Source organism: Ambystoma mexicanum, chromosome 3q (assembly GCF_040938575.1).
Source record: "Ambystoma mexicanum isolate Mex_15411 chromosome 3q, UKY_AmexF1_1, whole genome shotgun sequence".
NCBI classification, from domain to species: domain Eukaryota; kingdom Metazoa; phylum Chordata; class Amphibia; order Caudata; family Ambystomatidae; genus Ambystoma; species Ambystoma mexicanum.
In genome coordinates, this window is record NC_090926.1 from 669,919,599 (window position 1) to 670,063,777 (window position 144,179).

The window sequence follows — 144,179 nt, forward strand, 5'->3', positions numbered from 1 at the left end:
GAGGCTGGCATTAAACAAGATATAAAGGACCAAAGAAAATAATAAAATGTGACTTTTCTAGGAGTGATGTCATGGAGCTGTTCCTGCTGTTTACATTTTAAAATTAAAACAAACTACAAGTGCTGTGACCTACAACACATCCTTCCCCTCTATCGCCTATCCAACAAAAATAAACTGTGGGTTACATACCAAACAGGCAAAATAGAAAGGTTATGGCTGTAACCTTTTAAATCATTCATAACCACTGGCACAGCTGTGGGCAACTCTCCAGACCATAATTTTACTGAAGAGGAAAGACCATATGCATGTCATGCTTGGTCCTACCCCAAAAGGGGCAGTCAGCCCGGACTGCTACGTCACATCCCTTCTGCACGAGACCACAAGCATCACCAGATATGTTCCAGCCTCACTAGGGGACTTGAGTGAGGAGTAGCGTAGGTCTCTAGGCACAGTAGGCTTTTCTAGGGGTGATGTAATAGAGCTGCTGCTTAGATTTTAAAATAAAAAAGCCTGCAATTACTGTGACCTGCAACACATCCTCCAACACATCCCCACTGTCTCCCATCTAACAAATAAATGTGGTTTACTTACCAAATAAGCAAAACTGAAAGGTGATTGCTGGAAGGTTTCAAATCAGTCATAACCACTGCCACAGATCTGGGCAACCCTCCAGCCAATGTTTTTCTAGTTGGACTTGTGTTGGTCAGTTGCTGTTTCCAGTCTGTGGCCAGACACTTGGCAGGTGCTGCATGTCTGCACTTTGGGTTTCAGGCCTCTTCGAGATGTTCTGTCTGTTTACAGTTTAGCCCGAGTGATGTACAGTAGCCCAGGTTGTTGTGTTGGACATCTCCTTACATTCACAGTCAAATGGTAATATGGTCCAATACACACTGATATTAACACAATGGGCCTCATCACGACTTGGGCGGTAACGCTGGCACTATTAGCGCCGGCGCTATCTGCCCTACCGCCGAACCCCCCGGCGCTAATAGCGCCGGATTACAAGTTCGGCGGTAATGGTATTCCCCGTTCCCCATTGAGCCCATTCGGGAATGCCCCATTGGCCATTGGGCTCAATGGGGAAATTTCACGCTCATACCGCCGGCGGATTTCCCGCCGGCGGTATGAGTGCGAATTCTTGGCGGATTTCCCCCCAGCTCAGACCAGGGGCGAAATCTGCCAAAGCCCTGATTTGGTGGACCCTTAAATCCGGCGATAATAGCGCTAGGGTTACTGCCAAAGTCGTGGTGAGGCCCAATATATGGTGATCCATTCTTGTATGAAATGTATGTCATATTACAGTGATATCGTAATCAGATTTTTCTTAGTGAACTGAGGAACAATGCTATGTTATGCCACTTGCTGTTTTGTAAAGGGGTGAAAGGTTGTGTGCCATCACTTCCCGTGATGTCATCTTGGGGAAGGGTCAAATGACATCACATTATGTGATGTCATCAGAGGTCAAGGATCATGTGATGTCAGTTCCGCTACCCCTGGCATTTTGGTGAAATGACGTCCCTGAAGAGGATCTGTGCATTTCTAAAATCAACCTCAACGAAAAAAGTGCATTCTCTGTGCTATATTCATATGCATTTATTTGTATGTCATATTGTGTTATTTCCTAAGCAATCAGTAGTTTTGAATTCTAGAATAGTCATCCAGTAGCCTAGTATTCAATATTGAGTATCGAGCTGAGTCGAACCATCAAATACTTGCATCTATACAACCAGCTCAAATTCTGCAAACCATTTCGATCCTCCGCTCCAAAAGGCTTGATTCTTTCAAGCCGAGTCAAACCCCATTGTTCCGATAGGCGTGATTCTTTTCTGAACCAGTTTGCCCAGCTCTAGTTATTAGCTCAAAAGCAGGGGCTACATTATCCCACATTTCATAGTATGAACATCAACATACACGTTGAAAGTTTTGCATTGAATTTGGTTCTCTCCATCGGGAGAAATGGGACAATAGCAGAAGCAATAGAGATTATATTCTGAATTGCGGCAGCCTTGGACTGAGTATGGCCATTCTAGAACTGAGCGTGAGGAGTTCAACAATTAGATACAATGGGCCTCATTACGAGTTTAGAGGTAGCCATGCCGATTTTGGCAGGGCCGGTAATTCCCATTCTCGGGACCCAGACCTAGTTCAACCCCATCCCCATTCCCATTTGAGCCCCTATAGGGCTGAATGGGAATGGGGAGGATGCTAACAGTGGGCCCGTTAATGACGGGCCCGTTGTTAGCATCCTGATCTGCTAGCGGGTCCCGCTTTAGGGCGTCTGGTCTGGCCAGGCGTCAGAGCGGGACTCACTGCAGACCTCGTAATGTGGCAGCACGGAATGAAGGGTGCCAGTCCCTTACCGGCACCGTTCATTCCGCGGCCGCCTTCCTCGTAATGAGCAAAAATAATTTTAGGTTGAGGAACCTTTTCACAAAGGACACCTATCCGTGAACATATGTCTACTATTGGAAGTCAGAATGCCAATTTACCACTGGCAGCCCACTGGCAAAGAAAACATCAACTAAGCAGTACAAAAGACATCAAATATTTGGGACTAAAGAAGGTAACTCTTGGACCTAGAGGAGGAGATCAAGAGTTGAAATTAAGACAAGAGGAAGCGAAATTAATTTCCCGTTTTCGAACGGTAGAAAGAGGTCTCAACTCGGACAATGAAATGTCCTCTTTTCTATGACAAAACAAATTCTGGAATGGTCATGAGCTATATGCTATGTATTAACCACATGCCTAATATATGATGTTTTATCTCATACTTCAAACAATGGCACCAAGCACAATTAATATAAACTTAATATATGATGTCTTATCGCATACTTCAAATAATAGCACCAAGCCCAATTAATATAACCTGAGTATATGACACTTTGGTTCTTAATTTGTGTAAAGTAATAAGTAGAATCCACTACATGCACTGAATAAAATCTCTTCACTTAATAATCGATTCCATTGGTTATAGTGGCAACAGTCCACGTGAGCATCTAATAACAGACAAAAACTTCACACTCCTATAATCTACTTTTAACGTAGCAAATCATCATACTTCATAATTCTGAATGAAACGCTTGTAACATGTAGATAAATAGTAGACAATTTATTTTGTTCATTTAGCAGTGAATAACTATGTACGATCGAACCATGGATCCCAAATGGGCTGTCATGACAACAGCCCACGTTACTATCAGAGTTTAAATTCAATCCCTGTATTCAACATTATGTTTGTTGAACTAACACATCTGGGATTTCTGAACTTATTTAAAACAATTTAACTTGTATATCAATAGATATAATTTTACCAGCACAAACTACACACATTTCGCATTCACTTTAAAGTATGGGCTCATATGATGGAAAGTATCCTTCTTTGTGTATTTTTGACCCAAAAGATGGCGTCCACAGTAGAAATGGAAAAAGGACCATTATGGTCACTGTGGATACCGCAGTAACAATAGTTAAGTCCACCATTTTCTTGCCGCACACGAACGCGGACAGATTCGTACGGAGCTGCTGTTCAAAGTATAGAGGTAAGATTCAAGCACCAGGATGCCTGCACTCGCGGCTCACATGTATTGTTAAGCAATTAAAAAAATGACACTTGCTAATTACCGACTGAATTACGATTGAAGACAACGAGTTTATATTAAGGGTCAAACTGCATATCTCTCACGCAGACTCGTGATCCTCCGAATGGCACACAAATTTAAGATGCAGCAAAAACTCCCTTTCGGTTATTCCTAAATCGGCCATTTTTAATTCTGTTCTGAATTAGAGTACAATACCATTTGGTAAAATAAAACCTTTTTCTTAAGATTCAACTTTTGCTCATTAAAATGTAGCAGACAAAAGAACTCACAGGAATCTTTTCTGTTCTTTTTTCCCTCCCATTTGTTTATGTTTTCAAATTTCGTTCATGTTCTTTCATTTTTCATGTGTCAATGCCTCATTTTTGACTGTGTATCCTAACCAATCCTCCCCAAACCCCCTCCCTTTATGTCTGTGTTTGAAATTATAATTATTTCTTTGTAATGATTATATATTGTTCAATGAATGACTATGCTTATTATTTTTTAATTTAATTTTTAACACAATTTAGCCCTGATTTTAAAAAGACGGCCAAGTCCGCCGAAACACGTGTCATCGCAAAGGGCACTCGTTTATATAAATATACAGTTTTAAGAACTATATTCCAATTGAGTGGAGTCATCTTTTGGTTACCTGGCGCATGAATGTGAAAAATGTAACTACATAGTTACGATTCCTCGTAATGAGGCCCAATGTGATTTTCGCCCTCTCCCCAGGAAACCCATCACATTTACATTAGAGGAAATGGTCACAATTACGATTTATACTGAAAATAAAATAATCATCAGCGAGATAAAAATATATAAAAACATAATTATTCTTATGAAAATGTTTCGATTTCTCCAATTCTAAAGTATTTTCCACATTTATAATGGTCACCGGTCGTCCATTACTGAGTTCTTTTGCTATACTAACCAACGATTATCATAAGCTATTTAGGCAACATTAGCCTTTCTTTAGTTGTTTGACAGCTGGGCACAAGGCCAAGAATGCTCTTCTCCACTCAGGAGTTATTTTGGACTCATGCATTTCTGATAGGTAAAATACATTATTTGGCCAGTCCAAAGCCCTATTTAACAAATGTAAGGGTCTGCTTCAATTGTGAGCCCTTTACAATTTTCTTCAGCGAGCGTGCCTTCTCCTTCCCCAATTTGGTTTCCTTTGACACTGTATCTTCTTTATTTTTAACCCTTTGGACAGCTTCCTGTGAGTTTGGCATCATGGAAGGAGACACAGACAACAGAATCAATGTAACAGAAATACTTTTATTAACTTAATGACAGGATGCTGTAAGTTCTAACTTGTCCTATGTTAAGGTCGGATGTCTCTACCTAAAGAAACTAAGGATAGTCTGTATCAGTAAGTTCAACTTAAAAATCTATCTGTTTCCAACACCTATGCTTGCCCTCATAGTACTACAAAACAGTATGTAGGGATGGCAACCATAAAACAAATAGTGCTCCAAAAGTAAAGTTCTGAGCTATTTCCAGCCCATGATTATTCTTCAGCTCCTCCTCCCCAAGTACATACAAGTTCACTAGAATTTTCAAGTTACCGTCTCTTAGATTCAAGGTAATATAGTAGTTCCACACCTTCATGGCAGGTTCATGGCAGCAAGACTCAGCAAGACTCAGGGTTCCCTTTTCCCAAGTTCAGTGTCAAAGTTGTCACAAAAAGAAGCATCTTAAGGCTCAGTCTTAAGGTAAGTTCAAGCAATCCTTCCCAGATCAGGGTTCCCTTCCCCAAGCTTTAAATGCACCAGTAATGATTTTCCTTATGACTCAATAGTAGGCTTCCTTGACAACATGTAGGGCTTCTCTGGTCTTGGAGCAGTTGTTAGACCACACGGTCCAACCATCACAGTACACACACCCAGGAACCCTTTGTTCTCCTGCTCGGACATAGGCTTCTCAGTGGCAGGCCTTTGTGTTTCAAATTTCAACTAACAAATAATTTTCTAGGTGTATCTCAATTTTAACAGGTTCACTATTAGCATTCAGTTTGTTTTTCAAAAGTTGGCAGATTTACTGCTTTCATTCAGTTTGTTACTCAATATTAGCTCACCAGTCGTTGGCGTCTTCCTCTGGCAGTCCTCGCTGCCTCTCTCCTTCCTTCCGTTTCCTGCTTTGGGTTCCGTGGACCAAGAAGAGGCTTTTCCAGGTTTCGGGACTGGGCAAGTCCTTCAGATGAAAGGCTGATCCAGGTTTGTGAATGTCAGCTCAATATTTAAGGATGAACTTGCTCAGGTGGTGAGCGAGAAAGTTTGCCTCAAGCATCTGTCTTATCTGTTCCTTCATTCTGTATTATTGCTGTAGCACTGCTGTGATTTGTAGATGAAATATATCCCACTTAACCTAGCCCTTCCACCTTAAGTGGTTTGCAAAAGTCACCCTTCTTCTTAACAATAAATCTTCCAGTGGCAATTGTCACAACTTTTCCCTGCTGCAAACTGTGAAATATAAATTGGGAGTAGATTGCTGGCCAGGTCCACCTCAAGAACTGCTAACAAAGCTTCTTGCAAAAGTGTTATTTTTGTGTTCTGCTGGTAAAAATAAAACACAGGCCTACTCTCCAACCCATCGATACGGAGCTAATTTCCGAGTTCCCTAGCATAAAACAGGCATAAAGGTGTTACACCAGACTTAATGCCTTCATTCGAACTCTGTGGCATTATTGATACCTAAGTCGGAGGGCGGGGACGGAACAATGCTGCCTCAAAACAAATTATTTCCTATGGAACATGCCTGCTTTTTACACCAGAAAAAAGCAGTTGGATTCCATAGGAAATCATTTTAAACGCTTGCACTATGGAGTCCAAAACAGAAGTGTGCATAGGATGTTGCCATCTCTTTGCACTTATCTTTTGCACTTCACAGTGCAAATGAAGAAAATTGACCTGCATGCACTTAATTGCATACCTAAGCAGTCCCTTTTGGGCTATTGATAATTTATTTAAAATTTACTCCACAGTGTTTAACTGGAGAGCATTTCTCACCTTTCCAAGTCTAAAGACAGTAATTTAAAGGTAAAAGGTGGGCCGGTCCATCTGAAAAGACCTGAAGATCCAAAGGCACCCCCTCCTGTGCATTTTTCACACTTCATTGATGCAGCCTGGGTGTTGGTGGATTCAAAGGCACCCTATTATGCCACTGTCAAAATTAATGCAAAACAAAAACCCATATAAAGAAACACACTTGCCAAGAATCACTAAGGATTGCTTCACTCTTATTCATGGCCCAATAGCATATAACATTGTGTGGGTATATGTGGAAAAAGGTACACATGTGAGTGTCCATGTATAAGGAGAGGGAAATTCTGTTTTTATGCACACAATTGTCCTAGCAATTATATCATGACTGTGATTGTTAAATTCATGACTTATCAGCACATTTCATATCTTCACTGCCTGGCAATACTCCGAACACTTTGCCACAACCTAAGATTTTCCCATTCAGCGATTTCAAATATTAGGTTTCTATTTATCAGAATGAGACAATGTTGTTAATAATCAACCAGGCCAACGATAGGTCATTAGAAAACTACAATGTCTATCTATAGTATCCCATTAGTAAATTATAATAAAATATTTCTCCTAGTTGGAGAAGTAAAAGATTGCATTGTCTGCTAAACTACACAGGCAAATAACAACCATGCCATCTTGTTCCCAGATGGTGACATTTTGCTCAGTTCGATTTAATTACACAGGCTTTAATTTGTTAAATAAAGTACACAATTATAGCAGTTTTCTTTGCACATTAATCATTTTTATACCAAATCATACAACGTCTATATTACATTGTGACTTTGTGGGGCTAATGTTTGATTTTTTTCACTATCTTTAAGATGTCTTTTGAGTGCTTTGATGTGTTCTCCAGTCTCTGGCAGGAAGGGGGAGGAAGTGTGATAGCATCCAGCTATGTCTCCACTCACGCCCTACACTGCCAGGATAATGATCTTCATGAGCACTGAAGGAAAGCAGCGTGTGTTTGTATTTTGAGCACTTGGGTGATTAAACAGTACGTTTCTACAAAGACGGCCCTGCTGTACAATTGGAAAAATAAAAAGTCATTGTTTCCCCTTGTGCCAAATGTTGGAGTCGGAACATCTTAATGCAATCCCACTTCTTCAAATTTTGAGGGGGATTTATCACCCCTTTGCCCCCCGTCCCCATATCCTAGGCCCATGCATTACGCCGATAAGATACAGGATTGGCAGCTTCCTAGTTTCCTTCAGACCCAGCCGCAGAGTAGAATGGCAGATCTGTATGATCCATCAGACATCTGTTTAAAATTTCTATAATGGCTGGTCCATAGGTGCTCTCTGCAATCAGTACAAATGGACTTCAAGGTTGTAAAAGGGTGTTTTGTTAACGCATTTGAGGAGAATGACAGGTGCATTAGTTTAGAGGCCCACTATGTGCATCCATGCTCCATTCAGTCTTAATGTAACCGCTCCCTCTGAAACATTAATTCTCTGTGTTCTTGCCTTGCATATGTGTGTGTGTGTGTGAGTGATAGTTCCTGGTTTGCTGAGTGGTTGTGATTTGCTTTTCGGCTGTGTGTGTCATTTTGTCAGGCTATCTACTTTTTCTTCATGGTCCATAAAGGGGAACATGTGTTGTAAAGTGCCTTCCGTACATGCAGCTGTGGAGTACCTGTGTGATGTCATGCATGTGTGCTACTGAGGGGAATGCTGAGTGAGAGGTGTGGATGAGTGTTCCCAGGATTTTAATTGGAAGCTGGCACCCGTGTCCACTCCTATAATACATGCCCACTCTACCTATTGGTACCAGGCGGTGCTTGTCCAATCTTGTTTTTTTGTTTTTTTTACATTGTGGAACTGGTAGTGCTTGACGTGTAATAAGGAAAGCAGCATTACAAATCCCAGAACGCAAATAAACATTCATACTAGAAGGACCACTAAAATATCCATACCCAAGATGCATTAGGCCATACTCATACAATTTGAATGGGAGCTCTCTATGAGCCCTCTTAGGTTACATTATGTTGTGTTAGGTTGGATTGTTATAGCACCCCTATAATATGTACACAACCTCATGGAGATGTGTCTGGTGTTATGGTTAAATCCCTGAGCTGTGTTGGCCAGTCATGGTGTATATCTCATGGTGGGTGAGGTGTGAGTTCTGGCATGTGGTCAGAAACCTCACAGGGCTCCCCGTTACCTTCAGTCAGGAATTTCTTAAGGAGTGGACACAGATAGGGGATGGGATAGAAATCTAGCAACCCTTCCCTTCTGTGGCAAAGTGCCCAGTCTTTCTCTGAGGACCTCCAGTGTGGTGATGAAAGGCATCAGGTGCCCTCCCCACCCTCCCCCACAAACTAATGAATGATGGGCCTGGATGTGGTGAGAAATATCCCCTGGTCACTGTTGGGGGTCTCTGGGTGCCCCCGCTGCGTGCCCGCGAGCCCATGCGCGCACAGACCAGACACCAACACGTCTGTACGCTTCGGGCTCCCCGGTTGCTCTGACGCGGCCGGGAACGCCCCGTTTATTTAAGGCGCACGCGGCGACGTGCAACGTCACGCCGCCGCGTGCGTACCCCTTCACGGGGCGGCACCACACTCCTCCTTTTTCCCAGGAGGAACAACAACAAACAAACACATCAAACATGTCACTGCACACACTGTCAGTTGTGAACTCACAAAACCCCAGGCCCCCTTTTATTAACAGCCTCCCGGATCCCCTTCACTCCGGAACACAGTCAATCGGCCCCAGCACGTAGTCTCCGAGGTAGGCAGGTCTCCCTCGCCCAGCCCTCTGGGGGTACCTCCCACCTACCTCCGTCGCCGGACTCCCGGCCGCTCCAGTGTCTCGTGCTGGTGACCCCACGCATTCCCCCCGGGGGGTGTCATCGTCCGGGAGGACCGTCTCATCTGGGTCAGGCGGGAGTTCAGTCCGAGAGTCCCCCAGTTTCTTGAAGAAACTCACATTTCGGGTGACGGCCGACTTCCCATCCGATGCCGTCACCATCGACCCCTTCACTGCCACTACGTCCAGCGGCTCGGGTTCATATGGAAGCGAGAGTTTCCCATGGGGATGCCGATTCCTAATCAACACTTCGTCGCCCGGTTCCAGCCGCTGCGGACGAAGACCCCTCCGTAGGTTTTCCTGATGGGTCCTTGCCAGTCGCTCCGCTTCCACCCTTTGGTCGTCTATTACACCGGGTACCTTCTCCTGCACCTCCGGGAGGAGACCTCGGGGGCACCTGCGGAATAGAGCCTCAGCCGGGGCCACCCCAGTTGAAGCATGGGGGGTAGTGCGGTATACTCTCAGGAACTGGTATAGCGCCCGCTGGAGAGGCTGGCCTTGTCCCTGAGCTATCCGGAAAGTCTTGTTTAATGTCCTCATCAGCCTTTCTGCGTCCCCGTTCGCGCGGGGCCACAATGGGGACACCTTTCGGTGGGCCACTCCACAGCTCTCGAGAAATTCCGAGAACCTCGCGCTCTGGAATGGGGATCCATTGTCCGAGCACAGGGTCACGGGGAACCCATGGGTGGCAAAGATTTTCTCCACAGCGCCCACCACGTGCTCAAATGCCACCGACTCAACGAATTCCACCTCCGGGTATCGCGAGTACTCATCGACGATGGCTAGGAAGTGAGTACCCACGGCTGTGGATCCGAAGTCCGCATGCACGACTTCCCACGGGCGGGTCCCCCGTGGCATTACCTCGATCTCGGGCTCCCGTTGTACAGGGGAAGCCGCCTGGCACCATACGCAGGCCGCTATGAAGTCGTCCACCTTCCTCTCCAGCTCGGGGAACCACACCTTCAGCCTCAACCTCGCCTTCGTTTTGGCGGCCCCTTGGTGTCCCTGGTGTGCCAGGTTGATGACCTCGTGGACCTTGGAGCCCGGCACCACCAGGCGATCACCCCGCAGCAGCAGACCCGACTCCGTGAAGGACAGTTCATCCCTCACCTTCCAGAGTTGCTCGAGGGTCACCTTGGCCTCTTGAGTGCGCCCGGCCACCAACTCCAGCACGGCCTTCCAGGACCCCGATTGCATCGAGCTTCTCAGGATGCGGAAGCATTCGTCATTGGCTGCTGCGCTCTCCAGTTCGGGCAGCGGCATTGCATTGGGGGTGGCACTCTCGACCACCATGCTCACGTGATCATCGGCCTCCTCGGCACACGACTCTTGTGCGGGCCCATCCCTGCCCACCGGATGCCTGGACAGGTAGTCCGCCGCATTGTTGGCCCCTGGCCTGTAGATGAGGTTGACGCCATATTCCAGGAGGGCCAGCATCCACCGCTCGATCCTGGCTGGTGGTTTGGAGGAGGATCCGGCCATGATTGGAATCAGTGGTTTGTGGTCTGTTACCACTGTCACGGGTCTCCCCAGCACATATAGCCGAAAATGCCGGCACCCCCACAGAACCGCCAGGGCCTCTCGCTCAATCTGTGAGTACCTCTGCTCGGTCTCGGAGAGGGCCTTGCTCGCATAGGCCACGGGCCTCATTCCCCCATCTCTGCTCACCTGGGTGAGGACTGCCCCGAGGCCAAACGGGCTGGCGTCCACAACAATCTCCGACTCCAAGGCGGGGTCAAAGAAAGCCACGGTGTCCTCTGCTGTTAGGGCACCTTTAATGTCCTCGAATGCCGCTTGTTCTAACGGGCCCCACTGCCAGACGGTGTCCTTTTTCGTCAGGGCCCTCAGAGGTTCCGACCTCGAGGCGAGATTCTTGATGAAACGCCCGCAGTACGTCACCATTCCGAGGAAGCTCCGCACCTCTGATGCGGACTCAGGGGGTCGTGCCGCCTTGATGTCTTGGACCTTCTTGGGGTCAGGAGACACCCCGCCCTCCTTGAAGATGAAACCAAAAAACTCAATGGTCGGGCGGAGGAACTCACACTTGTCCTTGTGGAGGGTGAGCCCCAGCGATTGTAGCCTCTCGAGAGTCCTGGCTAGGCGTTTCAGGTGGTCTGGTTCAGTCCTCGCAAATACCAGAATGTCGTCGCTAATGTTCAGGACGCCCTCCAGGTCTGCGAGAGCGCCTCGGATCAAGTTCTGAAATACCTCAGCTGCAGACGACACTCCAAAGCTCAGACGCTTGTACCTGTAGAGTCCCCTGTGGGTGGTGAAAGTCGTTATATAACGGGACTCTGGGTGGAGAACAACTTGGTGATACCCAGCCCGTAAGTCCAACTTCGAGAAGAAACGGGCCCCTTGCACCTCCGCAATGATGTCATCAATCGTCGGGGTCAGGTGTCGTTCTCTCCTGATGGCCTTGTTGGGCAACCGCATGTCCACACAGATTCGGACGGAGTCCGGTTGTTTCGGTTTCCTCGCCACGACAATGGGGGATACCCAGGGTGTGGGGCCCTCCACCTTTTCAATTACGTCCAGGTTCACCAGGTTATCGAGTTCCCTGTCCACCTGGTCCCTTAGATGAAATGGGATTCGCCTGTGCTTCAGGGCTATGGGCTGTACCGACTCGTCGATGTGGAGCCTCACGGGGTCGCCGTTCATCCTCCCGATCCCTTTGAAGATGTCAGCATACTTGTCTAGCAGGTCGTTGATGTCCTCCAAGTATACTGAATAGGCGAAGCTGACTATTCCAAGGGCCTCCGCTGCCGCACAGCTGAGCAGGGTGTTGCTGCTCACTGGAGTCACATAGAAGCGGGCTCTGATTTTCGACCCGTCGTGTTCCACCTTGGCAACGAATACCCCATCGAGTGGCAAGGGCTCCCGCCCCCCAAATGCGAAGATACGGGCCCTTGGCGTCGCCAGCCTCGGGGCTGGGTTGAGCGCAGCATAATGTCCTCTCGCCATGACATTGACAGAGGCTCCCGTGTCGACTAGCACTGGGACTGGCGAGCAGTTTACCTCCACGACACACCTCGGCTGTCTTCTGCTCCTTCCCTTGAGGACCTCCATGCTGGAGACGAAGAAGATGTTCTCCTCGTCCTCCTCCTCCTCCACTTCTTCCGCCAGGGCCTCCTCTGGTTCCACCTGTTCCACCTGAGCTACCTTCGGCGGGCGGTACTGCCGCGGGGCCCATAGACGGGGCTGTCCTCTCGGGATAAGTACCGGCAGAGTCGCCTTGCACACCCTCGAGAAGTGATCAGGCACCCCACAGCGTCCACAAACCTTTCCTTTGGCCATGCACTCCGATGAGTGGGGGAGATCATAACCGCATTTCTGGCACGACTCTACCGGCTTCCCCGCTCTGTCTCTGGGAAGTATACCGGGTTTTCGCACCCCTCTGCCGCCCCGCCAGACGGCGCACACCTCCTCCGGTTTCACAGCGCGGGAACCGGCCTCCATTTTGTTGGCTCGAGCCTCCGCCACCTCATGGCACCTCCCGAGCTCCAGGATCCTGGCCAGCGTGAGTCCGGGCTCTCTTAGGACTTGTCGCCTCAGCTTGCCTGACGAGCATGCCTGGATCAGCATGGTCCTTATCATGTCCTCCGCATCCCCCCACGCGCACCCTTGTGACAGGCGGCGCAGGCGGCCATAGAAGGTGTCAAGCGTCTCCTCTTCCTTCTGTTTGGCCGACAGCATGACGAACCTTTCAAAGTCGACATTGGCAAGGGGGACGAAATGTGCCAGGAGGGCTGCTTTGGCCTGATCATATGAGTTACCCGCTGGAGTCAACGATTCAAAGATCTCTTGCACAGTCACTCCTGCGGAGTAGAGCATCGTGGCCACCATGCTGTCATCGTCAGTGACCTGGGCGGCCCGAAAGTACATGTCTAGCCTTCCAATCCATCTCCTCCATCGGGGCCCCAGGCTGGATGGGGGGCCCGTAGCATCAAACTCCGGAATTGGCTGTAGGGCCGCTTGCGCTCTGGCTTGGGCCATGGCCAGGGGTGGTGGTTGGATCGGAGGGGGGGCGGCACCCACCGGTTGTGCAGGCAGTCCAGACGTCGTCGGGCGTGGGGGTTTCTGCTGGAACAGGTCTGTTAGATCTTCATCCAGCGAATCCTCCGAAGCCGTGGCAGTCGCACCCTCCAGGGCATCAGGATCACTCATAGGCGCAAGCGCACAGGCACCCTTGTTCCAATTCAGAGGGCCGCAACTTGCACCACTCCCCACACTGCCACCACCCACGTGATGATGAAAGGGTTGACGGAGAGTACCTCAAGACGCCTTATGTCCACGTGGGCCGCAGAAGCTGGAGCGTCATCCCCCACGTGATGATGATGAAGGGGTTGAAGAGGTTCCTGACAAGGATCCGTGGATGAGAGTGTCCAAAAATTGAGCTTCAAAAGGAATGGGCTGAGAAGGCCCAGCCACCTCAGTCCATCTTCCAGCTACAACACGACGTCACCGCCTGAAAATTCACCAAAATGACAAAATTCTGGCATGGGCCTGCAGGTTGTACTGCCCGCAGTCAGTTACTCCAAAAATTAGGTTTGGATGGCCTTCCTGCTCCAAACCGGAGCTGTTGGAAGATCCTCCACCTCGTGGGTAAAATGGCCGCCAGCCGCGTGTGGTCCGCGGCCTCGGCGCGATGCGAAACATCCACGGATGCTTCACTTGTAATGAAAAATTATGTCCGGGATCGCGCTCACCGCCGGGCCCGGGCATCCGACACTCGTCGCCACTGTTGGGGGTCTCTGGGTGCCCCCGCTGCGTGCCCGCGAGCCCATGCGCGCACAGACCAGACACCAACACGTCTGTACGCTTCGGGCTCCCCGGTCGCTCTGACGCGGCCGGGAACGCCCCGTTTATTTAAGGCGCACGCGGCGACGTGCAACGTCACGCCGCCGCGTGCGTACCCCTTCACGGGGCGGCACCACAGTCACTCCAACTTAATCCCTGTCTCAGGGTACGGTTAAGTCACAGGACAACATAGTCCCTGCAAGCTCAATAGCTCCCAGCACTGGGAACAATATGGAACCACTAACAGAAGCCTCTCTCCATTGTCAAAAGGGGCACGTGCTCTTTTCCTGCTGTGGGGCATTCACGGACACTGTCCCTTTACGAGAATCGGACACTATTGCTAGAAGACAACATTTAGCAAAGGAATCAGATCACACACCATGGCTTGCAAAGGCCCATGCAAACATCAGAGGCATATTGGAGTTTACCAAGTGCCCTCTACTTGAGCATTCTCAGACATCAGAAGCCCATTGCATTTCTTTCGAGGATTCATTAGGCAAACGTGTTCATGCTCTGGAGAGGTATTGCATTTTTCCAACGCTCTCGATCTGCTGTGGCACTTATTTGCCAAGACTGCACAGACATCAAAGGTCCACTATATTCCCGTGGAAAATGTGAGCAGCCCAACTACTGTGAATGAAGATGCCAACAAGTGTTTCCCTGCCATAGAGGTCCATGGAGCTGCAAAGAGAAACAGCAGTACCTCCAAAAGCGTGGGTGCTCTGCTAACCTTCCTGAACACATGCTCCACAACACTTATGCATCAGGGTGCTGCCATAGGGAACTTGAATTGCCACAAGAACGGGAAAAAGAATCCAAATGGCTGGCCATCCTTCTAAAGGATTGGCTTCAAATTAGAGCCCCAAAACACACTCAGCAGAAACAATAAACCTCATCCAATCAAAGGTCTATACATATCCCCTCCCCACTGGAAAGGACAGAGGGAAATATAAGGTGATCACATCCAATTGGCAACTAAAGGTAACCAGGAAGGCACCCAAGGAAGACATTTTAATATCTTAATACTGTGAGTGAAATGAAGGCCCCAAACTTTGTGACCTTTCTTTTGAATCTATCCTAACCCTTGTCAGGAGGCAGATAAATACATCATCTGCAGCGTCAGCCTCTCCTCTCCCTCCGTACTGAAGAATTGATGGGGGGCACCATTCCTGGAGCCTTTGCCCTCTCCACCACCATATCATGGAAATAGAAGACAGTATACACTCAGACAACCATACCAGCCTTATCCTGAAGTAATCGAAGAGGAGGTGAGCTAGCAGGCTCAAGAAGAACTAAGGGAGATCATTACACCATATAACATTTTACTGATCTAGTGCATATGTTTAGGTGAGTATCCCACATTAATGGTACCTTCAGTCCTGAAAAAATAGACCCGGTACTTGTTGTTTCTATTGTAAAAAAGTTTTTTAGTTTTTAATCATTATTTCATCATTAATTCAAAAATATAAAAACACTTATAAAAGTGTTCGGTATGAGTCAGACCCAACCTCACACAGCATGGTAATAAACAACAATACAAATTACAAATTACACATTCATATAGCCACATAAAACGTTAAAAAATTACACAAACAGACAATAAATGAATTTAACAATTTTCCAAAATCTGAGTGTGATGACTCAGATAGAAATAGCTCCCGATATGTTTCAGTTCTTGGTTGCTCAAATGCATGAACTTTCTTCAGGGGAATATTACAATTTCTTAATTTCCACCATGCAATCCAAGGTCACAGATGTGGGTTCTCACACGTTTCCTAAGCCAGGAAAACAAACAAAAGGGGAAAGTCACCACCCATATACACCAGTCAGATACATTCTGGAACCAATTCCATACATCAGTGCAGTTTGTGCAATAAATCACAAAGCACTGATAGAATTAGGACATGATTGCACTCAACCTGTCCCCAATAACAAGCTACATACCTCCTAAATTGGTACCAGTAGCGCCGGTGTAGCAACACCACAATTTGGCCGTTGACTCCAAAGTCGAGTCCTGATTATTCAATAGCTCCTAGTAGCTGGGGGCCAACTTAAAAGCTGCAAACCAAACAACACATACAATTCGTCACAGTCAAACACAAAACAACGTTTCCCCTTTAACAAAGGCACACACCAGTATGTCTCCAAACAACCGTATTCGCTGCATCAAAGTATACCACCACCACACCATGATAATATTACGTAGCTGACATATGCCCAACTCAGTTGGTTTAGCCCGAGTCTGACACCACCATAAAATGGTAAATTTAAGACACCATGATCTCTAGTGTGTCGTATGGTGCATCCCCCGTGGTAAAAATAATACAACATACCTCCTTTTCAATATGCGCCAAGCCAATATCTATCCTGTACCTCTTAGGAATGGATCGAAGATAGCTGTATTAAAGTATCCATAATTCAGGACTTGTACGGAGAACAAAACGGAATAGCCTCTATATAAATGGAACTCAGTGTCGCTTTGCTCAATTATCTAAAAAGGTATCAAAAACGTCCCGGTACAGACCGCTCATCACATTTGTATCACATAAGACTCAAAAACCCTAAAAAACATACCTTTAACTCGCGTAGCGAAGAGTGTATATACTCCGAAGCAGCCGAGTCTGCCGTACCAATGTACAACGCGTTGTACTAGGATTATTTAGGCTCGCGTTCACCCAGAAGTACGTAGCGCGACATAAAAAGAGGACTCGCGTTCACCCTGAAGTAAGTAGCGTGACATAAAAAGAGGACTCGGATGTCAGAAGATAAGAACCACAAAAAAGGGACTAATGAGTTCACGACCTACGGCTATTGCTGATAGCAACACGGGGAGTGCTATGCAAATGGGGGCCAAGGACTTAAATACCGTCTAATTAAAGGGGGGCACCGCACAGACCGTACCAAAATAACGCGTTGTACTGGGATTATTTAGGCTCGCGTACAACCCAGAAGTAAGTAGCGCGACAAAACAAGAGGATTCCGGATGTCATAAGATAGGAACACAAAGAAAGGACTAATGAGTTCACAATCTACGGCTATTGCTAATAGCAGCAAGGGGAGTGCTTATGCAAATGAAGACCAGGGGCTCAAATACCATCTAGTTGAAGGGGGGGCACCGGTGAAACACACTTATAATACATAAATCATTATAAAGAGAGTATCTATCACAATCACACTATCTCTTTTCCCAAATACAAAGGAATGGACCATACAAAAGTTGGCAACCACAGTGGCGTTGAATTGCATGTTGGATTATAGACAACAACCAGATCTTTATCCTACACAAAAGTGATACAACACATCACATCAAATTTATGACCATAATGATTGTCTCATAGAATGAGTTTACTCGTGTGTATGTTGCCACTCAATTTCTTCATTGAGACCCAAAATGTGGCTTTGACATTTAAAAATCGTTTTCTGTTCAAGCAATAACAATTTCCTGTCTGTTTCAAATTTGTTCTTACCTACCACTTTCTTCAAAATTACCCATCTCAAATCCTCATGTGTATGCTTCATTTGTATAAAATGTTTAACCATGGGGGCTGTAAGAATCTGATTCTTTATACAGCTGCGATGTTCCACCATCCGTGTCCGACACTTTCTATTCGTTTTCCCAATATATTGCAATCCACATGGGCATGTGATTAGATAAATCACATTTTCCGTGTTACAATTCATCATGTCATCAAGAGACCACACCATGGTCGGATTCAGTAAGACCTGTTTCGTTTCTTTTGTATAGGCACACATAATGCATTGTCCACATGGGAAATGTCCTTTAACAGGTGGGAGACCCCACAATGTCGTTTGCCTAGGTGCTATCATCTGTTTCACCGATATATCATTCCTAATCAACATGTTTCTAATGTTTTCACTTTTTTTGAATGCTATTAGGGAAGGATATATAGATTATCATTATAAACCTTTCTCCAGGTTTTATTAATGATACCTTTGATTTTATAAGATAGATTGGAGAAAGTATTTACAAATACAATGTGGTTCTCTTTATTTACCCTTTTCTCCCTTGTCTCCAATAGAGCTTCACGATTATTATTAAATGCTCTTTTGGATGATGTTTTCACCAATTTAGCTGGATAACCTTTGTTGCATAATTTTTTGGACTGATTTTTGCAGGCGTTAAAAACCAACCCGCAAAGGGACCCAGGGAGCTAATTACGGTACCGCAATTTGCGGTGCTGTAATTAGCGTCTTCCCCATTATGCCCTATGGGGCAAAAATGGGAATGGGGAAGGGCAATGGTGGAAGGGGGAATTACCGCCCCGCCAACCTTAGAATGGGGCGGTAATTCCCCTTTCCACCAAGGCGGTGCCGGTATTTTACGCTAACAGCGCCATGGTTCTCCGCCTACCGTATAATGAGGCCCATAGTCTTTAAAATGCACAAGTTGTATCACATTTTATCAAAACCCTCCTCCTTGGGTACTACACAGTCTGTCACAAAAGGAAGGAATTGCCATCTGCAACTGTGGGCCACTTTTTCATTGGTGCCCAAGACAATTGTATGCCCCAGTCCGACCCTGCACATACATACATACATACATGTGTTTTCTAAGTTTAAAAGTGGATCTTGCACACCCTGTTACTGTACGCTTCTGGAATTTCCAGGTAAGCAAAGAGCAACATTTCGATGCAGCTTGTAAATCATTTGTATATCACCACATGCCATGAGTCTAACAGTGCACAGGAGAGATTGCAGTCAGGATAAAGAGCTGACTCAACAAGAGGGACTTGACTGGCCTCCAGCCTCCACAGAAAAGTGCTGGGCCAAGACGGGTTGTGCGGGAGCCAGTGCCATCTAGCTCCGTCCCTATTACTCCTCTGGGGAAACGTACACTGACTGCGTATCCATGGCTTACGTGACAGTGACCAGCATTGCATTGCTAGTAATGGCAGTGCACATTGTGTGCCATGTATTTTAGAGATGGGTTTATGGGGAAGATGAATAGAGGTAAACAGCACCAGTAGGGGCCAGTTGAGAAGGTGGAATTAATCTCCTAAAAAAATTGAGATGTGCTGCGAGTGACTTGTAGCTTTGCTGTTAGCTCCCGTGACGAGGGTCTTAGCTGTCACTGTTAATTCTTCACAAGAGCCAGAAGGAACCAGGAGATCATTCAATGTTATCTGTGTGTAAATAGTTGTAGGTACACTTAACTGGGGGTGTAATAGGTGTTGTAATTGGACTAGTCACACATTCCAGTCCATATTAGTGCTGGGAGACCCAGCAGACACCAGGAGTGCTGTTGTCAGAAGGCATGGACAGGTACAGGGATTACCCTGTTTGCCGTTGTCATGACGCAAGACATCAGCTGAGGAGGGCTCCCTGGCTAGAAACTGCGCTGTGGTCACACAGCGGGACAGTGGCCCAGGGGCACCCAGGTGACACATGCCAATCTGGGGGCACCCAGATCGGCAGGACTGTGGTCACACAGTGCCAGCCTGCAGGCTCACAGAAATGAGACACAGAGACAGAAGTGGCATGACAATCTGAGGCACGTGCGTGCTGAGGCTCCTTTTATTCAAAGTCAGTCATGAAGTCGTCATGACATTTCATTAAAGGGGCAACACCACACTTCTGCTTTTCCATAACAAATAAAAGCAAAGACAATATCACTGGACATCAGATAAATCAACAGTTATGACCACAATACTTGTACCACTTGGGAATGGTAACATAAATCAATTACCACATACACTGGGACAAACATTTGGGGCTCTCAGATCAGCGGGGCCGTGGTCACACAGAGTCAGCCTGCAGGCCCACTGAAATGAGTCACAGAGACAGAAGTGCCATGACATGGAGTCTGCCGCCGTTCTGAGGCACTTGCGTGCCAATGCTTCTTTTTTTCACAGTCAGTCATGACGTTACGAGGACATATCATTAAAGGAGCAACACCACAATAAACATTTACACAGCGTCCTTCACTAACATATGATCTCATTGTATCGTGCCTTGTCTTGAAAGAAGCCTTTTGTGAAGTTGATGACGGATAAGGCATCTAAAATGGAGGAGGCACCCCGATAACCGTGCCGGGGGCCTCACTCCTCTTCCCTCCCCCTACCCACTCCCGGGGCAAGGGGGAGGTCATAGCCCAAAAGAGCACCAAAGAGCGCTGTAAGCCCGCGAAGGCGGCAAAAGAAAGGGGCGGGACACACCCCATATAAGCGGCAGGCGCCCTGCAGGAAAGGACTTGCAGTTTCAGCAGCAGGATGCCCGCCGCTAGTGAAGAGGATTTTGTTTTCGCAGAGGATTTCGTTGTCTACATGGGTCGACGTGAGGAGTGGCAGGACATTGTGGGGGAGAAGGAGCAGTCAACCCGAGGGCCAGGTGAAGACCGCGGCACCGTTTGGATCGTGAGGAGCCCAGCTGAGGAGCGGCACGGTTCCAGGAGTGGAGCAGGAAGGAGCGGGCCAGCAGTGAGGCAGCGATCCGGCTGCGAGGATAGAAGCGCCGTGGGCTCGAGGAAGGAGCAAGAAGGAGCGGTCCTGCAGTGAGGCATCGGCGGGCTCCGAGGAACGCCCGGAAGTGAAGGATCAGCTGGGCAGTGCGGTCGGCGAGCAGCGAGGAGCGAGAGGTGGTCCCTGAGAGAAACAACATCCGGGAAAGGCGGCAGTTGGCACAGGGGGACAATCAGATTTTAAATTCCCTCGCAATCAAGCAGCAAAGGTACAATACTGCGGGGCGGAAACTACTTAAATTGTAACTGTGCCCGGCCGCCTGGGGTGAAACGTCGGAAGTAACTTTTAAATATTGTGCATCGGGTGAAAGAAAGGACATTGGCAGGGAAGCAATTGTGACCGCACCGGACAGTAAAATACTGCGGGGAAATCACGGAAAGTGCAAAACTGTACATCGGGTCGCCTGGGTGAAAGAAAAGGCATCGACTGTTAAGCATTGGGAAGCCCTCTGCACACTGAAGTTCTTGATGCATGGGTTGCTAGCCTAGCGGGAAACAGGGCTCGTTGAGCAGCAGGAGCCTGCAGGGGCTAAGGTGCATGGGAAACCCTTCAGCACAAGCAATCCTGGTCTTACAGTGAGCTGCACAAAGCGGGCTCATAGGGGAGAAGCATACCAACAAGATTAAGACAGGAAGACGAAGGCCAGAGCTACACAAAGCGGGATCAAGCTACGGTGAAAACAACAGCAGGAATACAACAGGACTGTGGTGAGCTGCGCAAAGCGGGCTTACCAGGATCACTGTGAGCTGCACAAAGCAGGACTGAATTGGGTGAGGCTTTGCGACAAGATAGCAGCCATGGAGGCAAAAGGTGCTAGGAGGGTTACTTGCCCGCAGGAGTACCTGGTGACCTTCCTCGCCATGGCATGGATGGTTGCCGACAAGCTGGATGAAACTTATAACATCACATATGGGAGCAGAGGTTGCGGGGCGCAACCAAAGGGTGGATTCACCACTGTTGTTCCCACCCACTGCCAACGAGGAGGCATGGGTGGAAGTACATTCCTAAGAAGAAGTGGAAGAAGAGGAAGTAAAGCTCATTGAGGAAGAGGGACCAGTTTCCAAGAGGAAGAGGGTCATGATGGCGAGAGTTAAGGCCAGCAAACAACAAGCTGGAACTGCACAGAGATGCAAAGCAACGGCCTCTACAGGAAAGAGGAGGGCGCAGAAGATTGTAGCTGCAACAGCACCTGTACCTGCTGAGGCTCCAAGGAACCATGGAGGCACCCCCAATGCAGCTGTAGCCAACCCGGCGGTATGTTCATGTAGTGTATGAAGGCATTGGGGAATGGTAGCAATGGTCAAATGTTATGTCATAATGTTAATGCGTTCAACTAGTTAGGTAGAAATGGATTGTTTGATTGATTGATATTTTATTTCTATCGCGCTCATACACAAGTGTTTCAGAGTGCGACATGGCAAGGGAGGGGAACAGGGGAGAACAAAACAGGCCCAGTGACATTGAGAACGTGCAAGTGCATGGGAGAGGGGGAGGGGAAAAGTGCTTGAAAGGGGGGAGTGGTGGAAAGTGCGAAGCAGAGGAGAAACAGATAAATAACAATAAATAAATAATAAAGGCAACAAACAGTGGTAATGCAGCCAGCAATTTGCAAGTGCTAGGTTTAAGGCAGCAGACAGGGTAGGTCTGATAAGTGCAGGAAGAAAAACGGGGGCTGTATGGGTACAGATACAGACCCCAGTGCAGGGGGTAGCCCAGAGGCAGTGCGGGAGGGTGGCAGTATGAGCAGGTACCTGGGCCCAAAGGACAGAGGGAGGCCAGGTGCACGGTGCCAAGAGAGAACAGATCAGTAGGGGAGAGGGGGAGCGAAGGCAGAAGAAAAGAGGAAGGTCTTGAGGTGCTTCCGGAACCGGAGATGGTTCTCCTCAAGTTTTAGAGTGGCAGGGAGGCTGTTCCATAGGGAGGCCCTAGCCGAAGACAGAGATCTACCCCCAGCTTGTTTATTAGAAAAACGACTGACCCTGAGTGAGTTGAAGGTAGAAGAGTGAAGAGCTCGAGAAGGGAGGTATTTGCGGAGGGATAGCTGAAGGTATTTTGGACCCAGGACCCAGAAAGCCTTGTGGACAATGCAGCGGGTTTTGAATTTAATCCTTGCATCCACTGGGAGCCAGTGGAGTGATTTCAGAGCTGGAGAGATACAATCCCAGGGCTTGAGGCCAAGGACAAGTCTCGCAGTCCTGTTCTGGATTAGTTGCAGAGGGCGGAGAGTAGAGGCAGGTAGATTTAGAAAGAGGCTGTTACAATAGTCCAAGCTAGAGAGAACCAGAGCTTGAGATACCATGAGCTTCTGGGGGAAGGAGAGGAAAGGCAGAGTACCTCTGAGGAGGTGCAGTCGGAAATATGACTTTTTAGAGACCTCAGAGATGTGGGCGGAGAAGGAAAGGGTGGAGTCAAAGATGACCCTGAGGTTCTTAGTCTCGCAGGTGGGAGTAGGAGGAGGGCCAAGGGAGGCCGGCCAGAGAGTGAGGGGAAAGGATTGTGAAGGTGTGAAGATGAGGAGGATCTCCGTCTTGCTGGCATTCAGAAAAAGATCATTGGTGGCACACCAATCTTGAATGGCAGTTAGGCAATCAGAGATGAGAGAGGGAGAGGAGGTGGCAGAGGGCAGCCTAAAATGAGTTGAGTGTCGTCAGCGTAGCACTGGAAATTCGAGCAGAAAATGGCAATGCAGTGGGCGAGAGTTGCCAGGTATTGGTTGAAAAGCCAGGGCGAGAGGTTAGACCCCTGGGGACCACCACTGGTAGAGAGGAAGATAGATGAAAGGAAGGACCCAAGTTGGACCTGGGAGGGTCGATCTGAGAGGAAAGAGGTCAGCCAGGCCAGAGCCTGATCAGTGATACCCAGGTTTTCATGGAGACGGTTGAGCAGGATGGTATGGTTGACCGTGTCGAAGGCAGAAGAGAGATCGAGGAGGATGAGGACAGAGGGAATGTTAGAGTCAAGGATGCAGAGCAGATCTTCACGGATGTTCAGGAGAGCAGTTTCCGTGCTTCTGGCAGCTCTGAAGCCAGACTGGTGGTCATGGCGACAGCCAACAGAATTGGAGTGAAGGTTAAGCTGAGAGATGGCCACCTTTTCCAGGAGTTTGCCAAGAAAGGGAGTAATGGAAATTGAGCGATAGTTAGCTGGACAAGAAGGATCAGATGTGGGTTTCTTGAGAAGAGGATGCACAAAGGAGTGCTTCAGAGGGGAGGGGAAGGATCCAGAGGCAAAGGAGTGGTTGCAAAAATCAGCAAGGACTGGAGCGAGGGTGTCAATGTGGTCCTTGATGATTTTAGAGGAACAGGGATGAACCTGTTTTGAAGAGGCTTTCATAGATCAGACTTGTCTAGCAACCTCATCAGGGGTGAAAAGAGGAAAGGACCAGAAGGATGGTGGGATGGTGGCTAAAGGAGGGTCATCAAGCACAGGTGGAGAGGGAAGAGGAGGGGTGTGGGTAGAGAGGGTGGACAGGATGTCCTGGGTTTTTTAAATTAAGTGAGAGGCAAGGGCATTGCAAAGAGCCTGGGAGGCAACAGGAGGGGTAGAGACTGCAGCAGGGTTGGCCAGCTCCTTGCAGATTTTAAAGTGTTCGGCCGAGTTGTTAGATGTCGCAGAGACATGAGCTTGAATGTGGACTCTCTTCTTGGTGAGGACAGAGAGCCGGTATTGCCTTTGTAGCAGGCGACAGGCCATTTTGTCAGAGGAACAGGAAGTCCTCCATTTCCTCTCAGCTGCCCTACACTTATGTTTAAGTGTAGCTAGGTCAGAGTCATACCAGGAATTGCACTTGGCTTTGGACTTCAAACAGATCCTCATGACAGGGGCAAGAGCATCAAGCGTATCAGAAATTGAAGGGTAGAGCAGAGACAGGGCTGTATCAGGATGTGAGACAGCCAAAGGTGGAGGGGGGGAGAGAAAGTGGTGGCAAAAGCCTCAACTGACACACGTTTCATGGGCCGGATGTCTGAGAAGGTAGGTGGCAGTGTTGGGGTAGGCTTGGCTTGGGGGGAAGAGAGGGAGAGATGAGATGAGAGGAGGGAGTGATCGCTCCAGGAGAGAGGAGTGGTCAGAGGGATGGAGAGGGGGAGGTCAGAGGAGATCAAGACATCGAGTGTGTGCCCTGCAGAGTGAGTCGGACCAGAGGAGAGGGGAGGATGGACAGGGAGAGGGAGTTGCAGAGGTCACTGACGAGTACAGAGGAGGATCAAGGAGAGTCTAAATGTATATTTAGGTCACCGAGGAGGAGGAGTTGAGTGGTAGAGGTCAGGAGGGAGGAGGAGAGGTCTGCCCACTCAGAGAGAAATGAGGTGATTTGACCAGGAGGCCGGTAGATGGTAACCACAGTAAGAGAATGGGTAGGCGTGAGAGAAAGCCTACAGACAAGGCATTCAAAAGAGGAGTAGGTCTGAGTGGGAATGATAGAGGCAGAAATCCACTCGGGAAAGATCAGGGCTACGCCCACCGGACCGGGAGGATCTGGGTGCTGAGAGGATCTTGTAGTCATCAGGGAGGAGAGTGTCAAAGCTTGTGACAGAGCTGGCCGTGAACCATGTCTCAGTAAGACCAAGGGCATCAAGGTCTAGTTCTTCAAGGAGGTGGCAGATGTCAGAGGTGTGTTTGACGGCAGAGCGAGAGTTGAGAGTGGCAATATGAAGAGGTTTGCCAGCCTTAAAGACCTTTCTGGGGAGGGGTACAGATCAGAGGTACGCCCTGGGGAGGAGAAAGAGCCCTAGGAGGGGCAGAGGAGGAGGAGGAGAGAGAGGGCAAGGTAGCCAAGGGGGGAGAGGAGGGGACAGCAGGAGATTAGAGGAAATTGATGAGGCGAGGGAAGCGCCTATCAAAGAGGAGGAGATTGGCCTGAGGGCCTTGGACCATGACAGTGCCATTTAGGTAGACTTTAATGATGACTTTAGAGGAGTCGAAGGAAGCCATGAGAACTTCCCGCGAGTGCCACCATAAATGGGAGAGGAGGAGATAGGGCAGAGCACAGAGACCATATGAGGAGTCCATAGATCTGGTGAAAGAACGACAAAGAGGATGTCGGTAAGGGTCTGTCTGGCGGAAGCATTGGAGTAGGTGTCGGCGATAGGAAGACCAGGATTAGAGGCCAAGATATCCTTTTTGAACTTCTTCCCACCAGACTTAGTGAGAAGGGAAGGGTAGGCAATGGAGAAGCAGTTGGAGAAGATAGGAGACACAGAAAGCGCCATTGGGGTGGAAGCAAGGAGAGGATGGAGATACTGGGGGGGCTAAGGCAGATAGCTGTGAGACAATAGAGAGTGGTGAGGTCACTGGGCTGGCAAGTTACAGAGAAGAAACAGTATACTAGCAAAATACAGAGAATTTCACAATGGGCAGCAAGATTTGACTTTTTTGAACAAAGCAAAAACAGCAAGATTTGTCTTTTTAGCACAAAGAAAAAACAGCAAGATTTGACTTTTTAGCACAAAGCAAAAACGGCAAGATTTGACTTTTTAGCACAAAGCAAACACAGCAAGATTTGACTTTTAAGCACAAAGCAAAAGACAGCAAGATTTGACTTTTAAGAGCAAAGCAAAAACAGCAAGAGGTAAAAAAATGCTGAGGCAGTTCACCTGCAAGGGGAGCCCCTGCTCTCAAGAGGAGCATCCTCTGGGGTAGGGCAGGTATTGCCTGCACCGGGAACAGATCAAGTAGCAGGAGTGGGTCAGCTGGCGCAGGGAGGATCACCGCCGACCGCCCCTCAAGTGGTGGGACCACCTTGGTGGAGTCAAGGGTCATCAGTAGCAGGGCTTGCCTCTAGGAACACCACGTGGGGGGTGGCTGGTCAGGGAAAGCAGCCAGTAGCGACACCAACAGCCAGTCAGGTTCAAGGGGTAAGCAAACAATATTACGGTGTATGGTAGGCCTATGTCTGGTTTTGACCCGGCAAGAGTTGCAGTGAATGCATTGGTATGGCACATACCCTTGGCAGACAAGGAGAGGGTATGGCGGAAGGAATTCTTGGAAATACTGGAGTTAGTGGGGATGGAACCCACGGGTGAAGGGCTAAGGGAACTAATGGAAAGAGAGAGGGAAAAGAAAGAGAGAGAGAAGCCCCAAGGTGGAACCCACTATTCATAACTGGCTGATGGCGTTTAGAATGTACGCTACCATCATGTTAGAAAAATTCCCGCAAGATGGGGTGGCTATGATTGCGTATGAGCAATATATTCATGAACAGTATTTAAAACATGGTAGGGATGCCTGGCTCAACTATGATAGAGGGTTTTGGCTGAAGATGCAGGTGTGGCCAGCTATGACCTGGGATGAACTCGATGTTGGCGGGTACATAGATAAGATGGTACCTGCCAGGGCACCGGGAGAAAAGGTGCCAGGGGCCCATTCGCGTCCCCTCCACTTGAGAATTTTGTGACGTCACCTTTGGGTTTGGTCCCCAATTAGGAAGTAGGGCAGTGCAGACTGATTCAGCACCTTTCCTTCCCTGACCGTGAATGATGGGATAGCTGAGGAGCAATTCAGGGTGCATTATGCATCATTTGATGAGGCAGTAGAGATGGTGAAGGCGATGGGGAGAGGGGCACTAATGGGTAAGGCGGACATAGAGTCTGTGTTCCGGCTGTTGCCAATACACGAGGAAAGCTATCATTTGCTGGGTTTCAAAATGCTGGAGGATTATTTCTATGATAAATGTTTGCCAATGGGGTGTGCTATTTCGTGTGCATATTTTGAAAAGTTCAGCAGCTTTCTGGAGTTTGCAGTATGGCAAAGGTCTGCGGTGGGGGGTGTAATGCACTACCTTGATGATTACTTATTTATCGGTAAAAAGGGGACGGATGAATGCGAGTCACTCATGGGAGTGTTTCAGGGTTTGATGGAGGAAATGGGAGATCCGCTGGCCAGTGGGAAGACGGTTGGTCCGGCCACAACACTGACTTTTCTGGGGATTGAGATTGATACGATCACCGGGGAGTGCCGCTTGCCTAGGGATAAGGTGCTGAAGTTGAAAGATACAATCAAGGGGTTGAGGGGGAAAGAGAAAGCCACCCTGAGGGAGCTCCAATCACTGGCGGGCAACCTTAATTTTGCAGGGAAGGTCATTCCAGCAGGGAAGATGTTCGCTAGGGGCATTGAGCTTAAAACAGTGGGATAGCAGCATACCGGTCTACATGTCCGCTTGGGGGCACAAGTCAAGGAGTACCTCGGGATATGGGATGCCTTCTTGGACGACTTTAATGGGGTGTTGCTCTGGAGAAAGGAGCTAGACAATGGCAGGGGGCTCAAACGGATCACAGATTCATCAGGGTCACACGGATTGGGGGCCGTTTTGGGGAGCGAGTGGTGCGGCCAGCCCTGGCCGGCATCATGGCAGCGTGAAGGGATCACTAGGGATATTGTCTTACACAACCACGCACCATATTGCCTGACACCCCGACACACACTGCTAGACTGCCCGGGTCACAGTCTCCCTCCCAAGTCATCACTTCACCTATGGTGCGAGGGAGTCGTCATCACCGGCGGATTCGGGCCGTGCGCAGAGGCCGGCCCGGTTTGTTGCCTCGTTTTCATTGGCAACTCCCGTGGAGACTGCGTTCGGGCTTGAGCACCCGATCACGATTACTTTCTGGTTTCGCGACGGTTTCCCGATCATGTGTTCAAGTTTCCGCTCACGTGACTGGGAGCCGACGCACGTAAAAGCCGGGAAGTTTGAGTTGCTCACCGCTTCACAGCTGTTTCACAACTCTGTTTGGCGCTTTCAGGATTTACGTTGTTTGCTTCATCAGATTTTGGACTCAGGCTTACGAACCACGGATTGGCTTTCTTGCTCCACGGATACTGTCACTCGGAACTCTGTACGGATTTTGGTACTCTGGACTCTTTTGGTACACTCAACGGATTGCTTTTGGATTTTCCCCTTCTGGCTTTTGATCTTCCGACCATAGACTTCGTGATCAGTTTCAAGTTCCCTTCGGCTACGGAAGGGCTACAGGCATCAGCCGGTACCTACCATCTGGGACACGGCTGTCCGGATCTTTGACGCTCCCTCACATCTGACCCTAGGCACCCTAGCTCCATCCCGCTAGATTTAGGTAAGAAAGTTTTGCACACTCTTTCATATCAAAGTACTGTGTTTGCCTGTGCTAACCCTACCTTCCTTTTAACAGCCTCTGGGATCCTCGGCGTCATCAGATCCAGTGAATCATCAAACCACCTGTGGCCTCAAAGCTCGCACAGGGAGTTCCTTTACTCTCTCCCTGTGGGTGATTTATGGACAGAGGCCCCTTTACTCTTCACTACGCGGCAAGTCACGACAGACTGTGAAGCTGTTGCGTTGTGATGAGTGTGGAGCCTGCAGCTGAGGATCCCGTGGCTGCCTTGGTACAGGCATTCACATTGCTAAGGGCGGATATGGGTGCAGCCACTGCTGCGATACACCAGAGGCTAGATTTGATCCAAAGTACACAACACCCTCTGCCTGCAGATGCTGAGTTCGGAGAGGCCGCTGCCGCGGCACAAACCCCACCTGTTCAGCCTATTGTTCCTCAGCCTCCTATTGCCCCTACAACACCTCAGTTGGCAGTACTCATGCCCACGTCATTTCCCTTGGCTGCCCCAGAGAGGTTCCACGGTGACCCTAGAAAGTTTTGTACCTTTATAAACCAGTGCAAACTACACTTCCTTTGCAGACCTCAGGCTTTCCCCGACGCCACCACAAAAGCAGCGTTCACTTTGTCTCATTTGGCTGGCACCGCAGCAGCATGGACTAACCCTTTGTTGGAAAATGATAATCCTGTTCTATACGACTTTGAGCTGCTGATCACAGAAATGTCTTGTGTGTTCGATACACGCCACAAAGCACAGTCCCGGGACCTCGAGTTGTTAGATCTGACTCAAGGAAAGGGATCCCTCATAGAATACATTGCTCGTTTCAATCAACTAACCGCTGAAACGTCATGGCCTGAACAAAAAAAGGCAGTTGTCTTCTATAGAGGGCTCAACAACACCATGAAAGACGCTATGGCTGTCGTCCCTTCCTTGTCCACGACCCACACCGATTTAGTGGACCTCGCGTTACAAATCGACGCAAGGCGTTCCGAACGTCGGTTTGAAACCGGAATCCCCAATACCAATTTGCCTTCCTCCTCCTCTGACACAGGCGTCGAGCCCATGCAGATAGGTGGTATTCGCAGCCCTATCACACAAGTAGAGAGAGACCGCAGAAGAACTGACCATACTTGTTTCTATTGCGGCCTGAATGGCATTTTGTAAAGTCATGTCCTAGGCGCCCTAAGCTCAAGAATCCGGTTTTTCGGAATGCTCGACCCTAGATCCGGGGGCAATACTTCCATTTCCCCGGACAGATACCCCAACTTTGGCAGGATTGGGCCAGTGTTAGTGCAAGCCACGATAAAACCAACACCTGATATTGTTCACACTGTCTCGATTTACTTAGACTCAGGCGCCACGGGCAACTATATTGACATTAAACTGGCTGGATCCTTAAATTTACCTCTGATTACCAAGGAACGTCCAGAGCCAGTACAGGCGGTGGATGGCACAGCACTGATTTCAGGCCCAATCAAGCAACAGACTGCCCCGGTCACACTAACTATCCAGAACACGCATCAGGAAGTTATCTCATTCGACCTGATTACAATGCCACAGTTTGGGATCATATTGGGTCTCCCCTGGTTGCATCAACACAACCCTTTGATTGATTGGAAGTCTGGGCAGGTTCATTTCGAATCTGAAACGTGTCAGAACTTTTGTCTCACCGCACCTGAAGACACTGAATCACCCCCACGAGCCCTAGGGGCCATAGCGCAACTCACACTACACGAAAACGCTCCAATGGCCATGGAGCCTCATGTGGTGGGGGCTGTTGCCACTGGTTTTCCTACAGAATACGGTGATTTCCATGAGGTCTTTGATAAGGGGTCCTCGGAGGTACTCCCGCCACATCGTTCCTACGACTGCCCCATCGACTTGCTTCCTGATTCTGTGATTCCCTCAGGTCGCATCTATTCCTTGTCTCCCTCGGAAGAACAAGCTTTAAAGGAGTACATACAGGTAGCCTTGAAAGTCGGTCATATACGTCCCTCCACCTCACCGGCGGCTAGCCCTATTTTCTTTGTCCCCAAAAAAGAGGGCGATCTGTGTCCTTGTGTGGACTACTGCCGACTAAATTCTATCACCATCAAGAATCGATACCTGATTCCTTTGATTACCCCATTATTGGACAGGTTAAGCCATGCCACCATCTTCACAAAACTTGATCTCCGCGGGGCCTATAACCTGGTCAGAATCCGTTCCGGAGACGAGTGAAAAACAACCTTCTGCACTTGCTACGGATTGTTTGAATATGTTGTCATGCCCTTCGGGCTTTGTAACGCCCCTGCTACCTTCCAACGTTTCATGAATGAGATCTTTCACGACTTGTTGGATGTGTGTGTAGCAGTATACCTGGATGACATCTTGATATACTCACAGAACATGAAGGACCACATATCACATGTCCGCGAGGTACTGTCCAGTCTCTGCCAACACTCACTCTATACCAAACCAGAGAAATGTCAGTTCCACACTGAAAGTGTGGAATTTCTGGGTTTCCATATCACCCCTGGGGGTCTGGCAATGAACCAGTCCAAGGTCCGTGCGGTTTGGACTGGCTGAAGCCCTGTAACATTAAGTCCCTGCAATCATTCCTTGGGTTTTCGAATTTCTATAGGCGCTTCATCCAGGATTTCTTGTCCCTTGTAGCCCCTCTTACTGCCCTGACCAGTCCCAAGTCCCCTTTTGTCTGGTTGGATAAACACCAAGCTGCTTTTGACGCCCTGATTAGCGTTTACCACGGCCCCCGCCCTGAAGCACCCGGACCCAGAACTCCCGTTCATCGTGGAGGCTGATGCTTCCTCCTTCGCCCTTGGTGCGGTCTTGTCCCAACGTTGTCCTTCTTCGGGTCAGTTACACCCGGTTGCGTTTCATTCTCGGAAGTTCTCTGCTACGGAGTTGCACTACACCGTCACGTAGAAGGAGCTGTTGGCCATCAAGGATGCCTTCCAGGTTTGGCGGCATCATCTGTTGGGGGCAAGGCACGCTGTCACTGTGTTCACCGACCACCGTAACCTCCAGTATTTGGCCTCACTAAAGTGTATTAACAGTCGGCAGGTGCGGTGGCACTTGTTCTTCGCGGCCTTTGACTTTCAGATCAAACATAGGTCCGGTTTGTCCCATGGGAAGGGGGACGCGTTGTCTTGCTCTCCGGGTGGGGTATCCTTGCCTGTTTTCCCGGAAAATCTGTTAGACCAGCATGTCATTTGTATTTGCACCCCTCCTCTGCCTTTGTTGGATTCCATTCGCAAATGGGTTTCACTACATCCTGATCAGGATGCCGAGTGGGATCCGGTGTTTCATGACGGGCTACCGTATATCCAAAACAGATTGTGGTTACCAACGACCGACGCTCGCAATCTTGCTTTGGAATGGTCCCACGATAGCGCCATCAATGGCCATCCCAGACAAAGACGCACGTTGGACCTCCTCAGACGTTGGTGTTAGTGGCCCTCCATGAAATACGACGTAGAAGGATACGTTAACACCTGTGCAATATGCGCCCAGTGTAAGCACCGCAGAGGGCGTCCGGTGGGGCTCTTGCTTCCTTTACCCATACCCCATAGGACCTGGCACACGCTATCCATGGATTTCGTAACAGACCTACCCTGAAGCAAGGGATTCGATACCATTTGGGTAGTAGTGGACTCCTTTTCCAAAATGGCTCGTTTCATTCCCTGTTCCGGCATCCCTTCAGCCCCGGCCTTGGCCGATCTTTTCTTCAAATCGGTCTTTTGTCTCTTTGGGTTACCCACAGATATCATCTCAGATAGGGGTCCCCAGTTCACTTCTCGTTTCTGGCGAGCACTCACGGTCCTTCTAGGTATCGATTCCCGTTTCTCTTCCGCATATCATCCGGAGACGGACGGCCAGACTGAGAGGGTGAAGCAAGCCATGGAGCAGTATTTGCGTTGTCTAGTGTTGCAACACCAGCAGTCCTGGCTGGATTTGCTACACCTCGCTGAGTTCTCCTACAACAACGCCATGCATTCCTCCACTGGCTCTTCTCCCTTTTATGTTTTGTATGGTCAACACCCTCGCACCTTGCCTATCCCAGACCTTGCACCTTCTGATAATCCTGCTGCTGCTGCCTGTGCCCGCGACTTATCGGCCGTTCAGGCTCGAACCCTTATTCACCTTCGGGGGGCCCAGGAGTCTACGAAGGCTGGAGCAGATCGGAGGAGGACAGTGGCACCTTCCTATGTTGTGGGAGACAGGGTTTGGCTCTCTTCTCGCCATCTCAGGCTTCCTGGTTGTCGCAAATTACTCCCTCGCTTTGTGGGCCCTTATACGATTTCTGCTGTAATCAACCCTGTGGCCTATCGCCTCTCGGTCCCTGCCCCCTGGCGCATACACCCTGTTTTTCACACCTCTTTGCTGAAACCTTGCCCGGATCCTACCCGTCTCCGGTCTACGCCTGGTCCTGTTTCAGTGGGTGACTCGATGGAATATGAGGTCTCTGGTATATTGGGTTCCGTATGGTTCGGGGTGGTCTCCAGTACCTGGTGGAATGGGTGGGTTTTGGCCCCGAGGAGCGTTGTTGGGTCCCCGCGTGTGATGTCCATGCCTCAAGGCTTGCTTCACCTTTTCACTGGGATCATCCTTCCTGCCCACATGGTCGTGGGCAAATGAGGGGGGGCTCTGTCATGCACAACAAATCAGTTACACAACCATGCACCATATTGCCTGACACCCCGACACACACTGCTAGACTCCCCGGGTCACAGTCTCCCTCCCAAGTCATCACTTCACCTATGGTGCAAGGGAGTCGTCATCACCGGCGGATTCGGGCCGTGCGCAGAGGCCGGCCCGGTTTGTTGCCTCGTTTTCATTGGAAACTCCCGTGGAGACTGCATTCGGGCTTGAGCACCCGATCACGGTTACTTCCTGGTTTCGCGACGGTTTCCCGATCACGTGTTCAAGTTTCCGCTCACGTGACTGGGAGCCGACGCACGTAAAAGCCGGGAAGTTCGAGTTGCTCACCGCTTCACAGTTGTTTCACAACTCTGTTTGGCGCTTTCAGGATTTACGTTGTTTGCTTCATCGGATTTTGGACTCAGGCTTACGAACCACGGATTGGCTTTCTTGCTCCACGGATACTGTCACTCAGAACTCTGTATGGATTTTGGTACTCTGGACTCTTTTGCTACGCTCAACGGATTGCTTTCGGATTTTCCCCTTCTGGCTTTTGATCTTCCGACCATAGACTTTGTGATCAGTTTCAAGTTCCCTTCGGCTACGGAAGGGCTACAGGCATCAGCCGGTACCTACCATCTGGGACACGGCTGTCCGGATCTTTGACGCTCCCTGACATCTGACCCTAGGCACCCTAGCTCCATCCCGCTAGATTTAGGTAAGAAAGTTTTGCACACTCTTTCATATGAAAGTACTGTGTTTGCCTGTGCTAACCCTAACTTCCTTTTAACAGCCTCTGGAATCCTCGGCGTCATCAGATCCAGTGAATCATCAAACCACCTGTGACCTCAAAGCTCGCACAGGGAGTTCCTTTACTCTCTCCCTGTGGGTGATTTATGGACAGAGGCCCCTTTACTCTTCACTACGCGGCAAGTCACGAGAAATATCATGTTATTAGAATTGTTTCCAAAAGTTCTTGCATTCAAGTTATGGCCCAAACAGTTAAAAGACAAGAAGGTGATGATATGGTCTGACAACCTGGCAGTTGTGCAGATCATCAATCAAGGCACGTGCAGGAATCACAGAGTGCTTAAAGCTGCTTAGAGGGCTCACAAGGAGCCTACTGAGTCTGAACACAGAAGTGAGGGCACTGCATATTCCAGGGGTGAAAAATGTGGCGGCTGATTCTCTCTCTCGTTTGCAGTGGGAGAAGTTTTGGGGGAGCTGTCCAGAAGCAAGCGTGATGATGGCCCCTTTCAGGGTGCAATGGTGGGGCATGATTGGGGTGATCTGAGTTCCCTGATCAAGACCGCTCTGGCACCTGGCACGACAAGGAGATACAACGGGTGCTGGAGCGGTTCATGGCCTTTCAGAGGGATTTGCTGTCAGAACATCAGAGAGATTTGCCAGTATGGGCTTTTGTGGGATGGTGTTGGCAAAATGGGAGGTCCGGATTTTGAGGTGCATACCACTTGGCGGCAATAGCTAACTACTACAAGTTGGGAGGTAGGACGGATCCCACAAAAGAGCACTACATTGTCATGGCTATGAAAGGTTGGGCCAAGCAGGCTGTGAAGAAGCCTGATGACAGGCGACCTATCGACGTGGGGAAATTGCACAGCATGATCGAGTGTCTAGCAGGAGTGTACCGGAATGAATATGAAAAAGTTTGTTTACAGCAGCCTTCACATTGGCTTTCTTTGTGGCATTCAAGGTGAGCGAGTTGATACCAGAGAATAAGGAAGGCAGGGGTTCTGGGTTCCTCAGGATGGGCGATGTGCACTTAGAAGGTGGGCGGTTGAGCATCCTCGTTAGAAAATCCAAGACTGGTCATAGAGGGAAAGACAGGTGGGTTACACTCAGCAGCACGCAGGGCATCAGGGTGTGCCCAGTTGGGTGTGTGGTGGCATATCTATAGCTGAGAGTTCCTACAGGTAAAGGGTCCCTGTTCCTGGTCCACAGCGATGGGGCGGCGTTGAGCCGTTTCAAATTCAGGAGGTTCATGGACATGGCACTGGTGAAAGCAGGGGTTACAGGAGGGGTGTTTGGGACACACTCCTTTAGGATAGGGGCAGCCACCTCAGAGGCAGGGATCGGGCCTTTGTTCCGAGGAGATAAAAAAAAAATAGTGGGATGGAAATCGGGCTGTTTTAAGAGGTACATCAGGCCTGATCATGTATAGTGCTAACAGTTTCCCTCTCATCTCCTCCCTAGTAGCTGCAGTACAAAGAAGTAAGCGGTTCGTCTGGGTGGTGGGACATTCATTTGTGTCCAGGGCAAGGGACGAGCTGGACGGCCGAGCAGGAACAGTTGACCGCTGGGGAATACCGGATATGGTGGCATGGGGTGCCTGGCATGAGATGGGCACAACTGCAGGGGCAGGTGTGCAAATTGATGGTTAAGCAACAAAAACCAGATGTGCTGGACGTGCATCTCGGGGGCAACGATTTAACAAGTATGGGGAGAGGGACTTGTTGAGAGAAATTATGTCTTCATTGCAGGAGTTGGCAGCACAGCTGGGGAGACCGAGATTATATGATCGGAGATAATTCCAAGGCGGAATGGAGGGGTGCTGAGAGTCACTCAGCTGTGGAAAACTCGAGGAGAATGTTGAATTCCGCAATGGCGAAATTCTGCAAGGGCAGAGGTTATCATCACATCAGACACGGATTGATCAATCTTAAATCCCCGGAATATTATTTGAAAGACAGAGTGCATTTGTCGTCACCGGGGACGGGGCTGTTTTTCTGGAAGGTGTGCACAAAGCTATTGGAACTGTGAAAGGAGAAAAGGGGGGAGGTCATAGCCCAAAAGAGCACCAAAGTACACTGTAAGCCCGCAAAGGGCGACAAAAGAAAGGGTTTGGGCAAGCCCCATATAAGCGGCGGGCATCCTGCAGTAAAGGACTTGCAGTTTCAGCCACAGGACGCCTGTGAAGAGGATTTTGTTTAGACACCCACCAACCCGTAGGATGAGGAGCTATGGCGAGGCCTGGCCATTGATGTTGCGGGACGGCGAGGCAGTGTTTTGGCGATGAGTGAGGAGAGGCAGACTACGAATGAGCCATTGCTAAGCCGGAAGGGTCTTCTCTTTTTCGGACAAGCGCCTCCTGGGAGCTTAAACGGCAGGGGTATCTGGTGGTAGCAATGAGGGCTCAACTTCCCCCCAATAACCCAAATGCCCAGGTTATGAAGGTGACGACGGATAAGGCATCAAAAATGAAGGAGGCACCTTGATAGCCGGGGCAGGGGCCTCACTTCTCTTCCCTTCCCCTGCCCCCTCGTGCCATAGCCCCAAAGAGCGCCAAAGTGTGCTGTCAGCCCGCGAAGAGCGACAATAGAAAGGGGCGGGGCAAGCCCCATATACCCAGCGGGCGTCCTGCAGGAAAGGACTTGCAGTTTCAGCAGCAGGACACCCACCTCTTGTGAAGAAGTTTTAGTTTTCCCACCCAGCCTCAGGAGGAGCAGCTACGGCGAGGCCTGGCTGTTGACGTCATGCGAGGCAGTGTTTTGGCGACCAGTGAGGAGAGACAGACTCCGAATGAGCCATTGCTAAGCCAGAAGGGTCTTTGCTTTTTTGGATCAGCTCCTCCTGGGAGCCTAAAAGGCGGGGGCGTCTGGTGGTAGCAATGAAGGCTCAGGTTCCCCCAGCAAACGGTGCTCTCCCAGCCCAAGAACACCTGCAGCAGGGGCAGGCGGGTCTCAGGCATGAAGAGTTTTGGGGAGTTGTGCCCTTATTATGTACTTTTAGAAAAAGGGGGAAGCAGGTTTTGGAGATGGAGCAGTCGCCGCACCTTCGGAGCTATTTTCACTATTGTTTCCTCTGGTATTATGTGTGAAAATAAAATATGCAGCCTTTTTCATGCCAACAAAGAAAACACGTCTCAATCTGCACCTTACTGGAGGGAAAAGGAAGGGGCAAAAGGAATGAGCAGAGGTAATTTAAGGTGGCAAACAAATGGACAAATGCCCAGGTTATGGTTTTGCCTGAGTTATTTAGACCGCGGTCTCAGGGGGGAAGAAAGAGTGTTGCAGGAGGTGGAGTGAAAAATGGGGTTCAGATCAAAACAGAACATCAGAGATTGGCGAGTGATTTTGGAATATGTGAGGGAGGGCATTGTTTGTGATGGATTGGATGCATTTAGACTCAGAAGAGAAGTGCGAGGACAGAAGGGCAATAAACGAATAGATGAATGAATTGTGAGGGCAACTTGTAAAACACGGCTCTGCAGTAGGCGCAAGTCATCTCCAACGGGCAGAACGTTTTTTTAAAAAATATTCCTCCTAAATCTTCGCTAACTTACTGCGTGGCAGATGCTAAAAGGGTGGGGATTCCCGTAGGAAGCTCTCGTCTGTGTGCAAAATAGCGAAATACAAACCGCTGTTGTGAATGCCAAAATAATAAGCAAACAAACGGCCTATATGTTCATTTTCCATTTGAATTTTGATTTTGGGTGCCCCTGAGTTACTGATAGAATTTGGAGTGGTGGAAAAGTAGAGTCGTAGTTTATACTGTATAGCCCAGGCAAGGTAACAGTTCGGCTAGCCACAAGATGGGGGGACTTCAGAAGTATAGGGGCTGCGAATCTAACAGTGAGCTAACGACCTGCAAAATGCCACAGCAGACCCCTCAGACTTCAAACAGGGCAGACCTCCGAAGGCCTCCGCTCTGCATCAATCAAGCGAGGTGAACTGTCAAACAAATGCATTGTGGCAGGGAATTTGGTTTCATTAAGTCCGACTTCGACGTCTGGCTTCTCCTGACCTTGGACAAAACCAGGGCATGTTGCTCATTCCTCTGGGAGGGGCGAGGAAGCAGAGACCCCAGCCCTCGACAAGATGTCTGCAATGTGCTCCCATTGAGTGATGACCCTGGTGGCACGATGGCAGAGTTCTGAACACAAAGATCTTCACAGGATTTGGATTGGATTAATACTTTATAACAACAATATAAAAGTTTGCAGGTGTGGTTTACTTATTTAAGAGCTTATTTGCGTGAGTCCTGACTGTGTCAGCATGCAGTGGGTGCAGATGCAGGTAACCATTCAGAGCACTGTGGATTGTCTGCAGGGGTGCTGCCATTGGCAGATTTAGGAAGCACAAGTCAGCAAATGGGCAGCTACGGTGTCTCCGGCAGCACTGCTCCACCCACAGTCAAAAGGGCCATTGGAGCCGTCTGCGAGTGGGAAAACATGCAAGATTCGTGTCAGTATTAGTTACATACAGTGATGATCCATTGCCAGTCAGTTCATGCACCTTCAATGTCCGGATATCTTAGCTGCAATCAGCATTACACCGAGTTCTACTCTCCCTCGTCCAGGTCCTTAATCAATGAGGGTGTGGCGAATTGACTGCGGTCATCCGCCGCAGAAATTGGCAAACGGTTAATGTGTCTAATGGCTTCTGGCAATATGGTAGTTTTATCCCTGCAACCACTGCCCTTTGTGGTCACTGTATCTGGGGTAACACCACAGTGGAAGAAGGGCAGTGCTGGGAGAAGGCGTTATTTTCCTTCTCATCCCTACACTACTGCTAAAACACTAATGTGCACAATCATAACGATGAAATAGGCAACACTTGGTGTGAACCTCCTTTACCCCTTAAGGTAGCATGGGCTGGGGGCAGGCTATACACTTCAAGGGGGTGTGAGCCTGCATGGAAGCATCCGAAACAAAAATAGTATGGTAAGTACCAACATAAAATAAATGTCCAAACAAGGTTCTATAGAAATAAGAGTTTAATTAAACAATTAAACTTAAAAGGACCGATAAACTCTAAAAAAGAAAATACAAAAATCCTAAGCCTATCTTGAGATACGTACAGAATGCAGACTTTATGAGAAAAGGGATCTCTGGTTATTTGAGGCCATGCGTCGGAGGATAAAAAAAGTCTTGTAGAAATCTCAAAGAAGTTCCAGAATAGGTCTTTAAGGCATAATAACAGGTCTTAAATATGAAAATATCAATAGGGCCTGTAGAAGAAGCCAAGAGGGAACAATGTCACCTGGCCTAGTAAGATCACTGTCTGTTTTCCCTCTGTTCGCCCTACCTTGCCACATCGCGCCTTGAAACACTTTTGTATAGGCTCATTATAAATATTATATCATATCATATCATAACAACTGATGAACACCTCTTCTCATCTTCTTTCAGGGTCTGAACAGAATCAAGCCAGGTTTCTGGGTGTTTCACAGTATATTGAGTCCGGTCCAAGTTGTTGAGATGGCTTGAGGGTATTCAACAAAGCCATGCAATTTGACAAGCGGTTCGACAAGCAGCACAGTCTCTTGGCCTAAAGAAGCATGAGACTGGCAGGTGATGTCGAGTCAGCATAGTTCAAAGTTCTACTGGGATCTCAATGAAAGGAAAGCAGAGATTTGGCTTCTGAGGAAAGCTGGCTTCCTTAGATCCATCAAAGCAGTGCAGTTGAACAAGTGGCTGCATCTCGTGGAAGAAGCAGCTTTGGGCAGATAGAGGTATTTGGGTCAGGGTAGCTCGAAGGAGCTTCAAGCAGCTCAATGTTTAGAGAGTGTCATAGGCAGCTCTATTGTGTCTTTGAAGTGTCTCAAAGCACTCACAGAAGTTCAACAATTCAGAAATAGCCAAAGGCAGCTTCTTTTAGTCCTTGGAGTGCAGTGGGTCAATTTTCCAGGTCCCTCTTCTGCTTTTCTTAGGAAGGAAGGTAGCCTGGGACCCTTTCATGCCTGCCACTCTACATGCAGAGTGCTGGGTACCAGTACCCAGCGGCAGTCAGGCTTTCCTCTAGTAGGTTGTTTCAGATGTTACTCAGAGAGGGTTACATATAGGGTCTGTCCGCCCAGTACATAGGACTTTGGGCCCACTAAGCTCCTAGTGAAATCTTTTTCAAGTCCAAGAGGGTTCCACGATGATTCAAAGTTATCCTGAAAACATATGATTCCAAGAGGATTCCCATAAGGAATCACAAAGGTGATTCAAATAAGGGGGTCTCACCTCTTTATATGGTAAAATTTCTATACCAGATTGGTACATTAAAATCTCTCTGTAATTTACAATCCTTTTTGTTGTAGCAAGGGATATTCTTTGGGATGTCAGCTTGCAGGATGCCTTGTCTGCAGGAAGAATTTGGGAATCTCAGCAAGGACACAGCAAGGGTCCAGTCAAATTCAAGATGGCTAGCCCCTACCAATGTGTAAGTGCTCTCCCAGCGACCCTGCCCTTTCCGTATCTCCTATCTGCCTCAGATTAAAAAGACTCCAATAGTTAACTCCTTAATTTGACTTTCCCATTGGGTTGCCAAAATTCCTTTTATGTTCCCAGATCATGTGCCACCCCTAGAAAGTGTATGTCAAGGTGTCCTGGGATGCTGACAAGGCTTCTCAGCAGAGAACAAAAGGGCATCCTTCGGGACCCCGCTGTTTCCTATAGGTGAATCTCTCTGTCTGGACGCAATACACTAATGGTTGTGCAGATGTAGGTCACAGTGGAAAGCATACGGATAATATAAATTACATCGGATGGGGTTTTGCCAATTTTAAATGTATTTCCTCAGATGCCAATATATCTAACATGCATAGCTTATGTTTATATTTGACCAAAGAACTGACATCATGCAATGAGTCGATACAGATAAAGGTTTTTGGACACATGGCTACCAGTACTTTTAAACGCAACCCATGACTTTTGGAATTTATTTAATTTCCGCAGGCTGTTTTTGGAAGGCACATGTTACTCTGTAGCTGCCATGTTTGCAATTCACATTGTAGTTGCTGGTGCTTGAGATGGCAGGGCCCAGCAAAATATCCTTGTCTGCACTATGCTTTTTGGCTAGCACATTTGGAAGATTGCACAGCCTCACAGATGGCATTCTGTCAGAGAGGGAAACCCACTGTTAAGTAGGAGTCCACACAGTGACTGAAAGTATCACACTGGCTTTATTTAGGCATGATACTAGGACAGCAGGTGCCCTTTTCTAGAGGAAGGCTCCAACTGACCAACCCAGAATCAACAGTGAAACATAACATTCCTATAAGAACCACATGACATCACAATGCCACTCTTTTATGTTGAACATATGATAAAATGAAATGCACACTTTAAACACTAAGGAGATTCATCCTAACACATCTCCTCCCTTCATTTTGTGGCAAGATTAATCCAAGTAATAATCATTTAACCTGACCGGTTTGTTCCTGACCCTATTGGCATTCAAACTGTTGTTGTTGCTGGCGGCTGTATACACATTAGGTTCATACATTTGTTCTTCACCTCCATTCTCCCATACAGTTTGTTCCTCTCTGGTTCCCTCACCAGCTCCGCTATCCACCATATTGCATTTAACCAATTTGGCCATTGACCAACATTCTCCACCTTCCATGATGACAACATTACCTCTTATCACAGCAATTTTCTTTGGGCCAATAAACTTGCTCACAATACATTTGGGAGAGGCTCTGGGATTCTTAACGTAAACCCATTCCCCCACTGACCAGTGCACCTCCTTGGCACCCCTTTTTGTGTCAAACCTCTCTTTGTACTCATCTTGTGTTTCCTTAATGAGATCCATGATCCTTTCCCTGTTAACATGTACACTCTTCGCTAAATCCAACCAACCTGGACACAATTTTGTACCTGGTTGTCTCCCTTTGAGGGACACGAAAGGTGAAATCCCAGTAACCGAGTGAGGAGTTACACAATAATTCCAGACCATCTCCCTGAGAGCTGTCTGCCACTTTAAACCTGAAGCCATCGCTAGTTGCAACCCTCCTTTAAGAAATCTATTTGCCCTCTCAACGAGACCATTCACTCTGGGCTGGTATAGTGCTGTCCTGTAGTGCTTAATACCGAACTTCTTGAGAAACTCTACCATCCTATCCGAACAGAACTGTACCCCATTATCAGAAACAAGTTCAGAAGGAAATCCTTCCCTATAAAAGACTTCCTCAAAGAAATCAATCATTTGTGAGGTTGTTGCTTCTCTAATGGCTTTCCACTCAACCCATTTTGAATGATAGTCCACCAGGACAATGATGTATTTAACACCCTCTCCCAGTTCCTGTATGGGTCCCATTAAATCAACTGCTAATTTCTTCCACGGCTCACTTGGAACACTTACTGGTCTCAAGGGAACTTCTTTAATGGTCTTACTTTTGTCACTTCTGTCACATTCCTTGCAGTTCCTCACACATTTCTCAACCTGACCATCGATACCTGGCCACCAAAAGGATTCTCTGATATGCCTTTTGGTACCTCCCATACCTAGATGACCTTGGTGGGCTATGTCCACTAATTTGGACCTGATCTCATACGGAGGTACTATCTTCATTCCTTTCCTAAGTTGAGACCCATCTCCGACATGTTCAACTCCTCTTTAATACTGTAATACACATCATATTTCTTTTCAACTAGATCTTTCCTGGGCCAACCACTTTTTGTCCACTCTTTTACTTGCCCCAAGACCTCATCAATGACATCAGCTGACTGCCATTCATCTTTGCTTATAGGATCGTGTACTATTGCACAAATACCCACCACACTTTCAGTACTCACATCCTTGACACTCTCGTTCTGTGCAGGAAGTCTGGACAGACAATCAGCAATCACATTTTCACCCCCAGGTATATGCACCACTCTAAAGTCATATGCCAACAGGTCAACCATCCAACGGGAAATTCTAGGTGAGCCCTTGGCCCATTCCACACTACCCAGCAACTGCACTAACGGCTTGTGATCAGTCTTAACCACAAACGACTGACCCCATAAAAAGAATTTAAAATGAGCAACAGCCCATGATACAGCTAGGGCCTCTCTCTCTACCACAGAATAATTGCTCTCCGCCCCCCTCAGAGGCCGGGATACAAAAGCTATGACATGTTCAATGTTGCCATCATATTGAAAAAGAGCAGCACCTAGACCTAATGTGCTCGCATCTACAGTAAGCACAGTTCGTCGACCAGACACAAACCCTCCTAACGAGGGTGCCTTTACAATGCTATCTTTAATCTTACTAAAGGCATTTTGACACTCTTCCGACCACACATATTTAGTTCCTTTTTTCAGTAAATCTCTTAGGGGAGATGACATTGCAGCAAAACCATCCACAAATTTGTGGTAGTACTCCGCCAACCCCATGAACGAGCGTAGTTGCTCCTTGTCAAGGGGTTGAGGAGCACTCACAATACTATCTACTAAAGACTTCCTGGGAGCAATACCCTCACAGGAGATTTTATGTCCCAAGTAATCCACTTCTGTAACAGCAATTTTGCATTTCTCCCTTTGAACAGTCAGACCCGCTTCTCTTAGTCTGACTAATACCGACCTGAGTATTCTATCATGCTCAGAACTATCATTTGCAAATATCAAAATGTCATCTTGAAACACAGTTACTTTCTCAAGACCTTTCAATACCGTTTCCATCACTCTCTGAAAGACAGATGCCGCCGAGGCTAACCCAAAGGGCATCCGGTTGTACTTGAAAACACCTTCAGGAGTGATGAATGCAGTCAATTGTTGACATTCCTTAGACAACGGAACCTGATGATAGGCCGCAGAGAGATCTATAATGGAAAATAACTTGGGTTCCCCTAGTGTGGACAACACTTCTGAAATATTAGGCAATGGGTGTCTCTCAACCACTATGTTCTGATTTAGACTACGTAGGTCAACACAGAGTCTCATCTTTCCATTGGCCTTGGTAACTAAAACCACTGGGGATAACCATTCCGTGGATACAACAGGTTCAATCACCCCTTTGTCAACCAGGCTTTTTAGCTCCTCCTTTAGTTGTGCTCTCATCTTCAGTGGTACCTGTCGTACCTTGTGTACTACTGGTTGAGCATTTCTCTTAAGCTTGATGTGATGTTCGAAATCTTTAAGTCTTCCCAAACTTTCAGAAAACACTTGTGGAAATTCTCTGGTCCACGAGTCCCCCAACTCAGCAATGGTGACCGGGTCCAGTGCACTGGCTTGTACTCTTAAACCCAGCTTCCTCTGCTCCTCCCAGCCTAGCAGAGAGGTTCCTTTTTTCGCCACTAGGATTGTGGCTAGGCACCTTCTTTCCTTGTACTTAATTTCTGCACGGAATTCACCCAAAATATTTATATCCGACTCTGCATATCCACACACCCTAACCTTGGTAGCTTGTACAGTGTTACCACTCCTTCCCAGACTGTTGATTAATGTTTCTTGGGATATGATGGTCCAAGGGGAACAAGTGTCCACTTTCATTAGAAGCTCTATTCCATCTACTTGGAACTTGTCCACAGGACCTTTGGTCATACAAGACATCTCCGAAATCTCGAATATGTGCCTTGGTGTGAGTTCCTGAGCGCTGGATACTTCATGAATATTGTACCCTTTTCCAATGCCTTCCTCGTAATTGTCCACTGGGCTGATCTCAATGCTATTTATAGCGTTACCCTTGCAGACATTGGCAAAATGCCCTTTATTTTTGCACTTGAAACATTCCGCATATTTTGCAGGGCAGGTCGGGTAGTTCATCCCATGTCTCCAACTGCCGCAGCGAGGACATGCATTTCTTGCATTACCTCCTCCTCTCTTGACAGTGGGAACGCCATATTTCTTCTTTTGATTGACGACACAAACCGAGGACGAAGAAGGATTGGATTTGTCAACCCTAAGTTCCTTGACATACTCTGAAGTCTGTTCAATACTTCTCGCCAATTCTACAGCCTCATCCAATTTCATATCCTTTGCAAGAAGTTTTTTCTGTACTCTCACGTTGTTGGTGCATCTAACCAGCTGGTCTCTAATGAGGGAATCAGTCAAATGTTCAAATTCACAGGTGTAACTCAACGATCTGAGACAAGCGATGTAGGACTCCACTGACTCTGACTTCTCCTGGGCTCGCTGGAAGAATTTGTGCCTTTCAAAACTTACATTCTTCTTCGGTTCAAAATGGTCCCAAAGCTGGTTGAGAGCAAACATATATTCATCCATGTCCCCTGCCTCAGCGTCATGGTGTCTGGAGAGTCCATCAAAAATTCTGCGTCCTTCTAGGCCAAGGTTGTGTAGTAGTAAGGCCCTTTTCCGTGCAGATGGGAATCTTTCCCCTCCCATGGCTACCAGGTAGTTCTCAAACATGTCCTTCCACCTGTCCCATGTAATTGAAGGTCGGCCTGGTTCACTCAGAAAGGGTAAAGGAGGTGGGATGGAGGCAGCCATGGTTGTATAACGATTTACACTTCAAGCAGACTGTTGCATAAACTTGCAAGTAACGTTTGCAATATTTTCTTAATAACCTGCTGATTACTGCTTGCAACTATATTGCTGGAAGACACTGTTACCCTTGAAAGACCATGGCTACTGCAAACACAGCATGTTTGAGTGACATTGCTGACAGTTTCCGTGAGCGGCGGCGCTCGATGCCAGTTTTTTTTTTTTTTTTTTTTTTTTTTTATTATATATGGCCACTCTTTCCTTTTCCTTTCAACAACGGTAAACACTGCACCGTTTATATTCCCAGCTGGGCTGCGGCCCGCGTTTCATTTGCGCGATGCTCCTCACTCTCAAGGGACTCGCATGGAGCTCCACAGATGCGATCGTAATCTCAGCTGAGATTACAGCTGTTACTGTTCGTTCTGCGCGACGCCCCTCCTGCTTGCAGGGCTCGCGCAGGGCTTCACGGTAGCGTTCGCTGCTCCGGCCCTTATCAAGGCCCGCTGCCGCTCGCGTTGGGCCCACAGCAGCCGCTGCCTCAGCCTCGTAATGAAGCTGACAGCAGTGCGCGCTGGGCCCGGCGGTGCTTCCTCTCTCCGCTGCTCCAGCGGCGTAATGGGAGCCAGCTGAGGCGCTAACTTTGGGCTCAAAACAGCCACTGCCCCAGCGCTGTCATGAAACTGAAGACAGTTTGCGCTGGGCTCGGCAATGCTTCTGCTTCCTTAAGGGCTTTCAGGGCTTACTTGCAACCCCCCCACAGTAGCGGTCTCTGGTCCGTGACATTGATTGTGGGCCCTCACTCCACCTCCTGCCCGCCTCTCACCTGCTGTCACCGTCGGAGGAGGAGATTCTTTGGGAAGGCCCGGGGATCAGCGGGTTCCACTTGAAGTGTATCCTCGTCGCCAATGTTAAGTAGGAGTCCACACAGTGACTGAAAGTATCACACTGGCTTTATTTAGGCATGATACTAGGACAGCAGGTGCCCTTTTCTAGAGGCAGGCTCCAACTGACCAACCCAGAATCAACAGTGAAACATAACATTCCTATAAGAACCACATGACATCACAATGCCACTCTTTTATGTTGAACATATGATAAAATGAAATGCACACTTTAAACACTAAGGAGATTCATCCTAACACCCACCTTCAGAGAAAGAGTCTTAGCGACTGACAGTTTTGGTGAAGCTTTGCAAAACCGCTTCCTTTAGGAGGGCTAAAAAGTCCACCCCCACCCACACAACCACACGTTAACATCTACCAAAGTTTCCAACTTGCATCATTGGTAAATTGGCAGATGCCACAGGAGCGAGTTGGGCCAAAGGCTTGGTTAAGAAGTAGGACTCAGTATAAGGATAACTAGAAATCATTGTGGGCACTATTCCATTGCCCAACTTCAAAGTATAATTTCTTTTTCAAAAGGGATACACCTAACACTCATATTTAATCCATTACCACAAAGGCACAAACATTGCAATTACATTTATTTATTGTAGCCCTACAATGTATGCAGAAGTCTCATTAAACACAGCTGCGCCAAACTCCATGGCAGAAGTTTCTGAAAAACAAAGTTTGTAAAGAAGCGCAAATGTAGAATGTGCAGCCACAGGATTAATCCTACAAATCTCTGACAGCAAGATATGCAGGGTATCTGCCCAACTAGTCACTGCGCCACTGAACACACCTGGGAAAGAGGGACATGTGAAAATCAAATTCCAGAGCAATTGTCTTTAAGACTGATACACTCAAAATAACCATGGGCAATTCTTACCCTGATGAGCAGCTCCAAATCATCCAAAACGAAATTAGCAAACCTAAAATAACTCTGTCCTTTCAATGTACAGACAAACCATCATACCTACATCCAAAACACAAGAGTACAAAACTCAAAGCAGTGAGACAGACCATTGAAACCTTCATCTACTGATGCAGTTGTCCATCGAGGCACACCATGGAGATCCAAGTAGATGAATGACAGAGTGCAAAATTATGCAACTGCAAATGTAACTCTAGTTATGTAAACAAACATGTCCCTGACATGACCGGATAAAATGTGGAGATGATTATCAAAAGAAAGAGAAGGTGATGAAGAGAAATACCAATGACTCCATGCTGTGGTTTCACAAGAATGCCCCTGACAGACTGAAAGAATCAAAGGCACATCCCAGGTAGGAAGAGGATGTCTAAACATAAGTCAAGGCAATAGGACACAACAAACTTGTTTACATACATGAGTGTATCCATTTACATTTTTAAAACGTGGCAAACCATGTAATTTCGAACGTCCCTTTCTGTCTATGATTGTGAGTCCCTTGATATGTTTTAGTTTTTTTCTGGTGCTTTCGGCTATTTTGCCATAGTAAATCAATTCCATGGGCCTTATTGCGACCCTGGCGGTAGAGTGAGAACGGTGCCGGTCGTGCTGCCGGCGCCGTTATCACTCTACCGCCACATTACGAGTTCTGCTTGCAAGGCCGCCCTGTACGCCTGGTCAGACCAGACGTGCAGAGCGGCACCTGCTAGCAGAACAGGATGCTAACAACAGTCCCGCTATTGACGGGACCATTGGTAGCATCCTCCCCATTCCCATTGAGCCCTATCAGGGCTCAATGGGAATGGGGACGTACCGGGTCCGGGTCCCATGAATGGGAATTACCGGGCCTGCAAAGGTCGGAATGGCCCGCTAATTCCCATTTCTCAGGTCCCGGACCTGTGTTTGGGGGTAGCCATGCCGCTAAAAACGGCATGGCTACCTCCAAACTCGTAATGAGTCCCCATGTCTCACACAGAACCTGTTATTGGTTGTTCCACCTTTAGATCCAAATGGCATGAATCCAAAGCATGTGTTCCATTTATCTTTGGCAGGGAGACATCTGTTGCTGAACTTGCCAATCTGGCTGACAACCACAACCTGTCCTACCGCAAAGCTGGAAAACACATCTGCAGTCATCTTCACAACGAGAGTCAAATACCAGGGATGTCATTTGGATATTGCCAGGGGTAGCAACTGCTACCTCTGGCTCCCCCTTTGCTACCCCTAGATCTGCCTTTGCTACCCCTGGGCCACCGGACTAAGAGGCAGTGCCAAGAGCAGATATCAGTGCTGCACCTGAAAAGGCAGGTGAAAGTGCAGCTAAATGTGACACTGCTTTGTTCACCTGGAATTTCAAACTCATTGGCTAGAGAAATAACAGGGATGCATGAAAAACCATGAAGCCGCCATCACTAACAGGTTGACAGTCCATTAGTGAGGAATGCCTGAATGGTTGGGTTCAGAGTCAGGCTGTCTGCGCAGCTCATACCCAGTACTGTAGCAACAGGAAAGGTATGGGCTAGGTCTAGCTATCTGGGAATGGATAAGAGCATCCTGCAGTACTTAGTGACAGCACAGCATGAATGCCCATCTCATCAATGTTTCTCGTCTGCTTTGCACATCCAGTGAGCCACAGGGCCTGTAATGAGAGGGATGTGCCCCAGTGGCCTCTGCCATTCAACGCTAATAAGAAGACCTATTGGAATGTGGCATACAGAAATCTGCACAAAAGTAGCTTACCTCATTCCTCACAAACCGTACCGAATTAACCTACCTACCACCATTCATCTCAAACACCAAAAACATCTCTGACTCTCTTTCCTGCTTTTCAACATCTAAATGTGCGCACTGATAAAAAATAACTTGAAAACTCGAACCCACGGATTTACCGCCTACAACTATGCAGAGGGCACACACCAGATTGTGAAGACAAACACAACCCAAGAACTAAATAATTGCCTTAACAACTGCCTCACAGACATCTACAACTGGATGACAATGAACAACCTTAAAATGAAACCAGCACAATCAACAAAGGAAACCTTCAACTGGACTGGCCAGCTGGAATGGGAACACAACTGAGACTTACAACATAGTAAATAACCTAGGAATACTCATGTCAATGGACTATTCCTGCACCGCAAGTCAACGCAATCACCAAATAATGCTTCTTCCTCCTAAGACTACTCAGAGGACTATTCCAATACCTGTCCTTCCCACACAGAACCCTCACAGTCATATCCCTGATACTTACAAGAATTGACTATGTGAACAGCCTCTACCTAGGAATGCCGGAAAGACTCACCAAGAAAGTCCAAATTGTGTAAAACATGGCAGCCATGATTCTATTAAGATTAAACAGAAGAGGCCACATCACTCCAGCTCTGATATGCCTACACTGATTATCAGTCAAATAATGCATTCAGTTCAAAGCACTCTGCATCACCCACAAAGCCTTGCACAGATAAAGAGCTGAATTCCTCGAAGACAAGATCAGCCGCTACCACCCAAGAAGGGACCGAAGATCATGCGACAACCTACAAAACGAGACAAATCAGGAACAGTGTTCTCAAGTCTAATTGCAAACCTCTTGAACGCCATGCCAAAAGAAATTAGAACCATGGAAGACCACATCACCTTCAGGAAATGACTGAAAACCTGCTTATTGAACAGACAATGACAACGCAAAGGGATGTCAGCAGCAATATTATCATGGACCAAAAAGAAATACACTAAGAGCCATGGTCACAGAAAACAGCAGCAATATCCTTGGTGACCAGAACAATGCACCACCCCTCATCTCCTGCGCACACCCATAACATGCACAACTAGACTGAACTTTGAAAAGCAGGCCGCCCAACCAATGGACAGATATTAGGGATAGCACCTCGCCCAATTATGCACTAAGGAAACTCAGACAGGTAAACCATCAAAACCCCAGCATGAACACATCCGGCTCAATCACAACTAGGAGCACCGTAACCTGCCGACCTATAACTTATGGGTCAGCTGACAGAGCACCGTCCCCTATATTAGCCACAAGGGAAGTTAGCGCTGACCTAGAGAGGAGGCGACAAACCGCTGCCAAGAACAATGGTAGATACCAGATAGCAGGAACCCAAGAGTCATGCCTGACGCTCCACCAGATTGAACAATTTACTAACCCATCTCCCCATCCTGCTCTTCCAACATAACCAATTCCATTACTCTAGACTGTGTGCTAGCCACACTACACATAAACACACCAAGAATCAATTTAATGTTCACACCCTTTTATGTCTCTGATATTCTGGAAGTGCACCTAGAGGGAACCTACGGGAGGAAGGACAGCTCAGGGGCAACATGTTTGTCTTGGAAGCACTTGCTGGTATTAAGCGTGTTATAAATGAACAATAAAATTAAAAATTAAATTAACCCCCTGGCACATAGTCCATAAGCTCATCAACCTCACAATTACGCACCAACACAATAGATAGCCAAACTCCACATAAATCTGCAACTTGGGACCCTTATGGATTCAACTAACCAGTGCACACAACCACAATCCACCACAACATCACACACACACACACACACACACACACTATCACACATCCGAGGCACTGAGTCTTACCCATATGGTTACAAAACATGGGGCATCAGGAGCCATCTCCCACATTATAAACAATGCTCACAGACATCAGTATCTCCTGGTTCTGAACCTAGCCTTTCATTCTATCCTCACTAATACTCCCATCCCCCTATTTTGCAGAGCCACATGAGCACCTGGAGACTGCCCTTGGGTGGTAGCAGTGCGCAGTATGAATATCAACATGACAAAACATAACACCAATCCAACCTGGGCACTGTGTGACCTGACCCAGATCTGCCAGACCTGCATCACAGGCAAAATGTAGATAGCTGCAAGGTGAGAACATTAAATTACATGATGTTGCCCTCTGCATTTGAAATAAACCATCTGTTGCTTCCTCAAGAAAAACATATATATATGTATATTCGGAAGAATAGCTCAGGGGCAATGCACGTGCCTTGGGAAAAAGAGCATGCAGTGCAACATGGGTTCAGTTCCTGTTCCAGTGCTTAGGATCTGGAGGAGGCTGGCATTAAGCAACAGTGCTTCATTTGTGACACTGTTTGCCAGGGCTCAGGCCCGGCACTTATTTCTGAGCCCCAGGACTTACTTTCTCAGATTCAGTCTGATTATGATGAGTTTTGTTTCAGAAGCTTTATTATGTTAACCCTCATTCAGTAGTTGTCACACAACAAGGAACAACAGTGCGCACTGGGCACACTCTATTCATTCTGCAATGAGTTGAAAGGTGACAAGTCTGGGTACTCCCATCATCTTGCATGACAATGTTGCAGCTCTGCTACTGCAGTGTTGCAGTAGCCTTCAGAGAGCCTCAGCCTTCGGAGGTTGCAGAACCACATTTCTGTGAGAGTTTGGGCCTCCAGAGGTCACCAAGATAGCTCACTGGAACAACACTGGCAGCTGAGATGCTAGGCATTTTTTGGGTAAAATAGAATTGAAAAGGTGATATGGGTCATGTTTCAGTGATTATTATTTGGACACTTTAAAATTATTACAAAACATTAGTATAAGTACCCTTAAATAATGCAAAAGAAAAGGTTATTTTGAAGTCAGGCCCATTGCCCTAAACCAACATTCAGGGGAAAAGAGGTATCATGTTTTTGTTTGGTAGACATTGGTTGTTAAATTGCATGCACGGGAAATAGAGTACTATCTGAGATTTCAATTGACTAGGGTTGGAATAGGTTACTATTTGTACATTTAAAACGGGAATTGTATTTCAAGACGACGTTCTGGTATCTGGATACACTCATTTGGGTTCTGAATGATCCCTTACCACAAAAAGGATTAAATGTAAATTGGTTGAATATATGGGTGAAATACTGCCAGCGAGAACGGTACAGCCAAGGAAGAGTCTAGTGAAGGCTATCAGTTTGCACCTGCTCCCAATGATAAATACTAATTGTGGTCATTCTTAAGATTACCAGAATGTTATCACAAATTTGTAAATAATTTTGCTACCAAATCAACTCTCTTCGGTACATTACTAAAAAAGTGGGCACAGTTTATATGATTAGAGCAATGTGAAGAGAGTCTTAAAGGTGTCAGGTCTGCTAGAGTTTATGTCCTCATACGGCCAAAAATGTGAGCAGGGCAGCGTACTATGTGGATTGTAGATGCCAGTGTATTGGGATTAGGAGCAAGTTGCACACAGATCTCGGCAAAGGGAGTGTGCATTATAGCCCTTGGTTCAAGAGTTCTTAAAGGGACAGAGACCAACAACTCTGTTATTGAGAGGGAGGCTTTGGTAGAGTTTTGTCATATCCTCCATTTAAAGTTCTCGGCCGGATCAGATCGTAAACCTTAGTCTCATGTATTTTCCTGTAAAGGTTGGGGAAATGCCTCATCAAAAATTGCACAATGGTTATTGCCAACAGTCCTACAAATGTGCAGGTCAATAGCTCTGTGGAGCCAAATATGCTGTGGTTGACTGTTTATCCCACTTTCCCACCTCCCAATCTAAGGTGGAGGATGGGGGAGTGGAGAATGACGTGGTGGTGGCTATAGTGCTGCTTCCTGCTATAATTGAAGAGGCTTGGGTAGAGGTTAGAAATGGAAGATGACATGCTTAAGTGCATTAAGGAGTGGACCATTAGTGTATGGTCAACGACATGACCAATTAATGGAGATTGGTGATATTTGCATCAAGTTAAGGATGAGCTTTGTATCATAGATGGCAAATTGAGAAGAAATATTAAGATAGTGCCTCCAGGAGCTCTTAGAGAGTCCATTGTTCAGTTGGCTAGTGGCCAGGAATGGATGTGATGGCAGATAGCATATTGATGGTGTGTCCTGAGTGTGCAGCCAGTAAAAATGTCAAGAGTACCAGAGAGACTCAATCCTCCCTGTTATGGTGCCATGTGGGTCCAGTGCAAGGTTTATGATGGGTTGTCTGGTTTCATTTTTGTGCTTGTAGATTATCATTCAAAATGGCTGGAATGGAGGCCTATGAGCAAAGCCTCCACAGTTCAAATGATTACATTCGTGGAAGACGTTTTGTTCAGGGATGGTGTCCCACCCAAGCATTTGTGACAGATAATGGAGTACAATGCATCTCAGAAGTTAATAGGAGGCTTTTGGCAAACGTATTGATCAAACATTCTAGATACCTTTGTATCATCCATGGGCTAATGAGTTTGTGGAGAGAGTGCACTGCCTGAGTAAAGGTGGTGTTCTGTTATCCCTCAAGGGTAGATCACCATGGAGGGAGATTGTAAGATCGGAAAACTGTACCACAATTCACTCAGTGACTGCCGTATCACCATTCATTTCTCTGGAGGGAAAAGAACTAGCACCTTCATCGTGTTCAAGTTGGAGAGGGTTAGCAAATTCCATAGTGTTGAAATGCATTGCCATGTTGAATGCCATACAAAAAGTGCAGTAGATTTACAAAGAACACTTGGATGTCCAACACAATCATGGGAGGTGGGTGAATGTGTGCTCATAATGAATCTCAGGACCAGCGCCTAATGTTAGGGTGAGAAATGCTTAGGTACATTAAGGATCATTTGTGTAAAGAATGGAGTGGTGATTATGAAAGTGAGGAAGCGTAGTTATGGGTCAAATTGTTAAGAGCCCAATGGAGGTGGGATGGATCGAGGCCAAGGAGGTAACAGAGAAGACAATGCCTTATCTGAGGGCAGACAATCATCATACTTGGAGATGGTGGATACCAAGGTGTCAACCCTCCAGAGTGGTAATGAACATCAAACTGGGAGCCAGGCAACAAAGAGCAGTGATATACGAGTATCGCCTACAAGTTTGTTGAAGGAGTTTGTGTGAAAACAAATGTGCATAGTTCTGGACAGATCTTCAGGGGTCATGTTTGGAATATCTGCGGATGGGAGTGTGTGTTGAGGGTTTGATGTCAGTCTACTGTCAAATGCCAAGTTCTGTTTTGGAATGTGGAAGGGAGAGGTGGGAAAGAAAATGTTTGAGTGGAAAAGAGAAGCAGATGCCGTTTGAAGACCTTGCTGTTGGTGTACGAAGCAAATAAATGCGAAATTACTTACGTGAGTGCTTGCCTCCATATATTATTTGAGCTAATACATTGTATGGGGATCTACGTAAATATCTGCTATCTTTGGCCACAGGCTTGGATCTGATCATTGACTTCTTTTGGAAACCACTCAGCCATTGAAAACCTACTACCACTTGGAGAGTTGGGATTACTCAGTGGAAACACCCTTTAATGCATACAAACATAGGAGAGACCACTATGACCCGTGCAATTTCTATAAGACTTATATATTGTATACATGCATATATAACACTGTGTTGCAATCAACTACTGGGCCAGTCCTTGATTCTTGGTGAGTTGAATCGAATCACCTGCCTCTACTATCTTGCTCTGCTACAGAGCCTACTAAATCTACACAGTCATGCTAGCCCAGCTCCTCGTTGCTTTACCAGATGCTCTGCGAGTCGACATGCCTACCATGGAACAATTTCCATGAAAACAAAGTGCATGAACATTTGAATGCAGTAAGATGATCCACTGATTGCCCAATGGGTTGCTGCCATCATCAACCACATGCACATGTCAATTACAAGAACAGAAGTGAAGATTGGTAGAAAATAGCTTGAACAGTTATATTCTTATAACTAAGAAGAGACATATCATAGCCCTGCATGAGCTGGAAACAATGTCAGTGTGAAGTCAAACTCTGTGCATGGCAATCCAATTGCATCTGAAACCTAATAACCATTCCCTCCAGCGCCTTGGCTCCTATTAACATGCTCTTATTTCCAGTGCCACACTTGAAAAACGAAAAGAAATGCTTGCAAATATCTTATTAATAGTCGCAAATTAGCTGAAAATGAATATAAAGAAATAATAACCCTGGTGATCCCAAACTCTCTAACTTCCCAATTGCTGCTATTGCACTGTCTTTGCATCTACCATTGAATGCAACCATCCCCTTCTCAAAATACCTCTTTAAGTGTGTTGTTACTTCCGATTCACCCAGGAAACACCTCAGCCAAGACCATGCATATTCGGAGACATTTAAAAGACTTTGATGTAAGAGGGATGCTAGGCAACTCTTCCTTTAAGAAAAACTCCCAGATTAATTACCACCAAATCAACAAAGCCACATTTGCGCTGCTTTGTGCAGCATCTGATACAAATTTTAATCAGAATCATCCAGCAGTTCAAGCTGTGTGCCTTTTCAATGACTGCACATATTCCCTATGGGAAATCTAATGCAAAAAGTAAAAACCAGACCTTTTTGGTTGCTTCATAACATTTGAGCTGGTGGACACATCGCCCACACACCTTTCAGATTGTTTGCCTTCGGGACAATACAATTAGTGAGATGCCCAGTCAAAATAATCAAAAGCTGATAGCAATAAAATGTTCAGAGGTTCAATGGAATATTGATTTCACCTTAATTATAGAGCGTCTATGTGCATATACAAGTATCTAGTATCTAGATTCTGGGCTTTCAATCAGGAACACAAATATGAAATCTTTCATGATATAATTAAGAAAGGAATGGCTTTTAGAGATGTTTCCCTTAGTGTGTGTGCCTCACACTGCTGCTTAGCTCTGGCATGAGCAGCAGAAAAACAATACAAATGTGCTAGACCATCTGGCTAGATATCTGTATATGGCACCTCCTGGGCTGTGAGGTCATGTCCATATTGGCCAGGGACAGACAGCCAACCCGAAGATGGGGTGGTTGATAAAAGCAACCACAGAAAATAGGATATATTTGGTTGTTTGGGTGAGGTCAGAGGAGGAGGTGGTGGCAGACCAGTAGACCAGCAGGAGGAGGGATGGTGGACAAGAGCGTGGAGGCGAACTGTAGAGCAGGTGAGGTATTGGTTGGTGAGTGCAGGTGCTATTGCATTGTGAGTGTGTGTAAGTCTAGTGAGTGGGATTATTGGAGGGAGTATAGGGAGTGAAAGTTAATTGGGTTTGAGAGTGAAAGTAATGTGACTATCGAGAAGGTGGGAGTAGCTTGGAGGAGGGAGTAGTACTGTTGAGGATGGAGTAGTAGTGTGGTGGAAGGACTAGTAGTGTGGTGGGAGAATACTAGTAGGAGTAGTGGTGTGGAAGAGGGAGTAGTAGTGTGGAGGATGGAAAGGTAGAGTGCAGGAGGGAGTAGTCACATAATCAAACTGAAGGGTGGCAGCAGTAATAGAAAGAGTGTGTCAGAGGGGAAGAGGAGAGGGTGCAGGAAGTAGAAGGAGTGAAGATGTGTGTAGTAGGGTGGACGAGAGGAGTGTAGTATATAGAGGTAGGGAGTGGTACATCAGGGTGCAAGAGGAAGAACATTGAGTGGGGCTGCAATTCTGATATCACATCCCCAGACACTCTTGTAGCTACTAGCCAACTGGTAGTGTTGTGAATGCTTTTATATCCTCCTGTAACTGCTATCCTAGAGATTACAACCTACGGGTATATATTCACTAAATACTAACTCGGTTTGAATTTCTGGATTTGTGAAAACATAAAGATAATATGAGGCCGGGAAGCCCAAAAGAAACACACCAACACAGGTTACAAAGAACATACACGTGCTTTATTTAAAAGCTACAACAGTTACCAAAGTCAATTAACAAACGGATAGCTATTCGGCTCTCAGAGTAACGTAACGAACTTCAACGAAGGTTCGATGCATTAGTAAGAGAGACCGTACATTGGAATACTTGGGTCTTTTATACAATTTGTCCAGCCCTTGGCCAACCCTCTCGCGGGTTAACCATTCTATGAGCCGGACCTATGGGTTCCTAGCCAGGTCAATCCTATAATATATGCATTTTGATTAGTTTCGCTGATATAGTTGTATATTTACACATAGGTCAACAGTAGGACAAGGTCTCAGTTCGCGACCCCGACAAGTGGCCTGCAGGCATATTAATTATTCATGTGTACGGAGGTCACAACGGCCAGAATTTTACTCAGAATGTCATTCGGCCTCCATTTTGATGTTCAGGGTGACTTCCATATTACAAGAGAACCTAAAATGACGGCTTAATCCAAGATGGCGATTTACATTACTTTCTCTAAGGTCAAGACCTTGCCACGGAGTTTGTTCGCATATGATGTATAGACAACTTGGCGTAGGCCAATACACATACAATTGCTGCGATAGGAGGCATAATATTGTTTCAATTCCGACAAACCCTCCTTTTGGCCTATGCCAAGTGCTGAATCATTATCTGTAATGTCTATAGCCATTAGGTGGTTCATCAGAACCTCTTGTAACACAAACTCTTTAGATGCTGTGTCTGGGGCATACATTTTGTGCCCCACTGTGCTCACTGCCTGAGCGCAGCACCCCGCTAGCACTGCACATACACTAGGTAGACATTGGAAACAGCAACAAAGAAATAGCAGGATTCCCAAAATAACTAGGATAACAGAAAGCACCTTCCAAGCCCAGGATCATAGAGAATCCCAGAACCAGGCGCTAATATTCCAATCTCCCACAGGAACATGCACTTCAGAACTAAGGATTGCTTTGAAAATTGTCGGCGAGGAATCTGGTACGAAAACACAACAAGCGGACCCCACTAATTTGCATACTCCACCACGTTCTGCCAGAATGATATCTAATGCCATCCGATTTTGGAGTGATACCAATCTTATTGCCTTTTGTTCTAGTGTCATATTGTATATCCGTGGTCCGGTTGATGGTTCTCTCCAGTACTCTTGCTAACCCCCTAATGTTTTCAGAGTTTGCTATCTGTCCCCAAAAGGGCACAACTGATTTCGCTATATCTCCCAATACTTGCCCAGGGGTATCCCCATCTTCGTCGCGCCGTGGCGAGCCTTAGAAACTTCCAATGTACTAGCTACAAATACCCCAGGTAACAGGATTCCTAAATAACAGGTTCCCTGCCAATCCTTGGGCAACCAGGGAAATGCTGAACTACCACAAACAAAATAAACAGGCCCCCCTACATACAGCGGTCTGTTCTCCCCAGTCAAATTTACAATGTTCACACAACCTTCAAAATCTCCCATTGGTCGAGTGCCATTTCTTTGTACACAGAAGGGGACTAAATCGGGGCTATGATTAATAGAGTAGGAAGGAGGCACGGCGTCCTTATTGCCTATCGGAGCCATTTTAAAGGAAATTAGAGTTTGAAAAGGAAGAGATAGTTTATCAGATGGCATAATAGAAGCAACATTAGGTTTACTTCTATTTGCAAAAAGCGAGCATCCCAGGGGAGTCAATTCACGTTTCTCAAAATCATTTAAATTAGTTCCATCAAAGTTCCCTGAGACGCTATCATTCCAACGGCCAAAGAATAGTGCTCTAAGAGAGGTATAGCAAGCAGTCGTTAAAGGTAAAGGGTGAATATACCATCGTAGCCCCTTGTTCCCATGTTGCGGTAAATGGGTACAAATCCAGCAATTACTCTTATCAAAAATGGCATGCGTCGAATTCATTATTATCATTAAAGTGTTATTATGGTACTTTCGTCTATGCTGGGAGTCTCTAGGTGACAGAGTGTGAAGGTGTACAGAGGGAGTCAAAGCAGTAGGTACAATCTCAATTGGCAGTAGAGGTTTTAGAGGGTAAATTTCTTCGAAGTACTAAAGTCCCACAGCAGTAATTACACAAATTCCAATTATTATTAACACAACACAGCAATACGTTTTCGGGGCCCAAGCACATTGTTCGTTGTCCGAGTTGGTCACCCCCTTATTAACAAGTCCAGTGCGGGGAGCAGCGGTGGAGGTGGCAGGCATCGTAGTTTCTTTATCGACGACCCCAATGTTCGTTGCTGGCCACACTACGGTCGCGCGACTTCTTAGTCCTTCCCAACCCTAGCCAGCAGAATCCTTTTTTTTCCTTTTGTTCGAAAGGAACTTTCTTTTACAAGAGAAAACTTTCAATCACTTCGTCTTTCCAAATGCACGGAAAGACCCGTGCCGTAGTTCTATTTTCTTCGTCGAAGGTCGTACCTGGTGGTACCCAAAACTGTTTGATCCGGAAACAAGGTAACTCAGGAAGTGACGTATCGGAGAAGACGGAAGTCGCAAAACTTGAAACAATGTTTTCCGGAAATTAGTTTTCCAAAGAGTGCGGAGACGAAATGGACTGTTCCCCAAGCTCCACGGGCTCAGGGAAATTCTCTGACGCACTCACAGTACTGTTTGCTACTCCAGTATCAGAGATTGTAGCATCAGCGAGGGGTTCTGCTTCTTCTGTAACGTGTGGCGTCGGGTGAGGAAGTTTCTTGACATGTGTCGCGTGGATCCAATGTTTTTTTCCAGCCACCCGCACTGCTCTCTGAGTGACCAACAGCACCTGGTAGGGTCTCCTCCAGCGAGGAGCGAGACAGGAACACCTTTCGTAGGCCTTCACTAGGACCCAACTTCCAGGCTGAATATCGTGTCCTGGGCCCGTAAACCGTACAGGTAAAGCTGATTGGACCTGATGATAAATGAGATACAGATTTTTAGTCAACTGGTTACAGTAGTCTACAAGCAATACATTTTCTACCTCCCTCAGGGCTTTAGGCTTCGGAAGACCCCAAATGTTAGCAGGTCTCCCCATCACTACCTCAAATGGAGAAAGCCCAGTCTTAGTTTGAGGTGTGGTACGCATGGCTAACAATACAATATGTAAGGCATCTGGCCATTTCAATTTGGTGTCGGCACATGTTTCTGCAAGCTTATTCTTTAAGATACCGTTATGTCTCTCTACCAATCCAGCACTTTGAGGGTGTCTAGCCGAGTGAAATCGCTTTTCAATGTGTAACGCTGTGCATATCTGCAAAATTACTGCTGCAACAAAATGGGGACCATTGTCCGACCAAATTACCCTTGGAAGCCCAAATCGTGGGAAGAATTCTTTTACCATAGTCTTTGCAGTGGTCGTGGCAGTAGCATCCTTAACGGGGAAAGCCTCGACCCATTTACTAAAAGCACAAATAATCACAAGAACATATTTTAGATTGTTACACCGTTCCATCTCAATAAAATCAAAGTGGATGACCTTGAAGGGAACAGAAGGGGGCCCAAAGCTTCCCCTTGGAGTTACTGTCCCCTTCCTCACATTGTGCTGTAAACAAATCATACAATTCTGAACATGTCGCTGTGCAATCTTCGAAATTGTATCATTCACCCAGACTTGTTCTAACATCTTTGTGATCTGCTGAGCACAAACATGCGTAGGACCGTGTGCCATCGTAACCATTGCCAGCACATATGAATCAGGGAGCAACCATTTTACTTCAGATGTATCCACCCAACACCCATCGTCATCCAGTTTCCCCATTCCTTCGGCCCACTTTTTAGACTCTTCTATTGTGGCATCAGTCTGGATATCTCGCACAGACCCGATACCCTCATCCATTACATAGACATCTTTTGTTTCCCTTAGAACATACATGTCTGCGCTAAGGTCTGTGGCCGTTTGCCTGGCTATCTGGTCAGCAAAAGCGTTCCCTTTTCCCACATCATCTATGACCTTACGATGTGCTGCACATTTCATGATTGCTAACTGCCTAGGGAGTGAGAGTGCCGAGAGCAATTGCACTATCAGGGGACCATGCTGGATCTTGGTCCCATGTGAGATTAGGAACCCTCTTTCCGACCAGAGCCTCCCAAAGTTGTGAGCCACCCCAAAGGCGTACTGGCTATCAGTATATATGTTTACTGTATGCCCTTCGGAGAGTTCACAAGCTCGGGTCAACGCTATAATCTCTGCGGCCTGCGCGGAGTTATGCAGAATTCTCTTAGTTTCAACAACCGTACTCAACGTAGTAACTGCATAGGCAGCTGTAGATGTACCATCTGGGAGTTTGAGGCAGGAGCCATCACAAAACAGCTCCCCTTCTGCATTGCCAAAAGGAGTATCTATAAGATCTATCCTGCCCTTCGTTTCCTGTTCAGTGGTATACAGGCAGTCATGTAATTCTTCGTCACCGCAAACAGTATTTTGTGGGAAAGGTAGGAGTTCAGCCGGATTAAGAACACAACACCTCTTAATTTAAATGTGAGGGGCAAACAGAATTAATTCATACCTCGTCAGTCGTGCAGAGGTGAGGTGTTGCGTTTGGTTTTTATTCAATCGAACATCTACAGAGTGAGGAACCATCAAAATTAAATCATGGCCTAGGACCATTCCCTCACTCTGTTTTACAGACACGGCAGCAGCAGCGACAGATCGCAAACATCTTGGCAAAGCGCATGCGAAAGGATCAAGGGCGGAGGAGTAGTAGCCGCACGGCCTATTCTTCCCTACGTGTTCCTGTGTTAACACAGCCAAAGCACATCCATCACATTCATGCACAAACAACACAAAGGCCTTGTCATAATTTGGAGTACCCAGAACCGGTGCAGAGCATAACGCGGTTTTGAGAAGCTCAAATGATCATTGATGTTCCGATTTCCATGGCAGCGGCAAAGAAATGCCCTTCTTCGTCAAAGCCAACATCGGTTTTATCACTAGTGAAAAGTTCGGGATCCACAACCTACAGTAAGAAGCCATACCTATTAAGGCTCTGACTTCCTTCTGTGTATTTGGAACAGACATGCCAGAAATGTGTTTTATTCTTTCAGGTGTCAATCGTCTCCCCTCCTTTGACAGGAGGTAGCCTAAATAGGCGACCTCCTAACAACAATATTTAAATTTTTTGAGCGAAGCTTTATGACCGTTTTTAGCTAGATGAACAAGCAACAGTACAGTGCCTTCTTTACAAGTACTTTCAGAATCTGCAGCCAAAAGCAAATCATCGACATACTGAAGCAGTGTACAAGTAGGTGGCAATTCAAGGGTATCAAGCTGCTCTTTCAAAGCTCTACTATAAATGCTTGGACTTTCAGTATACCCTTGAGGTGCACGAGTAAATGTGAATGAACGTCCCCCCAAGGTGAACGCCAACAAATATCTACTCTCCTTGTGTATAGGAATACTAAAGAAAGCATTCTTTAGATCCACAACACTAAAGTGCATAGCTGTAGCAGGGATCATTGTTAGTATCGTTGTTACATCAGGCACAATTGGAAATTGTGGGGCGACAACTTTGTTAATAGCACGAATATCAATTATGAAACGGTATGGGATTGCATTGTCGCCTTTCTTGTATACAGGAAAAATCGGGCTGTCACATAAACTACCTGCAATCTCTTCAATCACCCCTCGATGCACAAAATCGGAGACAATGCACTTCAAAGCACGCTCGCCCTCAACTGATATTTTATATTGCGGAATGCGTGGTAGTTTAACTCCATGCTTCAAAACTATTTTAACAGGCTCAATCTGTAGCACCTCGACATCATTGTCGTCAACCGCCCATAAACATTCTGGAACAACACTAAACTCAGGAGGCAATGGTCGAGTCAAAAACTGAGAATTGGGAAGTTGCTGTGGTGAAACCGTCAGTCGTACTCCATCAGAGGAACAATGAATTACTGCATCCAGTTTCTTCAACAGATTTAACCCAAGCAAATTCTCTCCACAGTTCAAAGTCAGAAGGAAGGGACAATGGTCCGTAAAGGGACCCAAAGAAACAGACACCGGCGAAGAAACCGGACAAATAATTGGTATACCAGAAAACCCTACAGAAACATTTGTTTGCCCTGACAGTGGAATGTTCGGAACCCGGGAATGATCAATGGAGCACTTCTGTGCTCCAGTGTCTATCAAAAACTGATGTTTCCTATTCCCCACTAACAATTCAACGTAGGGACCTTTCTGATTAACGGGAATAGGTGAAGGTTCCAAACCCTGCTTCGGGCAGTCCTAACGAAACAAAATGTCATCGGAAGGAAGCTCTTCAGAAAGGTCGGCAGCAGAAGGGTGATCAAATATGTTTCTCGTGTCCACACTCGAAGTCTGATTTTCCCGTGAAAAAGGTTGCTAAGGATCTTGCGAAAACTGACCTCTATCAGGGGCCCCTGCTCCTGGGCGACCTCTAGGTCATCTACCCATACTCCCAAACGCATTGTTTGACCTTTGTCGAAGGACGGGGCACTGTGCTCGCCAATGACCTTCCTGGCGGCAATAGGCACATTGATTAATATTCACAGAACCCAAAAAGCGTTTCCTTTTGGGACATACTGACCTCTGGTCTGTGACGTACCTCCTCTGGGATTTCTAACAATTTGTTGTAACAATACTTTAGTCTTCAAATCTCCTTTCCTCTTCTCTATTTTCTCGTTTTCATTATTCACCCGGTTCTCATAATACTGAGCCATGTGCAAAACTTCAGATTGGGATTTCGCCTGCCAAGCGCTCTCAGAGGACATAATCTGTGACTGGATGTCAGGCAACAATCCACGTACAAATTTGTCCACAAACAACCTTTTCCCGGACTCTGTGCCCAGGTCCTGTCCACTGAAATTGGAGAATACCTGTTCGAATCTATTAAAGAACTCGGTGGCACCTTCAGGTTTCCCTTGAACACAGGCCGTAAGCTTGTCCCAAATAATTCTTTTCTCAGGAATTATGGTTTTCAATTTTGCGGCAATTCTATCAGGCAAAGTAAGTATTACCTGAGGTGGTTTTTCACCAGCTGGTCTTTCCGCATCTAACCTAGTCATGTTAGCCCACATATCTCCTAACCCTGGCACATCGTCTATTGTGCGAACCTGCTTCCATAAATGTACGGGCAGGAGTACAGGGAATAGCAAGTCAATGTCACTTAAGGTGAACACAGAGGACTGCAAAACGGACTCCATCTCTTTGTAAAACCCTGTTGGGTTTTTCCTGATATCGGGAATTGATTGTCTAATAGTGTTCACTTCCTGTCGTGAAAACGGGACGTGAACAAATTGCGATACATAGTGTGCAGGGATGTCCACAGCGGGTGCACCAGTCCCAGCGTTAGCGGGAATCTCAACCGTAGGGACAAATGTCGGAGGAACCTCTCTCATAGGCAACCGAGATGTAGGTAACTCTGACCGCTTACTAAGCAACAGAGCCAGGTCGAGCGCTAAGGCAGTCGAAGAAATGTCAGGCGAAAAAGCCCTTTTACAAATTCCCAATAACTCTATAGGACAACTAACCTTCTTCCCTACACATTCTTCCTGCAGGTACTGTACCATTAACTGAATCACCTTCTTCTGCAATTCTACTGTATACTGACTATACGTGTCATATACTTCATCTCGCGGTATCGATGAATCCGAGATCCACCGAATCGCATCTTTGGTACAAATTCGCTCTTCCTCAGGTGCCGATCTATGACACGGAAGGAACCGTTTCTGCACATAAATACCGTCTTCTTCATCACCCTCATCTCGTGATTTCTCAAAGTTCCTCCTATACTCAAACAATCTCTCAACATGACCATGTACTTTCTCCTCTGTGTGCCTCGAAAGTGCTAAAGTATTTAGATCCCTCATCCCTTGTGGGAGATCCGAATTATGTAATCTACCCCACATTACACATAAATGAGTCCCCAAACCTTCAATAAAAACATGTTTCTCGGGAAAATAGTCCATATTTGATAATGTGGAAAAAACGTTGACTTGATCACCTTTCTCCATACAGTGCTTAGCCCATGCAAATAATTCCTGTTTCTTGTCTGCAGAAACAGTATTTCGAGTGATAATCTTTGACCCCGCATCCCGATCAATGTAAGTCAATACAGAACCACTCGGGAGCGGAGATATGGGCAAATTCAATGAGGGTGCAACTATCGGCGCAAGTGGAAGGGGTGGCGGGATAGGTGGAGGAATAACAACTAGAGGATTAACGGGAATAGGTTGTACAGGGGGAACAGGAATAACAGCAGGAACAACAGCAGGAATGAGAGAGCACCCGGGAGAGGATCATACGGAGGTGGCGCAGAGGCAACAGGCCTGCGTTCGTTTAACAATTTTTCAATAAATTCTTCGGAAACATGGAAATCTTTAGAGGGATACATTTTCTGGTTACCTAAGGAGAAAGCCCTATCCATATTTTTTACTGACTCCGAATGTTTTTCCTTATCATATAACAACGCCTTTTCGGCATTTGTTTTATGACGGCGTGCATGTTTATCCCTACTTTTAAGCTGCTGCAACGCTTCTTTTTTCCAATTCTGCAAAACATCAAATGCTGCAGGTCTGGCCTTCTTTTTTAGCAAGACCGATTCTAGGTATTCAATATGGGTGATCTCGAAACTACCATTGATTGGCCACTGAAATTCGGAGGCATGTCTGGTTTATCTGTGCCAAATATCATTAAATACTATACTTCCAATGCCATACTTACAGTACATAGTACATGCCGGCGACCCCTCCTGTGGTGCCGGGCGGCTAAATTCCAAAGATTGTCGATCGCTGCGGAACAGAGCCCTAAAGCAGCTAGACAATTTCCCAGGCATTTCACAAAAAATTGGTGTTACCTGGTCAATAATTGTGTCTGCAGATACAATACGCCAAATTCAAATTGTCAGGGTTAAATTAAGAGCCGGGTCACGACTGCACCTGACCAAACCTAAGGAGGACCGTACGGTTTACCAAAGAACTTACCTAACGAATTTTACCTTGTGTTTGGTGGTTTCGACAAATCTGCCCGCCTCAAAAATGGACCCTCGTCAAGATGCCGTGTCAGACCACACGACTATCGTCCAAGGATCGGATCGTGCAGCGCTGCCGAGGTATCGCATCTCGTTCGGTCGGGCTCGCAGTATCACAACATCCAATCCCGGTTCGATAGTCTGCGTCAACCTTCAATGATCCGGCATCAATCTTGAGGGTCCCTGTTCGGACGCCAACTGTGAAAACATAAAGATAATATGAGGCCGGGAAGCCCAAAAGAAACACACCAACACAGGTTACAAAGAACTTTATTTAAAAGCTACAACAGTTACCAAAGTCAATTGACAAACGGATAGCTATTCGGCTCTCAGAGTAACATAACGAACTTCAACGAAGGTTCGATGCATTAGTAAGAGAGACCGTACATTGGAATACTTGGGTCTTTTATACAATTTGTCCAGCCCTTGGCCAACCCTCTCGCGGGTTAACCATTCTATGAGCCGGGCCTATGGGTTCCTAGCCAGGTCAATCCTATAATATATGCATTTTGATTAGTTTTGCTGATATAGTTGTATATTTACACATAGGTCAACAGTAGGACAAGGTCTCAGTCCGCGACCCCGACAAGTGGCCTGCAGGCATATTAATTATTCATGTGTACGGAGGTCACAACTGCCAGAATTTTACTCAGAATGTCATTCGGCCTCCATTTTGATGTTCAGGGTGACTTCCATATAACAAGAGAACCTAAAATGGCGGCTTAATCCAAGGTGGCGATTTACATTACTTTCTCTAAGGTCAAGACCTTGCCGCAGAGTTTGTTCGCATATGATGTTTAGACAACTTGGCGTAGGCCAATACACATACAATTGCTGCGATAGGAGGCATAATATTGTTTCAATACCGACAGATTGGCTCTCCCATTAATGATTCCATTGCATTTAAAGTGCATTATTTTAATGAACAATGTGTACCTTTATCACATTTTACCTATTCATTTTAATCTGGGTTATTTTTCATGGGGTATTTTGATCAGTTTCATTAGTCCTATCACTCTGTCTTTCACAGTTTCTACAGAGCACAAAGAAGGATTTCACTTGTTTTAGCACCTATAAGGACTGCTACTAAAAGCACTTAATGTCACTGTCCTTAATATGTTACTTCCAACGAAGTTTACTTGGCTCTCTTTTCCATCTATATGAATGCTATTATCCTGGCCCAATATACATTTTCTTGCTCTAAGATTGATGTAGCTTGAAATAATCAGAAGACTTTTTTTTCCATTCTCAATTATCTCTCGTCCAAATCTGCATCCAATATACCTCGCTCTGGAGAACTATTCGAGGAGTCACCATCTTATTTTGTGGACAGTGTAAATACAGCCCATTCAGAATCAGAATCAATTACTTTGAGGTCGTGGCTTGTACACTGTAACTATCAGCACCCCCCCTTCAAAAGTCTTTCCTGCCAATTTCCTGTGAACTTTATTTATTTATTGAATGTATATATTGTCATGCCAGTTAGAGCTTTGGCAAGAGGCTCTGCTCCCTACATACGCATGTGTGGGTGACTAGGCAATCTCATGTCTGACTGGCTTCTGTAGAACAATAGTATCGATGAGGATGCGTTAAATAGGAGACAGAGCAAGATTAAAACATAAAGACAACAATATTTACAGCATTGTGAATTAAAGTACAATGAAGCTTATCATTTGAACTATAAATCTACATATGCACCTTTATACAGCATATATGAGGGAATGCGTGAGGTCGGGGTAGGGAAAAACACGTGTATTTATTTAATGATGACGTTTAAGGCTCCGTCCATGAGTGAAGTCGCTACATGCTTCCCGAGATTCCAGCTCAGATGCTCCTTCAAGTGAGATGAGGTTCCTTTTTAGGGCAGTTTTGATCCTGTCAGGAGTGGGGCGTGGTTAGTGTCAGGGAGAAGGGACGTAGAGCAGTGGGGGCGAAACAGAATGTTGCACAGGAGGGCCGTGTTGCAGAGGTCCAGGAAGCTAGGGATAGCAATGTGTGAGGGGGCGGTTAGCGAGTGATGTAGTTAGCCAGGTTTGAGGGGGCCAATCCATGGATGGGTTTGAAGATTAGAATTAAGAATTTAAAGAGGGAGTGATTGTTCCTGTGCTGTTAACCTACATGGAGGCATTGTACGGAGGCAGAAGAGGATAGTAAGAAGTTGAAGAGGGTGCAAGTCGCATAGTTGAGAAACCTGTTTAGTGAGATGGAGTAAAGTGGGGGAGACTGGATCAGACATCCATATTCAGGGGATGCTGTGGAAACTCAAATCTGGTGGTCTCTTGATCTTTGCCCATTCAAACCCCTCAGACTTTGTGCTGCTGACATTTATGAAGTTTATTTTGCCAGTACGTAACCCTTCTCCTATTTCTGGCTTAGTCTTTTCCTATTGGAGATTTAGCTATCGAAAACCCACTTGTAAAGAAACCTTACTGGTACCCATCTGTGCCATCACATGTCTGCCCTCTTTCTCCTATCCAAGCCCTCACTACAATTTTCAAATCTGCTACCACAAATCAATTTTTTGAATCTTTTGACTTTCTTCACTCTTCCAAAATGGAGTCCTGCCTGATTGGGGCACCAAATCTGCTCTGTGGCAGCATTAGATGATATGCATACAACCACTTGCCTTGAAGACCAGGTACTTTGGGGTTTCAAAGTATTGCAAAAGCTTTGGATTGGGGGCCTTGTCTGCTCTTAGGCATCCTTTTCCATGCCTCTCTCCCATGGTGATCCAGATGGCCAAACAGCAGACTGTAGGCGATTTCCCCATAATCTCAAACTGTCTTTTTAATGGTCTAACTTCAAACCACTTGTCTGCATAGATGCTGGGGGTCCAGGGAGGGCCATCCCACACAGAAGTTAGTATTATCTGGTGATGCCATTATTGGCCCATTGGCTTTGACCACAGATTTTAACTAAACTGAACTTTAGGATATTCAGGACAGCCTGCTTCTGCACCAACTGATAACATTGTTTCCCCTACCCATCCCTGATGCCGCTGAACCCCATAAGCAGCCGAATCCTGGCATGCAGTGATGTAGTAAATTCCTTATAAATAACTAATTTAATACATTTGGCCTGGTATTGAAATGTCAGTTTAATCTTATAGGGGAAGAATGAATGTCAACTGCAAACCATGCTGCTTGTTACAGTCTCATATTACTCCTCTAGATATGTATTATGTTGAATTATTGCAATTATAACTGTAAAGTAAACTCTTAACACATTCTGCCCCACGTCATACCATTTTCATTAATGTTCTGAGAAAGAGCATCAACATTGCTGCTCGTTATGTCATCATACTCTGTCCACTTTTCATTTCTGATTAAATCCCTCCCAGCATCTTTAATCTTGGCATTCCTGATACACAGGAGATCATTGGAGATGTACATGAGGTGTGCACAGTTCAAGCTGGAGTGCCATTGGATAAAGAGTTCGAATAATAAATAGGGAGTTGTATTATTTAGAGTTTGAGAAACTAGTCCTTTGCACTCTCCTCCAGCATTTAACCACAAGGAAATAGTAATGTTGAGGTAGATGAAGGGATATGCCCAGACTCCCCTTACCCTGCATGCCCTGCTTTCCAAATCTGCAAGTTAAAATCCACCCAAAGCACAGCTGCTACACTAAACTTGAATCTCATATTATGTATTTGTATTTATTTATTTATTTATTTATTTATAATGTGGCAAAGCCTGCAGGCATCAGGGCACAGAGACATTAACTCGCTCATACGAAAACAGAAAACAAGACAGTTGGGTTTGGTGAAAGGAAATACCAAAATGATTGGTCAGATTACTTGAAAAGTAGGGTTTTCAGTGATTTTCGAAAGGATTTTAAATCTGCCTCAAGCCTAAACATGGGAGGCAGTGTGTTCCAGAGATTTACAGGCAACAATCTTCCTACCCGTTAGAGAGTTTGGAACTTGGACAAAGCACCTAAAACTGGTTGGAAGAGAGTAGTGCTCTGGATGGAGTATAACGGGGATCAATGATTTTAGCAAAGGGGGGCGGTTCCAAAAATTCATTGGTGCACCATGATGACTATTTAGAAATGTATGCTTTCCTGTATCTGAGCCAGTGTATGTCCCTTCTGTGATCCGAGATTTTGGTCCTTCTTGTGACATTTCTGACAACGTGCACTGCTTTGTTCTGCATGAGTTGAACATTTTTCAGGTTAGAAAGTCAGGCTCTGATTAATAACGAATTGTAATAATCGTACCTGGTTAGAATGTTTGCTCGGGAAATAATTCCACAATTATTTTCAGTAATATAGGGGAGTATGTTCCTAAGCAGATGTAGATGGTAATCGATATTGATATGATATGTCATTTATAATGAGCCTGTATACAAGTGTTTCTAGGAATGACAGGACAAGGGAGGGTAGACAGAGGGAGGACAAGACAAATGACCTTACTCAGCCTTGTGTCATTCAGATCATGCCAATGCCACAGCGCAAGGTGCCGGGCAGTGATCGAAGTGGTCGGGAGCGGTTGGGAGCGGTGCTCCTTCTACTTTTAATTAAGTGTAGAGAGCAATTGAAACCTGCACTTCAGTTCACTGCACTGAACGTTCAGTTAAATAGCAGGGGCATTTGTGTGGGGGTTTGTATTGTGCGTGGGAGGGGTTGGAGGGGCCATGGGGATGGGGTTTGTGGAGAGCGGGGCAGGCCAGCAGGGAACATAGTTCCACTACTTCTTTTCATGCACTTCGACCACTGGTGCCAGGGGGAAAGGAAAAGGGGGAAGTGCCAGGGAGAGGGAAGGGAGAAGTGCAATCAGGTCAGCGTTACTCTATTTAAGTGCAGCCAGGCAGCGCGGCTCAGGATAGTGCACAGAGGCAAGGGACTGTGGTGTAACAGTTACAGCCCCTAAGTGCGCTGTATGCCCAGAGGCAGTGCAGGGGAGACTGTTCATGGAGTAAACTGGTACCCAGTAAGACTCTGAGGGTAGCCAAGCAACTAGTCAGTGCAGCAGCAAGTAGGTCAGCAGGGGGGAGAGAGAGAAAGCAGAGGAGAAGAGGAAGGACTTGAGCTGCTTCCAGAACCTCAGGTGGTCTGGCTCAAGTTGGAGAGGAACCAGGAGGCCATTCCAGAGGGAGGCACCTGCAGAGGAGAGGGATCTATGCCCACACTCTGCCCGGAGAAGCGTCTGACCCTCAGAGAGTTTGAGGTAGCTGAGGAAAGGGCTTGAGAAGGAAATTATTTTGGAAGACAGAGATGGAGTAGTGTGGTCCCTGGTCCCAGAAAGCAATGTTGGCGATGGAGAGGGTCTTGAACTTGAACCTTGCAGCCACTGGTAGCCAGTGGAGAGATTTCAGGGCTGGAGAGATACAGTCCCTGGGCTTGAGGCCAAGGACAAGTCTTGAAGTCCTGTTCTGGATTAGTTGCACAGGGCGCAGAGTAGAAGAAGGCAGATTGAGAAAGAGGCTGTTGCAGTAGTCCAGCCTAGAGAGAACCAGGGCTCTGGAGACAGTGAGATTCTGGGGTAAAGTGAGAAAGGGATGAATACCTCTGAGGAGATTCAACTGGTAGTAGGACTTCTTGGCAAGGTCTGTGGTGTGAGGAGAGAAGGAGAGAGTGGAGTTGAAGATGACCCCAAGTTTTTTTGCCTCACAGTCAGGTGAAAGGAAGAGGGCCCAAGGAGGGTGGCCAGAATGAGAGAGGAACATCAGGAGCAGGGGTCCCAATGAGAAGGATCCCTGTCTTTCTGGCATTAAGGCAGAGATCGTTGGAGGCACACCAATCCTAAATCGCGGATAGACAGTCAGGAATGAGTGAGAGAGGTGGCTGAGGGGAGCCTGAAAGAGAACTGAGTGTCCTCTGCATAACACTGAAAGGATAAGGTTGGCCAAAGGGGCCAAGTAGACTTTGAAAAGCCAGGGCATGAGGTTAGAGCCCTGGGGTACACAACATGTGGAGAAAGAGGTAGTGGAGAGACAGGACCCAAGTTGGACCCGTGAGGGTCAGTCCAAGAGGAAGGAGGACAACCACAATAGGGCATGATCCGTGATGCCCAGGTTCTCATAGATTCGATTGATCAGCATGGCGTGATTGACCACGTCAAAAGCAGATAAAAGGTCAAGGTGGATTGCAGTTTCCATGTCTCTCGCTGCTCTGAAGCCAGACTGGTCATGAAGACAACCAACAGATTCGGAGTGGTGAGTGAGCTGGGAGATGGCCAGCTTTTCCAGGAGCTTGCCCAGGAAAGGAGTGATAGAGATAGGGCAACAGTTTAACAGGCAGATAGGATCGGCAGAAGGATTTTTAAGGAGGGGTGTACAAGGGAGTGCTTGAGGTGAGAGGGGAAGGTTCCAGAGGCAAAAGAGTGTTTGCAGAAATTGGCCAAGGCTGGAGCGAGGGTGTCAGTGTGGTCATTGATGGTTCTGGAGGAGCAATGGAGCACCTGTTTGGTTGACACTTTCACAGATCAGACCTGTCTAGAAACCTCGACTGGTGTAATCAGAGTGGAAGAGGAGAAGGGAGGAAGAGAGGGAGAGGTGGCCAGGGGCCAGTGCAGGAGGTAAAGGGAGATGAAGAGGAGAGAGAGGACAAGGTGTTCTGAGTTTTAGTGGTGAAGTGAGAGGCCAGAGCTGTACAGAGGGCCTCGGAGGGAACCAGTGAGGTGGAAAATGAAGGACTGGCCCGCTCCTTGCTTATATTAAAGAGTTTGGCCATGTTAGAGGCTGCAGAGATGTGGGTTTGGATGTGGACCCTCTTCTTGGACAAGACAGAGAGTCTGCATTGCCTTTGGAGCAAGCAGCAGGCCAGTTTGTCAGAGGATGTGCCCAATGCCCTCCACTTCCTCTCAGCCACCCTACATATCCATTTCCAGGTAGCGAGGTCGGAGTCAAACCAAAAGTTGCACTTGCAGATGGATTCTCATGATAGGGGCAAGGATGTCCAGAGTGTTGTAGATAGAAAGATGTAGGTCAGAGAGGACTGTGTCAGAGTGTAAGTCAGACGCAGGTTTGGGAGGAGCAGAGAAAGTAGCAGCAAAGGCATTCACTGACACACGCTTCATGGGACGAATGACTGAGAAGGTAGGTGGTGTTGCTGAGGTGGGCCCAGCCTGGGGGACAGAGAGTGTCAAGTGAGAAGAGAGGAAGTGGTCAGTCCAAAGAGAGAGGGGTGGTGAGAGCTTTCAAGAGGGGGATGTCTGAGGAGATGAGAATATCCAAGGTATGCTTGGCAGAGTGTGTCGGACCAGAAAATAGAATGGAAATGTTATTTTTTTTTTCAAACTGTGTTTATTAAGTTTTAGTATTAGTAAATCAAACAAGTAAGAAAAATCAGTGACTTGGGGCCACAGGGCCCCTAAACCCCCCACGCCCCACCTTCTTCCAATGTTTACAAACAAATTCACATAGCACTCATATCTGCGTATAAATTGTACATTCCTAGGTTTACACAACAGCCGACTACTCGTCCGTGTTCCTGACCATCGCGTACTTCCTCTCATAGAGCCACATCCTGCCACGACACTGAGGGCAGCTCACAACTGAGGTCAACAGGCGGGGGCGAACCGTGTGGAGTCTGTTCATTCGAGTCGGTCTCCTGAGCCTCTTTCATGGCTTTATAGCTCCAGAAGGCCTCCCAATAGTCCCTCGGTTTACTGTTCGGTGGAAGAGTCAAATTATATTGGGACTCCCTGCATTTGTAGCTCGACATGAGATTAAGCCAATGTTGGAATTTAGAGCCTCAGTTGCCCCCCATGTACACGCCAGTAGTGACCTGGCTGCAGCAGAGGCCATACTCAGTAGGTGTTTTTCACTTCAAGGACCAGAACCAACCAGGGCTAACAACCATACTCCGGGGGAGAACATGACAGTGCCATCTATCATGCTTGACATTGCTTCCATGATACTTGACCAATAAAAATTAATTTGAGGGCATAGCCAGGCCACATGTTAGAAAACTGCTGGAGTCTGGTGACGTTTCTTACACTCGGGAGATTTAGAAGGGAACAGTTTGTGTAGGCTGAGAGGGGTGAATTAATTTAAAGTGAATTAAACAGTGTCTGTAATTGGATGAGATGGATTTGGTCTGGGCTCAAATTGAGCTCCATTGATCGTCCGGCAGGGTTTTCCCCATGGAGCTCTCCCACGTGGCTCTGTACTGGGCTGGAGGCGAGGGACTGAGCACCTGAGCCATCTCATACATCGCCGAGATCAGCCTCCTGGTGGAAGTTGGTGCAGTTGCATATTCCAGGAGTGCGGATGTACAGGGGGCATTCAGAAAATCCAGCCAATCGGACCTCAACACCTCCCTCAGCCGGAAATATGGGAGCTGCGTAACAGGGGTCTATGCCCCCCTAAATTTAAGGGCGTCCCAGGAAATAAAGAGACCCGCGGGGGCCACATCGCCCAATGTGTGAACCTAAAGGTTAATTAAATGTTGTTTGAAAATAGCCTTATGTGTGAGAGGTTTACCTCGGACGTAATATCTGGCCATGGCGGGGGAGTACCATTGTTCCAGCGTGGCCCACCTCGCCAGTTGGTCCCAGGCTTTGAGTGTAATATCTAGGAGTTGTACTTCTATCTTCGGGTGTCTCTTTCGTGTGGCCCCCAGAAGCCCTCTAAGGCCTTCTGGCCAAGTAAGAGCTCTCTCCAAGAATACGTGGGGAAGACCATCCGGGGGTCCACCACCATACAGCGTATTGAACCTGAGCAATCAAATAGTATAAGAAGAGGTCAGGCAAGTTAAGCCCCCCTTGGGAATACGGGTGGTTCAATATGTCTAGGTTGATGCAGGGGTGTTTCCCAGCCCAAATTAATTTAATCTTCATACTCTTCACCCGCTTCCAGAAGGACGCAGGGGGCTATATTGGAACATTATTGAAGATGTATAATAATTTTGGAAGGATCACCATCTGCGAGATAGGGAGATGCGCCCACGTGTCCACCCTATGTTCCAAATGTTTCAGGGTTGCGCCATAGTTTTCTTCGTATATCCTAGTTGGAGAAGTGGACAATCGGATTCAAAGATAACGGATACCCTGTGGGCGCCAAGCAAAGGCGTCTCCAACATCCTATGGGGAGACCCGTGCGGTGAGTGGAAACACCTCAGATTTAGTCCAGTTGATGCGGAGACTGGATAATGTCCCAAATTTAATGATCTCTTCTACCACAGGGTCTAGATTAATGTGTGGGTTCTTAATATAGATTAACATATCATCCGCGTACAGCGAGACAATAGACGTGTGTGAATGAAGAGTAAGCCCCCTATGGGCATGATATTCCCTCAGGGCGCATGCTACTGGCTCAATCGCCAGGGCAAACAGGATGGGGGAGTAGGGGCAGCCCTGTCTGGTTCCCCGAGATGGATGGATGGGATCGGGCTGAACCCCATTTGTATACACCATGGCTCCTGGAGCTGTATACAGCAATCGAATACAATGTAGGAACGTGGTAGCGAAGCCGGCCCGCTGGAGAATCTCAAACAGAAAATTCCATTCGATGGAATCGAACGCCTTCGGGGCTTCGAGCGCGGCCACTATTATTGGGGCGTCTGGGTTTATGTTGTGGATCAAGGTGAACAGCCTCTGTAGATTATTCTATGTGGAGCAGCCTGGTATGAAACCTGCTTGGTCTGGGAGGACCAATCCAGGCATATGGGGAGGAAGCCTATCTGCAAGGAGCTTCGCTAGAATCTTGTTGTTAGTATTTACTAATGACAATGGCCTGTAGGAAGAGCACTGTCATGGATCCTTATTCGGTTTAAGCAATATTGTCACCAAAGCTGTCCTGGTGGATTCAGGGAGCACCCCTGTTCAGCTAGCAGTCTCAAACATTCTGCGTAGATGGGGGACAAGGAGGGAAAGGAAGGCTTTGTACAATTTGGCGGTAATACCGTCGGTCCCTGGGGCATTACCATTATCGAGGGATTACATTATTTTAATAAACTCTTCATCTGTAGGGGGCTCATGTAGTATCCATCCCACTGCTGGCTCCAACCATGCCAAGGCAGCCCTATCTAGGTATTGAACAATATCATTGTGCCCTGCTGTACACTGAGATGAGTATAATACCTCGTAGTATCGGCGGAAAATATTGTTTATCCCCTCGGAGTCCCTGGTGATGTCTCCCTCAGGCGTTTCGACCTCTGTTATGCGTTTTAGATGACGTTCCTGCCTTATGGCCCATGCCAAAGTTCTACTCGGGCGGTCTCCCTCCCCAAATCTAGCGGCCACCATTAGGTCACCCAAGAATCTCTCCTCGTAAGCCATCAACGAGCTAATCTCTTGTTTCTTTTCCTCCAGACGAGTTAGGAGTGCAGGGAGTTTTTTCTGAGCTAGGAGTTCCTCTATACTTTTTAACTCCTTTTCCTTAGACAAAATAGACCTACGGATGCACTTTAGGACCCCCCTCTTGGGCAATACACCAGCCCCGAATGTACACCTTAAAGATTTCCTAGACTACCCTGTGGTCCGGAACTGAACTTGCATTTATTTGGAGAAATTCCATAATGGCTTGATGAGTACCTTCTGGGAATACCACATCCTCAAGCCCCGGGGCTCTGAATCTCCATCTGGGTTGTTTAGGGGGAGAGGGGTGGGACTGTAAACTGCACGCAAACTGGGGAGTGATTGGATAAGGTTCGAGGGAGAATCGACGATGTAGCTGACGCACGAGTCAGCTCCAGGGACATGAAGATGTAATCAATCCTGGAGGAGCTCCCGTGCACGCTCGAATAAAATGTGGATTCCCGACCTACCTGGGTGGTGAAAGCGGCATATATCGTTCAGAGCATAATCTGCGGCAATAGCCGACCATTTTTTGCCACCCGGGTGAGAGACGTCTGCACCAGTGTGGACCTGTCCCATGACAATGATAGAGCCAAATTAAAGTCTCCCGCCCACACTATCTCATATCCAGAGAGCATGCGTAAGTGCACCAAACAGGACTGAAAGAATGCCAGGCAGTCATAGTTGGGACCATATATATTTGTAAATAAAATAGGCCACCTCGCAATTTCCCCTGCCAACAGGACAAACTGACCCTCAGCATTCGTGACCACTTTGTGTAGCATAAATTCCAATGAGCGGTGGATGTATATTGCAACCCCTCTAGAGTGAGTGGTGTGCGACTACCCGTACCTATGGACCCCCCACCCAGCCAGATCGGGAGCCTCAGTTCCCCTCCCAAGTGAGTTTCTTGGATACAGAGGACATTCACATGGTGATTTGTGACGTAATTTGAAATAAGATGATTCTTTTTCCCATTGGTGAGCCCCCGGATGTTCCATGTGGCCAAAGTAATGGCCGCGTTGGAAGGGGACGCTACCCCCTGATGATGTGTCACGTCAATGCTGGATCGAGGGAGGTGTCTAAAGAGTGTGTTTTAAGTAGGCGAGTTGGCATGTAGAGTGTTGATAGTTTAATTAAGATTGTGTGCACATTAGATCCTGAAGATCCGGACAGGAGTTCCCTCCCACCCCAGCCCCCAGAACCCTGCTTAGCCATGCAGTGAGTTCGTACTTCAGTGTGTGCTCTGTAAAATCAAAATTGTCTGTGCTTGGAAGGCATTTCCCCTTTTCCCCTCCCCAGTAGGTGCGGTGCGCCAATATAACAAAAGCCTAAAACTTCACACTGTCCCCCCTCCCATGCCAGAAACCCCAATCTACTGGCTGAAATACCCCACCTGCCTCCCACATAACATTGTAGAACAACCCCAACTGAGAGAAGCTTGCCACTGGGCATGAGGGGGTACTGGCGGCCGCTGCGCTCCTAATGTCGAGAGGCCGGTTACCATGCCTGTTATTCCTTGTTTACCTTCCGTAGATGTTGAATAGCTCTAAGAGTAACCAGTCAGAGGGCGAACCCATCCCTAGGGAGGGCGAGTCGCTGAGCAAGAAAAAAAGGCAATGTTTTGATATTGTCCAGGTGTAGCTCAAGGGGAGCCCCCAGAGGAGGGTCCTAAATCCGGGAGATCTTGCTGCCGTGGGTGACCCTAAATTGAACCGGGTATAACATTGCATACAGCACTCCTTTCTTCCTTAGAGTATTTTTTGTGATTTGAAATGGTTTCCTCTGATCTTGTACCTGTTCAATGAAGTCCGGAAACAGACGGATTGTCGCAGAACCCCACTTCAAGGTTTTTCTTTCTCTTGTCTCACACAGCAGTATGTCGCGATCTCGATAGTTAAAGATCCGTGCAATGATGGCCTTCTCGGGAGTCCCCGGGGGAGTTCTAGCCGCCAGCGAGTGATGTGTCCGCTCCACCATAAAGAGACTTGTGACCGGCGGGTTTCCCAGAAGCTCCAGGAGTAACTTCTCCACAAACTGCTCCATATTGTCGATCGAAGAGCTCTCTTCCACCACTGTGATCCTTATGTTGTTTCTCCTGGATGTTCCTTCAAGGTCATTATTCTTTGCAAGCACTTTCTGCACCGCTTGTTTGAGAGTGGCAACCTTGCACTGAAGCATAGTTATATTATCTTCACCCACTCCGATTCTGTGTTCTGCTTCAAACATCCTGCCGCACAATTTCTCTATTTGAACTGCTGATACGTCCACCTTGCAGGTTAACGCGACGATTTTCGTGCCAAGATTGTCCGTGCTGCTTTTCAGCGCAAGCAGGGTCTGGTTGAGGGCCAAAATGTCAAGCTGTGACGGGCCTGGGGACTCCTCCTGTTGTGGAGGGTCACGGTCAGACTCGCAAACTGCTCCATTTTGGATTGCTTCTTCTGGTTCCCCATCCCCAGCAGGGCCCTCCAGTGGCTGGGTGGGAGTATTGATCGAGGTAACAGCAGAGGGTTTCCTGGTCCCCACCCCGGTGAGAGTATGGGTTGATGATCCTGCTAAATGGTGGTGTGATACTGATCTGTATCTGCAATTATCTCTGCGTTGAGGAGGAGCCTGTCGCTGTGAGCGAGGAGTCAAAGTGCCGCTCAGTCAGCCGGGGAGGCAGTGTCAACAAGCAGGATAGTCGCTGGAGGCAGCACCCGGGGCTACTGAGGAAAGGCAACCCTTCAGGCAGGATATCAAGTCCCGACCCCCCCGGGGGGCAAAAACAAGCAACTGTCTGCTGTTCAGGGGTGCGGCAGTGATGCAAAGGGTGAACCCAGAGCGCAGGCCCGGGCACAAACAAGCCAGTGCAAGGGACAGGGGCCCGCAGTTAAGGAGCAGAACGCCAGCAGGGTCCTCACGGTAAGCTAATCTGATGATTTGATGATGCTTGCACCCAGTTGAGCTCTCGCTCCGCCAACGCCCCAAAACGGGTGGTCCGGGGTCTTGCCGTGTATAGGCGCCCTTTGCATCCAAATTGAGCCCAGGGCATCAAATAGGGAGGAGGAGGAGGGAAGGTGGATCAGGCGGGTGGGCCTTCCAGCTCACCCTACTCTGGACGAGGAAGAAAGAAAGGAAAAAAGTATTTCCTCCCCTTCTCCCTTCTATGCAGCGTCCCTTGCAGCAGTGCAGGTAGGGCACAGCTTGCACCAAGTGTGCAGTCCTGCGAGCGAGCCCCACACCATCGGCAGGGAATGTGGCAGCTGGTCCTTCCCACCGGACACAGGAAGCTCTCTGCGCCACAGGCCTCAAGTCCTGGAACCTTTCTCCTTCCGGGCTCCAGCCGGGCCGCCCCCAAAACCACCAGGGCAGACCCTAAAATGATCAAAGCTGCTTCCCCACTACTGGGTCCCAGCACAACCTCAGTGCTCCGTGGTCCTGCTGACCATGAAGAGCAGCACCTCGGGAGACTCCTGGGGCAGTGCGGGGTGATCTGGAGCCGAGGGGCCACGGCAAAAAGCAGACCCAGCGGGACTGCAGCCCAGAGGAGTTTGAACATCGCGAGCCAGGGCGAAGCCTCCCCACAACGGTAGGCACAGGGGGAGGTCGCTCCTGACCCACAAACAAACACTCCCTTAGTCAGAGGGGCCGCAGCCGATACGCCACCAAGGAGTCGGTCGGAAGCGGGTAGTGGGGGATGAGTGCCTTGCCACCACGTGGGATCCCCATGTATCCAAAATATCTTCGGTTTGTGGGGCTACAGAAGCGCTCACAGGAAAGGCAGATATTCTACTTCGTCCCGGACACAAGAATAGATGCAGAAGGTTCACCAAGACATAAAGATTATGGCCATATATTTCAGCCTCTGACAGAGCGCTCTCAGGCGGCTGCCATCTTGCTGCCGGGCAACAGCGCCCCCGATGAAAATGTTAATGTTTATGTTAAAGGATATTTATACCGTGCACTATCACCACTCAAGTGGTCCCCTGGCTCTCTGGTGGATTTTTTTAAAAAAAGGACGTCAGTTGGGGTACGTTAGTAGGACAAAGTTTGAAGAAAGAGCAAGAGAGCTGTGATGTGTTGTAGGCAGCTGCAGTTCGGTTTACGCCATTTGCTAAGCGTCTTGGTGTTGTATACAGTCGGTATCCATTGTGTGCTATTGTATAGGCTATGAGTGGTTTGTTTGTTGCTGCAGTGTAGTGAAGTGTGTGTGATTTAAATTGGTTTTCAGAGGTATGGTTGTGGTTATTTAGAGTTTGAAAGGTGTATGCAGAGGGGTGAAGTTTTAGTAGGGTTGGTTATTTGCATTGTTGTCTGTAGAGATGGACACACATTTTGTGGGTCTTTCAAGGTTTAGACAAATGTCCTTCCTTGCAGTGATCTTGTTCCGTGATGACAACCGGTTGGTTATCCCTCGCCTCTCTGTCCATGTCACGCCTGTCAGTCCCTACAATTGTAACTTTGTTTTTACTCGGGCCAGCACACCCATTCCAGTCTGTGCGTGATGCAAACTGGTCCCCGTGGATTTATCTAATTGTGGCACATGCCCGTAGCTCTATCTGGATGCGACAGAGTTCAGCTTCTTCCATGTACAGATTTGACGCAAGGCAGTCACTATACCGATGTTGTTAGGATGGATTTCTGAACTCTGGCCTGGTGGGCAGAGGTTCAGAAGGCCAGCCTAGTTTCTTGGAACATGGTAACCTTCTGGACAAGCCAGACCAATAAAGGTAGCTTTGGTGGCCGTCAAGACTAGGTCTCAGGAGGGGTGAGGGTGACTGAAAGACCTCAATGGGCACACAGAGTAAAGGAAATCACTCCCAGACAGGTGTATCTATTTTAAAGTATAAGTACATTTATTCAAGGCCTTACATATGCACAATGCCAAGTGGCCTAAAGAGATAAAAACACAGTATGGGCCCACAACCTAAAAGGGAAGGAAGCAAGCAGTGCAAATAGTCTTTAGGCAGTTCTTCATAAATGTAACCCTAACTGAGAGGCAGTCCAGTCCCTACGAAGAGAGGAGTCTAGCGCTCAATGTACTTTCAAATGCTGGTGCACGCGATAGTGCAGAAGGGTAAAAACAGGGTCTCTTGCAGGGGCTGTAGCAGCTCAGGAGGGTGGATAAGGCAATGAAGAACAAAAGGATAGAACAGGCTTCAGGAGTTGGGAAAGGTTCAATAGCTCAGGCTATCTGTGGAAAGGAGAGTGGCCCTCAGGGGACACTCATGCTTAAAAATGGATGGATGCGCTAGGGGCCACCGGTAAGGGATGCAGGTACTCACCGACCCCCAGCACACTCTGGACCAAACTTCGGCAGTCGAGTCCACTTCGGTTGCAGGTTCAAATGTGGCTGTTGTGCAGCTCTGCGGCTTCCAGCGGTGAAGTTACAGCGATGAATTCCATGCCGGGACAGTAGCAATTTCTCTGCTCCTGGTGGATGGATCAGGCCAGTTCACCGTTGCAGGCATCAGGGCTCAGAGGGGCACAGTAGCAAGGCACTTGCGAAGTTCATGACCACGACTGGGCGACACAGTAACTGCATGTACTCTGGTTCAGCGCTCTCTCTTTATTCCAGACCTGGGAATGGCAAACGTACGAAATTCGGTGTGAGAGTGCCATGAACAGAGCGCTTGCGAGGAACCAAGTTCCAAGGGTCTCCTCAAAGCGGCGGTGGTGTCAGAGCAAAGGTCCTGTGCAAGCTGGTCAGCCCACTGGTTGTCCCAGGGACATTTACTTGCAGGGTTTGCTGATGGGGCCGAGAATAGTTGGTCCCACTATTGTACTGGGTCGAAGCTTCTTCACAGACCTTCTAGTTCGATCAGATGCAGAGGGGTCTATCAGGACGACAGCGGGCACAGGGTACCAAACCTTCCAGCGGGTCACCAGCAGTTCCTCAACTCGGCTTCTTAGTTTCAGAATACTTGTATCCTATACTAGGTTCAGTGAGAACTCAAGAGATCAATCTGTTGTGGGTGTTGGGGCCTTCTCTTATCCAGAATCTCCTTTGTGCCAAAAGGAAGAGGGCCCAATGAGATCTGCTGACATACATGCACACCAGACATCAACCAATCACAGACCATGGTGTGGTCCCATTCATTCACAGCACACCAGACTCTCTGGCACCCAGGATGTATGTTGGATCTAGACAGTCCAACCCACATCCTGGAAGCACACACAAAAGACAATCAGAAGCCTGTGAAAGTTTGGCGTTTTGTGGGAGAATGCATGCCCAAATAAGGACTGACCCAAGTCGGTTCGACCTGGGGAAGGCAAAGGGGCAAGATGGACAAAGGGCAGGACAAAGGACCTTGTGGCATGGCCATTTTGGAGCCAGGCCACCTTCCTATGCCAAAAACTATAAACACAGTTTGCAATGGCAAGAACGGGTAAAACATATGCGAAAAGATAAGCTGCCACCAGCCTTGTCCAGGGCACATCTGCACTTCTCCTAAAAAATCCTTAGAGGGAGTCTAGGGCATTTGGAAGTGAAAGGAAGTCCCCAGCACACTGTACTGTAAGGTACATTGTGCACTAGTTATATGTTGCAAAAAAGTTGCAACAGTGAAAAGTACTAACGCCCCAGTACTGACTGTTAGGGCATGTAATTTTCCCTATAACAAAGTGACCGAAAGCCAAGTGAAGTGCAGCTGAAGGCTGTGCTCCACTGGCAAAGTCAGACTATGGTGTTTAAACAGCAGCAAAAAATTGGGAGATACACAACTGGAGGGAAAACTTCACATTAATGGGAATCTTTCCTAACAGATGTCTCCTGTTGATTTTGGTTGTGTGTGTGTGGCTAGTCGTGTGAGATGTAAATCCAGAGTTTCTGCCTGGGTTTCGTGTATGCTAGTCTAGTGGATTATATTTTCTACTTACTAGCTCAGGTGCAGGTTTCTTTGTGGGACACCAGTGGATTTGTTTTGGCTAGTGGGGAGCTGATATGGTGAGGTTGGTTTGAGGTTGGCTATTTTGTAATCATGAGGTAATAATTGATAGGTGGGTGCAGGGTTGCTTTGGGTTGGTGGTTTAACACATGGGGTTATGTTGTCCTGTCTTGCAGGGGGGTGCTTTGCTAGTTTGAGCTTCGTTGTCAGTTGTGTCTGTTGTCTGTTTCAGCCCTGTTGGGTATTATTAGGTCTAGGTTGGATTGTCGCTTATGGTCAGTTTAGCCTTGTATTGTCTCTTTAGATTCTGTGTGTGGTCCCCTTCTCTGCTGGTTCTCTGTGTTTTCTGTCCCATCACGGGTTTGTTGTTCATTTGCTCTCTTTGCATTTTTGGTTTTATTGTTTCAGTTGTCTCCGTCTGGTTCTGGGGCATTAAAGAGGCAGGTTTTCAGCAGTCTTCAGAATTTTAGGTGGTCTTTTGTGTTTCTTATTTCTTTTGGGAGGTTGTTCCGGGTTTTTGCTGCCAGGTGGAAGAAAGAAGAGCCCCAAGTTTTTCCTTACGTATGGATTTGGTTCCAGGTGGATTTTGATGCTTGATCTGAGGAGCCTCGTCAGCTTGTAGATGGTTATTTTCTTTTGCGGGAATTCAGCACCATGACCACTGATAGCTTTGTGTGTTATGCACATTGTTTTGAATGTGATACGTTGTTTGATTGGAAGCCAGTGTAGTATTTTTAGCACTGGTGAGATGTGGTCTCTTCTGGATAGTTTGAGGAGAAGTCTGGCTGCTGCATTTTGGATGTGTTGCTGTTATTTCAGTATTCCGGATTTCTGAGGTAGATGCTGTTGGCGTAGTCAATTCTTGATATGATCAAGGTGAAGATTGTCAGTGTTTTGTGGGTGAAGGACAAGAATGGTAGGATTCTTTTTGTTGAGTGTAGGAGGAAGAAGCATTTCTTAATGATTGTGTTTACTTGTGGCTCTAATGTTAGTGCGTTGTCCATTAGTACTCCCAGGTTTTTTACTACATTTGATGGTGTATGCGCCGTTCCTAATTCTGTCGGCCACGGGATATAGGTGTTGTTCTCTTGTTTTTTGGATATAATCATGATTTCTGTCTTTCCTGGGTTGATATTTAGGTTTCTGGTGTTCATCCAGTCATAGATTTCTTTGAGACATTCTCCTAGACTTGTGTTTTCTTCTTGTGCATCTTCGATTTTGTAGGTGAACTGAGTGTTGTCTGCTCAGTTGTAGCAAGTAAGATTGTATTTTTTGAAGATCTTGATTAGCGGAGCCTGCTAGATGTTGAAGTACAGTGGTGATAGTGAGGATCATTGTGGTACTGCGCAGTCATTCACTCGTGGAGCTGATTTGAAGGGTTTTATCCAGACAGTCTCTGTTCTGTTTACTAAGAATGATTTTGTTCACAGTAGTGCTAGGTCCTTTTCCACCTATTTCTTCTAATCTCTTGATGAGGGTGTCATGGCTTACTGTGTCGAATGCTCCAAAGTCATCAAGTAGAATCAGGGCGAAAGTCGTGTTGGAATCTGCATTTATGGCATCCCAGATGTCTAGGCGTGCTGTTTCTGTTCATCTTGCGGGCCTGAAGCCCACATGAGCTTGGCCCAGCAACTGGTGCTTTTCTATGTGTTCTTGAGTAACTTTGTATATGTAGGTTTCTAGGAGTTTTGCCAGGTAGGGGATGTTTGAAATAGGTAGTTGGAGAGGTCTTCCAACTCACCACTTGTGTTCTTAAGGAGTGGTTTAATTTATGCTGATTTGAATGCTCGCGGTACAGTCCCTGTTGTGAGCTACAGGTTCAAGAGATTTCTGTAGTATTCTAATGGCGTTACTTGTGGGAGGATTGATTTGTAAATGTCTGGGGCTAGGAGTCCAAGGGAGAGCCAGCTTTATCGCTATCTTTTACCAGCTTGACAAATGTCTCTACTGATATTTGTGGGAAATTATGGAGTTTGTGCTCTGGCTCCTCGTTGAATTTGGTTAGTTGTACGTTAGGATTGATCAGCCTATTTTGAGAGAGAGTGTTGCAGAGGTTGTGGAAGAGCCCAGATTAGAAGGATCCAGGTGGATGTTGAGGTCCCTGGAGAGGAGAGGTAGAGGCAAGGCGAGAAGAGGAGAGGTCAGCCCACTCTGAGAGGAAGAGGGTGACCTGGCCAGGTGGCCTGTAGATGGTGGCCACAGTCAGAGAGAGGTCAGGAGAGATAGAGAGCCTGCAGACCAGTCATTGAAAGGAGGAGCAGGCCTGTGTAGGAATGACAGCAGCAGGGACCCACTCCATAAAGATTGCAATAATAAAGAATTACAATTCTGGCTCACTTGGTTAGCATGGGCATCTGCATTCAAAGAAGCCTCCCGTCTAATGCCCAGAGGTTTGACCTTATTTTGCACTTGGATAGTGCTATTCACAAACTGGAAGTGTTTATAGACTGTGCTAAGTTTGGCCAAGGCCTGTTGTGAACCAGAAATGATGAGCTCTGTTTTGCAGCTGTTCAGGAATAGCCGGTGTTTAGACATCCCGACTTCAATTTGGTCATAGATGTTGGCTAGGGTAAAAGAATCCTTGGCATAATCACCACTAATTTCCAGGACTAGCTCGGTGTCTTCAGCGTAATTTGTTAAAGATACACCAGAGCCATCTACGAGTGAACATAGGGGTCTGATATATACATGCATATATGTACAGGTTAAACAGAACTGGCGATAAGCACGCTCCCTTGGGTACCCCGCACAGAATAGATGGTGATGGTGAGAAAATTGAGCCCCACTGGATTCTTGACTCTGGATTTGAAAGAAAGGATCGACATCAACCAACAACCTCTTCATAACAATGACCCAGAGGGCGTAGGGAGAGCAAGAGACAGTCATGTTCTACTAAATCAAAATTTGAGGATAAATCTAGTAGCATCAACATATCAGCTTTCCCCTCGTCCATGATTTTTAGCATATGGGACTGGAGGTGTACAAGAGCTGTCTCGGTACTGTAAGAGGGACGAAAGCCTGATTGCCTATTATGGAGGATGCCATTAACTTCCACGTGGACTTGAAGTTGAGAGGTGGCAAATTTATCTAGGATGTTAAAAATTAAGTTACAATTCATAATAGGTTGAAGGTGACTTGGTTCTTTTGGATTTGAACTGACTTCTTGGGGAGAGGTGTGGCTGTCTTGATTGAATCAGGTACCGAACCATCTTTAAAAGAGGCATTTACAAATCTGGTCAAGAAAGGGGAAAATATATCTTTGTGTTCCAAAATGTATTTTGGTGGGTGAATATTTTCCAGACAATGGGTAGGGTGCATGGACGATAGCATTTTTTGCATGTCCGGTATGGATATTATGGATATTGGAGAAAATGAAAAAGCAGGTTGTTTGTGAGCCCTATGATCTGCTGGTCCTTAGGTTTGGAGACAGTCATCAGGGTATTTTTAATTTTGTTCCTTGAATTGGTAATTTCAGCCTCGAAACAGTCCTGACTTGTATGCAAAAAGGTAGTTTGAAGTGTCTTCGGTTTTTCTAATAGTTTTAGGATCTTTCCCAGTACAATTGGAAGATTGGTGGATGATGGTATTGAAAAAGTTATTTTTGTCGTCCACTATTTCGAGTTTGTATATTTTATCAGCCTCCTTCCAGGCAATTCTATTTTCCTCTGATTGATGTTTTAACCATTGAGATTCAAGTTTACGCTTTTGTCTTTTTAGGACACTAAGCTGTGCAGTAAACCACTTTTGGTGTCCAATTTTGTCCCTTACCAATTTAGATCTAAGAGGGGTGGTTTTATCTTGCATTTTTGTGAAATTGCTAGAGAAGGAGGACACCATGCAGTCAGCAGAGTCTGTGCTTAGAATGCTAGTCATCAAAGCAAGCTTGAAGATCTTGAGGAAGTGCCTTTTGGAAGGTACAACTGATGACTGTTTTAGTGTGGTTGTTGGGTTTTGGAAGAGGAGCTATAAATTGGATGTGGAAATCTATAATATAATGGTCCAACCATATGCATGGACAGGTCTGATTAATATATTGACTTTGAGATGTCTGGCAACTACCCACTACAGGATGTTCTTTTTCCCATTGGTGGATTTGTTGTTCTGAACAAAATATTATATAATACTTAAAGCCGATTCCTGATACATTGCTTCTTTGTCCTGTTTGTTTTCCCACCAGCAGTTTAGGTCCCCCCAAAGAAGGGTTGCAGTATTTGGGCCATTGAAACTATTTAAAATTTTAATGATTTCTTCATTAAAATCAGATATTAGTGATGGCGGTCAGTAGATTACGACAAAATGTATGCAGCTAGGGTTTGTCGGGGTCATTTTGACATGTAAAATCTCACAGCCTTGACAAGAAAGAGGAGAATCCTAAATCGGTTTTAGAAATGATTGCCCCCCTCCTCCGTACTGACCACAAAGTCACCTCAAGTGGGACGGGTATGCCCAGACATGGGTCCCGAGTCTGCCGGGCCTAGAGACCCAAGCTACTCCTCACTGATGATGCCCAACAAGGCTGAAACATGTCTGGGGATGCTTGTGGTCTCGTGCAGAAGGGATGTGACTTAGCAGTTCGGGCTGGACTGCCCCTTTTGGGGTAGGACCAAGCCTGATTTGCATATGGTTTTTCCCCTTCTGTAATGGCTTGGCAGGCTGAAAAACGATGGTCTGGAGGGTTGCCCAGAGCTTTGCCCGTGTATATGAATAATTCAAAACTTTCCGGCCATCACCTTTCTGTTTTGCCCCCTCCTCCATAGCCTTGGTCTCAATTTTTGCAAAAAATCAAGGACCCGGTTGGGACTGCTAGGTCAATCATAGGACCACTGGTGTCCAAAATCGAAGTCTCAGTGAGACACAGGATATAAGGTCATGGATATCTTGTGTGTGATTGTTCAGGGATCTTATATTGAGAAGGGCGATTTTTAGGTTTGTCTCATTCCCTGGGTGAAGGGATCTTTTTTCTCCAGAAACTTTCTCTGGATTTGGGACTGAGGAGGTTGTATTTCCCCACCAGCTGTACTAAGAAAAGTAGCCTTTGTTATATTAACAGACTTGAGGAAGACTTCATATTCGTTGCTGGGAAGCTGCATATCTAAGCTAAGCAACACAGGAACTTGTGGTGCAAGAATCTTAATGTTATCACTAGTTTGGGCTGAGAGCTCCTCTGCTGGAGGCCCGGAAGGACCATGTAAAGTAGGTAAAACAACATTTATATTGAGTGAGTTCTAATTTCCAACTGACTGCGAGAGGTTAGTCAAGGCATCCAGTTTCGCTAGCATTAGGTTATTAATAATATGCAAGGCGGTTAGCTCTTTGCACAGTGTTAAGCGGCTTCACTTCAACACTACAGCTAAGTCAATGCCTAGTCTGGGATGTTGAGGGAAACCCTTATTGATATATTTTTAGGTCCAGTTCATGTACTCTGGATGACAACCCTTATATAACACCCCTCTCTTAGAATCCCCCTGACCCCACTGAGCCAAGAAGTAGGTCTGTGTTGCAAATTTAAAAGGTTTATTTGAGAAATATAACAATATATATCTATCACACTTTTATAATAAATTAATATTGAATATCACACTTAAAATATGACAGTGATCAACAATGGATAATGTTCTACTGGTAAACTGATTTGGTTACTTAGAAGTAGCATAGAGGATGAGGTAGCTGAAATGCTTTATGGTTTCAAGGAAATGCAAGGTGGAATAATGCAGTACAGAAAATAAACTGATATGGTTTCACAAAAGATAATATGTTCACTTTTCCCCTGGTGGCAATTCACCCCCCCTTATATGCAATGCAAGGAGACACACACAGTCTTCAGGAATACAATCAAATACAATACAGAATTCAGTTCCCCCCCCCCCAGCAAGCTTAGACAACAGGTATGCTTTTTAAAACACAGGCAAGAGTGCTTTGTAATGTGATGGCAAGGAAGTGAAAAATGCTAAAATTGCTTTTAATTCCCTATAGGAGGTTCAGGGTGAGTGGTAGACACTTTAAATCAGTTCAGGTCAGTCCTAACAATGGTTCAGGGATGGTTATTAGGTTGCAAACGAATTTTAGCAGTTCAGGCAAAAGCGGCTATCTTTTTACAGATGACGAAATCAAGCTAAATCGCAATTGCGGTAAATTTTGCGAGTGCGTAAATCGCGATTGCTGTAAAAGTATAACGATTCTAAGCTTTCAGAGGAAAGTTAAATCTCGTTCCTAGGACAAACGGTTCCAGAGATACGGACGATTTAATAAAGGTAGATTTTCAGAAATGAATCACAGTTTCAGAATGACAGTTGACAGCTTTAAAATGACAGGTGACAGTTGTGCAGCTTTAGAATGACAGATGACAGCTTGCAGCTTTAAAATGACAGATGACACGATTTCTAGGAGGCAGTTCTACTTAGGTTAAAATAGTTTGCATTAGATTATTTTAACTAAAAGATTGGGTTAAGCACAGTTCTGGCGGATACTCACTCCAAATTTTTAGAAGGACTAGGCCTCGTCACGGATCTGGTCAACTTGACTGGACTTCGGGCGGTTCTCCTCACAGCGTCTGGGTCAGCTCTGCTCCGCTGGTCTAGCCTCTCTGGATACAGTGGCCTCTGGTTCTGGATACTGCTCTGTTTTCCGGTCCAGATCAAGTGGATTCTGGATGTAACACTGCTTTCTGGGTACTGGCAAAAGTTCTTGGCAAAGAATTCAGACAGTTCGCCCGGCTGTGGAATAGTTTGCAAAAGATGTTGAGGCCTGCTGACAAATACTTTTGCTTGCAGTGGGCCTTCTTGGTTCAAAGTTCTGTAGTCTCTGTTTAGCTTGGAAGTCTAAGTGTTGGATCTCTGGATGTGAAGTCGTCGGTCAGCACGCTCCGCAGCAAATGGAATTGAATTTCTCTACCTGTCCCAGCAGTCTCTTTTTATGTGTTTTAAAAAGTGGGTGGAGAGGCTAGCATCACTAAGCCTGCCCCTTTCTTGATTTGATAGGTCAATAGATTCTTTGGTCCCTGATTTGGGAAGGGATAGTGTGTCAGAGTGATGTCATTTGTATGACCTGCAGAAATGACACTCCCCTGGTCAATGTGCACACAAATCTATTCCTGATCCAAATACATATTTCCCAGGTACACAGTTGTTTGACATCACATACACACATCATATATTACTAAAGATAGTCCCTGTCCCGACTCTGGCGTTTCTAGGAGCTTGCATTCAAAAATGGCAATTTATTTTCGATTTTAGTGGGTTGTGCAACATTCGTTTTTCATCAAAAATTATACAAAGGTACATTTCCCTTCCACATATATCCCAGTAACTTTCCATGTCTCTAGCTTAAATACAATGTCTACAATATTCATAATTAGCGGGGTTTTGCCCCAGAACATGGTACAAATCGGAGTTTGGACTCAAATCGTGAGGGCATTTTCCATACTAAGACTCTTAAAGTTGTACATTCCTGTCATTTGGTTACAATAAGTTATCACTGTTTCCAAAAAATATATATTTGTTGCAATTCAACTCCCAAAAGTGTTTGGGTCCGCCTCCAGAAGTCTGGGTGGGTCAGTGATTACATGTCTCTCCTTGCTGGCAGAGGGCTGTTGACAGGAAACACTCAAAATTAACATACCCCATTCAACTGAAAGGGGCTATTGTCTCTCTTCTCCAGGCTGAAGGGGAAACCCCCTCCCTCTCACTCAGAAGGGCCATGTTATATCCTGCCTCCTGTTGTGAGTCTCTGGGGTGTTAAGAGTTCTCAGCCTCTTGGCCTCTGGGAACAGCAGGTGGCTAAGATTTTCAATTAACCAACAAGCTTTGAAGTCCCTGCCCCTCTTGCAACTCCTAAATACAGTTTCCCTGTCAGAGTTTAGACCGCTAGCGCCACCTTGGGGAATTTGTCGGTACTGCATCCATTTTTGCGTTGTCTTGAATTTGACAGGAGATTTTTGCTATTATTTTGATAGGCATCTTTACATTAGAGTGGTGATGTGGAACCCCCCACAAGAAGGTTGTATCTTTGGAGTGGTCTTGTGCCAACTGCACAGTTCTCCTGGATTCTGGCGTGAATGTGGGCGGCGACAGCTCATCCCCACATCCACCCAGTCTATTGATTTAGTTTGTTCTGGGATAGAATAATGGGCGGCGCCAGCTCATTCCCACATCTACCCATTCTAAGGATTCAACATGGGTCAAAACCCTTGACAACAGCTAGCGATAGGGATTGCTTGGCCGGAAAGCCCATCTGACCCAGGAATTGCTTAATACGGTTCAAACAGGTAAAAGAACAAAAATACACTGCAAAATTACCTGCAAACAGGTGTGCTGGGCACCAAAACGCCAATTACCGGCGAAGATCGGCTTATTACTGAAGCGCCTGACTTCTCAGTAAATAGACCAGCAGGAAACGTGAGAAGTATAGTTTCCGGAGCTGTCTAGGAGTCACACTTTCCGTGAGAGTGCTTTTTCTCTTTGCGGAATCAAGGTTACAAGTAAGATGGCACACATAATCTAGATCTAAGCACAGAAAGCAGAATACAACTCCACTACAACCAACTCCACTACAACCAACAATAGAGCGCTCAGCACAGCTACCACCCCCACCCCTGCCAAAGCCAAAACCCTACCTATAAAAGGTGCCCTCATCAACGCACGCTCCATGATTGCCCATGCCACGGACATCGCTGATCTCATTTTAGCTGAAGATCTAGACTTCCTAGCCATAACAGAGTCCTGGCTTCATGCAGCTGCAGGCCCAGCCCTTTCGCTAGCCATCCCCACTGACTACACCATCATCCGAGCGGACAGAACTGAAGCTAAAGGCGGTGGTTTGGCCATCATTGCCAAGACCCACCTTAACATCAGACTCAACTCCGCCACACACCTCCCATCATGTGAATCACTTACAGCCAAACTACCCATCGCTAACTCCCAAACAATATCCATTCACTTACTATACAGACCGCCCGGACCCCCGGGATCTTTCGAGGAAGACCTCAATGCCATCCTTACCGACAACCTAAAAAACTCCTCACAATGCCTTCTCTTAGGAGACTTCAATTTAGGCTACAAAGACCCCAAAGACAATCAAGCCACTCTCATCAGTAACACCCTGTCTGAACTAGGCTTCACACAAAAAGTAACCAGCCCCACCCATAACAAAGGGAGAACCCTTGATTGGATAGCAGACTATAACTGTGCCGTATCGATCACTAACAACACTCCCCAATCCTGGACCGACCACCACCTCCTCTCCTTCTCACTTGAGGCCTCAAGCCCTACAACCAACATGGCACTAGCCCCAGCCATCCACACGAGAAGCAAAAAAAATATTACAGTAGAAAAACTGATCCCACTCATTCTTCCTACACTAACCCAACTCCAAGACTCTAATCCCTATGACCTCGTAGAAGGCTATAACAACACCACGCGCATAGCCTTAGACGCCATTGCACCATTGAAACTTAGAAAATCCAAACCAAAAAAGCACCTCAACCAATGGTTCTCCAGCCATCTTAAAACCCTTAGATTGGAAAAGAGTAAACTGGAACAAGTCTGGAGACAATCTCCGACTGACCACAACAAACTATTGCTTAACAAAATAACGGCCAACTATAAAAAAGAAATCATAGCGGCCAAACAAGAATCCTATAACCAGAGAATCTCCCAATCCAACTCCAGCTCCAGAGAATTATTTACTATCCTGAAAGAATTGGAAACCCCGGTAACAATCCCAGATACTTGCGTTAAAAACAAACAATGGTGCAACAGTGTCCAAAATGCACTAAACAACAAAGTCACTGGCCTTCAAACAAAAATTAAAAATAAGAAAGACTCCCTCACCAATCTTACCAACCCCATCAACGCCCACTCGAGCCCTCCACCCTCACACCACACACCTAACACTGCTCGCTTCAGCTTTTCCAAAGTCTCTTCCCTCGAAGTAGAAAAAATAATTCTTGGCCTTAAACCCTCCAACTGCAAAGGTGACCTCTGCCCCCCACAAATCATTAAAGACGCGGCACGAGACCTCTCGCCATTCATCACCAGGCTCATCAATGCCTCTTTTTCCTCAGGAACAGTCCCCAGTAACCTTAAAGAGTCCTGGGTCCTCCCTCTCCTCAAAAAACCCTCCCTTGACCCGTCCATCCCAACCAACTACAGACCGATTACCACCGTCCCATTCCTGCTCAAGATACTAGACAAGACAGCATACCAACAAATTCAAAAGTATCTTGAAACTAACCACCTTCTAGGAATAAGACAATCCGGCTTCAGACCCCAACATGGAACTGAAACAGCCCTGATAGATCTGAAAGCCCAAATAGACGTCCTTAGAGATAACGGGAAAACTGCATTACTACTCCTGCTAGACCTCTCTGCGGCGTTTGACCTAGTTGACCATAAAATCCTATGTAATCATTTAGACTCAGCTGCCCACTTTTCACAAGAAGCCATCAGTTGGATTGAGTCATTCCTCAACAACAGATCCATGCGAGTCTTCTCCTCCTCTGCCGCCGCCGAACCCATCCCCATTACATGTGGAGTCCCACAGGGCTCGTGCGTCTCCCCCACTCTGTACAACGTGTTCACAAAGCCCCTGTTTGATGATCTAGATGGCCTGGGTATCACCTACACTAACTACGCCGATGATACACAGATCCTCATCCCGTTGACGGGAGATTACAACCAGGATTTGGCCTTGGTGAACAGGGTGTATCTCATCATCCAGGCATGGATGGCTTCGCACAGTCTATGCCTGAATGATGACAAAACTGAACTCATCATCCTTGGTTCTACGTCCAACCTAACCAAACTCGACCACAATTATGCCAACTTCATCATAGATGGGAACCTAATCAAGGTTTCGAAAGAAGTAAAAACCCTAGGAATAGACCTCGACTCCTCCCTAACCTTCCACAAACAGGTTAGCTCGATGGCATCCTCTACGGCCTACACATGTAAGCTCATAAGAGCAGCCAAACCCTTCCTCTCCACCCACAGCTGCACTACACTAGCCAGAGCATTGGTATTATCCAAACTGGACTATTGTAACGCCCTCTACATAGGAGCCACCAAACAAATCACCAACAAAATTCAGACGCTACAAAACAACGCCCTTAGGGCAGCACTCAATATTCCCAGGCGGGAACACATTTCCAATATCAGGAAATCCCATAACTGGCTCAGCACAACAGACAAAATCCTGCTTAAAGTAGCATCGCTCACCCACAAATGTCTGAATAATGCTGCCCCACGCTATCTGGCAGACAGAATATGCAAACACAGCCCCATCAGACCCACCAGAACCTCCAATGCTAATCTGCTCACCGTCCCCAGGTTTAAACGCACTAAAATGGGTGGCAACAGCTTCCAGGTGAAAGCACCTCAACACTGGAACTCCCTACCACCATCGCTCAGAACTCCCCAACCTTACTCACTTTTTAGACGCAACTACATCCATTGGTTAAAGAACACGAACCACTAACACCTCTAACACCACACGGCTGCTCTCCGCGTTGCATGCTTTAAGAGAATCTGTAAATTTGTAATACTAAACTTGTATATATTTGTAATTCTTTAAATACATCTACTGCATTCTCTCCTGCCAAACTGTACACATGTTCCTTCATCGTCACACTGTAATTATGTAATGTAAAGTATAATTATGTAATGTAAAGTATAAGCATCCTGTAACCAAGCTTTGAATCACCTTGCTGCTCATGCGCCCTCATACCCTCGGGTCTGGTGCGCAATACAAATGAATAAACTAAACTAAACTAAACTACAATTAAACAAGTGAAGAATAAACAAAAATAAAGTAGCACTGAATAACAGTAGAATAACCTGCTCCTGTGTGCCGAGGTAAGGAGGAATCAGCTTGTTACTCCAATAACGCTGCTTGTATTACGCCTGCTTTTCATACCCTATGACCACATTAAAACCTCTCTGAAATCCCTGCAAAGCTCATTCTCACGTATAATGTCAAATTAAAAATCCACTGCATTGTTCACAAAGTCCTTCACGGCATGTCATATATGTTCTGGCAAGAAACCTCTACCAGCAAGAAAGCTTAGAGATGCTCTACATCAAGGGAATTTGTACTGCCTGCTTCTTTGCTCTTCTTTGTTCTTTATGACTAAATTTCCTATAAAAACATTCTTTGCTGGCCAAACCTTTGCTTGACCGTTGCCCCACCTCCATTAAAGATGAACCTGATCTCCAGTTTTGGAGAAAACGAAAATACTCACCCAAATCCAGTGCAGTTATCTAACCTTATTTCTTCTGCTGGCTGCCAGGAATAAGCACCGTGATTTGTGTTCCTCCCGGTCTCTCCTATGAACTTCCAACCCACCCGCTCAGTAGGTCGCACTCTGAAGCACCTTTCTCCTGCACAGCCATGTTAAAAAATCCCCAAATCTGCATGATGCTTGATCTGCAAAGGCAATAGAGAGATATACAGTGTAGATCCATCTGGATCAGTGTTAAATGCATTGAAATCATAACTTGACCTCTGAAATTAATTGAATTGATATGTTTGCACATATGAGAAAGAGGTTGAGTAGGTCCTAATTCTCTGAGCCGGATACCCTACACTTTTGATTACATCCTATGCTGCTCTACAGAGATTCTCTCTGCCCCACTCATATCTTCAAAAAGGCTTTCTTTTCTTTGAATATCGAATTGAGAACATCTTGTTCTTAGCATCTGGAAGCAATGCCTCCCCTACTACTGAGCCAACACTTAGCTCCATTCCAGCCCACTTCAGCAAGCTGAACTCTGCCACAGTGACCTGATGCTGGCACGAACATCTGGACCGCCAAGAAGTGAGACTGGATCCGGGAGCAGCCCAAACCTCTTGGAAGGCAATCCTGGACTAACGTTTTGTGACTGAAACAGATGACAGATGGCAGAGGAGCTGCACTCCGCCTGCATCACCATTTTTATTACAATGAGCTGCTTTCTACCGCGAGATTCGTGCCTGGGTGTCAGTGGGGATCACGTTGCCAAAACTCTGACATTTGGCAGATTCGAACGCAAACTCAGCAGTTGCATGTCAATCAACGAAAATGCAAGCTCAGCTTGTCACGTGTCTTCTCCACGTTTAAGATCTGGCCATGCAGTGTTCCATACAATGTGTGCCACATTTAGCACGGGTTGCTGGTTGTTTTCACGAAAGGGGACGTGCAAGTCTACTTGTATCACAAGATTCAGAAAGGAGTTCACAGCACTATGATTGTCCAAGGGTAGGAGACATGCACATGCTTCCTTTGGAGTGAGGTGATTTTCCAGGCATGCTGGTAGCAGACTTGTTTTTTTATGTTAATGGTATCAAGCTTGTCTCCACATGGATTTTCTATCAGGGGAACCATAGCTGCTGTTCCTCTCAGTGATGGGAAGACTGAAGGCATTGTTCTTTCTCGGGAGGATAGCTCAGCAGCAACGAGCTCGCCTTGCAACACAGGTTCGATCCCGGGGTCTGCGCTTAGAAATCTCTGGGTATTAAGCGCGTTATAAATGACATATCATATCATATCACACATAAAATGCACACTCGAAAACGAGTTCAATAGGACACAAACCGTCCACTTACATAGAATACATATGTAATTGTTGGTATTTTACTTTTTGGTGCAATAGCCGTGCTTTGTGGAGAGATACATGGTATTGCTATTACCCAATACAATGTTCTCATGTTATCATCACAGAGGATAGCATATAAATCAGCTCTTCACGGATTCAAACGAGTGAATTGAATGTTATCCACACGCCATCGCATTGAGTGCGTGTAGTAGTTGTGCCAGTCTATTTATTCGGGGACACAGAGGCGAACACTGGAAAGATGTAAAGCAGGATAGAATGACAGTTAAATGTGTGGCCAAGTTAGCGAGAAATACAACATCCTGAACCTAGTATATAGTGCAGCCCCTTGCCTTATTCAGACCGCCATGAGCTTAGTCTCCTCCTACAATGTAGGTATGGTGGGCTGTGTGATGGTACTGGAAGAACATGAGCACCAGGTGACACCAATCCACTCTGTGATGCAGGACCTGAAGGTGAAAATCAGATGCCGCCACCCATCACCCACCACACGAGTGCCACCCACCAAATCACCCACAGTAAACAATTAAACAGAACAGTCACACACCATAAAGGAGAGAGGAACCCCAAACCAGTGGACACCAATACAAGAATGAGGGGCTGATAGTCTCATCTGTAGAATGACAACAATAGGCATGGAAAGGAAGCTGGCCCCACTAGAGAGACAAACGCATGCATAGAAGAAGCCACCTTTTCTCCGTATGTACAAACTTGTGCATGAACTGCATCAGGGAAACGGCAGGCAAACCGCACCAACCAACAGCCAATACAGTAAGTCAGGTAGGCATAACACAATGTCTGAAACCTTAGTAACTACCAAACCCTCTCCAAAGTTTGAAAACACCTTCCACCTCGCCAGAGTGTATGGTCATTTATCGAATGTCCCATCCCTGCAACCTCTGCTCTTTGAGGAACCTTGGGAACCACGACCGACAGGAGGGACTGCGTTGGGTGAAGGCCTTTCATGGGGACCATTCACAAACAAACAAATACAGGTCCCGGCAGACACTCCGGCAACCAAATCCCATGTTGGCATGCTAAATTGGCAAGGGTAGCTTCCTCCACCTTCCACAACTGTGAGCCAGCTACTTCAACACTCATGGGTGCCAGCACGGAATATCAACAGCTTGCTCTCACAGAAGGAGAAGCTGACGAGGCATGACCAAGTGTCAGCAGTGAAGAGCAAAAGTTCCAAAATGTCAAACAGCTTGAATGAGGTGTCAGTCCACAGTTCTGCTGTCGAAACATAGAGCCAAAGCAGCTGTGATACTAAATTGAAACCAGTAGATCCAATCCTTGCATTCAGCTGGAACAAAGGCACAGCTGGGCATAGTACCCAGCATAACGTGCCCAGCGGGGGTGGAGGGGGCATGTTTAAGTGTGAATGGTGAACCTGTGCAGCACTGATAGTGAGAGTTTGAAGGTGGATGTTCACTGAGAAAGAGGTTACAGATAGGATAGGAGCGCAGAGGAAGTGGCAGCAGAACAACAAGGAGGAGAGAGAAGGAGTGGAGTAGAATGAAGAGGAGATGGCACAGCAGAACCTTCCATTGTTTTTTTTTTAAACATTGGCGCTATATAACTAATAAACCATATTCTAGGCAATTGCAAGGCTTTCAGAACGCAGTGTAATGCATTTAGAATAAGAAGAAATATTTCTATAAATATGGCCTGGAACATTAGCAGAGCCTGGGGCTTTAAACCAATGTAAATAATAAACACACATGTATATATCTTACACCAGCAGGTCATTAGCCAATATCTATAAGCTACCTAATGCCATGTGCTCAGAATTGTTGAATGAACTGAACCAATATTATTATGCGTAGTTGAGAAGTGATCCCCACCTCCACTTCTGCTATAGTATTCTGTTGGTCGCCATTAGCTACCATGCACCAAAAATATTTAGTATATTTGACTGACCATATCTTCATTGAATCGGAATTCCTTTGTTTAGCTCTTACTAAATTCGTTTTTCTCAGATTAACTGATTTCAAAGTATCTAGCAGTGATTTCTTTGCTCGTGTGCATCACTCACTATACCATATCTGTTCCAATCTGTAATAATAACTTGAGCAGGCCTGGCTGATGGATACTTGGTGATGTTGTTACTTGTATCAAATAGAGGTAATATTAAGGCAGATGCCAACATGCGTCTTGCTTAATTCAATTACTTGTTTTATGATATTAACAGCATTGTCACTGGTTCATTTAGTTTTTGTTCTACTATTATTAACAACTACTTTATTCAATGCAGTGGGTTTCGCCTCAGAACTAGAACAGAGCGACAATAACTACACATGGGTAGTGATCATTATCTGATTTAATAATAACCTGGAAGGACTCTCCACATGCCACCAGTTACATATTCTATACATAATTTGTATCTATTAAATATGATCTAGTTGTTATCAAACTTTACAAATCTATATTCGAAAGGGAAAAGCAAATAACGTAACACTAAATAAGAGTAAGTGGATCATATAAAATGAAAAACAGTCATTTGACCTAAACGCTTTCACATACAAATTTTACATAAGCATTTACCCTGCTACCGCAAGCATCCATAATACATATTTAAACAACATGTCCATCATGTGTTCCTTATCAAAACATTTTAAAATACAAATCTCCTTCAGGAGAATATATATGAACATATATATTTATGAACACTCTAAGTATATTTGTTTGTAGTTTTCAACAGCTTTCTCTACTCTACAAAATCGACACATTGTGTTCAGGCTTCTTGCAACTCCCTTCTGAGCACCAATAATATACTATGTTGGAAGCAGGTTAAAACACAATAGCGTATAAATGTTGCACATCAAGTACTTGGGAACGTTCTTATGTAGGGTTGTATGAAACATAATTCACGAAAAAATGTAATATATTCAATAATTAGCGTTTGTGTCCCACGTGTTGGTAATTAGACTCCAATCTGAGGCGAGAAATGTACGATGTAAATCTTTCCTAAAGTTACCACATTTGGTTGCAGTGATTATTTAGCAATGTTGAAATTGATGTTTTGCATCGAATCTTCACAATCAGTTTTAAACTCATTGAACACTTAATGTGTTCCCCCATTAAAGGCAGCCTTAAATGCTTGGTGAATAATTTGTTGTCTTTCCACCTTTATTTTGAGGAGAGTCTCTGGGGCATGGCTGTTGTATGTAGGGAAATTAACCCAAACTCAACCCTGAATGCTTGAAATGGAAGAAGGTTTGGGATATCTTGGAGTCTTCTCTAGATTGTCCCTTGTAATAGACTAACCAATTGTGTAGGCATGCAAAGAAATAGTTCCAATCATTTGGACCCAAAGGTCTGTGTTTAAAAGTACCATTTGCAGGTTGGTTAATTGCCATCTCTAATTAAAAGCACATTAACTTTGTAACTCCATTAACATATCCTAACATGTGTCTTGCTGGTTAACAAATTGTGATTTAGTGGTCATTTAGGAATCCCTCATTGTTGATATTATTTTGTGTCCAGTGTTGTTGGATCACAGGAATTCCAAATACTATCATTAAAATCACCTAATCATAAAACAATGATAGCTCATCGGGACAAAATGCACTGATTGTCTAAAACTGTGATAATCCATTCATCTAATTCTACAATGCATGTAACTGATACCCTGACATTACTATAATTGTCATAAACATTGAAAAAACTTCAAGTATCACAGCAAATAGTTAGAAAAGTTGCTAAATCCTGTATTGAGGAAAATATATATATAAAAAATTCTAACCCAACCCTACCCTGACCTTCATTACTTGTAAGAGCTGGAATAAAGCAATTGTGATGCCTTCTAAGAAAAGGAGCATCTGTTTCCCAGCATTTGTTCAACAATATAATATCAAAAGTAGATGTATATTTCAACCCAGCAAGAGCTAATAATTTAGATGCAACATTTAAGGACATCATATTTCGCCATGGATAGTATGGTGGGTCAGAAGAAGGAGTCGGCCACATTGAGGACATTTTGCGCTCTCTTTAATAATAATTATAAGAATAATGCCTATCTCTCCCTATTTCTAAAGGGAATACCCTACCTATCTAAAGGAACTGAAGGTGCTTGTCAGATGTCAGGAAGTCCAAAGTAAATAAGTCCTCTGTCCAAACTAACTCTATCTGACCATAGTACTAAATATAACCAAAGGAAAAAGGCCCAGAGAATGTCTCTTCTTCCCCTGGTGTTCTCTTCTTCCTGGATAGTCTTTTTTGCTCAAATAATTCTTAGCGTAATCTACTAAAATAGTCTCCCTTATGAACTCTTGCAGTTCTTTAAAATGACTCTTTGGTCTCATGCTTTCTATGGTCCTATCCTTGGGGTACATTTCCTTCCAGTAGTTCCTCACCTTTGTCATCGCATATATGTTCTTCCTAGTCTGTTTGCTCAGGCTTTCCTAAATTATGTTTGCCTTGATTCCATTTTAGACTTTCTTTGCCAAGGATTCTCTCTCTGAGGCTGCCTGCTCTTTTATCCTGTTCATTTGTGAGCTTTATCTAATCTTTCTCATTATGTGTTTCTGGGTTATACTTTCTCCAGGCTTCAACTCTACATATATAGTGTGGTTGCCCTTCCTCCCAGGGTTTTTGTTGACAGTCTCTGTTGGCTCTCTACCTGGGTTGGTTAAATCTCTGTTTTATGTATGGCTCACATCCTTGTAAGCTGCTTTCTTCAATTCTATATTGTCGTCTCTTCAAGTGACACTGTTCTTCCCCGACCAGGATGTTTGTTATTTGCTTTCTCAGGTTTTTACAGTTCCAATCATTACATTTTATATTTTCGCTCTCCTAAGTGCTGGGATCAGTTTCTTCATGCATATAATTATTCCCCGGCAGCCTCCGACTATTACCGGTACCCCCAGTATCTCTCGTTGTGTGGGGAAAGGTTGCAGGGCTCGGCTCTAACTTGGGTACTGCTTTTTGCTCTTCTTGCAGCTCAGATTCCCATTCTCTGTTCCTTGTCGGGTGCCTGCCTTCTACAGACGTGCCTGTCGGAAGTTGTTCAGATTTCCCTTCTCTGAGCTGTTCCTTGGGCATCCTGCCTACCACTCTGCAAGCATGGTCACACCACTACCAGATATTACTTCCCTCTGTTCCTTCTCATACCACTTCCTTAGCGATTGCCTCCAGCGGGGCTCCAGCATCTCCCACTGTCTTGCTCTGACTCTTCGAAAGTCACGGGCTACGTGACCTGTGTTGACTCCACCTTCACCCAGTGTGATGATATAGGGGGGCTTCCCCTGTGCATAGCACTCTCCTTAGCTCCTTAAGCTCTGACTCATCACAGTTAAATACACATATCTGGTTAAAGAGATATCTTCCTTTCTTTTCCCACATATGTTTCTGTTCACATTGTCTTCAGCCAAAGATAAAGTTGCCACACTACCCTTTATAGAAGATAGTTCCATATATGTGGCTATGGTAGTTGACAAAGGAAAGGAAGCCCTTGTCCCCAAAAGGGATTCTCTCCCTGTGAAGTCCCCCTTGCCTTGACCCCTAGGGAGGGTCTTGTGGAGCAGGAGCCCTTGCCTAGCCTCACAGGGGGAGTCTTGGGGAGAAAGGACAAGCACCTGCATTTCATCACACTAGCTATTGGAATGCACTCTCTGTGTGTCAATCAAATGTCTTTCAGGCGAAATATTAAATGGGAACTTTCAAATGTCATGTTTAGGATTACTAATACTACAATGATGACAGTGAAGTAAGGAGTAGCATCAACTGGAGGACTATTATTTGCAAGATTTTGATATTGTAGCCAAGTCGTCTCGGACCCCATACCCAATGATGTATTTGGCATAGAAGTAATAGACTCCTAGTCCAATATAATCAGAATATCCTCATGTTTCTCCAGTTTCTCACATAATTGGGTCATCCAATTGTTTTTATTTTAGCATTCTGTTTTGTTTATCTAGTTTAGGACAAACAAGAGATGAAGGTTTGTCTCTCGCTTGGTATTGACACTTTGCTATATGAGATTGAAAGATAATTTAAGAAATGGAATTAATGTGACCCTCCCTCACTAAATCATTCTTTGGTTATAAAATGAGAACGTACTACTGAGGCACATCCACGCAAATGCAATATCAAATAAATATATATCATTTTTTTTGAATTATTTATTTATTTGTTTGATTATACATAACCTTTACCAAAAAAACACTTCAGCATAGAAAAGGGAAACACGGCTATATACATAATCATCAATCATTTTACAATTCATAGAGTCCATTTATACACAATTAAAAGAAAACAGCAGAAAAAAGAAAGCATATATTACGTGTGCATTCTCAAAAACGTACTCACTAAGAAAGCACACTAAGAAGTCTACTTCAGTCATAGTTTCAGTTCTTCTACATAAATCAAATGGTTTAGCTGACAATCCGATCTGTCTCAGAAATCTTACTACCGCAAGCTGAAGAATAAAGTTACTTCCATGTAGCATTTTGAGCCATAATCACACAAGCTCCACATTGTCCATATTCACAAACCTTAGAAAATGATGTATGCGTACATTTCTTAGTGCTGTACAGTATATTACAACATGCTGTAAAGTTTCAATTCGCCCAGATAAGCCACAGAATCTGCACAATGTCAGTATCCCATACCTCCTTTCCTGCAGGTCTGTGATTTCCCTGGTAAGCAGCACGTTTCATCTAAAACGCATACATTAATTTTGCCTTCCTTTATCAGGAAACTTAGTCAAATATGACTCCACTATACCCCCTATTTTATAGCCAGATACCACATGCCAATAAAGTTTAGTACCAGTTATCTTTGCGCAAGTGATGTTCCAGTCTAGTTGTTCCGCATATTTTTTTGCCTTATTTAGGCTAAAAATGAGCAGCTCACATGTTGCGCCAAAGTATTGAACGGAAAATTATATTGTACCTCCTATTGCAACGAATATATGTATATTGGCCTACGCCAAGCTGCTTGTAAGCTACTTGCGAAGAAATCCGTGTTGCAAGGTCCTGACCTTAAAATCAATGTAAGCCGCTTTTTAGGTCAATCCGCCATTTTAGGTTCGCTCTGTAAAGTCCCCCTGTGAGCTAAAATGGTGGACGATGTCATTCCAAAAAATACAACATGGCCGTCTTGACCTCTGTGTGTAATTAATATGTAACTTGCCCGCAGGCCACTTGTTGAGGTCGCGAACTGGGACCTTGTCCTTCGTTGACCTGTGTGTAAAGGATTACTCGCGCCAATGAAACTAATCCACCAGCATATGTTAAGAACAATGTATTCAAATACTGAACTGAGAACACTTGTTTAACTACATTGTATTAATGTTTGAGAAGACCTGTATGTGAAGTCCCAAAATCACAGTTGCCGTGTAGGCTTGTTGACGTATGTATAAAAGGCAAACTAGTTACATGTGGATATGCGAACTCGGCATGAACCCTAGATCAGTAATGTATTAGAGGAATATTAACCCAAATTAGGGTTGGACATCGTGTTCGCAAATGGTATAAAAGAGCAACAAATTCTAATGTACAGCGTCTCTCACTGAATACACCGAACCACGCTGGAGTTTGCTGTGTTGCACTGAGGGCTGATAGCTATCTGATTTTGTTTTGTTCTTTGTAACTGATTCACTATAAATTAAAGGACTTTGTATGTTCCTTTGTAACCCGTGTTTGGTGTATTTCCTTTAGGGGTACTCAGCCTCGGCATTTTGATTTTGTTTTCACAGTTGGCGCCCGAATAGGGACCCTCAAGATTGATGCCGGATTATCGAAGGTTGACCCTCGCTATCGGACCAGGATCGGACGATGTGACAAAAAGGGGCCCCACTGAATGAGACGCGACACCTCAGCAGCGCTGCACGACCTGATCCCTGGACGATTAGCTTGTGGTCCGAGTACGGCATCTTGACGAGGGTCCACTTATCGAGGCGGACAGATTTGCCAAAATCACCACACACGAGGTAAGATTAGTTAGGTAAGATTCTTTGTAATCCGATCGGACCTCCTTAGGAAATCGATCAGGTGAGTTGTGACCCGACTCTTAAATAATCCTGATAATTTGATTTTGGCGTATTGTTTCTGCAGACACAATTATTGACCAGGTAACACCAATAATTTGATATGCCTGGGAAATTGTCTACCTGCTTCAGGGCGTTGTTCTGAAATCACCACACACGAGGTAAGATTAGTTAGGTAAGATTCTTTGAAATCCGATCGGACCTCCTTAGGAAATCGATCAGGTGAGTCGTGACCCGACTGTTAAATAATCCTGATAATTTGATTTTTACGTATTGTATCTGCAGACACATGTATTGACCAGGTAACACCAATAATTTGATATGCCTGGGAAATTGTCTACCTGCTTCAGGGCGTTGTTCCGCAGTGATAGACAATCTTTGGAATTTAGCCGTCCCGCACCACAGGAGGGGTCGCCGGCGTGTACTATGTACTGTAAGCATGGCATTGGAAGTATAGTATTTAATGATATTTGGCACAGACAAACCAGACATGCCTCCGAACTTCAGTGGCCAATCAATGGTAGTTTTGAAATCCCTCGTATTGAGTATTTAGAGTCGATTCTATTAGAGAAAAAGGCTACACCTGCAGCATTTGATGTTTTGCAGAATTGGAAAAAAGAAACATTGCAGCAACTTAAAAGTAGAGAAAAACATGCGCGCCATCATAAGACAAACGCCGAAAAAGCATTATTGTATGACCAAAATAAACATTCTGAGTTCACTAGGAATATGGATAGGGCTTTCTCACTTGGAATTCAGAAAGTCTATCCTTCTAAAGACCTTCATGTTTCCGACAAATTCATAGACAAATTGTTAAATGAACAAAGGCCTGGTGCCTCTGCGCCACCCATGTATGTTCCTCTTCCTGCTGCTTTGCCTCTTCCTCCTGCTATTCCTGCTCTTCCTGCTGTTGTTCCTGTTGTTCCTGCTCGCCTAATGTTCCTCTTCCTCCAGTTACTATTCCTCCACCTCTTCTTATTGCACCAGTAACAGTACCTCCATTGAATTTGCCTGCTCCCTCTCTTCCAAGTGGTCCTATGCTGCTTGTAGTCGATCAAGGTGCAGGGTCGAAGGTTGTCACTCGCAATACTGTACCACCAGAGAAGAAACGTGAGTTGATTGCATGGGCTAAGCATTGTATGGAGAGGGATGATCAAGCTAATGTTTTTGCCACACTTTATAATAAGGATAATTTTCCTGAGAAAAATGTTTTTATTGAAGGTTTAGGGATTCATTTATGTGTAATGTGGGGAAAATTAAATAATGAAGATCTCCCGCAAGGGTTAAGGGATCTAAACACTTTAGCGTTTTCAAGAGACACTGTGGAGAAAGTAAATGAGCATGTCGAGAGGTTATTTGAGTATAGAAAGGAGTTGGAAAGGTTACAGAATGAGGATGACGAGGGGGAAAATATGTATGTACAGAAACGGTTCCTTCCTTGTCGATAATCGATATCTGAGGAAGCACGAATTTGTATGAAGGACGCGCTTAGATGGATTTCAGATATGTTGATAACTCCAGTTGCGGTATATGACACATATAGTCGGTATACGCCAGAAATGCAGAGGAAAGTGATACAGGTAATGATGGAGTACCTACAGGATGATTGTGTAAAAAGAAAGATTAGTTGTCCCACAGAGTTATTGAGTATTTATAAGAGAGCTTTTTCACTTGACACTTCTTCGACTGCTTTAGTGCTCGTTTTAGCTCTGTTGCTTAATAAGCGTTCAGAGTCACCTACTTCTCAGTTGCCTGTGAGAGAGGTTCCTCCGACATTTGCCCCGAAGGTTGAGATTGCGGCCGATGCTGCACACGGTATAGTCTCTGTGAACATTCCTGCACATTATATATCACAGTTTGTTCACGTCCCGTTCTCAAGACAGGAAGTGAATACTATTAGACGATCTATTCCTGATATTAGGAAAAATCCAACAGGATTCTATAAAGAAATAGAGTCCGTCTTGCAGTCCTCAGTGTTCACCTTAGGCGATATTGATTTTTTATTTCCTGTACTCCTGCTTGTAGATTTGTGGAAACAAGTTAGGACTATAGATGACGTGCCAGGGTTGGGAGATACATGGCCGAATTTAACTAGATTCGATAGAGAAAGGCCAGCTGGTGAAAGACCGCCCTAGGTGATACTAACTTTGCCTGATAGAATCATTGCAAAATTGAAAACCATAATTCCTGAGAAAATTATTATTTGGGACAAACTTACTGCCTGTGTCCAAGGCAAGTCAGAGGGTGCTACCGAGTTCTTTAATCGGTTCGAACAGGTATTCTCGAATTTCAGCGGACAAGACTTAGGCACAGAGTCTGGGAAAAGGTTATTTATGGACAAATTTGTGCGTGGATTTCTGCCTGACATCCAGTCACAAATGATGTCTTCTGAGAGCGATTGGCAGGCGAAGTCCCAATCAGAAGTACTGCACATGGCTCAGTACTACGAGAATCATGTCAATAATGAAAAAGATAGAGTTGAAAAATGAAAAGGTGATTTAAAGACTAAAGTACTATTACAGCAAATTGTTAGAGGCACCAGAGGGAGTAGTTCGCAGATTAGAGGTCAGTATGTTCCACAAGGGAATGTGCCCTTGGGTCCTATGAACATTAACCAGTGTGCCTATTGTCGACAAGAGGGTCATTGGCATGCACAATGCCCCGTCCTTCGACAGAGGTCGAATAACACATTTGGGAATATGGGTAGACGATCCAGAGGTCGTCCAGGTGTAGGGGGCCCTGATAGAGGTCAGTTTGCACAGGATCCTCAGCAATCTTTTTCACAGGATAATCAGACTTCGAGTGTGGTTACTAGGAACATATTTGATCCTCCTTCTGCTGCATATCTATCTGAAGAGCTTCCTTTTGATGATATTCTGTTTCATCAGGATTGCCCGAAGCAGGGTTTGGAACCTACATCTATTCCCGTCAATCAGAAAGGTCCCTACGTTGAAATGGTGGTGGGAAATAGGAAACATCAGTTTTTGATAGATACTGGAGCACAGAAGTGTTCCATTGATCATTCACGGGTTCCAAACATTCCACTGTCAGGGAAAACCAATGTTTCTGTAGGGTTTTCTGGCACACCGGTTGTTTATCTAGTTTCTTCGCCGGTACCTATTTCTTTGGGTCCCTTTACGGACCACTGTCCATTCCTTTTGACTTCGAATTGTGGAGAGAATTTGCTGGGGTTGAGCCTGTTAAAACAATTAAATGCAGTGACTTATTGTTCTTCTGATGGAGTGTGCTTGACGATTTCACCACAGCAACTTTCTGTCTCGCAATTCTTGACTAGACCTTTGCCGCGAGAAGCTTATGGGCTGTTCACGACAACAATGTCAGTGTTTTACAGAGTGAGCCTGTTAAGATAGTTTTGAAACATGGAATTGAGCTGCCACGCATTCCCCAGTATAAGATTTCAGTTGAGGGCGAGCAAGCTTTGAAATGCATTGTTTCCGATTTTGTGCATCGAGGGGTGATTGAGGAAATTACAGGGAGTTTGTGCAATAGTCCTATTTTACCCATGTACAAAAAAGGCGATAATGCAATTCCATTCCGTTTCATAATTGATTTACGTGCCATTAATAAAGTCGTTGCTCCGCAATTTCCAATTGTGCCTGATGTGATGACAATATTAACCATGATTCCAGCTACAGCTACTTACTTTAGTGTTGTGGATCTAAAGAATGCTTTCTTTAGTATTCCTATACAGAAGGATAGTAGATTCTTGTTCGCATTCACCTTAGGGGGTCGCTCGTTCACATGTACTCATGCACCTCGAGGGTACACAGAGAGTCCTAGCATCTACAGTAGGGCTTTGAAAGAGCAGCTTGATACCCTTGAATTGCCCTCTACTTGTACATTGCTTCAATATGTTGATGACTTGCTTTTAGCTGCTGACTCTGAGAGCGCCTATAAGGAGGGCACTGTGTTATTGCTTATTCACCTAGCTAAGCATGGTCACAAAGCTTCTCGTAAAAGGTTTCAATATTGTTGCCAGGTGGTCGCCTATTTAGGCTATCTCCTGTCAAAGGAGTGAAGAAGATTGACACCTGAAGGAATAAAACACATTTCTGGCATTTCTGTCCCAAATACACAGAAGGAAGTTAGGGCCTTGATAGGTATGGCTTCTTACTGTAGGTTGTGGATCCCGAATTTTTCACTAGTGATCAAACCGATGTTGGCTTTGACAAAGAAGGGCATTTCTTCACCATTACCGTGGAATGCGGAACACCAGCAATTGTTTGATTTGCTTAAGACTGCATTATGCTCGGCACCAGTTTTGGGCACACCAAACTATGAAAAGGCCTTTGTGTTGTTTGTGCATGAATGTGATGGATGTGCTTTGGCTGTATTAACGCAGGAACATGGAGGGAAGAATAGGCCGTGCGGTTACTTTTCTTCCGCCCTTGATCCTGTATCATGCGCTTTGCCAAGATGTTTGCGAGCTGTCGCTGCTGCGTCTGTAAAACAGAGTGAGGGAATGGTCCTAGGCCATGATCTAACCCTGATGGTGCCTCACTCTGTAGATGTTCTACTGAACCGAACCCAAACGCAACACATCACTTCCGCACGGTTGACGAGATATGAATTGATCTTGTTTGCTCCTCACATCCAAATTAAGAGGTGTTGTGTTCCTAATCCGGCTGAACCCCTACCTTTTCCGCAAGGTCCTACTTGCGGCGATGAAGAGTGACATGACTGCCTGTATACTACCGAACAAGAGACAAAGGGTAGAATTGATTTGAAAGACACGCCTTTGAATAATCTGCAAGGAGAGCTGTTTTGTGATGGCTCCTGCTTCAAATTACCGGATGGTACATCCACAGCTGCTTACGCAATCACCACATTAAGCACGGTCGTGGAAACCAAGAGAATCACGCATAACTCTGCGCAGGCCGCAGAGATTATAGCATTGACCCGAGGTTGTGAACTTTCTGCTGGTCTTGCAGTAAACATATATACTGATAGTCAGTATGCCTTTGGGATGGTTCACAACTTTGGGAGACTTTGGTCAGAGAGAGAGTTCTTAACTTCACATGGCACTAAGATCCAACATGGCTCCCTAATAGTAAAACTGCTCTCAGCGCTTGCGCTCCCTATTCAGTTAGCCATTATGAAATGTGCAGCGCATCGAAAGATTACAGATGACATAGGAAAAGGGAATGCTTTCGCTGATCAGATAGCTAGACAAACTGCTACCGATCTCCGTACGGAGATGTATGTTTCAAGGGAGACTGTAAATGCTTATTGAATGGACGAAGGTGTTGGGTCTGTACGGGATATCCAAGCTGATGCCACGTTAGAGGAATCCAAGAGGTGGGCTGAAGGCTTGGGGAAACTCAATGATGACGGGTGTTGGGTGGACATAGTTGAAGGGAAATGGCTACTCCCTGACGCGTATGTAATGATGATGGTCATCATGGCCCATGGTCCTACGCATTTATGTGCCCAGAGAGTAACGAACATGTTAGAGAAAGTTTGGGTAAATGCTAAAATTTCGAAAACTGCCCAACGCTATGTTCAGGATTACATGATTTGCCTACAACACAATGTGGGAAAGGGGACAGCAACTCCAAGGGGAAGTTTTGGGCCAACCTCTGTCCCCTTTGAAGTCATCCGCTTTTATTTTATTGAAACGGAACGCTGTAATACTATGAAGTACATATTAGTGGTCATCTGTGCCTTCAGGAAATGGGTTGAGGCTTTCCCTGTCAAAGATGCTACAGCCATGACTACGGCGAAAACCATGTTAAAAGATTACTTCCCGCGGTTCGGGCTACCAAGAGTCATCTGGTCGGACAATGGTCCACATTTTGTCGCTGCTGTAATTCTGCAGATATGTGCGGCATTACAGATCGACAAACGGTTCCATTCGGCCAGACACGCTCAGAGCGCCAGACTAGTAGAAAGACACAGTGGTAACATCAAGAACAAGCTCGCTAAGATGTGTGCCGGCACTAAATTAAAATGGCCGGATGCCTTACCGATCGTGTTATTGTCCATGCGTACAACCGCTCAAACTAAGACTTGGCTCTCTCCATTTGAGGTGGTAATGGGGAGACCTGCCAATATCTGGAACCTTCCTAAGTGTAGATCTTTAAGAAATACGGAAAATGTATTACTTTCAGATTATTGCAGCCAGTTGACTAAAAACCTGTATTTGATTTATCACCAGGTGCGAGAAGCTTTACCTGCGCGATACAAGGGCCCGGGCCACAGCATACGGCCTGGAAGATGGGTGCTCATCAAGGCATTTGAGCGCTCTTCCTGCCTTGCACCTTGCTGGCGGGGCTCATTCCAGGTCCTGTTGGCCACGCTAACGGTGGTGTGGGTTTCTGGAAGAAAGAACTGGATCCACGCGTGGCACGTCAAGAAACCTCCTCACCCAGTGCCACACGATACAGAAGAAACAGAACCCCTCGCTAACGCTGCAATCAACGATCCCAAAGCAGTAAATAGCGCCAAGAGTGTATTGGAGAATTTTTCTGAGCCTGTGAGGCTTGGGAAACCAGCCATTTTGTCTCCACTCTCTCCAAAAGTTTTGCTTCCGGAAACTGCTGTTTCAAATACGGCATCTTCACTTGTTTCTGATACGTTGCTTTCAACGGGAAGTGACAACACATTGTTTCCGGATCAATCAGTACCAGGAAAAGCAAGGTACAATCTGCGTCCAAGAAAATAGACTTACGGCACGGTTTTGCTGTGCATCTGATAGACTTACGGCATGGTTCGGCTGTGCATTCGTAGAAGGAAAGGATCATCAAGGGCTTGTTTTTGCCTAAATTTGAGAAAGGGGATTCTGTTGGCTAGGGTTGTGGAAGGACTAAGAAGTCGCACGGCCGGGAGGTCGCCAGCAACGAACATTGGAGGTTTCCGTTTGAAGACTAGAATGCCTGCTACCGCTACCGCTCGTATGGGACTTGTAAATGATTGTGTGACCAACCGGGACAATGGACAATGCACCTGGGCCCCGAAAACGTATTGCTGTGTTTTTATGATAATATTTGGTTTCATAACAGTCACTGGTTTAGGCTTATGGTACCTTGAGGAAACGCATCCCTTAGAATCCATGTTACCGACTGAAAATGTACCTACTGTTCCTACTCCTTTCGTACATTTGCATACTTTGTCCCTTAGGGACTCCCAGCATAGACAAAGGTACCACAATTTTACTCTGCTACTTATCATGAATGCTACACATGCCATTTTTAATAAGTCTAACTGTTGGATCTGCTCACATTTACCGCAACACGGGGATAAGGGGCTAGGTTGGTATATTCATCCTTTACCTTTGACAACTGCTTGTTATGCTTCTCTTAGAGCACTGTTCTTTGGCCGTTGGAACAATAGCATCTCGGGGAACTTTGATGGCACTAATTTGAATAGTTTTAAGAAACGTGTTCTGACTCCCCTGGGATGCTCACTTTTCGCACATAGGAGTAAGCCCAACGTTGCTTCTATTAAGCCTTCTGATAGACTGTCTCGTCCTTTCCAATCTTTGATTTCCTTTGAGATGGCTCCGATAGGCAATAAGGATGCCATGCCTCCTTCTTATACTGTTAACCATAGCCCTGATTCAGTTTCTTTTTGCATACAGAGGAATGGTACTCAGTCAATGGGAGATTTTAAAGGTTGTGCCAAAGTTGCAAATTTGATGGGGGAAGACAGACCTTTGAAATGTAAGCGAACCTGTCTACCTTGTCTGCGGTAATGTAGCATTTCCATGGTTGCCCAGGGATTGGCAGGGAACCTGTTATTTAGGGATCCTGTTACCTGGGGTGTTTATAGCTAGTACAATAGAGGTTTCAAAGGTTCGTCCACAGCTGGACGAGAACGGTGACACTCCAGCACAAATCTTGGGAGATATAGCAAAATCAGTTGTGCCATTTTTGTGCCAGATAGCGAATTCCGAAGATATCAGAAGACTAGTGAGAGTACTGGAGAGAATCATCAACCGGACCACGGACATACTCTATAATATGACATTAGAACAGAGAGTGATAAGAATAGTAGCGCTTCAGAACCGGATGGCATTAGATGTCATTCTGACTGAACGTGGTGGAGTGTATAAATTAGTGGGGTCCGCTTGCAGTGTTTTCGTGCCAGATTGGTCCCCTACTATCTTCAAGGCAATACAGAATCTGCATGTCCTTAGTTCAGAAGTGCATGTTCCCGAGGGAAACTGGGATTTTAGTGCTTGGTTCTGGGACTTCTTGCGATCTTGGGGTTGAAAGGAACTTTCGGTCTTACTGATAATTTTGGGAATTTTTGGTGTATGCCCCAGATAAAACTTTCAAAGAATATGTGTTAAAAGAAATTTTAGCGAATTACCTGATGGCAATAGATATTTCTGACAGCGATTCAGGGTGCATGGACGATGATGCATGGAGTTATTTGCAAGGAGATCAGAAGTAGTTTAGCACTTGGCATAGGCCAAAAGGAGGGTTTGTCGAACAGAAAATTATATCGTACCTTCTATCGCAACAAATATATGTATATTGGCCTACGCCAAGCTGCTTGTAAGCTACTTGCGAAGAAATCCGTGTTGCTAGGTCCTGACCTTAAAATCAATGTAAGTCACCATTTTAGGTCAATCCGCCATTTTAGGTTCACTCTGTAAAGTCACCCTGTGAGCTAAAATGGTGGACGATGTCATTCCAAAAAATACAACATGGCCGTCTTGACCTCTGTGTGTAATTAATATGTAACTTGCCTGCAGGCCACTTGTTGAGGTCGCGAACTGAGACCTTGTCCTTCGTTGACCTGTGTGTAAAGGATTACTCGCTCCAATTAAACTATTCCGCGGGCATATGTTAAGAACAATGTATTCAAATACTGAACTGAGAACACTTGTTTAACTACATTGTATTAATGTTTGAGAAGACCTGCATGTGAAGTCTTAAAATACACAGTTGCCGTGTAGGCTTGTTGACGTATGTATTAAAGGCAAACTATTTATATGTGGATATGCGAACTCGGCATGAACCCTAGATCAGTAATGTATTAGAGGAATATTAACCCGAAGTAGGGTTGGACATCGTGTTCGCAAATGGTATAAAAGAGCAATGAATTCTAATGTACAGCGTCTCTCACTGAATACACCGAACCACGCTGGAGTTCACTGTGTTGCACTGTGGGTCGATAGCTATCTGATTTTGTTTTGTTCTTTGTAACTGATTCAGTATAAATTAAAGATCTTTGTATCTTCCTTTGTAACCCGTGTTCGGTGTATATCCTTTTGGGGTACTCAGCCTCGATATTTTGATTTTGTTTTCACAAAAGGCGGTCAAATGCTCTAAGGTTTCCCTTATTAGCTCATTTTAATACTCAGACACGCATGTACTGTTACCCAACAGATCATATACATCATATCTTTAGAGCTCACAATAAGTTTCCTGAGTAGGCATGCTCTGCGCCACATAACAATGCTTCTAAGGGAAGGTAAACCAAGTTCATAACGCAGGACTTCAAGCGGCACACAATTAGGTAAACATGTAAGGACCGATCTCAAGATCTTAGCCTCATATTTATCTAGCTCATCAATAACCCACCTGGGAAACCACTCCAGGCCGTAGCAGAATTGTGGAATCACCTTGGATTTGTAAACGCGCAGGGTCGACATAAAGGAACATTTCCGATATTTAGCATCCATTTTTTTAAAAATGGATGATTTGAACCTGCGCCTTTTTATCCAGGAATTGCCGATAATTCTGTTTATTTTTTAGTTTAAAAAATCAGATAGCCCAGATATCGCAGATTGGATTGCGCACGCAGCTTTTCATTGTTCAGAAACCACCCAGGATTACCCCTTGTAACACTACAATGTAGTCTTAGAATCACTGTTTTCTTAGCATTTATCAAGAGGGAGTTAGCAATAGTATAATCTCAAAATTTTGTTACCAACCGTTGAAGTCCCAGCGGGGTGTGATCAAACAACATGAAGTCGTCCGCATAGGCAGACCAAGATATCTTTATTCCTTCAACTGTAGTTGGCACAAAGGCAGCTGTTTCAATAACCTTGCCAGCATCTGATACATAAAGATTGAATATTGTTGGTGCAAATACGCACCCCTGACGTAAACCATTTGCTGCAGAAATCGTCTGTGTAAGCGTTCCCATATTACTTAAACGTACCTGTAACTTCGAGCCTTCATGTAAATGGTACAAGATTGACAGTAAGTGCGGGGGTTGCCCTAAATGATGTAATCTCCCCCAAAGAATACTTCCGTCCACCATATCAAAGGCCATGGTTAGGTCTATTGAGGCCACATAGACCCGGGCACTACCTTTTTTCCATGCTTTCTGTTGTAACATGTTCATAAGCAGTCCCCGGCATCCGTGGCTACTCCTTTCCTAAAACCAAATTGGAGACAGGATAAGATCTTATTTGTCTCAGCCCACTCTTGGATGTGCTTCAGTACAAGTCCTGAGAAGATCTTAGAATCCACATCCAAGAGTGCAATAGTTAGCGGGCGATGTCCTGTCACCTTTTTTGTAAATTGGCACAACATGAGCAATGTGCCATGAATTTCTAACTATGTCCTTGAACAGAAGGAGCAGTACCTTTGCCCAGACGATAGGATTGCCTTTAAAGACGATATTCGCCAACCTATTAGGTCAGCGGTATTCAAACTGTGGGTCGCGACCCCCCAGGGGTCCGCGGGTGCATCCCTGGGGGGCCCTGAGAGCTCAACATGAAATATTTTTAAAAAAAGTAAAACATTTTTTTTTTTTTTAAATTGGAAGAAATGGGCAGAGGTGGCTCACATGGTCGGGCTGAAGCATGAAACTGTCTCAGGCAACAATGAAAAAGTGGCCCGCAGTTGTAAATGGATATTCATTCCTTTAGTCACAGAGTGGGCCTCATTACAGCTATGGTGGTACGGTAACAACGGTGACGGTAAGCTACCGGCACTGTTGCTACCGTACCGTCATAGAACGAGTTGTGCTTGTGGGTTCCGTGACAGCCCCCCAGGTCTGACCTGGCAGGCCGTGTGGCACCCACGAGCACAGCTCGTTGGATGCACCGGCACCGTTATTAACAGAGCCGGTGCATCCGAGCTCCCCATTCCCATTGAGCCCTATGGGGCTCAAGTGGGAATGGGAATCTACCGATACCGGCACCCGGGAAAGAGCAATTATCAGGTCCGCCTAACTCAGCATGACCCGGTAATTGCCCATTCGCAGGTGCTGGACCCGTATTCAACTCCGGCGGCAGCCGTGCCAGTTTTACCGGCACAGCTACCGCCAGGGTTGTAATGAGGCCCACTGTTTCAATAGTACCAAGGGGGTGCTTTGTGTTAATATGTAAGTAAATAGTGATATATTCAGCAACAATGTTCAAAATTACTAACTGCAAAGTTAAGTAACTCATCAAATTGGCCCACATTGGCCAAAATGGTGGCCCATTTTGACTGGCCCACATCAGCATTTTACATTTTTGGTACAGGCATTGCCCTATAGGCCAGTCCGAGCCTGGCGGCTCATCCATAATGGCGAGGGGGCGCCCACCCAGTGGCCCCTCACCCATTATGGTGGAACTAAGGAGCCAGCCCAGTGAACCGGTGAGCACTCCCTCAGCTGGTTTTTCCAGCTGATGGAGTGCTCCTGGGCTGGCTGAGCTGTCAAAGGGAAACTCTGTTTCCCTTTGACAGTTCAGTTTAGTTCCCCAGCCGCACATGCTCACTGAGCCATGCAAGTGCTGCAGCGTTTTGATTTGCCAGCATTGCATAGCTCATTGGAAATGCTGTCTGGGCCACTGCATGTCTGTATGTCTGAGGGGGAGCTCCTGCGCCTACTCACACATACGGACAGAGCAGCCTGGTGCAGGGTGTTTCAGCACCCACACACAGGCCAATGCAGAAGGTACGTTTATGTTCATTGTTTTTATTTAAACATGTGTATGGATGCGTGTATGCTTATGTTATGAGTGATTGTATGGTGATGGATGCTCGTGTGAATGATAGACTGATTGCTGTATGAATGTGCAGCGCCTTGCATACACACATAATCACGTTGATTGTGTTAGGCCCAGTGGGGCCTAGGGGACAGGGATGGTATCTTTTTACTGGACATCTATCATAGATGTTCAGTTAAAAAATGTCATGCCTGCCCCCCTGGAACCCCCCAGCACCAATTGCAAACTGTTTGGCTATTTACCAATATTTTTGTTAAAAGTATGCTCTACAATGCAACATTTTAACCCATTATTTAAAAATAAATCACAGGGGGAAACCCCCCCCCCGAACCTCCCTTTTTGGTTCGGGCTCCCTCACTATGCTCGGTCGCTATGGCATTTTTGGGGGAAATAGTTATGCCCCTCCACATAAAAAAATCACCAGCCACCACTGGCCCTCAGACTGTGTTGCGAATGGGATGGGGGGAACCCAGGGACTATGGTGGGAGCACAATGAGCGGGAACCATGGGATAGTGGTGGGAGCAGAGTGGGGAGAGACCAGGGTGTGATGGGGTGGGGAGAGAACAGCGAGTGGGTAGGAGTGGGATGTGGGAGCCAAGCGACTGTGATTGGAGCAGGTGACGGTGCGCAATACATACTGTCCATTTGGCATTTCTGGGGGGTCCTAACCTGCCCAAATTATTTTCAGGGGGGCCCCGGCCAAAAAAGTTTGAAGACCACTGCATTAGGTCCTGCCGCCCTTGATGGGGAGGCCTTGTCTATCAGAAGTTTGACATCATCTATGTCAAAGTGAAGATCCCATGTGTGATCTAAGATTATACTTTCAATGGGAATTATGTTCTTAGAATTCTGATAGACCATGCCAAAATGACCCCTCCACTGTTGCTCCGATACAGCACAAGTTTGTATTTTAGCCTGTTGGACATTATGATAATTTATTAATGCCCAAAAAGATCTTGCGGAGGTATCCCTTAGGGCTGCCAGCATTGCTTCACCATCCCCCTGATATATCTTTGCTCTATGGGTTTTAATTAAGTTTCTCCATTTATTTTTTTCCCAGAGCCTCTCTATCAATGTCCGATACATTCTGTTTACGCAAATATTGCAGTTCCCTCTGACGTTGATTTTTTAATGTTCTAATTTCAGCATCAAAGGTATGAAGATGATTTGTCTTCCTTACATTAATCTTAATTGGAAGTATATTCTGGTTAATATCTGTGTCGACATAACAATCAAAATGATCAGCACAATACAATAAAGATTTTTGCTCTAGACTGGTGTTATAAAAGTCAGATTGAAATACAGCATTCAGTCGATCCAGGTTGTAATTATGCCACACAATATGGTTTCCAGCTTGATTAATGACATATGTACCGGTACTAGCCCCCTGATTCACCTCACAGCCCATACCCCTGAATTCGACCTGCAAGATCTTATGATCACTGCATTTGGTTTCCCTTATAGACATTGAGCTGACCAAAGCACACATTGAGACAGAAATGAAGACATAGTCTATTTTTTATGAGGATTTACCATTGGACCAAGTATCCCTATCTGCCAGATCACTCCAAAGTTCAGCTAAATTAGTCTGACCCCAGACCTCCAGAAAACTACCACAGAGTTGTCCTTGGGTTATCTTATTTTTAGGATCGCCACTTGTAAGATAATATTCCGGTCCAGTGGAGCGTATTCCTCCCATACAGACAGGAATATTAACATTAAAATCACCCACCACTACCAATAGAGCCTCAAATTGTAGTGCATACGCTTCTTCAAACATTTCTCCAAGTAACGTGAGCGATTAATTCAAGCAGTTTTTAACATTCCAATAGATGTTAACAATCAAGAAGTGGTTAGATCCCTCACAATTCTTAAGATCACACAGGACCGCAAGACACCAATTTGACAATCGAAAAATGTTGGTTACAATAGGTCCCAGCTTGGAGTCCAATTGCCAAGCCCCCAGATGGTATACCCAATTTTCCTTGTGTTGCAGGCTCAGCTAGGACAATAAAACCATCAAAAGCACATTGGGTGGTAAACCATGTCTCCTGCAAGCAGAAGAGTGTACACCTTGAAAGCATGCTTCAAATTTCCACAGAATTTTCTAAATACCAGTGACCCCTCATGTTCCATGACACAAGGGCAGATCTATCCTCACTCTTAAATGTTTGGTCTTAGACCTTGCAGCTGCGCTATGGAGCCACGTAAGGTAGATGCCAGCCACTGGAGACTAGGCTCACTAGGGTCAGCATCATTTGATTTGAGAGGGATAATTGTGGTTCTTTCAGCCTGTTCCATACCCCTACCTTTAGGTACCTGTAAGCTGCAGCCTCCCTCAGTATCTTGTATACCTTTGCTGTAACTTATAACATCATAACCAAAGCGATTGAATGACTCCACTTCTGCTAATACAGCTTCATAGATAGCTCTTGAATGGAAAACTATCCGGACATAATCATATCTTTCCGGATGTATGAAGTCAATTAATTTAATATCCCCAGTTGTAATGAGCCTGAGATTCGGAATCTCATTGAAGAGAGCCAGAATTCTCACTCTATTCAACGATGGAGGTACACCTTGAGGGAACAGATAATAAATTAAAAGACTGGGTAACTCCACAAAATGGGGCTGTGTCAGCTGAATATCATTTGACCAAGAATTGGAGTGAAGAATTTTATTTGAGCTCTGCCCGTGCACATCGTGTGTCGAACCTCATTGTTGTATCGTACCTCATCATGTTGCACATTCGTAGTGTGCTTTCTAAACAAGTCAGCACCAGGTCTTGTTTCAACAACTTCACTAATTACAGGACCTGCTGGCACTAAGAGTAAGAAAACTCTGCCAGGTTCCACCAACTTTGACATCGAAGGCAATTCACCGACAGTGGCCACACCCAGTTGTCCTCCATTGCCAATTAGTCCAGTTTTACCCCCTTCGAACACATGCTTCATGATTCTCCAAACCATTTTTTCTGTTAATGTTAGCTCAGGGTCCGGAACATCTACAAGACCACTCTCTTTAATTATTACTGCCTTACCCCCCTCCACAGGGGCCAAATAGTCCCTCCATACCTCCCGCTCTTCTCCCAGACATCTAGCCCTCCCCAGTCTGTTAGATGAATTCATATCCCTTTCAACTTCCATGGGGGCCAGTTTTACACTCAAGGTCTCCCGTTCCTCTCCTAAACGTTGGGTCCCCCCTGGACCGTTTGAACAAAAACTGAATTTACCTCCAAATATCTTGGAATAGGACAATGGTGATAGTTTCCTATAATCAGTAGGGAATATAGCGGACTAGAACATAGAGTTATTCGAATTTCTGTGGGGCTCCCCATTCTCGAACACCTCAACTTCACCAGGGGAGGTAGCAAAGGACCTCATGTCGACGTGTGAGTTAACCTCAGATTGTACAACGGTTGACTCTATATTAGTGTTAGTGGACTCTTTAATTGGAATTACTTCAACTTGTGGAGGATGTCCCATCTCCTTCTCCCTACTTCCATCAGTCGTCCTTTTCCTAGCAAAAAAATTAAAGAGGTTTGCCTTCCTCTGATTGTCACTCTGAGGATCATTCGCCACTTTAGAGCGGCCTCCCTGTGTTTTACCTTCCCCTTTTTTTTCAAGCTTTCGGAGATTGTGCTTGTAGCTATAAAGCCACCCTCTCGATTGCACAACCCCTCCTACCCCCCTGACACATCCAAATTAGTGTCCAGATGCATATCATTTACATCCTCTCTAATTAGAATCCTCCAATTTTTTAAAAAAAGTCTATTTTGCCCTTTACATGGCTTCTGCTTGGGGACCTTGTTAACCTTTTTTGGATTGTCCCTCCTGTATTTTTGGAGAGGAGACTTCTAATACTTCCAAAACCATAGCCTTCTCCTCAATGTCATGTATATCAGAGCCAGGGAGGACCCCTACCTTTTTTCCCATCACAGGGGGCCCAAGTTCTTTCAAGGGGAGTACCAATTGTTCATTGTCGTGGCGAAAAACAGTATTCGTGCCCTTGCTGGATATCACCTTTGCCCCCATCAGGTGTTGGCAATTTTTGTTCAAACCAACAGCCTTAATCAGATCCTCTATTAGGAATGTATGTAATTGCAGTTCTGATAATATTTGTGCATTGAGTAGTCCATGTGGAGAATCCCCCCAGTTAGGCCCCTCTGGAAGGCATTCTTTCTGTGCAGACGAGACCTTCCACTCTGCATCCTGGCCCAGAGGATATTGGGAGAGAGCGAGTAAGGAGCTGTCAATGGTGGTGGTGCCTATTTCCAGTGAAGGAGAAGAGGCATCCTCCACATTAGTTCTTAAAGATTCCTCCACACTGACCACACTATTCTCTTCTCTCTTACTCTGCCCTGAGTCAATCAAGAGAATAGAATCATCGGCCACAAAAATATCTGGAGCTCCCCTCCCTCCCCGGAGTCACCTGGGGGAGATGGGAGGAGGGGCATTGCCAAAGCCATTTTCATTGTTCCCTTCACTGGAGTGAAGACTAGAGGAGCGGACAGAATGTCATCGTAATCCCGTACCCCCGACATAGTTTCCCTTGGTGTCAAGGGGACTGTTCTCTTATAGGTGTATTTTTGAGGCTTCATACCCCGTATCAGAAAACAGAAAACACAAATACTTAGACCATGCAGCACAAAAAATATATATATCAAAGGGTCCTAGTAAATCATGCAGATCGCTTATTACCAGTAATACTCTAGGAGCGAAATGCCCAGAGAAATGTAATTCAGCCTCAAGAACAGCATACGTGCTCCAGACTTGCCTCCCCCAAACAACCAGGCTTATGAAACTGCCTCCAGAGCACGAAAGAATAGAAAGAGGAAAGTAAGACCGTGAAATCCTGCAACCACAGAGACCGTCCACAGGAATACTAATTGCCTGGAAATGCTAAGCAGGACAGTGTACACAGAGCTCACCTTATATATAAATGAGCCGCTCACTGCACACCCCACACCCCATCAGCTGTATCAGCACACTTACAGAGAGCGCACATCCGGTATGCGCGCGCACTGGGTGCACGTGTATGCTGTTAGTTACAGCTTTCTGGGATTTAGAGGAGGGGCCACAGCACTAAATAGGAAACAAAATGGAAACAGCTAAATAAGTTGCAAAGTCCATGAAAAGTTAGTGAAAATCAATGTCTTGAACTAGTCGCAGCACAGCAAAGAGAAAGGCAGCAGCCACAGTTCTTGAAACAGCAAGGCACGGCAAAAGGGATCAGCCCTATCAGCACACTTACAGAAAGCGCACTTCGAATAGCGGTATTAATTTTTTTAATGAGCCCGGATTCTCATGTGTGCCTTCTTCTGTTCATGTACATCACACATGAAGACACGTTTAATGATTGTGGGTAATGATTAATATGTTTGTAATTCACAATATTATCAATTGTATCGGAATTTAGATTCTCAATTTTCTTCTTTAATATAACAGACTGAAGTCAAGTAAGAATGTACATTTTTTTAAATCCTGGTTGGTGCGTACTGTGGTGTTATACATTTTTCCAAGAACTATACTTACTGGCCTTTCTGAATATTGGTATAGAATGATCAGTTTTATTATTAGATGCAAGTACTAGATTCTTCTTTGATCTGAGTTTCTACAATCAACATTACTTGTATAGGAAGGTGTATTTTATAATTAATCCCAGCTCGATCATTCTTAAGCCCTTGTCAAATAAGGTTGAATTTAGCTATAACCTCTCTAACATTTTAAACCAGATTGGATAAATCTTGATAATTATTTGAATTGTAGGTACCAGCTGTATGCTATCTTTTAAATATACACTAACTATTACATATCAATGGCTCTAATGCCTTAATATCAGTTGATACATGAGGTGGTGATATATTAACATTTTTGCATGCAGTTAACTGAAATGTTTCTTTAAAGGTAATCTTAGATACCAGAGGAAAACTCAAGAAATCTTCTCTGTGCAATAGTTCCAATGATGAATCCTCTTACCCTTTTGTTGGTCCATTAGACTAATGAATCTCCTGGACAGCAATATGTCTGGTGATATCAGTGTAAGTTTATCAGCCGGTTGCTGGTCATCATCTGGACAGAGAACAGTCACAGTTTCTCTAATATTTTGAGCATTTGAACTATATATTTAAATGTGTATAACAACAGTATGCCCACCTTCTTGTTCTGGCTTCCTTGGGACTTCAAGATGTGCTAGCTGTTAAGGGATCTTCGTAAGTTATTGGCTGGCAGATATTTGATATGTGCGTCTGCTGCAGATTTTTCTGTTTTTAAGGCTGTTGTGCCCATTTTCTAAAGGTCATTACCAAGAACATACAATAGTATGCATATTTCCCTTATTAGAAAGTTGTTTTTGGCTGTTGGTACAGTAACCAGTGATGATATTCTGACTATGTCATATTTGGGATGTGTTAGCTTAACACGTAATATTTTGAATAGGTAATTTTAATCATTAATTAAACTAAATTATCCAAACTATTCAGTCTTACTCTTATAAACAGTAAACAATACCTAAGACTTTGATGGCAGCTTCAATATGACAAGTATACAACTAAACACAATAAAAATAGCAAGTACAAAATCTTATGACACAATCTATAAAGCTTCGACATAAACATTTTGTTAACTAAAAATGTGTAAGACTCATGAATGCAGAGACCTAAAGTCTCTAATCGCTCAAAATTTGCAAAGTTTTAAGTCGATGCAATAGTACACAATACAGCATAATGGACATTATATTGTTTGAAGATAGTTTTTTGACAATGTTTAGAGATTTGGCAGCATTTATGTAAAGAATAATTTATGAATGCATTTACTTATTCATATACAGGAGGAACAATGCTCTTTTGATCACAAAAGACTGTAGGATATATAAGAAATCATATTTGATGGGAAGCGATGAGCTTCTTAAAATGGGGAGAGTTTGAGGGAAATTCTAACCAGGTTGTGAAGGGGAGTGAATAGCACAGTGATCAAGGACAATACATAAGTAGATATACATAGATTAAATACAATGAACATTGGACATTTTTGTGTTTCGGAAGGCATTATGGTCGGCTGTGATTGGGATGTAGATGCGTACTTTCATTCTATTTCGGGCATCTTGGTAATGTATTGATTTCCATACTGTTCTCCCAATGTGTTTGATGTCACCCCGGGTATCCATCTCCTTGAACACATATGTAATGTTATCATCTTTTGACAATGGATTCTTGTGTCACATTATGAATGTCACCTTGACAAATGTTATGTTTCATCTGATGGTTGTGGTCAATATTTGCTGTACATGATATCACAGAGTCTTGCCTTGAGAAAGACCGCCGAAGGTCGAAACACATGTCGGCAATTACTCTGGCAACCTCTAATATAAAATACTTGAATACAAGAACTATTTAACAATTGCTTGTGTTACGTCGGTTGATTTATGGACTCCCATTATTCCATTGCATTTGTAGTTTTTGTCAAATCTTGGATCTCGCAGCCCAACTAATAAGTGGAACTAAACCCTCTCTTTGTTCTTTGTTGACTATGTGTAGTAGGTTTGAGGTGCCTACTAAGTTTCACTACCCTGCAGCAGCTAGTGGCCAGAATATAAGCCTACTTTCCCTTTGGGCTTTCTTGCTCAAGCGCTTCCGTGAACTGGCACACCTCAATCTAACTGTTGACTGTGATTGGGATGTGACCATGATGGGTGAAGTTCTAGAATGGATGCCGAGGAAGTGAGGGACTGAGGCAGGTAAGAGGCAAGAGACAAATGTTAGCTAGCAGGTATATGAGAGGTAGGTTAAGAGGGTAACTCAGAGGTGAGGATGTAGGCTTTTAGTTTTGTTTTGAACAAATCTGTATGGACTGTTTCTTGGATGTCTAGGGGAAGAAAATTCCATGCAAGTGGAGCAGGAAGAGACAAGGAGTGGAAGCAACAGGAAAAACAAGTAGTGCAAAGTGTCACAAGGGTAATTGAGGAGTGAGAGCAGAGATTACGAGAAGGCTTATAGAGTTGGCTAGAGAAGGGAAGATACACTGGTGCCTTACCATGGACAGATTTGTGAACCAGGAGAATACATTTAAATATGCCCTTGTTTTGCATCGTCAGACATCCAGCCTGGTGATGGTACAAGGAAGTAAGTGTGAAGTGAAGGAGTTCAATGTGAGTCCTGGTAGCACAGTTAATGATCTTGTCAAGAGGACCAAAAGAATAGTAGGGGAAACCAAAGAGGATGCTGGCACAGTAGTCCAGTAAAGAGAAGACAAGTCTGGTTAAGAGATGTTTGGCGGTGTTGCAAGGAAGAAGGTGCCTGATTTTCCTAATTTTTAGGTGGTTGAGACAAACTGCTTTTCCAGGTTTGGGGATGAAAGTAGAGAAGGTGTGAGAAAGGTCATAAATAACACTGAGGTTTATAGCTAAAGAAGAGTTGGGGTGGGGGAGAGTGTCAGGTGGGAACTGTGTAGGAAAAGGAAGAGATGAGAGAGAGCTTTTGGCGGTGCAGAAGAGCACATCTTTTTTGGTACCATTTAGCATCAGATAGTGCAAAGCTATCCAATATTTAATGACATAGAGACAGTTTGAAATTTTGATAGAGAGAACAGAGTAGAGCTGAGGAACAGAGAAGAGGATATGGCTGTCATCCACGAAGAGTTGGTATGAGAACCCAAAAGAGGAGATTAGTGCACCATGAGCAGAGGTGTACAGTGTAAAGAGAAGTGGACCTAAGACAGAGCCTTTTGGAACACCAACCGTTAGAGGAGTGAGCTGAGAGGTGGAGATGCAAGGTAACATTCAATCCAGGCAAGCACTTCATAGTGAATTCCAAAAATAGAGCATTAAGGAGATCAAAGCCATTGACAGTGCCAAAGGCAGCAGACAGGTCAAGGAGATGCACGAGGATAAGTTAGAGTGCTTAGCAGAGGCAATGAAGTTGGACACAATTATGAGAGCAGTTTCCGTTGAGTGACAGGAACGGAAACCTGCTTTTAGGGGGATTTCGAAGGTTGTGGATGTCTAAGAAATTGGTAAAGCGTTTGAACACAACCCATTCGAGAACTTTAGAGTAGTGCAGAAGGAGAAACACAGGGTGAAAGTTAGACAGTAGGTTCAGGTCACCCTCTTGCTTCTATAGCAGAGGGTTGACCATGGCTGTTTTGAAAACATTTAAATAAGTCAAGTAAAGCTGTAGCTGTAAATAGATCATAGATTTCTTAGATTCCTTTATTCACCCTCCATCACACAAGGCCATTTAGAGTCATTGTTGCATAATACGTTTTTGCCAGGTTTAATTAAGATTGAGCTTCACAATGCAAATACCTTTTAACAGGCATTCCCCATCACAGGCTGTAAATTAGGGTCTTACCTGTGCATGTCAATTTCAGCTACATGAAGGCCTTTCAACAGCACTGCCAGCCGCCTCTAAGGCCCCCATCACAGTGTGTTGGAAACTTGCTTACACCATATGTATAGTAATAATCCAGATCCGTATTTGAAGAAATCTTCGGATGAGCAGCTGAGTGACCTGAAAACTCTACCCTCTCACAGTCTCCCGTTCTAAACTGAGACTAACGTCAGGGCACTTCAGGGTGTTTCACCCACTTAGTGCATTGATGGCATTGTGAGGCAGCAGACCCTCCTTCTTCCTGGGCATCATCTCCACCTTCATTCTGGGCGGCCTCTATCTCCAGGACACTTCTAGCCACTCCCACTCTATTCTTGGCCCAGAGTGTGGTGGTATAATTGTTGAATTTTGGAACTGTTGAACTGTTCTACTTTCATCCATTAGCGAATCTGAAAAGAAAATTCTGCAAATCTTGAATAGAGGTGGGTTGTTAAATGGCCCAGAATGGGTGTCAAGAAATAAAAAAGTAAAAATTTGCGAAATACAAGTAGTCAGATACACAGAGTTGAAAAGTACATAATTTACAGTAGTGAGAGGCGATTAAGGCAGTGGTCCTAAGAAAAGAATAGTCACTGTGAGCTCTTCTAGGAAGGGGAGATGGCATTTCAGTGACAATTTGAATAATGGAATAGTGATAGTTTGGATTCCTAATGGCAATCCAACAAATCATAAGCAAACATATCTGATGACAGGAATGGCCAACACCATACGTGTCCTTTCAGAAAAATATTCACAATCTAATGAGTTCTTTGAAGTTGTAGATTAGATTAAGACCGTCTATATTCGGCAAACTAACATGTACACAAAACACGCAATTACCCACTTGGCACCCAAGGCACGGACCAACCTCCAACTTCACATCCACACTGCACCCCTCATAACTGCTTTCAGAAAAAAGCCCAAGTAAATACCTGTTTCGCCACACATATCCTTGTACCTCCATCTCCACTGCTACCACTTGTCTATCGTAATCTTTCTATTTTATACTGGAAAAATGTAGTAATTTAGGTTTTACCTCCCACCTTTTCAACCTTTGAACCTTGTAGGGTGCTCCGAGACCATCTGGGTAGAGCCAGCACTGAACAAAAATTCGAATAAATAAATAAAGAGAGAGCTTGGCAATAAACCATACTGTCAACATTTGGTTTAATGAAAGGTCCAACGCTATGAAGGACAAGTTCCAGAACAAGAAACGAAATGAAAAAGGCCCAGGCACCCAAAACATCAAACAAATCCATGTTAGCCAAGAAAGAGATGTGAGTTTGAGGAGATAAAATGAGAGCATTTTGTGGCGGAGGCAGCTGTGGGAAATAAATCCAAATTGTTCTTGGTAATGGTATCAAAGAAAAGAGCATGGAGCAAAAGTGTAAACAGAGTTTACCAGTGCTCCAGATAGGATTGTGAAGTGGGAGTAAAATGATTGTTTTAAGGAGTAAAAATGTAAGTCCAATTTCCTATAAGAGTATTTTATAAGCGATAAAAAATATGTTCTAACTGTAAAAAGGGAATTTGTTGTAATAAAACATCCTTTGCACCTTGTTATTCATGCACATTAAAGATACATGTGCATGTCTACCTCTCAGTCAGTAATAGCAGTTTCTTCCCGTGGTGCTACGTGCACTACTCATCCAAACATGTGCATGGAGCTGTGTGGGTGAAAGAACGTCCTACGTGTTTGTTTCGTATTTTTTGTTGGGAGTATTGTTACTCCGTATTTTTTATTTTTGGGGAGTATTTGTCTGTTTTTAGGGAGTAAAGTGACCGATACACCCCTTGCCTGTAGGGCTAGAGTTCACATTGATAAAGCATAGACAGTCGACATACATCATACAAAAGACATTTGACATTCACAGATGTTGTAGAGTTAACGATGATGGGCAAGGGGCTTTGGACAGATATCATCTTGGGTACAGAGCTACGGCTGCTGAAAATGATGGAACCTCGGATCTAAAATGAACTTCGGCTTTACATATTCAGCAAGGCATTAATACAATAAAAAATGAGCAACCATAAATAGTGTGTGAACAGGCATCGTAGATACGCTGGGGAAGTTATTTGCCAAAGTCATCCTGTAATTAAAAGAGATGTGTGTGGAAGGAAGAAAGACAGGTCGTTAGAAGAATACAGGGTGGGTACAGAAGGGTGTTCGAATGATTGCTCTTAAACCTGACAGATGGACCAAAATATACCTTTTGTTAGTAGGTCAGAGCAGTGCCTCTACGCCAACTTGCGAAAAATCAGTGGCCCAACAGCTCTTGATGGTAATATAAGGCCTATTTCAAGCACCAGCACACAGCCACCTTTGGCACTGCAGAAAAAAGGCAGTGCATCGGATGTGACCAAAAGTGTTGTGAAATAGGGCAATGCTTCATCTATGAGATATGTCGAAAGCACATCAGTATGTATTTAACACTTGTCTATCAGATACATCAAATATATTGTTTAACGTGTATGATACTTTGAGAGCTCTACAGTAATTAAAGCTCCCATTCTTCAGTTTTTACTGATTTCTACAAATAAATCCAGGCAGAAATCACAGTTTCCTCTCAGTATTTTTTGGGGAAAAAGTTGAACTCAATTAGGTCTCCCGGTTGTCAATCTCGCCTTTCCGTCCATTGTCTGTGGAAATAGCACAACAGAGAGGCTATAAAATGTTTTAGTTTTTCCCTTTTAAGATGTTTAAATCCTGCAGAGAGGTGTCTCACCTCAGCAGCAAGAAGAGGCTGTGTGTCTTTAAGGAAGAATATGGATTGTTGCTTGAGGTGCAAGAACCGAATCATTAAAGCTTTGCATGTCAAAATACATGTCAAAACACATGGGAAAATACTAGAAGCACCTTTTTTTTTTTTACAAAGCAAAAAATAAATGTGGATAAATACAGAAAAAAGGATCACAAAATAATATACAGATGGAAATTTTGAAAAAATAAATACCATAAAATTGGGATCCTTAGTAATAATATACATCCACTAGGTATAATGTAACCTCATTCCTTGCTTGTTCCAGCATAAGGCCATAAAGAAGCAGCAACTTAAATATTTCAGGTGGAAGTTGGAACCGGTCGTGGCATAGGATTAGTATTGGTGCTTAACAATCAGAGGAGGATAGTGTATGCTGGTGCTTTTGGGGGCAATATGTTTAAGGTGTTGTGACCTTTAACACTGTCATCTATTACAGTTGACTTACGACAGCATCCTGTACCCCTTGCTTTTCAGGATGGGGACCTTCCTGAGTGGACGCATGCAATTAATTTCCCAATCGACTTTCAAACCAGCCACTAGGCGCCACAAATATGCCACACACAAAGCACACTAAACAAACAACATACAGATCAAACTCCAGCACACCGTTCCTGTAAGACAACTGTTTGCATATACTTGTGTTCTCCTCAACTGTCACTCTGCACCTGCTCATACCTACTAAATCAATGACTTCCTCACCACACTCAGACCTAACATGTTCTTTCTGACATGGACATAACTGAAAGGCCATCACACAGATCCCATCCTTGACATGCTCTCCCCACACTATCCAATCCTCCACAGGGACTTCCCACATAAAGCTGGTGTGCCATTGCCATAATTTATATAGACTCGCTCACACTCAGCAGCTCCACCCAACCAATATACACTTTTCGGTTCTCGCTCAGTTACCCCCTTTCAAAACACTGACACGCCACATTCATCCACCTAATCTCCCCCAACCCACAATCCCAACTTCACAGTGGATGGTCTGGCTTTGCTACAAGCATCCACTCCTCCCACTGTGTCAACATCTACTTGATACAATGTTAATGCAGGTAATTCCCATCCTTACTTTACAGTACTAATACAGCAATTACCCCACACACATAGCTGTCAACACCCTTGACCTTCTGATTTCAAGCAAAAATCAAATCGTTGTGCAAAATAGAATCTGGGTCTCAGGGTATAACCCTTCACGCTCAAGCTACCTCACAAAAGTCCCCAACCAACCACACATTCCTAAAGCCCAAGCCAGACAAATTAAACACATTACAGACTTTGTCCCAGCACCAATCATATCACCCCACTCGTCCCCTCACACATACCCCTCCAGACTTGTCTACAATTACAACAACACCAGCATGCATTTGCTCGACCAAATAGGCCTCCTCAAAACCCAAAATCCTCATAAGCATCACCACAAACGATGATTCAACAATTCCCCACTATCCATCAAATGGGAAGCCGGACACCTTGAAAGAGCCTGGCAAAAACCATACCTCTACAACAGCAGACACCCTGAAACACTTCAGCTTCAAATGCAAATAGCCATATGCATGCCAAAGCCTTCCATTGCCTGCAAGAACTCCAATCCACCACAAATTGCACACAGAAGGTTTTCAATGTCATCAAGTCACTCTCCAAACCACCACCCACCCCTTCCAATCCCCCATCCACCTACAAATGCAATTCCCATGTATACTTGTTCAACTCTATGTACACCACCTCAGACATGCCCGGTCCTCTGCAGTCTCACTTCCATCTCCTACTCTCAAACCTTCCAACACATGGCACACATTCCACCTCATCAACTGAGCTACTGCCATTACCCACACAGTCAAAACAAAACCAGCAAACTTCCTGGATAACGCATGCCCATCTCAAGCCACATCAAACTGCATCCCCACCCTACCTCGACGCTGGGTCATCAGCAATTCCTGCCTCTCACATGGTACAATTCTGCACTCAAACAAGTAAAAATCACCCCCCTCCTCAAGAAACCAAGACGTATCACCAGAAACATGGAACTCCTTATCACAAGCCAACAGCAACAATATATAACCAAAAATGACCTCATCAACGCCTTCCAATCAATCTTTTGACTTGACCACAGCATCAAGACCACAACACTTCACATCCTGTTTATCCTTCACAACATCACTGACAAAAGACACACAGCCTTTCTTCATACTCCTTGACTCTACACAGCTTTTGACACCATTGAGGAATACTCCGTTTTTCTTTTTTTGTGGTTCAGTGAATAAATGTGGGGATTATGTGGTAGGCAATTGTGAATTCTAGTTGACACATTACTTAGTTTGCATTGGCTTGCTGTTCTAGGATGTTTCCTATTTTGACATTTGTGGCCCTTTTCATCCAAATCTGTCTTGGCCACCATTACTGGTACTCTCATTAAATCCAAAGTGGATTAAGCAAACTCATTGTTTCTTGGTAGAATATCACTTTGTTCTTCTACAATTGATTCAAAGAGCAACAGTCTGCCTTATATATCATCTTACCAAGTTCAGTTCTGTTTCTTCTGCACACCAAAACGTACACTGGCTCCCCGTACGACAGAGTGATCTAGTCAAGGTTCTTTGTCTTAACTTCAAATGTCAGGTCAGCTTCTTCCTATTCATCAGAGAAGATCTCTTTCAACTCAACCCTTGCACACCCTCCTCCTCTAAATCGCACATGCTTTTGATTCCTAAAACCAAATTCACTACACGAGGGGACAGATGTTTTGCAGTTATAGGACCTCACTTGTGGATTGCTCTCCTTGATTGCATTTGAGAAACACAGACCTATTGAACTTTCTGTTAATTTCACCTACAGCTGATTTAGGTTAACATCCTGCACCCAGGTGCAGTTAATTTTTATTTTATTTTGTGATAAAACCATTATATATGCCCACCATTCTCCTAAACATCCTATCCCACAGGATGTAACTCTCAGGCACTATTCTTGACAGTTCAACCTCTTTCCTCACTGAGAGGATGCTTTTTATTGCCATGCCTCCCAATCCATACAACCACACCACAGTCAAGTGTGAGGATCCAAAAGGATCCCTCCTCTGCTTCAGCCTGTTTGTTGAATCCCTCAGACAGACCCTTAGCAACCAAAACATTGATGTTCACCAATAAATAAACAACACACAAATAAATGTCCAAATATCCCCCCTCACAACACCACACCCTCAAAAGCTGTCTCCACATTCATCACCTGGATGTCCAGCCACTTCCTGAAACCCAACCCATCCACAACAGAATACCTTCTCACATGCCCACCAGGTACAAAAATTGTTCTCATATTCTGGATGAAAGGACACACCACAGACAACCCAGACAATACCTCTCTATGCCTGTCAAATCCCTACTTTTAACCTTCAACTCCCACCTATACTTCACAAACTGCAACATTGCCATCACCAAAACATGCAAACTACAACTATGCCTCCTAGCCAAGATAAGGCACACAGATAAGGACTTCTGCATCAGAGTCCAAGAAATATTCTGGTCCAGACTGGATTATGGAAATGTTATCCTCAATGGTCTCCACAACAGCATACTTGCCCCCTGTGTGTCAGACAGAATGCAGCAACACATCTCACCCCATAGCTACCTAAACATGAACTTATCACCCTAGCTCTTGCCCAGCTGAACTAGTTCATCATAAACAAGATAATTGCTTCCAAAGGGCTCTGATGCCTCTGAATCGTATACAACACCATCGATCTGAATACCCCATCCTAACTTCACAACAAACTCAAACACATCATCCATACAAACACCAACTAAAATCTCCAACACATTCCTTTCTGCAAACTAAGGTTCACACAAAAACAAGATTGAACCCAGTGGACACCGAGAGCCAGGATTGCTCTACTACTCCACGTCCGTACCCCACCCTCCATCATCAATTTTCATAAAAGCATCAACACATACTCTTTCTCCACACCTAATCTTGCCAGACCATCTCCCCTGCCATTCTCTTTCTATCATGATCTTCCTATTATGTTCTTAAAATATTGTAACTTCTTTTTCACCGCCTCCCCTTAGAACTCTGTAAGGCTTGCATAGAGCCTCTCTGTAGGGCCAGCATTCAACAAAATTTCAAACACAATAATGAATAAAATAAAATAGTCTTGGGTCAGAATCTTAGTATGGATGTTTTCAACATTGTGTTCAAGGCATCCACCTCTTTGCTCCTTTAATATAAACTGCAGTTACAGTTAATCTGAGTTCTTTTTGATGCATAGTTAGTTAGATAAAGCTCAGTGTTGTTCTGGTTGGCAACTAAGTGCAACGTACGTGAGTTCTTCCTTCCTGATTATATGATTTGGAAATTCTAAGAATTTCTGTTCACTAAAAGGTAGGTCATTCATATATGATGTTATGGCATTCTTTCGTACGTTTCATGGACACGTTATTTGATGCATTCTGACACATTTATTTTAATAATGTGTTTTAAAGCAGGTGACGTGTTGCATGTCTCCTCACACTTTATTAAGGCTCATTTATCAATGATGTTTGTTGCATAGCTTGTATCTATCTGTATGACCAGCCTAATAACAAGGAGCCGGAATTTGGCTCTCCTCTTTGGGTACGCCAGCAACCTTACCATAAGACAGCCTGTCTCTTTTACATATACTGCCCTCATAGGCTGATATTAAACATCTCGCCTACCAGATATTACAAGGTCACTTCTCCTCAGTACTCTAGATTTTCTGCAACATCTATTCCATTGTGCTTTCACCTTGTCTATTTTACAGAAAAAGGGGAGAGGCAAACAGAACAGGGTGCCTCCTAGATACAATACAAGGGTATGAAGTGGGAGAATGGGACAAAAGAGTCCCACCAATCCCCTCACGCCCCTGGCCTAGAGGATCGCGGCCCAGACACCCGCCACGAGAGGAGTTTGCCTATCTACCAGACGACTAAATACCCTGGTACAGTGACATACGGATGTGCCCACCAGCCTGCCCACCAGCCTGCCCTGCCCAAGCCGACACCTGCGGCATGGATGAACTAGACTGAACCATTCAACAGTAAATAAACACATCGTTAGAGATGCCATGACGACCTAGCCAACGGTCAGAACACCCGTGCAAACAGGCACACTGGACACTCCCACACCAATCCACACGAAGAACATATTCAGTGCTATGACGTAGGTGACGGACACACCCACTGACGCGCATCTTTATTATTTTTCACATAGGTTTTTCAAAATGCAGAAACGCAAGACGCACAAACGAACTCATCTAAAATGCTTGCTGACGCTTCTCCTAACCCATGCATTGCGATGAGAAATATAACAAAGACATGATACTGGGGATAAAGCAATATGATACCGTAACTTAAAGTGCCGTGCATCAAACATCCCCACCAATGCACCAGGCCCAAGTAGGCCGCAAGCAAGAGCCTCCACGAACATTGAACGAGCAAGAGTACAATTGCTGACCCTGCAGAATGAGCCCGGCGAGAACAGACAGCCATGGGAGCAAAGTTGCAAACTCGCATACCACAAGCCGAAGCCAAGGTCACACCTGCAAACTAAGCCAGACACACAGTGGAAAATGCAACATTAAATGTGCAGAATTCTGCCTCAACCACGGTCTCTCCTCACGTGACCAAGCCGAACCTGACAGGGTGCCAGACCCAGAAGGGAGGAGGCGCCTGGGTCCCACGTTTTGAGACACTGGCAGCAACCATGAAGCGACTCAATGGACACCTGCGGCGGTGGGAGTAGTCTGCTCTCAAGCATATGAACAAATCCACGCATTGTCTGCACAAACACATAGTCACACATTGTTGCAAATGGCAGGTGCACCGCGAGCTGGGAACAACGATGGTCCCAGGCTGGGGGGCTCGCGAGTGGACCAATCAGAACATGGGGCACTCATTACTGACGCCATTAACATTAGCCAATCATCAGGGGTCTTCATGTAACCATTTTCATGTATCTAATAGAAGGGACAACCCAAGTATACCATCTGACTGACCCTTAACCACTAACAGCGTTCTCTATACGTATGCTATACTAACCCTACCACTCAAGGAACCAATCCAGAGTGACGATAGGTTTTTTGCTAACTTTCCCAGGTGACACGAGTAGCGCGTCATACTGAGGCAAAAAGGGCCTGCGAGCCCATCGAATTTCGAGAGTCTGGACGGACTCGTACGATCCTTGAGCCATCCCTGCCGTTGTTTAATAAACAGCAGAACCACCTTGCTTCTTGCGTGTGCCTCATACTCATTTTTGGGATACGCGGGAGGAGTTGGGGCCTCCCTGCCCGGGGGTCCGCGGACGGCCCAGCAGACCCCAGGAGAATTTCCCCCCGACAAGTTGGAGGCACTGCTGAGATCTGTTTAAGATCTGCTTTTATTTTATTTTTCCGAATGCTCTCATTGCGAGGAGGCCCGGCGGCGCGGCCCCCTCTGCCGCTGCCCCCTTTTTGAGGACTACAGGACCATCGCGGAACTGCGAGAAGACCGGACAGCGCAATCCGGATATTGGCCTTCGGGAGCCGGTTGAGAAGTATCCCGCCCGCTGTTGGCGAGTGTCCAGACTTGGTCCAGACGAGGGGAGGTTGCGAGCCGCTTGGAGGGGTGCACGCAGTCGAGCGGCCCCGCATCAAGAGAACTTGGTGAGTATGCCACGCCCAACAAGCAATGTGAAATTGTAAGGGAGGGGGGGAATAGAATACGGGAGGTGGGAGGTGTTACACAGGTGCGTGGCAAAGGTTTGATATATTAGTGTTGAGGGTGAAGTGAATGGTAGCTGGACAAGTGCGAGAGCAGTCCGCTACGTTACGGAAGAGGAGGGGGCGGAGCACGAAAACACCACGTGCGGCCGCTCGTAGACACTGATTGGCCTGGGTCGCGACCACCTGTAAGGGTGTGTGTGTGCGGTTTCCTACGATTTGGTGATTATTGATCAATGAGTAGATGAGGATCCCTATTGATCGAGCAGAAAACTCGATAGATAGATGACGTTTCCCTGTAGGCGGTAGCTAGCTGGTTGCCTAATACGGAAGATAATTGGCTGGTTAAGCCCTCCTGTCGAGGGGCGTATCACACGCGAGGCGACGCAGTGTGCGCAGTCTGATTATATTGTTGATTACCTTGTTCCAGGCGTGACAAGAGGACAGCTGTGGGGTTAAAGGGGGAAGATTTCAAGCGTATTTCGAACTTTTAAAAACATGTAAAGAACTTACCAGTAGTTTTGGAAGAGATCGGTGACGTCACCAGTAGGGCTTTCATAGGATATCTCGAACACAAGGCATTTTTCGGAGAGTGGTGGGGAAGAGAATAATGGTAAGGGAGTGGAGACGGAGATAAACGGTAACGAGTAGATCGGGGCAAGGTGAAAAGGGGGACGTGGCCGCGCACGGAGAACGCCGGCCACGACAAGTGAAGAAAGAGGAGGAGGGGTAAAACAAAAGTGGAACGGCTGTATAAGAACGTCGCACAGGGCATGCAGCTGCAGGGGGCTACGTACGCCTCGGCCGTAGGGGGCCGTAAAGGTGTTCGGTAAAGGAAGAAAAGAAAGAAAAGAATATACAAATGCAAATACTATATTTTACTATTTTTCCTTAGTGGACAATCGCAAGTCCCCAAAATTACGGGGCCAGGTAACGATCTAAGATTGTATAGCGTACACTGTTAGCAAGATAACCGCTACCAAATAGGGGTAGGACAACAAGTGAAGTGCTACTATGTCATACGGGACAGGATCGGGAGGGTGGGGGAACACCCTCACTACCCCGCTACAGCATATATGTAAAACACTGTCACCCCATAGGGAGAAACTGATCAAATACAGCATAGAATGGACACAGGGGACGGACAACAAAATGACTACACCATGGCCGCCTAATTGCAGTTTCGATCCATATACCCAACACTCACTATTAACCCATCTGCATAACACATACAAGGGGAAGAAGTTGACACACCACGTGGAGGTGTTTAACTTATGGAGGATGTTCCAAGGGTCCCGACCAGGACCAAACGGAATGTTCACTATGGGGGAAACAACGGAAGCGAAGAAGATTAAGGAGGAAGGATAGAATTGGGAAAAAGAGAGTGAAGGCACACAGAACACGGGGAACGGACAAGAGGGAGGAGAAAAGAGTAACAACCTAAACGAAAAGGAAATTAAAAAGGAACAGAGCGACGATATGCCCCTAGCAAAGGTAGTGAAAACGGAGGAAGGGGGGTTATATCCTTCAACAGAACTAGGAGAAATAGTAAGAGAACAATTAAGGGCGGCTGAGGGGTACTCGAACCCGGCATACAGCCCACCACCATATACAGCTACAGGTGGCCACACGAGAGGGGAGCAGACTAGTACGACGGGATCAGCTCATACGAAGATGCCCGCAGGGGAGGGGAGGACTGGCGAAGAACAGATCGCAGCAATAGGACATGATGAGTGGGTAGCTGCGCAGGTATTATTAAAATTACGAGGTTCATTAACAGGAGAAGAGAAGGAGGTAGTAAGGAAAATGGACAAGGATAACACCAGAAGGAGTGAAATGAAAGGGGAAGAGGGAAAAAGAAAGGAGGAAGAGCTGTTACGACAAAAGGAAGAGATTTTGGAGGAACGATTAGCAGAGTTAAGGGATGAGCAGAATGCACTGATCAAGCAGCTTGGGAGAGAGGGAACGAACTGAGGAGCAAAAGAGAGAAGCCGAAAGGGTAAAGGCAGTAGCAGAAAGGGTATCCAGAGCAGCACTGCGTGACAAGAAAAGAGAGGAAGAAGAGAAAGAAAAAGAAATGGAAATATGGAAGAGGAGAATACTATCAGAAACGACAAAGAAATGCGAAGAAGGGAGGATGATAGAGAGTATATTAGAGCTGGAAAGAGCAAGATGGGAAAGGAAGAGAGAAGAAGAAAGGATATTGGAAAAGATGAGTAGTGAAGTAATGGAGGAATTAATAAAGAAAAGAGAGGAAATTGGTAGAGAAATAGCGGAGAGAAAAGAAGGGGAAAGAGAAGATAGGAGAGGGGAGAGTGAAGTAAGGAGGTATGTACGCAGAGACACAGAAGTAGCAACAACATCAGGGGAGCAATTGGTAAAGAAGAAACGGGAGGAATGGATCTAATAGACTTAAAAACAGTAACGATTAGGGGGAAAAAGACAGATTGGGGGTTGTCACTCCTGGATGACTTTTGTAGTGAGGAAGAAGAAGGAATGGAGAAGGAAGGAAGAAATAGTGAAAGGGAAAGCCTAGATAAATTATACATCACCCGGACAAATAGAGAATCACCATGGGCCTGCAGGAGAAAGGAAGAACTGGAGGGAAGTGAGGGAGAAGAGCAAGGAATGGCGGGAAGGCAGACACGTGCAGCTACACCCTCATCATCCCGTCCAACATGCTCCACCACCCCACACTCATCCCGTGCAACATGCCCACCTACACCCGCACCCGCCCGTCACAAACTCACACCCTATGCAGGCAGGCTTAGAGATCTCCCTGGACGCAGGCAGGAAGAACGAATACACACGCCCACATCAATTAAAGGAAATGATAAAAGAAGGGGAAGAGATGGAGGAGAAACAGTTACGAGCAGGGGAAATATGGACACAATTGACGATGTAGACGACACGGAAGAAGAGGAGGGGTACACGGACTCGACTTTGGGGAACCCGGGGGGTCAAACAGGACACAACTTAATGCCACTTCTGGAGAGGGGAAGATTTAGACCACAATACGTCCTTTGAAAGAATAAAGACAAGGAAAATATAAAGTTCATGCTCCCATCATTAAGTGGAGGTGCGGGAAAATGGATATATGAAATGGAAAAACACACCGCAGGACAGAAACTGGCAGTAGGGGATGTAAAGGGCCTTCTAATATCAATATTGGGGGATACAGCAGATGACATCTGGAAGAGAGCAGGCTTCCCCGGGGTCACAATAACAAACACATCACACGATGGGGCACCATTCGCAAACTGCAGACATGCATTATGGCAAGCGCTAAGGGTACAGTACCCAGACACATCAGACATAGGAGCAATTACATCACGCAAGATGCGTGAGAACGAAGATCCTGTTGATTATATCCAGGAAATTCAAGAGAAGTGGCGTATGGAAACTAGAGAACAATGGGACAACACACCTGCAATATTCTATCATATACTAATACAAGGGCTCCCAGAAGCAGTTCAGAAACAACTGAAGAAGGTAGTGGGGATGGAAGCAAAAGCATGGCCAGAAATACAACTGACGATAGTACATCATTGTAGGACATGGCAAGAAAAGATGAAACAAAAGGAAGAGGATAGAAAAGCGGAAGAGGCTAAATTGGTACAGAAAAAACATACTAAGTACACGATGGAAGGTGCACTAATATCTACACCTACAACAATGACTCAAAACCCCACACAAGTAGTGGCTGCACAAGATCCCTCCCAAATACAATCATCACCGATTGTAGCACAACAGCTGCCACCACCCCAACCATACACGACTAACATGGGAGGAGGATACTCAACGCCAGGAGCTGAATATTATAATTATAACAGGGGAAGGGGAGGGATGATGAGGTGGAGGGGATACGGCTATAACACACAACAGCAAGGGGGAGGATTCAGAAATTTCTACCCCACCAGGCAACCAGTATACCAGGACAATTCAGGGAGCTTTCCATGGCAGAACAGGGAACCACCGGTATGTTGGATTTGTGGATTACTAGGGCACATGTCACGCACATGTAGAATGAGACCCGGCACACCAGCATGGGGAGAACAGGGACAACAAGGGCCTACAAGGAAACAGCAGGGCATCCAACAACAGCAGGCACTGCAACCGGGAAACGTGCAGCAACAACTAGTAACACAACAACAGCCACAGACATATTCACTACCACAACAACAGGTAGCGATAACACAACAACGTCAAGTGCAGCAAGTACAGCAACCTGCCCAAATTCAAGACCATAAAATAACCTCTACCAATACACAACTACAGCAAACACAACTGGGAAGGGTGATGGCCCTGGGACACAACCCTTACACAGGAAGTGGTCAATCATTATACCCACAATAGGACAGCCCACAGACGGCCTTGGTGTGTCCCATCCTGTCGGTAACACCTAATAGTGCGGAGGAACCACGCATAGAGTTAACGATAGGTGACAAAAATTATCATTCCTTGTCGACACCGGGGCGACCCGGTCTTGCACAAGGGAAGGTAAATTTAAGATGTCAGGTGAGGCCATGAACACCCAAGGATTCTCTGGGGCTAGGGGGTTGGTTCCCTTTACTGATAGCATTCCCTTATCGATAGGGGATAATGACATGTCCGTCCCGCTTTTATATTCTAGGGACTCACCAGTAAACATACTTGGGAGAGACATAATGAGCAGGTTGAATATGATGATCTCCTTTACGGAGGACGGCATCATTTGCTCCACTCCTGGAATAAACAAGCTCACTGCACAGCAAATTATGCAAGCATACTGTGGACAGACAGTGATTAGGGCTGAGCCAGTAGATGGCGAACTGTTCCAGTACAGAACAGACATGGCATTCGCATGGATGCCAGGAATAGAAGGAAAGATCTGGAGGAGGCAACAGCTTATTTGTTTAGACCAGAAACACCAGCCAATGAACCAGAAGGAAAGGTGATTTCAGTGAGCATGGAGAGCATTATAGCAACTGCTGATTATATCGCAGTACATGCCCAAGACAGGGAAGGAAGAGCATGGAGGGCAGTGATAGCCCTAGCTGAGGGATGCAGGCTCACCCAGGTGTCAGACGAGGAGCTCTTTTCAGAAGAAAAGGAAGAAGGTGAAATGGTATTTATGATGAGTGTAGAGATATGGCTAAGAGTGACATACAAACAAGTGGCACAGAAAATTGCAATGGCACTTGAAGCACCCACATCCACCCTAGTTCCCTTCTTTGAGGAGGATATGGCAAAAGTCCCAACATCATTATGGACTACTAGTCCCTATGACGTGGGGTGCATAAAGAGTAAAGGGGGAGTAAGAATAAAATTGAAAAAAGGTGCAATACTCCCTAGAGTGAAGCAATACCCACTATCCAAAGAGGCAGATGAGGGCATATATGAAACAATATCGTCCCTTATAAATAATGGCATATTGGTACCATCAGAATCACCATGTAACACAGCCATATATCCAGTGCGCAAAGCTAAAGGAGGGTCTTGGCGTTTCATCCAGAACCACAGGCCCTTGAACAACATAGTGGAAGCAGAATACCCCATAGCAGCAAACCCGGCCACAATATTGTGTTGCATTCCAGCAGAGGCATCACGATTTACAGTGATTGACCTCAAAAATGCCTTTTTCTCAATACCCCTGCATCCAGACTCACAAGATCTAACAAGCTTCACGTACAGAAACACAAAATGGAAACACACCAGATTGCCACAAGGGTACTGCGAGTCACCCTCAATTTTCAACAGAGTAATACAGATGGACTTGGGAAACATTGAATTGGAAAGCACAGTGTTGTAGTATGTTGACGATATAATAATTTGCAGCACAAGCGAAAAAAAATGCAGAGAGGACTCATTGAAAATGCTGACAATATTGGCTGAAAAGGGTTACAAGGTAGACAAAGAAAAGTTACAGTACTGTCAGGAACAGGTACTATACATTGGTCAGCTCATATCCCAATACGGAAGAAAGATTGCACCACAAAGAGCACAGGCCATATCAAAAACGCTGTTGCCACAAACAGTGAGGGAACTGCAGTAGTTCCTGGGACTGTGCAACTACTGTAGAGCATGGGTATTTGATTACAGCTCATATATAGGACCCCTACATGAGGCATTAAGAGAAGCTAACAAAGGGGAGAAAAAATTGGGGTGGACAATGGAAATGAAAGAGGCCTTTGATGAACTGAAAGATGCAATATCAACTGCTCCGGTACTGGCCACCCCAGATTATGAACGACAATTCTTTATATTTTCACATTGCGACTCAGCAGTAATGAAAGCAGTGTTGGCTCAAAAAACAAGCATGGGTTACAAACCAGTAGCATTTTACAGCGGTCACTTGGATCCTGTAATGTTAGGACATTTCCCTTGCGAACAAGGTCTCGCCGCAGCTTCCTTCGCGGTAGAGAAAGCATCATCAATTACAATGGGGTGCCCAACCACACTATTTGTGGAACATGCACTATTTGCAATATTGAACAAGCCTAAGTCCACACTAACCACGCAGAGGGCGTCAGGTTATGAGATCATCTTATCTAGACCAGAATTATCAATTGTTAGATGCAGCACAGTCAATCCTGCAAGGTTTATAGCGGAAGTCATTGAGGAAGGCGACTATGCACATGATTGTACGCAGACTACCGAAATGTACTCATGTACTAGAAAAGTTGAAGAGGATGCGCTAAATGGAGGAGAGCTCTTGTTCATTGATGGGTCATCAACAATAGACCAAAGTGATGGGATAAGGAGAACTGAGGCAGCAGTGGTAAAAATGACAGAGGAATTGGTGTGTGTGGCGGTGAAATGCGTACAACTACCACAACATTACTCTGCTCAAGCAGCAGAATTGGTTGCACTGATCTTGGCGTTGAAGGAAAGCTTTGACAACAGAGTGACTATATATTCTGAAAGCGCATATGTCATGTCTACTGTCCACTCAGGATTGTCCAAATGGAGGAGAAGAGGGTTTAGGAGAGCTGACGGCACCCCAGTGCAACATGCTCTCTTGTTAGCTGAGTTAATTGAAGTAATAAATGATCCCCAAGAACTAGCTTTGGTCAAATGTCTCGCACACACTAACAGAGAAGACCATATCTCAAAAGGAAATGCAGCAGCAGACACACATGCGAAGTATGCCGCATATTTTGGTGAGATATGGAACCCCCCAGAGTCTGAGAGAGGGAGAGGGCGGGGGATAGCTAAAGAGATGTTAATGAGAGAAGGGTACACCCATCTCCCAGCCACACAGATAATGGAGTTACAAGCGGCTGCACCAATGGCAGAAAAAGAAATATGGGTAAAAAGAGGATGTACAATGTCACCAACTGGCGCACTATGGCGCCAGGGTAACACTGGAAAGATGGTAATGCCATTGGCACTATTGAACACCGCCCTGAGCCAACTCCACCACCCAGCCCACACAGGCAAGGAAGTTATTGCAGCACGAATTAGGGAAGATTGGTTCTGTCCCGAGTTAAATTCCCATGTGACAAATTTTATCAGCAATTGTCTCACATGTCAACAGTTTACAGACAGTCAAACGCTGAAAGTGATAAAAGGTACTATACCCCGGCCAGAGGGACCCTTCCTGCACATCCATATTGACTACGTTGATATGATCAACGTATGTCAAGGAAATAGGTATATGATTGTAGTAATATGCCCATTCTCCAGGTGGATTGAGGCAGGACCCTGCTCACATCCAGATGCATTCAGAGCAGCTAAATTTCTAGTGAGGGAGGTTTTCCCCAGGTGGGGAGTGTGCGAGGTACTGCGGTCAGATAACGGCCAGCATTTCGCTAATGAAATGTTCCAGCACATCACATCCTTACTGAACATCAAGCATAAATTTGCATGTGCATACCACCCGCAAGCCAACGGTATATGCAAACGCCTGAATGGCCTACTGAAGGAGTCGATTGCAAAGATACAGCAAACAACAAAGAAGAGTTGGTTGTATTGCCTTCCGCTAGCTCTATTTGAGCTGAGGAATAGACCGGGCTCCGACCACCACCTCACTCCTCATGAGGTGGTGACCGGACGTCAAATGCGCCTTCCTCTAACGCCAACATCAAGGGCATTCACAGACTATGAAAACACTGCAACTGTTCTTGGTGATGAAATGTACCAATATGTGTCTTCTTTGATTACTAGTGTAGTGTTTGTGTCCCAACAGCTCGTGCACACGCGGGGCGGGTCTAAGAGTTATCAGCAAGAAGACGAGGACCAAGGATCGGAAAAGGAAAAACTGTGCAAAATTGCTAAAGGTGACCATGTGCTACTCCGCAATTTCAATAGAAAGTGGAACAGCCAGCGTGGCTTGCGCGCAAAGCAAATGGCCGCCTGAAGGGAGAGCTCCGGCTCGGCCAGAAAATCCTTTGAATAAATATCCTTCCTGAACCGTTCTACACACGAAGAAGTTGAAGTTTCCAGTGGCGAGAGATCTCCTGCAGACACCCTCCAAAAATTGGACAAAATCGCAGCTGTTCGGCCGAGAAATCCTGAATCGAAAGAAGCACCGGCTGGGAAGAGGCGGCGTCGCCGGCCGACGGCTCCGCGGCAGAACCACTAGAGGCCGCAGGAGGGACAGGCCGCAGTGGGGGAGGGGCACGGCGGAGAGGGAAGAGAGGCGTGGAACCTCCTGGAAGAACCAACGACGGCCCGGTTTTGCTGATCGGTGCTCAAGGGAGGAGGGGGGCACGACTGGGGGCACGCCGTTGGAGTGCTGGTGAGCACAGCGGCACGAGACCCGGACCTTCTGCCTAGCGGCCTC